Genomic DNA, 144,179 nt, shown 5'->3' on the forward strand with positions numbered 1-144,179 from the left:
TTTCCAGGGTGTTCATAATTGTGGATCCTCAGAACAGTCTACATGATGGTCTCAGGCAGTCTCCCATTCAGGAACTGTCTAAACTACGGAAGCAGCTTAGATGGAACAATATAATACCATCAAGTCTCCTCAGACCATTTGTGAGCCCAAAATATCTGCAGCTTGAACACATGGGATTAGAGTCCTGGTAAGAGCCTAAAAGCATCCAGTCCAGGTCCCCCCATTGTGTCAAAACATCTATTTCCATCACTGCCAATAACTCTTGGTCCTGATTCATGCAGAGAAGAAGAGTAAAAGGAGCCCATAGGATGTCAGTTAAGGTGGATAAAAATTCAGGTTAGGGGATGGGCTATAGCTCAGTAGTATATGTGCTTTGCATGCAGAAGGTCTCCATTCGAAGCCTGGCATCTCCAGCGAGGCTTGGAAAAAGCTGCTGCCTGAAAGTTGAGGAGCTGCTGTCAGTCACAGTCAATGCTACTGACGTAGATGGACCAATGATCTGACTCAGAAGATTCAGGAGAAGGCAATTTCCTGTATTAATCTCAGTCTGTCAAACTAAAGAGACATATATCCTATTCTGGAGGTGATGGCAAATCCTCTTCATGCAAATTCTCGAATACCTGCTCTTGAAGGCACCATTAGATAATTCCAAAACCTTGTACTAATTATTATTGACTATTAATCTAGATTAAAGCACATTTAATTTTGCATTTGTTCTCGATTTATGGCCGGTATCTGATCTCTGTGAATGATCGAGATGTTACCTTCTGAACTGTCCACCATAGTAGTGGTGTGTAATAATTTATTTAGTGCCCTCATAAAAATTGAATGCACCTTTAGAAGCAGGAATATCATGAAATATGCTTTGAGTTGCAGGGGTTTTTCATAATTCTGTTATTTGAAACCACAGGGGAATTCACATGATTCATTTATATACAGTTAAAAGAATGTCATTTTTTTCCATTGTAAATTTCCACTCCTCTCCACCTCTGCCCCCAGCCTGCTTCCATTCCTGTGGGCTTTTAAGGGCATTTCCAGGAGTTGTGTTAATAGATCCTATTTTGATGGTGGTGTTTTCTTCCCTTTTTCTTCAGACTATTAAGGGTTAGAAAGTGGAACATACATGAGGTATTTGCACTGGAATGTCTGTTGCTCAGGGATTTAATAGGCTACTGGAATACGCGGACTTTGCCTCAGGTTTCAGTGCGCACACTGTAAATCTTCCATACAGTTTCATTTCTTTTCTTAAAGACATATATGCACGCGATACACATAGTTCAAGAAAATGACAGGCAGCTTATAAACATTACAAATGAAATCAATTAAGGGTGCAATCCTATCCTGTGCTGGAACAGGCAAGCCAAGAGACTTGCACTGTATCTAGTGCAGGATAGAGGTCCAAAGCGACTCAGCCAGAGGCAAGGAGAAACTTTTCCCCTTACCTCCAAATAAGGCACCTTTGCCCCATGGGTCTCCTTGAACTTGTGCCACCTTCTGAGGTGGCACAAGTCCGAGAAGAGTGGAGTGGCTTGAAGCTGTTCCGAACTCCCTGGGAATGGGAGTTGTGATCCGGCATAAGTGCTGGATCCCAGCCCCGCCTCCAGCTCCCCACCCGCCTGCCCCCAGGGCCACTATCCCCCGCCCTCCCCCAACCCAGGAGCGTCTTCTACACACATCCTCCCCGCCTGCTTTCCAGCACTGACATAAGGGCAATGCAGCTCTGAGGTAAAGGAACAAACATTCCCTTACTTTGAGGAGGCCTCTGTGAGTGACACCCAACTGCAGGATGCAGCACATGCCCCACTGGCACAGCTATGCCAGTGCTGGAAAGCACTGACATAAGGGGTTAGGATTGCGCCCTTAGTTTGCTGCATGGTGGTAGGTGGTGGGGGATAGGATTGGGCTGCTAGTCCACTAGTTGTTCAACCCTACGCCTGTTTACTCAGAAGTAAGTCTCACTGTATTCAGTGGGGCTGTCTCCAAGGTAAATGTGGATAGGATTGCAACCTAGGTATGCTTGCCAAAACCATAAAATGTTTTGCTTTAGAAATGGGAATGGGTGATTGTTCAACCAGTATTGATAGCATTGCTACACCTGTGATGAAAAACAATATGCGCTCTTAACATACACTGCTCCCCCCCCCCCACTTAATTTTCACTATATCCAAGAGTGGGCCTTAAATCTTGTTGAGAATCTTTCTTCCATGCAACGGAATCTTTGCTTCTCTACTAAAATCCCCCTCCATTTATTTCCAGTTCCTGTGTGGAGTGACAGGTATAAATGTTCTTTTGTTGTTTCTTTGACAGGCTAATCATTTCTCCATTTGTCTTAAAACAGGGCTCAGGAGATGCATGCCCATTCCTAAAGCCATTGGAGATCTCTCCAAGTATTGTCCTTTCTTGAGGTACATCTTGAACCATTTCCTGTTGTGTTGGGAAATATTTCACCCAGATTTGGTTGTTGCTTAATATTTCTCTGATTCTGGAAATACTTCAGCTAACTTCCCCATCCCTTGCCTCACAGCATGCCTGCACTGACTTCAGATGTACTGTCCGTGAGGCACTGAAGTCCTTCAGTTGACGGGTTGTAGTTGAGATCTGGGCAGCACAATCCTAACTTGAGCTGGAACAGGGAACTTGGGGCTGAAAAGCGGCTCAGCTCGGGGCAAGGGGAATCACTTACCCTTACCCCAGGGAGAGCTGCTGCGGGCCCCAATAGGGCTACTCAGATCTCCACCACCTAAAGAGGTGGCACAGATCCGAGCAGCCCAGAGCTAATCTGGGCTGCCCGGGAAAGCGGATAGGATCCAACACAAGGGTCAGATCCTGGTCCCACACCCTGCCTACCCCCTGTCTGCCCATGGTCCCGCCCTCCCCACACCTTCCCCATGTCCTCCCAGACCTCTGTGCTAGCCGAGCTTGACCGACGTGGACTCACCTTTCACCGTCACCGTGGAGGCTGGAACTGGCCTCCACAGGCCAGCACACCTCTGTGTGCCAGCGCGGCTGACTTCTGAGGAGGTGCAAACATGATTTAAGCACATTTGAGACACTATCAGGCCGGCACAAGGGACTTGCACCAGCCCAGCACAATTTTAGGATTGTGCTATAATCATACTTTGGAAGGGCAACAATAGAGCTCAGTGAACCTCTGATGCTCATTTCCTTGCATGTGTAGCCAGAGGGACAGGGCAAGACAAGTCTGGAAAGAGCTAGGGCCAAGAGGCCCTGGGACAGAGGGTTGTTGTTCCCACTGCCCCCCTCAGACCCCACACTAAAGTTAGTTGTGATACAAAGTTCCACTGAAAGCAATGAGACATATTGTGTTGCACTCCTATATACACTTACCTGGGAGTGTGTTCTGTTGAACTTGGTGGAACTTACTTCTAAATGGACATGCATAAAATTGCACTGCTAATCATGTTAACCTTTTGCTATTGGTTTTAATGGGGCACATTGTCACAGTTATTGGGGCACAAATTGCTAAGTTTGAGATCTGTTGTTAGCATCACATGTGAATGTGACCTAAGGCTTCGTTGGAATTGCACCAGCACCAAACTGAGACAATTGTGTTTTGGAGCTTATCCTCACAGCTGTGACTCTTCACAACTTCATTTTTTACATGCCTGTGGTTTTTAATATGCTCAAATTACTAACATTACCAAGAAAAAAATATACAACAACTATCAGTAAGGCAAGGGGTCATGTGGTTGAATTGCAGTTGACCAAATCCATGAAATGAGAAACAAATAATTGAAAACAACAAATAGTTACTATGCTGCCAATTCTTTGAGTAAGGAAATGGTTTTGTTTGAAGGGGGAAAGACCATCAAGAAGAAAATATGCTGCATAGAGTGCTTTCGCCTCTCACTTTGTGGTGGAGTGTGACAGCTTCCAATATGCAGGTCTTGTCAGGCGCCCTGGAGCTTGACCCCTGAATTACAGACACCACTTTTTTACTTCTTGCTGCACCATAAAAATGGTCAAAAAGAGAAATTCCAGGTTGTTCAGTAAAACCAGAAGACTGGGAAATGGAGCTGCTAAACTGGAAGTCAGGTCACTCTCCAATAAGCATGTCTGTGAATTCCTTTAAGAGATGGGTGGAAAAGAAACCAGAGAAACTGTTAAATGATGGGTGCAGCTAATCCCACTAGAGGAGACCAAGAGAGCAAGCTAGAATATCTCTGTGATTAGACCTGAGGCTAAATGTTATAATAAAATAGCAAACAATAATGTGTTTCTGTCAACATACAACAGTGCCCGCATTATCAGTCAAATCAGAAAACAACACAGTATCTTCTCCACATAAAACTCCCTGGCTCTTCTGTGTTCTCCAGTCTAAGCACTTTGGGATAAGGGCTTGACCTTGCAGCCCAGTCCCATTGGGGATTGAGCTGTCACACGCAGCCTTTTGCAACAGTGGAAGTGAGTTCCACATTCACAAAATAGCTGCCGACGGAGTGCGCAGCACTTAATCGGCAGTCATTTTAGGAGCACTCCCAGTCCACCAGCAGATTGCCAGCCACCAGCCAGAGCAAGTAAAACAGTGGTGGGGGCAAGCAGGGGGCAAAATGGGGCAAAACTGGGCAGGGAGGGGGTTAGGGTTAGTCTTAAAGGCAGCCTGATTTAGCCTGAATACCAGATCTAGGGGCTACAGAAAGCACAGACGACCTACAGTGGAACAAGTAGCTCTTTTGTATATTTCAAGAAAATGTAGGAGAGCATGAAATGGACCCAGATGAGTAGTTTCATCTTTAGTAAAGAGAGCGCACTAGGACTTGTGTGTGTGTATCTTAGTATTTGAATGTAGTGTTTGAATTCTTAACTATTTGATCAGTTTGTTATAGAAAGACAAGTGACACACATTAGAATTCTATAGTGTATCACTGCAGAACCATAAAAAGCACAGAACTCAATTCACTTCAAAGACCGTATGAGACACCCACGGCCAGGGAGTTCCAGGGAGTTCACACTTCATTCACTGGGAAATATTTGCCTTTCCTACATGTTTACCCTTGTCAAGATGTTTTGGCAAGATGAATCATTGCCACAAAAAAACTGATATTTTTTTCCATCCATTTCTTAGTTTCTTGCATAGATCTATGGGAACTGAGTTCTTCTGAAACTCCAGGTCATGGCAATGACCAGCTGTACTAACTTCATTTGATGAGAAAGCTCTGACCCTTTTTCTCCTATTTTGATCTTGCATCTGTCTTTCATGGGCTTTTAAACTCAACCCTGGATTACAGTCCTAGGCTCTCCGCGGCATTGCCTTTGATGATTGCTTGGAGACATTAACTCAGGCTTCTTTGCAGTGATATGCTAGTTAGTGTTCCAGCATCTGCTCAGCCATCCTATAGCCTTTGCCTAATTTACAAAGCTCCTTTTGACATTTTAGGCTAAATGATAAAAGTCTGCCCTCTCAAGAACACATTCCAAGGTCTCATGCAACCCATTTTGCCAATTCAGGAGGGCTTTGTACTTCTTTCAACTAGCCCTTACACAAGCCTATGGGCACACGGAAAGAAGCAACCTGAATTCTGCCCATGATCTCTAAAAGTCAACAACAACAACAACATTTGCACTATTTGTACAGAAAACTTAATGAAAGTCAACAAAACCAAAGATGCATATAGAAAAGATACATGAAAAAATGGCTAGAAGCATGGCTCAACAAACCACTGAATGTCCAGTATGTCAAGAATATAGAAGACAAAATGGACAAGAAAACGAACTGGGTCACAAAATGGAACACTGAAAAGAGAAACAGAAGCACTTATATTTGCTGAAAAGAATAGACATTATAGATGAATGTAATGTAGGCAAGAGCTGAAAAGATCTCAAATGATAGCAAATGTAGACCATGTAAAGAAAAGGAGGAGACCATCAACCATATTAGTTGCAAATGCAGTAAGATCACACCGTTGGATTACAAGAAACGACATTATAAAATATAGAGAAGAATACATTTTTGGGTTCCCAGGCCACAAGCAAAGAAATCTAAAATGTTCCTGACGTTTTGCCCCAGTATAGTTTTGGGATAGGACAGTTTGACCATTCCTTGAGAAAACCACACATAGTTGGGGTGAAACATCAGGAACTTTTTAGATTTTTTTTTTTTTATTGTGGCCTGGGAACCCAAAAATGTATTCTCTGGATGATAATTCTGGCCACAGAAACCTTGGTTTGTACATTAGAGATTATATAGTCACTACCATATTGCACTTGAATTTATGTCAAAAGTATGCAGTGCCATCCATAGAAAAATGGTGGGAACACAAGTCAGAAAAATGTGTCAGAAATGAGAAGATGAAGATGCTGTGGGACTTTAAAATTCAAACAGGAATTTCAGAATTTCAGAAATGACACCTCAGTCCAGCTCAGCAGCTGACAGCAGCTGGTGGTGATGCTGATGGGCCTGCAGGCCTTATCTTTAACATCTTTGCTCCAGATGGCCTATGGCATCAGTCAAGAGTGTTTTTTGGTGGGAGAAAGTAGCTCATCCACTGCAAGTGGGTGACGTGCTTTCACAGCCTGAAAGGCTCACCCCTTGCCCGTAGCCCTCAGTTCTGTATACTGAGAGCAGTTTTCCGCTGCAGACTTTTGCTGCTGTGTGACCTGACCAAACTTTTCTCTTTTCTCTCTCCCTAACTCTTCCCCATTTTCCTTCTCTCCTCTTACTCCTTGACACCCTAAAACCTTCCCTTCCTTCTCCCAGGTTCCTCTGGGAAGCCCAACTAATCTATCTACTATATGTGCCTTCTCCCCACACTCTGTGCCTTCTTCTTTCAAGGATTTCCAGTCTCCTCCCTTCTCCTCCTCCTAACAGCTTTTCTTAAGGCTCCATTGCATGTGCATGTTAATGATGATACCCCCTGCATAATTTAAGAGCAAGCTGGTTAGTATCGTGAGTTCCAGATCAAACCCCGTTTTGGTTCTTGAGCACTTCTCAGTAAACTTTGGCGCACTTATATTTTTGCTTCAGTTATCCTTTCACCAATGGATTGCGTAGAAGTACCACTGACCAATACACCAGGACCCTACACACGATTGTTTTTCTCCATGTGAGCACTGTATTTGTAAAAACCCTGCTGGTAACACCCCATTGAAATATAAGTTGTACTGAAGTATGACTTGAAAAGTTGCACGTAAAGCACTAATGGAAGGAACACAGCACTGAAAGATCAGCGGATATTGCGCCACCAAGACCAAGCCAGCATTTTCTGTCAAGTAATATTATCGACCTAAATATTTGGGAGGGGGGAAAAAATCTGGGAAACTGCCTTCCAAAAAAACCTTGATGAGATTTCCATAGAGATAGTTACAGCATCGATAGCCTTGCCAGACTTGAAACCATTATTTCTCTGCCAGTTTCATTATTCCCTCTCTGCTTGCACCCCATCCTTGAAAATACCAAATGTGATTAGATCATGCTATGAGATTATTGACTGCCAATTTTCAGGTCCTGAATCATGCTGAACGACATGATCTTATTGAAAGAATCTCCAGCAGACAATTCTGTTTCTCTTACAACATTGTAAAGAAAAAATAGGTCAGTCAGGAGGCCAATCTAAGAGTTATAACTATTTCTCCTCTATTCCTGGTAGTCTATCATGCTTCGCAGGTCAGAAAAAGTTTGTAATCTATATCTACTTGGAAATCTACTTGTCTACTATGAAGTAAAGCTGCCTTGCCCCCTTCAGTTTGTAGTTGAAATTGAGAATATTTTGAATTCTTGTATATGTATTTAATGACTGAACAGTCTGCATTCCTCTGCCTAGACCCTTAAAAAAGTCAGCTTTGGAGGTGGTCGGCACATGTTCATAGATTGCTGAAACAGATTAGTTTTGTTTTTTTAAAGGATGTTTAATTTGCAGAGCAATGCTCTGATTCCTGAGTACTCATTCAAGTCATTAATTTGAGAGGGAATGTACAACTCACATACACAACAAGGAGAGGACATGCATCATGCCAGTGTTATCATCACAAAACCAAATGATGAGTGCGGTTGCTGGGAAAACAAAATTTTTCCAAAGTTGGACTAGTTAGAGAAAAAAAAAAACAAACCTTGCCTCATGAATGGCAAACAAATCAATCATTTAGCAGTCTGATGGCCAAACCAATCAGTATGCACATCTGGTATGTTTGACATGTACAGACAACCTATGCACAATATATAAATGTAGCGACTTGGCAAATTTTAAAACCTCAATGTGTTTGTGTTTGGTGACAAAGGATGCTGTTGTGGAGATCCTTCATGTGCTTTTCCAGGACAAATAATGACTTATTCAGGGAACAGATGAAGGAATCTCTGTGTGGACCAGGGAATAGATCTTGTGCCACAAATGGAACCAATGAACATGTGATGTGCAAATGGATCACATGTAATGCAGCTAAAGTTAACAAGAAACTAGAGCACACGCTTTAGAGATGTGTTCGCTCAGCATCATTTCCTTTGAATGATTACAGATAAATTCTGTCATAGTCTAAGTCATCACCATATTTAGAGGCGGAGGGAGACTCCCCCCAGTCAGAATTGGCTAGTGGCCTTATATAACCTTGGCATTAGTCATTGCTGCATCCTCACTGCCATCATCCATTGACACAAGGCTGCTTTTATTTAAAGTTGTTCTTCCAGCCTTTACACAGTATAAACCTTTTCTACCCAAGGTGCTGGTGGCAGTGCTGGGGGGGTAGGCAGAGGCCCAAGTTGGCACAGAACCCAGCACTGCCACCAGCACCTTGGGCTTGCCAAGAGCTTTTCTGAGCCATTAGCTAAGGCCCTAGACCCAGGGTAATTTATTCCCCCATAATACACAATATTAATAATATTAATACTAATAGTGGCTTAGGCTCCATTGCTCCAGCAGTCCCTCCTGCAAGACACTGGCTTTGTGCTTGTGGTGCACTATTTTCTTGACATCTGCTGATTTGGGTGGGGTTGGGTCCTTCTTTTGTTTGGGGATTGGACTCTTTGACCCTTTAGCCAAACATGGTGTTCCACCTTTATTTATCTTTGAAACTGCTTACAAACTTTGTCCTGCTTTTTTTCTTCTTCTTCACTTGAAGCGTGTTGCCACAGTAAAAGATCTTTGTAGAGTGTACACAGAGGAGAGATTTCAAACCTCCCAAAGAGTACAGTCAAATCAAGACATCAAGTAAGACACATACGATGTGTTGCGTTCCTTAAGCATTCACATCCATCGGGCTGCTTTTCAACGGTCACCTGCCTAGAAGTTGAACTGCAATCATAAATAATAATTGGTTCCATATTTTCTAAAGAAAAACAAGTAAAGCATTATTATTATACTCAGCATTAATAGTGTTAGAAATTCTATGGTTTTATAATTCATAATTGATGCTATCAATGTATGGTAACTTAAAAAAAATTAATACATTACCCTTTAGTCCAAACCTATACTTACCGGCCACTGTCTTCGTGCCTTATTTGCTGGTACTGAGTGCTGTAAGCCAGTCATAAAAGGTGCACCAGCAACGTGCTACTTAGCAGGCTGTTAGAGATGCCGGTGGGAAGCCCATAGCCTTTCTTCTGTGGACATGGAGCTGCCTGCTGATCCAGATAAGATGGCAGGGGTGGTGGGAGGGGATGGCAGAAGGGCAGAGGGGCAAGGAGGGTAAAATGAGGCAGTGACAGGGCGGGGGAGGGCGGAACGGGGCCGTGATGGGGTGGGAAACAGGTATATCGGGTCTGGGTAGGAAGTGGGTCTGGCAGGAGCCGAATCCTAACACCCTTCCTGGTCCTGATTCTGCAGTGCAGCTCCACATGGACTTGTGCCAGCTATTGAGCTATCACAGATCTGAGTAACTCACACACACAGACACACCGTGGAGACTTACCCCCAGGAAAGGGAAGGATAATTCCAGGAGAGCTCCTGGACTGCCCCCCCCCCCAGGATGCAGCAGTAGCCATTTTGGTGCTGCTGCATCAGCAGGGAATGAGACAGACAACACCAATAGAAATGGGCTCTAAAGCTTGGCTCCTGGGCTGCTCCGAATTGCAAAAAGGCACACTATGGTTTCTGTGGAGTAAGTTCATGCCCATAGAACTATGGCAGGTAAAAGAGGTGCCACACGGAGGCTGCTTGCATTTGCTCTCCATTTGCTGCATGTCTCCAACATGGTGGCTGCATGTCTCCAGCTGGGCATGCTGCTTGTGTACAGCTTGCCATGTGATTCTGGGACCATTTCTGTGGCTGTTTGAAAAAAAAAAAACTCTGAGTGGTGAGTCTTCATGCACGAATAGCAGATGTTTTGGGAAGCCATTTAAAGCGGCATTAAAAGTAGGACCATTTAATGTAGCATCGGCACGGTGACCACTCTGTGCGCAACTTTTTAGGAGACACGTGAGTCGGTCGCATAGCTAAGTGCAGATGAAGTGCACCATGGTGCTCTTGCCGTTAAGTGCTCCTGAAGGAATGTGGATAAAACCCTGCAGAGCTTCATAAATGTGGGTCATTGCACTGTGCACACTTGTGGCTGAGCCTGCAGGTCAAAGGGGCAGAGCAGGCTCTTTGTTTCGGTGCTCCAAGTCAGTTGTAAAAACTGTTCATCAGTTGCTGCACAGTCTGGTATTTCCTTTAAAAGTGGTAGCTTATAGACATGCATCATGTCGCCGTTTCCCTCCTGAAAGGGCCCCGTCAAAACTGCAATAGCATGCTGAAGAGGGAAATAAAAATTAGTGATCATCTTTCATTAAATGGTTGCTTCTGTTTCAGCTTGAGGCCTGAATTTCATGTGAATTTAATTTCCCTTCTGAGATATAGATATGTTTCTGGTTCACAGCAAAGTTCATTTTCCTTGATTTTCCTCTTGCTCAGTGATTTCCTTAGGCTTGCCATGGGCAAAGCAGCCAGAACTGTTTTGGCACTCAGGGTGAAATCTATATTAGCTTTGGTCTCATTCAGAGAACAGTCGGCCAACACAGCAAGGTATCTAAAAAACAATTCCAAGCATTTTATTGAGGAGGTACACCAATTGATTTTGGCTTTGCTAACAATACACATAGACATCCACCAGCTTGTGCAAACGCCATCCTTTTTTACCTCTCTGTGTTGTGGAGTCCGCAGCACTTCTACAGCAATTTCACTTCAGGTGCTTCGAGATCATCTCAGGTGGCTGGCGCATCAAATTGATCAATTTGATGCCTTGCTAGTCATGATGATTAAGGGCACAATCCTAACCTGTGCTGGAAAAAGCAGACCAGCTGGACTGCTATGTATCCAGTGCAGGTTAGGAGGTGACTGGAGGTCACCTTGGGTTAAGGGGATATTTTCCCCTTGCTCTGCATTCATTCATTCATTTATTAGATTTGTATTCCACCTTTCTCCCCGAAGGGCACCCAAGGCGGCTGCATCAAGCCTCAGCCACCCCTATGGGGCTATTCGGATCTGCCCCAGTGATTTTCTGGTGCAAATCCAAACTGGTGCAAGACTTTTGGGACAAGGAGTGAGAAGTTGGGCTACTGCAGCTGGTCCCATCCCTTCCTGGGCCTGAAACACCTCCTGGTTCACTCTCCCCTGCTCCAAAACCCCCCTTCCTGCTTCCATTCGGTCCTCCTGCCACCTCTCCCACCCCCTGTGCCCAGAATGGCACTGACTCACCTTGTCCAGGGCTGGATTTGACCTCCTTTAGCCAGCCAACTCCTGAGTCAGTGCAAATGTGCTTTAAATCATGTTCATGACACTTGGAGGGAAACAGCATGGGGAGGGGTGCACCAGCTCGAGAGTGTTTGGATTGCTCTGCCCATCTCACAAAACCAGAACCAGGGATCATCCAATGAAACAAATTGGTGGGAGATTTAGGAATAAACCACATTCATGCACCACATAATTCACCTATGGAATTCATTGTCACATATTGTGATGATGGCCCCTAGCTTGGATGGAGTAAAAGGGGATTGGACACATTCATGGGGGACAGGTCTACTGATGGCTATTGTCATGTTTGCTATGCACTACCTGCAGTTTCAGTAGCAGCATGCCTCTGAATATGAATTGCAGAGGAACAATGGAAGAAGAGGTATGCCTTTCTCTCCTGCATGTGGGTTTTCCAGAACCAAGTGATAGGCCACAGCAGGGAACAGGATGCTGGATTTGATGAGCCTTTGACTTGATCCTGCAGGGTTTCTCATAAGTTCTTATCCCTGTGCAGAACAGTTCAGGGCTCACAGATAGTCTCTTCTTGCAGAGAGAATGACACAGTGGCGGAAATGTTTGGCTTGCACAATCAGCCTCATTTGTTCAGGAGCTCTCGGTGGGAAAATGGCACGTGTATTCTGGAACACTACATAAGCAATTGACAGTTCAGCTCTAGGTTGAACCTCCATTGCAGCACTAACAACACTGCCTGTGCAATTGAGCTGTGTGATGAGAAGACTAGTCTCTGTGGCTAATAGATCCTCCCTGACTGAAGAGGCATGTTGTCTGGGTACATGGGAGAACTTTTTTTTTAATGTTTTCCCCATTGTAGTACTAGAAGGTGTTATTTCCTTCAGATGAGAGAATGCTGGAGACTTATGGCGTCTTGTAATTATTTGCTTTACAATATACATACACACAAGCACCGCACAGTGGCGACAAATAGGTACCTCTTCAACAGGCCATACAATAAATCTGCTGAAACTGCAACTGATTCTCAGAGAACAACTTGTTCAGTCCTTCATTTCCTCCAACTTTTGACAACTCTAGTTAGAAACTCTTAACTCACTCCATCTTCAGTTCAGAGAAGGCTGTTTTCTTTGAAAAGCAGCAATATCGCAGGCTTCACCCGTCCAGATGAATTGCCCATCCAGAAATGCCATTTTCAAAGTTTCAGCTGAACGCTCCTTATCAGAGCTGGTAATTCATTTTCTCCTTCCCTGTTCGGAGAATGCAGGAAGGAGAAACAAGACCATGTACATACCTGTACTATGCCCTTGATGTCAACATGCTTGACGTTCATGTGAAGGGCATATGCATATAGCATCCAAAGTATGAACACTGGTGGGTGGGAGGGTGGTTGACATATCCCCAACTCTGAGGTTGGCCCATTCATACAGCCCCATTTCTACATGCATGCATTACCTGAACATGTGAGGGTGAAATGAGTGAACGGCCCTCCTATAAGTAAGCAGTCAGCTTTACAAAGTGCTTTGGCAGCCAGCCCACTCTTGTCTGTTCCTACCGGAAGCAGTTCTCCAAACTCTGCAGAAGGTTTTTCTCAGCTTCTTTCAATTACAGATGGTCAGGATTCAAACCTAGAACCTTGTGCCTACAAAACACACCCTACCATTGCACTATGATCCTTCCTCCAAGGAAAGTAGGACTGTACAGCAAGAGAATCAGGCATTGTCAAATATACGTGACCTAATATGCCCTTTTAACTGCACAGTGTCAATAACGTTTCTGACAACACCAGTGCCTATGTACTTTCCCCAATCACTGGACACATGACCGCAGCAGTGGCAAGGTATTCAAAAATCCTTCACATGATGGCTCAGTATTGAGCAGTGACTAGGTGACTGCATTCATTCCCTGACATGTGCAGAATGAAAACTGAGGTCCATCACATCTTACCACAGCATACCTTTTCAGGAAGATGTACTGTAGAGTGTCTGCAAGTCACCTCGACATTTCACTCCATGGAACAAAAGGAATGGAACACCTATTCAAAAAGAAGACAAAACATATTTATTGCAAACCTGAGAGTTCCTATCCATTGCTGTGAATGAATGAAGATTGTCAGGGCAAAATCCTTCAAAACCACATGTCCTGGAAGTCCTATTTCCTACCCTCTGATTAAATGGGGTGTGCTGTGTTGAAGGCAGAGTTACCTCCTTTTAATTATCTGTGCCTTTAACCATTACACAGCAGGCAGAAGTTCAACAAGTGAACGGAGAAAGCCTCCCTCAGTATCTCTGTGTCGGGAAGCATTGCCTGTTAAATTTCCACCTGTTCTTAAAAGTCACAAACCATCTCTCCATTAAAAAAACAGCACTCTTATGGGAGGGCAGAGTGACCAGATGTCCTGTTTTTCCAAGACATGCCCTCTTTTTCAGCCTCATGTCCTGGAAAAGAACTTCAGTGTTCTCCTTTTCCCTGTAAGTAGGCCCTTGCAGGCAACACATAGCCTTCTTGTACTTAACAAACTATATGGAATATACTTTTAAATTTAATAATAAGCAATATAGTGTTTAAATTAAGCACATGAAATCAATATATGAGTGTTTTGAGTTACTTGATTTTGGGTGCAATCCTAAGCAACTTTCCAGCAGTGGCTTAGCTGTGCCGGTGGGGCATGTGCTGCATCCTGCAGTTGGGGGGCAGTCATGGAGGCCTCCTCAAGGTAGGGCAATATTTGTTCCCTTACCTCAGAGTTGCAGTGCCCTCATGTCAGTGCTGGAAAATTAGTTAGGATCACAGCCTTAGGGCCCAATCTTATCCAGTTTTCCAGTGCCGATAGAGCTGTGCCAATGGGTGGTGAGGCAGCAGTCACACAGGCCTCCTTAAGATATGAGAACATTTGTTCCCTTACCTTGGGGCTGCACGGCAGCTGCACCAGCGCTGGAAAACTGGATAGGATTGGGCCCTTAGTCTGTAAACTGCTTTGTGAACTTTTTGTTGAAAAGTGGTTTATAAATACAATTATGATGGTGGTGGTGGTGTTTTTAGCTTTTATTTTGTCATGTCCTACTTTTTTAACATAAGAACAGCCCCACTGGATCAGGCCATAGGCCCATCTAGTCCAGCTTCCTGTATCTCACAGCGGCCCACCAAATGCCCCAGGGAGCACACCAGATAACAAGAGACCTCATCCTGGTGCCCTCCCTTGCATCTGGCATTCTGACATATGCATCTGGCATTTTCTTGGATGTCCTCCTACATTTTGGGGTGCCTTGTCCTCTTTTGCGGTTATGACATCTGGTCACCTTGGGAGCCCCCCAGGAGAGGGGAACTTTGGGGGAACAAAGGGGAACTCTGCACATGCTCAGAAACACAGCTTCTTCTCCTCACCTATTCCAAAGCGAAGCCTTGGCATAGAAAACGGATGCTGGGGCGGGGGGGGGGGGAGAGAGAATCCTCCTTTTTGACTCCCGCAGAAGCACAGAAAAGGGGTTTTCACTGTGTGGGCCCAAACTGCCCAGTTCCTTTCCTCCGGATGACTTGGGTCCCCTGGAGGTGCCAAGCGCCCTGGAGCCTGCAGCTTGGGCTTCCCAGCCGGGGCCGGGAAAGGGTTAAGGGAGCAGCTGAGAGCCCTGGGGGGGGGGGGGGTGACGTCTTTTCGCCGTCCGCTTCTGGGCGGCTCAGGAGTCTGTGGAAGGTAGTTCCCCCCGCTGATGCTGAGGTCTGAAATCTGAGAGCCTCGCACTGGAGCCCCGGTCAAAAACAAACCCGCACATCCCCGCCTGCAAGAGCCACTCTCTGGCCCGGGCAGCATGGAAGCAGCGGCGCCCTGCACACACCTGGGGCGAGCGGTCCTCCTGCAGCTGCTCTTCTTCTCCTGCTTACCCAGAGGTACTGTGAGTAGGCGAGCTGAACTGCTCTCTCTGCACGCCTCCCCTCCCTTCCCAGGGCGATGGGGGTCTCGCCCTGCAGGATCAGGGAAGGGGCTCTTCTGTAGCTATCTGTTGGGGGGGGGAGAGGTTCTTTTAGGGGTGATCCAGAGGAATGGAGTCACAATAGCTTCTGAGCAACTCTCCCCCTCCCCCAAATAGGATAGATCAGTGGTTCTCAAACTTTTTAGCATGGGGACCCACCTTAAAAAAAGTTTCACTTTACCAGCCACTCAAGCCTCTGAGCTAGGATGGTGATGGGGCAACAATGCTTCCCCCCCCCAAGCTGTTTAACCCTTGATGCACATAGCCTAATCTGCCCTGTCAGCATCACAAATCAGCAAAAACTGGGTCATGACCCACTTGTGGGCCACAGACCCATAGTTTTGAGAACCACTGATAGGTATATATTTGCTTATGCAGGAAGACACATTTCAGCAGCCTGCTTCTTCTCTATTTTCCTAACAGCCAGATGCTTAGGAAATGGTGAGGGAAAACAGGCACTGAAGTTCTTGATGTGTAGAGTGTCATTTGTTTGGCTTGGCAAAGGGGAGTTTCTTCTTTTCCAGACTGACTCCAAAGGAAGAAGTGGCCAGGAAGACCAGGAAAACAAAAGCCAAAAGTGGATCCTGTGCTTTGTGTCTGCCAAATACTGTCTATTACTTGCTAAAATCAGATGTCCCTATTTTAGACTGACTTTTTGCGTATAGACACCCAGAGTCCAAAATGCGTCTCGAGATAATGTCACAACTGTTCCCCCACCCTGTAAATATACATTTGCCGGGAGTCTCTCAAAGTGCAGTTGTATTGGCACAATGTAGCAAGTTAATGGTTGCTTTGTGGTGGAAGCCTAGGCTAGACCTTAAAACATGGTCCCACTCCCAGAGTCCTTTGCAGTCTTTCCCAGGTTTCAGTTTTGAGAGACAGGTGGTGAAGCTTGATCCATTTTTCAAAAGTGAGTGACAGCTTAAGCCATTTCTGTCCAATTTTGCATATATGCTACAGGGACCAAGTGTGTACACCTGTGGGCCAGGCAAAAATGGATTAAAGCTGTGGTGTCTGAAATAAGGAATCCAATAACGTATGGAAATTTGTTAATATGAAAATGAAGGATGTGCTGCATTCTGTGGGACTCAGAAGTTTGGGACTAAGGAATGGCATTTCAAATAAGAGACACCCCTCCCAATAAGGGACAGATGTCAGCCACAGACGTCACTGCCTACCACTGCCTCATTAAATGAAGGAGTGATGATAAAATCACATGTCACCAAGTAAACATTGTGGCATTCCAAACACTGCAGCTCATAATGTGTATAAATAACTCCATATGTGAGGTTATACATCAGATCTACTGCTCCATTTGAAAGGATTAAAGTCAAACAGAATGGATTTCCTGAGCAGTTCCCCAGGGCTGGCAGAAACTGCTCTAGGCCTTTCACAAATCCAGAAGCTATGTTTGGGTTAAGATCCCATTTGCAGCAGGCACGCAAGAGAGTAGTCCAGGTAGTACACTCTGTGTTAGTCATCAGAAAGTAGATTAGTAGCTTCCTCTTACTGTCTTATTTTCACTGTTGTTTAGGCTTGTGCCTTCCTGCCAAAGCAATGTGCTAGTACAGACCTAGCGGTGGATCTGCACAGTTGTTTGAGGAACAATTAAAATATCCTTCCAACTTTTGAGCCACAAGCAGAGCCGGTGCTGTCATTAGGCCAACTAAGCCGCTGCCTAGGGTGCAGACCTCATAGGGGTGTAGTACTGACCTTTGAGGGGCATAGAGTTATACAAATTAGTTTTTTTTTAACCCTTATGAAAATGCAACTGACAATTTACATTTTCTTCATTTCATTTTTTTCCCTACAAGATATCTGTTTTCATGGGGAAATCAATTATGGTACACATTGCTTAAGGTTCTGAGTTCCAAGGACATCTATTTGAAAACTTGTTTTAGAATTTGCCCCGCAAAGCAAACAAAGTGACTGCATCAGTAAATAAGTAAACAGGAGGAAGTGCAAGAACCACTGTAGTATCATCAATTTAAAACATGGAACGTTGGGACAGTGTTGCGGACTGCTCTAGAACGTGCACTGGTGCAAAAGTGTATGTCAGTATATATTATAGTGGCAATATAACATCTGACAGATATGCTAGCCCTACCTTAATGCATTCATTATGTGGTTATTGACAGTGGATGTGATGTGAAGAGGGATAAGAACATAACAGCCCCGCTGGATCATGCCAAAGGCCCATCTAGTCCAACTTCCTGTATCTCACAGTGGACCACCAAATGCTCATGGCGCGCGCTCTCTCTCTCTCTCTCTCTCTCTCTCTCTCTCTCTCTCTCTCTCTCTCTCTCTCTCTCTGTGTGTGTGTGTGTGTGTGTGTGTGTGTTGGTTCTGTTAGTTATACCAAAGCCACCTATGTTGCTTTAATTATCGTAACTGGCCAAAATTGAAGTGGGCAATTTTTTTGGGGGGGAGTGCAAGTAGTTATCCTTGCCTGTGGTACCAAATAGTCTGGCACAAGCCCTGACCACAAGCCAGAAAAAAGTAAGCTTACCTTAATGTTCTGTCATTCTTTGTGCCAAATCAACAAAGGCAGTGGTGTTGAAGGGTGTCAGGGGAAGGGCAGAAAGAGACATGTTTGGTTGATGCATAGTACATACATAATTAGTATGCTCAGGATTTCACCTCTGTCATTCTTGTATTGTTTTGTTGAGCAAGAATGTTTGACCTCTTCAAAGTGGTTTTGCAAACACGGTTTCTGGAAGTGCTTATGCCAGTTCCCAGATGTTTTCAATGTAAACAAGACAGGTCAGCCTTGGGCCACATCAGCAGCACTCGCAAACTGTGAACGTGTCCTGTAGATAAGTCCTAATGTATTCCACCTCAGTGATACAAGCAATGTTCCCAGGATAAGATAAGAGAGTATTCCTTGGAATGCTGCTGCACTGCTACATTTCATTTTTCCCAGTTGATAATAATAAACATTCATTTCACAGAAGTTCAGCGTATAGGTTAAAATGGACATTTTTCAGCAGCAGCCATTTCAAAAGGGCAACTGCTATCCTAGATCCTAGTAGTCAGAGTCTCGAATCCTATGGTTAGTAGGATAGGGGGTCAATAGTAAAGTTTTCTCCCCGAAAGTGTCTTCCTAGTCTGTTCAGCTTTTGCTTCCATGCCATTCACCTCTCTCTTTCCCTCAGTCTCACCCCACTTCTTGAAAAAGTGGTCTAGAACAGGTGTCTCTAAACTTTTCAGCCGAAGGGCCACATCAAATATCTGACATGGTATCGAGGGCCAGAAAAAAAAATAAATATAAAATTTAAATAAATACATTAGAGATGCAACTTAGATGAATGACTGAAATGAATGAATTGGCTCAAATGTCTAGGATTTCTCCAAGCACCAACACAGTCCAAGAAATAAAGCACACACACTTAAATGGACCTCCATTCCCCCACTCCACAAGCACAACCAACCTCAATGGGTCTACTTAGATCTGTGCTACCTGATGAGGTGGTGCAAATCCGAGCAGCCCGGGACTGCCCTGGGCAACCTGGGAATGGGGTCAGGATCTGGCATAAGTGCCAGATAAGACACCCATCTCTTATCACATGGAGCTGGTCAGACAGGTATTTTCTGAACCAGTCCATAGTTCTGTACAGGAGGAAGAGGAATTTTTCTCAACATCCTGCCAAGCTACCACTCCAAGAAGGGAAAAGTTAAACTGTTGTTAAACCAGTATAAATTTGACACACTGATAAACTCCCAGACAGCTGAGAGAAAAGAAGTGCTGGAATGTTCCAGCAAGAGAAAGTTCCTGTCTTTTTTATTCCTCTTTGTCTTCTACTCGAGAAGCCTTTTCAGTTCAAGAAGGTGAGCAGAAATGAGACAGATGGCAACTAGAGTCTGGGCTGACTCCAGCATCCATTTCCTATGCCAGACAGTTTGGTTTAGCAAAGAATTGTTCTTCCTTTGTCCTACAGTTTGCTGTGTCTGCTACTCCTGTTTCCTCATGAGGCCAGTGCAGGAACTCAGTTTCTGAACACATTAAGATTTTGCCAGCCTTAGGAAGGGAAACAAGGAGAAAGAAGGACCCTTCCTTGGTTCCAAAGTCATGTGGAAGTTTCTGGAACAAAGAGCAGGACAGTCTCAATCTAGAACTTTCCTAAATGTGTTAGGACCAACTGAGGTGGCCCTTCTAGCATGGTAAAATGTAGATGATGCAGTGCTACACCTGGAGGATTTTTCTTTCTGTGCAGTTCTCCAAAAGACCTCCTGAACAACCTTGTCACCTTAATGATTTTTTTTTTTTGGTTAATTGTAAGTTCATCTGGAACAGGGAACTATTTTTTGTTGGGTAAAATGCTCTGTGAACTTTTTGGGTTGAAAAGTAGTCAATATTTTATAATAATAATTATAATGAGTAGAGGACTGTACCTCCATTGTGTTACCGTACATAATACCTGATTATATCCCTGTAGATCAGTGCTTCCCAAACTTGTGGGTTGTGACCCACCAGGGGAACTGGAGGAGGGCCATTCCCCGTGAAGGAGAGTGGCCCAAAAATTAGTGTCCTGATGGTGCTGCAGTGATTGCAGTGTTGTGGGGACCAAGGGACCAAAACATACCTTGGGGGTCGCGCCGGCCTCTGGGAGGGTCTGGGAGCCTTGTAGCCCCCTCTACAGGCTTGAAAATAGCACTCTTTGTGATCGGAACCCACTTCCAGTTTTTTATTCCCAAATGGTGCTATTTACAGCAGCAGGGAGGCCTGCGGAGGGGGATGTAAGCCTCCTGCACCTTCCTGGAGGCCAGAACAACCCCCAGGTAAGTCTTACAGCTCTTTGTCCCCACAGTGCCATGATTGCTGCAGAGCTGTTGGGGCCACTAATTTCTGGGGCCACTCCCCTTAAAGGGGAATGACCCTCTTCCGGTTCCACTGGTGAGTTGCGACCCACCAGTTTGGGAACCACTGTTCTACACAGTGTGACTGAAAAGGCCTATTGCAGGGCAGCACACAGCTTGAGCAGCCAATCTAAGTAATATGGTTGGGATTCAAGAGATGTGTGTACACATCTATTTGAGACTTGCTTCAGTTTTAACCAAACATTCGCCAACAGATTTAGACCAGAGGCAATTCCTGGATTTTTACTATACGGGGACAACTTCTTTTACACTGCTAACTTCTAATTACACTGCTAACTGCTAATTCCTCCCAAAGACAGGATATTTTTTTGGGAATGTATGCTGTGGGTAGTGGGAATTGCAGTTGACCCTGAGCATAGTACCGATTAGTTAACAGCCTTGACTACAGTGTAGATTTGCATTCTAGAAGCAGCTGCAGTCTCAATAGCATGTGTGCACAAATAAAGTCCTGATCATTTACTTTAAAGAAATATCTAGCAGAAGTAAATAATTTATCTGGATGAGGATCACACCCTTATGCACTCACTCTGCCTGGGGATTCTTGGGAACTGGGGAGGATGATTCATAAATATACATTCCAGAGAAATAGTGTTCAACCCATAGTACATAATAGCTGTGGATAGCCAAACTCTGTATAATACCCCCTGCCAACTCACCCACCCCACCCTGCAATGAGTCATACTGCCAAAGTGGGACACAACAATATGCACAAGAAAGGTCACAAATGTGCTACATAAATTCTTCATAAAGGCAATGTCTGGATTCTGGTTTGTGTCAAAATTGTTATTTTTTTTCCCAGGCGGCAAGATAATATTCTAATGACTAAGAGCCCAAGCCTATACATGTCTACTCAGAAGTAAGTCCCCTTAGAGTCAATAGGGCTTACTCCCAGGAAAGTGTGGCTAGGACTGGGCTCTCAGGGAACAGATGGTCAACTCTTGTTCCACCTGTTGGCCGTTCCCAAAACTCATGAAGGGTCCGTTGTCTCCTTTGTTAAAATACAACAGGAAACAAAGGGATGAGAATCTCTCTTTTGGAATCTACCACTGCTGATCTTTAACTGGAAAGTACTATGATATTGATGAGAAATAGAATAATAGAATCATAGATTTGGAAGGGGTCTAATAGGTCATCTAGTCCAACCCCCTGCCTTAGGCAAGAAAGAATATAGTTGTGCAGCAAAGAGTTACATTCATCTTCCACATAGACTTGTTGCATTTGAAAAGTGTTCAGGCCAAAATTTGGACATTTAAATAATCATTATTTGTGAAATAATGTTTCTGCCAGCCCTTTGCGTCTTGACTTCTGCACTACTGATAAAAATAATTCATTATGATGCTGCTATCACCTCGTGCTCCACAGCCCTTTGGTTTGGGATAGGGTTACGTTTGGGGGTTTGGCATAGGAAATAGTGGGTGAGTCATGTGTGTGTCCCAACTGTCTCTGTTATGGGAAAAACAGACACTTGTGAACATTGCCAATAGTTTCAGTTCCTTTTGTGGCATGCTAACCCAAATGTTTCACTCCATTAGAAGGAAAACGACACTTTGAAGAGATGAAAGGGAAATAAGTGGGTTTGTAATCAATATAGCAAGAAATACAGTGGCAGGGAGAGGGGAGCTAATTCCACAAGACCCTGGCACATTTGCATCTGTACAGGATTTACCCTTTCTTGACCTGTCTGTTGGGTGCTATCCTTTTCCTGAACTATGCTGGCTTGGAGATGAAAGATGTAAATAGAATCATGCGACTTCAAGTCCTAACCCAGTCCGGGGTTTGATATTTTCATGTTATTTTTTGATTTGTTAGGTGCTAATTTTGCCATGTTATTTTTAACATGTTAATATTTCATTTAAATGTGACTTCATGCAGTAGGCACCATCTGTAGTGTGTTGAGGAGGTGGTACTTACTATAAAACTCACACATGCACCATCACCATCCCCCACAAAGAGGAAGCAATATCGATTTAGTGATGCCATTGCCAAAGATAAGAAACTCCTTTATGAGGGTGATTTAGCCATGTCTGAAGGCTTCAGTCTTCCACCCATTCCTCTGCATAACTGAAAAGGCCTCTGTTTGCTGCCAGGGATGTCTCCAAGTTCAATTTTTAAAGCTTCTCATCACTGTTCTATTCTTCTGTTTTTTATTTGCACACATGTCTGAAATGCTATGGTGTCCTTGATAGTTGTGAACACTCGTCAGGAGTCAGATGTTATCCTGTCACTTCTGTGGCAGTGCAATTCTGGGCATGTGAACTTAGTAGTATGACCCATTGAATTCAATGGGGTGTACACCCAGGGAAGTGTGATTGGATTCCAGCCTAAGGCCTGAGAGTAATAGATAAATCCTATCTGCATATTCATGGGCTGCGGGCACAGCAGCGGCTCAGCCATTCTGCAACTCACTGCCAATGGCATGGTAGACAGTAACACTCACAGTAGCAGCAGTAGGCAGCAGACCAGCTGTTGGAGCAGGTAAGGTGTTGGCGGGACAAGGCAGGGATCAGTTCAGGGCAAGAATGGGTCAGGGATGGGACAGGGCAGATCTCAGCTGCGGTGGTGTCTGTAAGATCCAGAGACCCCGTCCTGGGCCAACACTGCTGTTTGCCAGCTATTTTGTCTACCAGCTATCTTGCTACATCAGCAAAATAGCTGGTACTGAGCAGGCCAGTTGGGGACCAGGGACCAATGCAGGAGGTAAGTAAAAAAATTATTTTCCTCTCCCAGCCAGACTAGTCCTACAGGATGCTGTAGAGGCAGCATCAGCGCCCCTGCATTGCGCAGGCTGGCCCTACGTATACCACATGATAGCTGCCTTCAAGTATCTGAAGGGCTGTCATGCAGAAAGTGAGGGCTTAGAGCCCAATCCTGAGCTCTGTGCACAACTTACTGCCAGTGTGCACTGTCGCAAACATGCCATAAGCATGCCATCAGGCGAGCACCTGTGTTAGCCCAGCACTGGCCGACACTGAACTAGTCCCAGGTGGGCACCTGGCCTCCGCCGTTCTGCAGTCACACAGACTGCTGAGCAGCAGAGAGGAAAGTGGGGGCGTGGGGGGAGGCGGGGAGGAGGCATTCGGGGGGAGGTGGGCGGAGAGTGGGCTGGGAGGAGGCATGATGGGGAGGCGGGAGGCAGGGAGAAGTGGGAGGGCGGCATGCCAGGGGAGGGAGCAGGGAGGGAGGCGGAACCTGTGGGGCAACACTCCACCGGATCCTGAGCCTCCACGTCAGGCGCGGCGCCTGACACAAAGGTTCTTACCTCACCGCCAACCAAAAGCCATTGCAGGGCTTCTCCCTTTATCTGGGGGAAGGGAACAAAAGTCCCCTGTTCCTGACATACCGCCTGCGGCTGCCTTGGGTGTGCAGGATGCAGCAGCAGCCATTTTCAGTGCCGCCACAGCCACGTGCCTTGGGAGCTCAGGATTGGCTCTTACTCTCTGTGGCTATAGAGGGCAGGACAAGAACCAATGAGTTGGAATTACAGGGAAGTAAATTTAAGGTAGACACAAGGAAGAGTTTCTTAACAGTAAGAGCTGCCTGACATTGGAACAGCTTGCCTTGTGCATCATTGTGGGCTCTCTGTCATGGGAGTTTAGTCTAATGAGTTAGTCTAATATTGCATCACCCTATCAACACTCCCTAAGGTAGTGGCCCTCTCACCACATCAAGTGGCAAGGAATTCCTCAGACAAATTCTGCATTGTGTGAAGTACTTTGTCTTGTCTGTCCTGAATCTACTGCAAATCAGTTTCACTGGTTTTTGTGGGAGAAGAATACAAAACAATTTGTCCTACTTTCCTGCATAGTTTTTATAAAACTACTATCATCTTCCCTTACATGTCTTTCTTTTTTCTAAACTAAAAATCTCATTTGGGGCTGATGTAAAGAATAAGAATTCTTATTTGTTTTAGGAGACTAGTGCCTGGCTGTTGGAAATTGAATTGCCTCCCTTTCACACACTGTAAACATGGCCATTTGCTGGCTCTCTCTGGTTTGCAAATGTCATTCAGTGCTAACATAAACATTTATCCCCTTTTTCCAACCCAATAAATTAACCCGTTTCTTCTTTTTGCTATGCCTGCATAACAAGATAGAGATTAATACTGAAGAGACTGGCCACAGAACCTGGACTTTTAGGCTGCAATCCTAACCTCACTTTCCTGGGAGTAGGTCCCATTGAACACAATAGAACTTACTTCTGAGTAGATCTGGTTAGGATTGTGCCTTTAGTGTTTTAAATTAAAGGTACAATCCTAAGTGGGTCTACTCAGAAGCACGTCCTATTGTGTTCAATGGGACTTACTCCCAGGAACAGAGGTTAGGATTGCAGCCTAAAGCTAGGAACCAAGCATCTCCTGAAACAGCCCTTTTGTGTTGCAGAACTGCACTGAGCATCGCTACATTAAATTCCAGCAGTTATGCCATCTTTCTTATTCTCTGACATACAAATATTTATAATTGAATGACAGCCCCTGAGAATTGAGAGGGTAAAAATGAGCAGTGGAAACAATTTTGCATAGAAGGAGATGGGAATGTGTGCCCAGTTGTGCCTTTCGTGATATTCATGAAACACTTTTGGGATGCTTTGAGTAGTATGTCACATCAGCTGGACGTTATGAGTTGAACTGGCATGGTATTTTTTTTTCAGTGAAACTCTGGGACCAAAACATTCAATGTAGCCCCGTGAAGCTCTTGCTAATCTCCCTGCTTTGTATACATACTGTGTTAGCGGCCCTCTAGCGTTCGCTCATAATGTTACCAATACTGGCATCCAAACCAATTCCCTGTTGCAAAAGCGGAGTGTACATTTAGTGATCGGAGTCATGTTTTAAGACCAGAGCATACAATGACAGAACTAAGAATGAAAATCTTTCAGTGGGTTCTCACAACATTCCTCTACTTGATTTGTAAGCTACAGGCTAATAGCCCTAGCTCTATGGCCAGTGTAATGCAACACATCAGATTTGACAAAGTAACAATGGTCTCGACTGGCTATAATATCTGTGAGCCTACATGGGTGTCATCACAAGTGCACCCTTGGGCCTTTTGTGTGTGTGTTAAAAGCCATTTCTGTCCAACGTTGCATATACGCAACAGGGATCAAATGTGTACACCTGTGGGCTGGGCAGAATTGGTTATTAATGATGCTTCTTATGCACACATGCCCATATGGGAATTGATTGATAGCTTCCATACACCTTTTTCTGGCAGTGAGACTAATTGAGCATAGGAGGACTTACATCTGAGTAGACATGCCTAAGATTGTTCTGTGAGTCTTGCTAATTCAGCATGGCAAACCTCAGGATATGGCCATTTTTGCTAACTCATGGACAAACAGAAAAAAATTTCTGGTTTAAAAAAAGGATTTTGTAACACAGAACATAAAATAGGAAATTAAGAGAATGTGATTGCCAAAAATAAGGGAGAGTCTGGTTGCATTTCTTTTTCATTTCATCTCTGCAGCCTCTTCTTTCTTATCGCCAGGCTCCACAAAAGCATTGCTCAGGTCTATCTGTTGGTTGAGGGACATACTGACAGCATTGTCAGCTCATTAAATTTCAATTTTCTGAATGCAGACAGCATGCCTATGGAAGGGAAAAGGAATTCCTCTCTGAACTGACAGTCACTGTTTTAGCTATTTCCAGCTGAGATTTCTTAAGGAGGAGCTGGCAGGGACTGCTAAGTTGAAAATGTTAGGGTTTTGGTTTTTTAGTATTATTAAATGTTTCACAGTGTTATTTTTAATAATAGCAACAATTCTATTTCAGCTTTAATACTGAACAGAAATAATGTTTGAAAGAAGGTAAGCAATAATAAGACTGCTTACAGCAAACAGCAAAATCATAACCGGAGAGTAATAATTATATGACACCAGGCGCAATTCTAACCAACTTTCCCGCACCGAGGTAAGGGCAATGCAGCTCTGAGGTAAAAGAAAATCATTCCTTTACCTTGAGGAGGCCTCTTTGATTGCCACCCAACTGTGGGATGCAGCACATGCCCCTTTGGCACCTCTATGCCAGTGCTGGAAACTTGGTTAGGATTTGGGCCACAAGTGCATTGCAGGAACTATTTTAGGTGTGAGCCTGATCTTCCCCATTGGTTACTCCAAGTTGAATGAATAACCTTTGTCAAGCAATTCAAGTCAAGCCTATAATTAAAAATGGTTTCTGGATAAGTAGTTTGGATGGAATTTTTGGTATTCCCACTCAATAAGAGGCTCATCCTGCCTGGAGGCTTGAGTACATTTGCAGGGAAATCACTGTACTGTACTCCTGTTTATAGTCTGGTTCTACTGTATCACACAGAGAGTTTCTGAAAAATGTTTCTTTCAGAATAGTGTGAAAACTTAAGCCGACAAGGTGGGCCGTGGTTGTCACACTTTCATTAGACATAGAGTGTCTTTTAGCTTTGAGATCTCTGTGCTAGATCAGGGGTCTCCAAACCCTGACCCACGGGCCAGATCCAGCCCTCCGAAGGAGTATGTCCAGCTGTGCGGTTCCCCAGCCTCTCAGGGCTAAAAATAGCTAAAAAGATGCACTTCCAGGTCTCCCAGCATGGGTACATGGGTGTATACCACATTCAGCCACTAAATCAGTGGTGGCGAACCTATGGCTCACATGCCAGAGGGGGCACTCCGAGCTCTCTCTGTGGGCACGCAGCGCTGAGCCAGGCAGCCTGGAGAGGGCGTTGAAGCGGCGTGTCACTTTAAATAAAACGGAGGTATTTTCCAAGCCTCCATGTGTTGGGAGGCCAGGCTGCTTCCCTCCACCCCCTGAGCTCAGTGTTCTCCTCTCCCTTCGCTCCGTTGCCGTCCCCACCTGCCCCACGTTTGTTTCCCTTTTCAATTTTGCCCGCTCTGCAGGCTTAAGGTCCCTGTTTTTCCCTTCCCCAACTCTCCAGCAGGCTCAGCCAATCAGCATTCAGCAGGCTCCTGGCTTTTTCTGCTGGAATGCCTCAGGGCCCTTCACTGGCTGACCACCAGCCAATCCGGAGCCGCCCTCCTCCTCAGTCATTTTGAGCCTTTGCAGCCCGCCTTTCCGTGAGCAGCTCCCCACTCAGCACCAGGAGAGGTTTTTCCTCCACAGCACAGGCGCAGCTGGGGGTGAGCAGCACAAGCAGAGACAAGTCCTGCGTGTCTACTCAGAAGTAAGCCCCATTACAGTGGATGAGGCTTACTCCCAGGAAAGAGTGCCTGGGCTTGGAGCCTTGGAGCCTGCTTCTGTGCGTGTCTACTCAGAAGTAAGCCCCATTAGAGTCGATGAGGCTTACTTCTTGCAAAGAGTGGCTGGGATTGCAGCCTTAGAGCCCACTTCTGTGGGTAGGGCTCTTGTTTTCTTGTTTGAGAAAACGAACAGTGGCAAGGTCTTGCAGCCACCCCGTCCCTGCCAATATTTCTTTACCCAGCATGTAGTTAGTCTGCAGAACTCTTTGCCACAGGAAGCAGTGATGACAACTTACCTAGATGCCTTTAAGAAGGGATTGGACAAATTTCTAGGGCAGGGGTGCCCAAACCCCAGCCCTGGGGCCACTTGTGGCCCTCCAGGACTCTCAATGCAGCCCTCAGGGAGCCCCCAGTCTCCAATGAGCCTCTGGCCCTCTGGAGATTTGTTGGAGCCCGCACTGGCCTGACACAACTGCTCTCAGTGTGAGGGCGCCTGTTTGACCTCTCGCATGAGCTGTGGGATGAGGGCTCCCTCCACTGTTTGCTGTTTCACATCTGTGATGCAGTAGTGGCAGCAAAGGAAAGGCCAGCCTTGCTTTGTGCAAGGCCTTTTATAGGCCTTGAGCTATTGCAAAACCTTTATTCATTCATATAAGTTTATCTTTAATATATTCATTTATGTATATTTATGTAAATTTATTCAAATTTTAAATGTAAATTAATTCTTTTTTTCCCCTGCCCCCCGACACAGTGTCAGAGAGATGATGTGGGCCTCCTGCCAAAAACTTTGGACACCCCTGTTCTAGAGGAAAAGTTCATTACGGGTTACAAGTAATAATAGTAGGTAAAATATGTTAATGTATGAGTTGTTTGTTCTAAACTAAAACCTCAGTATTCAGGTTAAATTGCCGTGTTGGGACTTTGTGATAAATAAGTGGGTTTTGGGTTGCAGTTTGGGCACTCGGGTCTCTAAAAGTTTTGCCATCACTGCACTAGATTATTCAATTATTACATTGCATTACATTCAGCACCTCTAGTGGTTGAATGAGGTATATACCCAGCATAGTCCAAGTCTTTCAATATTGGTATATACCTCATTCAGCCACTAGAAGTGCTGAATGCACTTTTAGTGGCTGAATGTGGTATATACCCATAATTTTCCATTTTTTTTTTCAAAATCCATTCCTGTGCACTCTTCTAGTGCAAGTCAATTTTTCCCTCTGCTCCCCTTCTCCTTTCACTCCTACCCACTTATTCTTTTCAATCAAATTCTCAGCGCAGTGGCTCTCCATGTATTTATTATTTATTTTCCCATCCTTGACACCATGTCAAATATATGATGTGGTCCTTGTGCCAAAAAGTCTGGAAACCCCTGTGCTAGATGAAGTGTCATGCACCCTGTATATCTGAGATCCCATATCCAGCACATCTGAAATGCCTTCTTTCATCCTTAGTTAGGGATAATGGCGTACCTCTTGCCTGGGTTTACTGCAACAAGAAATGGTGGCCAAATGGAAGCCCTTCAGTACAATGTGCTTCCAGGGCATGCCTGAGACTTGTCATCTGTTGGGACATTCACAATATGTTCTAGATTCCTAAGGCTTAGAAAATCCGGACTGCATCATTAGAAGATTTCCATGAACTTCCCATTACAGGCTGTGGAATCTTGAGAATGTGGAAGCACATCTACTTGCTTCACAATTAACCTATGAATTGTGATTTCTGGAAAACAGGGCTAGAGATCATGGGGGTTAGTGGATATATACATGCATGTAGCCTTTGCCTCCTTCCTTTCAAATGATGGTCAAGTAATTTTTTGGACCAGACATTCAATTCACTGTTAAAAAGTCATTGGTTCTAACTCTAGATATTCAGCAACATTAATGTCTTTTACATGTCTTTTTCCCATGTTTTTTACAGAAATATAAAATTGGTTTCTCTCTATATGTGTTTTGAATGCAAAGCAAAACTTTCTTTGATATTATGTATTTTTGTATTATACTGGCAAGGTATCTCACTTGTTGAAATAAAAAGCAGGGGTATGTGTGATTTGATTCCACTGCTTGCAATTTTCAACAAATACTTCTATGTTGTGGTGATTTTTAAATATTGTATCTAACATGCCAGGATAAATTTTAGCTAGACATGACATTAATCATATTATTTGTGCAGGCATCTTCATTTTCTTTCATTAAATAACAGCTGCTGATGACATTTGCAACTTTCCTCTTGACTTCTGGGGGGGAGGAGGAGGGAATTTTCATTTTGGACTGTGGCATGGTGATAAAGCAGTTTTAAAAACTCATTTCCCACACTGTGGCATCTATCTTTATCACCCCCTTTTTATTGACAACAAAATGTTTTTAAAAAAGCAAAAACACCCAAAGTGATTAACATTATGTTTAATTTTGTCCCCCCCTTTTGCCTTGTTACGACTCAGTTCTGTTTCCTCCATTTCAAATTGCTTTCAAACACAATATTCACAATACTAATTGATAGCATGAAGACATGACCCTGCCACAGAAAAGTGGCATAGGATTGACTTGATAATTTTCATTGAGTATCCTTTCACAAATTCTGCTGAAATGAACAGGAGTTCTTGGAATCAAATAATTAAAGCAGTGGAAGACCAAGTAGTTCAACTTCTTGCTCAAAGCAGAGCTGTCCGTCCAACAATCTTGGGTCAATCTAGTGTGCCCACAAACAGAGAGCCAATGCAGAATGAAAAGGGTTGAGAGAAATAATAGCTCTAGAATGATGATCCAAGCCACATACTGCAGGGAAAGACAAGTATTTCTTTGGCAGAGTCATAAGCCCATTTTGGGGGAAATTTGTTCTGATTCTGAGATGTTGGAACCCCAGCCAAGAGTATGAGAGTAATTGCACAACTCCCACTCACAGACTTATGCTGGAAAAGCTTCCACTGGATTGTCACCCTATTGTGAACGCTGGAATCACTGGATGGGACCAGACTGCACAGTGCACTGGAAATCTACAGTTTCATCTCCCAACATTTTCTCTTGGGATGGAATGGAGTTACAGTGGTGGACCTCCCCAGCCCCGCACCCAAGGCAAAGGTCTGCAATGGTGCACCCCCCAAGGGCTATCATCGCCCCATGCAAAAATCCACCCCCCTACTCACCTGAAGCTCATGGACCTTTGTGTGACCCAGGACTGCGTCAGGGAAGCCTCTCTGAGGTTCCAGTGTGTGTTGGCAACCTTCAGTCTCGAAAGACTATGGTATCGCGCTCTGAATGGTGGTTCTGGAACAGCGTCTAGTGTGGCTGAAAAGGCCGATTCGGGAGTGACAATCCCGTCCACAATGGGAGCAAGTGCAGTCTGTCCCTGGTCTGTCTCCCTAGCTATGGGCCTTCCTTCTTTGCTTCTTTGCCTCAGTCTGTTGTCCAAATGTCTCTTCAAACTGGGAAAGGTCATGCTGCACAGCCTGCCCCTAAGCGGGCTGCTCAGAGGCCAAGGTTCCCCGACACTATAAACCAGGGATGTCAAACTCATTTCATATAGAGGGCCGAATAGCATTCATGATGCCTGCTGAGGGCCGAAAGTGATGTCTTTAGGCAGGAAGTGATGTCATTAAACAGGTCATGACCAAAAATAAGCACTTTTTCCTCACTTGGGAACTCTTTAGCTGCAAATGATAGAAGAGAAAATATACATATCTTGATCATATTCAACATATGGGAGAGCTCAATTTTCAAGTGGGCTTCCCTTTCAGCAGTATCACTTTGGCATGGCTCAGCAGCTGAGAGCCTGAGGACTGGATACAAAGCTTCCTCAGGCCACATCTGGCCCCCAGGCCTTATGTTTGACACTCCTGCTATAAACTGTTCTTCCAGGACACCGGAAGCACAGTTTCTGCCCCTGTTGGGAGCCTCAGAGAGGCTTCTGCAGGGTCTTAGAGACTCACGCCCAGGGCTTTTGCCCCATCGGACCTAATGGTAGGTCCACAACTATGGAGCTATTGGAAGTGCCAGTTTTGGTTGCAGCAGTAGTTTGATGGGATGCTTAGACTCTTCCTTCCATGCTGTTTTCCCTGTCAAATTGCGCTGTACAAAGTGCTATTAGTTTTTGCGGCAGAAAGGCTGGGAGGTATTTTAGCTGAGAAAATAGAATGGGGAAAGGGTTTAATAACCCCTTTTCCCACTGTTCCAATCATATTGGCAGCCTTCTATGGGTACATTGCCTTAAAGGAGAAAACATGAGGTGCTCCAGCGGCAGGTGTTTCCCATAACTTGTAGTTTGGTCCATAAATGGATAGACAAAGTTCTGCCAATAATTGGTTATTCCTTCCCATGCATCTATTGTTTTGCCTTTCTGCAGAGTATACGGTGATCAATGAAAACTGTCCTGGAGCTGAGTGGAATATCATGTGTCGAGAGTGTTGTGAGTACGACCAGATCAAGTGTGTTTGTCCCGGCCGGAAAGAAGTAGTGGGCTACACCATTCCCTGCTGCAGGAATGAGGAAAATGAATGCGACTCCTGTCTCATCCATCCAGGTGTGTTGGCTTATTTCCTGATCTGCCCAACTCTGTGTCCACGTTAAACATGAATCATCCTACACATATGTGACAACCAGCACTTGTAGCTAGGAGGAGAATTCAGCCTGTTTTGTCTGCCAGATTTGGATGATGAATAGTTTTTTCTTTCCTCGGAGAGACGCCAGTACAGACAGCTCACTTCACTGATGAGAGTTAATGCATTTAGCACATTGCCTTTAGCATGTTCTCATTTCTAGGAACAGAAATTCACACCAGAAGCCGACAGTTTCCAGGATTTCACCATGCTTGCCTGGAACCCTTCCAGAGGGTAATGTCATTGCTGGCTTCAGTAGTGGATGGCAATTTTAGTACCTCCGTCTCTAAGGACCAGCGGTTTGCACATTGCCCTATTAAACAAGATAGGAGAGAAGTCTCTGAGTTGAGCCTCAGCAAAGAGATGTGAAAAATGAAGAGAAAGGGATAAGGAATGAGCAACCCATTGCAGTCCTGCTTGGAATAAATTGCTTACCTTGGATCTAAATTCTGATCTATATTTTCTCAAAGGGACTGTTCAAATATTCTAGCCCAGGGTTTCTCAAACTGTGGGTCATGACCCAATTGATGGGTCATGACCCGATTTCTGGTGGGTCCCACAGAGCCTTCAGTGAAAACATGGATGATGGGAAGATCAGATAGCTAATTGCCTCAAGCTCTGAGGCTATTCAAAAGTCAGATAGCAGTTAACTGCCCTGCAAACCCCTGAGCTCCTGCAGTTTGCAAGCTTGTGTATATATAGGGAGATAAATGTTTGAGCATCTTTGAGGCTCTTTATCAGGGCTGCCTCATTACCAGAAATGGATCCAGTTTTTTGCAGATAAATTAAAGAGAAGGTAATCTACAAAAAATTAATATTTTTATTTACATATGGGGCCTTAGTATCCACAGGGGATCCATTCTTGGACACCCTCCCCCCCCACAAGTACTGTAAATCATGGATAATCAAATTTGCAATTTTCAGCCCTGTAAGTCCTCCGAAGGGAACTAGAGCTGCACTCCAGTCCCCTAAAAGGCTTTCTGAAATTCGCAAAGGTGGTGGATGTCTGCCTGCTGCCACTGTGGACTTCAAAATGGCCATTTTGGCAAAAAAAAAAAGTGGCTCCCAGTTTACCTTGGGAAACTGAAAGTGACATTTTTATGCCATTTAAGGCATTCTGAGACCTGGGTAAACCCCTGGAGGATTTCCCAAGGGAAACCGGAAGTTGCGTTTTTACAGCCGAAATGGCCATTCTGAAGAGCGCAGAGGCAGCAGGCAGACATGCACTGCCTCTGTGGTCTTCAGAAAGCCATCTGGAGGCAACCTGAGCTGTGCTGTGATTGCCTCTGGAGGGCTCAGATGGGTGAGTCTGCCTCCATGGGGATCTGGGGGACCTGCATTGAGCCAGATTCACAGATGCAGAATCCATGGCTACAGAGGCTCCACGTGTATTTACAAGTAATATTTTAAAGGTGCAATCCAAAGGCACCCTTGGGCCGACACAAGTTCCTTGTGCCCCCAACATGGTCGTGAAAGTGCTGTAAAGCACAAACTTGCACCGGCCTCTCCATGTCGATGAGGGCCCCAGGACAGGGTGAGATTGTGTTGGCCTAGTTCATCTGGTGTAGGGGTCGGGGGGGGGAAGTGGGGAGGGCAGAGAGGAAGTGGGAGGGAGGCATTTTGGGACGGAGGGCGGCAGGCATTCCAGGGGGGGAGTGGGAGACTGGGCCAGAATCTGGCACTTATGCTGTAACCTAGCCCCGTTCCCGGGCTGCCCAGGATAGTCACAGGCTGATTGGATTTAGGCGGCACAGATCCAAGTAGCCCCATTCGGTCTGCTGTGGCTCTCCGCAGGGTAAGGGAAAAAGCTTCATATTGCCTTGGGCTGACCCACAAGCAGTCTGAAATTTGTGCTGGTTACAGCACAGGCCAGCTGCCCTGCCTGTTCCAGTGCAAGATAGGATTGTGCTGTTAGTCTCATAAAGCTAGGTGGATCCTGACAGAGTATCATTTTAAAAAGTTGGTCTTGGGCCTAAAAAGTTTGAGAAACACTGTTTTAGCCCAACAACATAATTATTTATTTATTGGATTTGTATTCCGCCTTTCTCCCCGAAGGGCACCCAAGGCAGCTAACAATCAAGTTAAAAAATACAAGGCGGATAAACATTAAAAATACAACACACTTAAAAACAATTAAAAACAGATAAAATACATGGCAGCAGACTGAAAGCACGCAGTAAAAGACATAAGTTATGAATTTATAAAAACAGCTCTTATGGTGCCTCAAAGTCTTTCCTGAATAAAAAAGTCTCCAGGCCCCGCCGGAACGCTAATAATGAGGGAGCTGCTCTCAATTCAAAGGGGAGGGAATTCCATAGTGCAGGTGCCACCACCGAAAAGGCCCTGTTTCTGGCCGCCATTCCCTTCACCACTCTCAATGACGGCACAACCAGCAGGGCCCCTTCTGATGACCTTAGAGAACGGACGGCATTATACGGAAGAAGGTGGTCTCTCAAATAAGCTGGTCCCAAGCCATTTAGGGTTTTAAAGGTCATAACCAGCACCTTGAATTCCACCCGGAAGCGAATGGGCAGCCACTGCAGCTGCCGGAGTAGCGGCACGACAGAGTCAAACTGTAACTACCCGAGCTGCCACATTCTGCATTAGTTGTAGCTTCTGGATCGTCTTCAGGGGCAGCCCCACGTAGAACATGTTACAATAATCTAATCTTGATGTCACTATGGCATGGACCGTGGCCAGATCCGCCTGAGACAGGTATGGCCAAAGCTGGCGCACCAGCTGAAGCTGGGCAAAGGCACCCCTGACACCTGGACATCCAGGCGGAGCTGCAAGTCCAGGAGAACCCCCAAGCTTTACATATTTTGCTAAAGTCCCCTTCAGAAATCAGGTAACGCTGTCATTGTCCTGAAGTCAAGTCGTTGTAACCTAGAACTGAGTGTTAACTGCATCATTTGTCCTGGTGTTTTGATTTCTATTTTAAAAATCATGACTGCCCTGTCATGGCAGGGGAAACCAATTAGGATAGGAACGATGGTAGAAACAGGGAAGTTTTTCTTTTTTTTAACTCTTTCTTCTTCCTGTGATTCCTATCTAGGTTGCACATTCCTCCCTCTAAGTACCTGCTATTGGACTGTAAGCTCTGTTGAACACAATGCAGCTTGTTTTTGAGTAAATATCCAAAGAAATGTTCAGAGTAATATACTGTGCTTCTTCAGCTGCTATCTAACCAGCTGCTATCTAACCTATCTAAAGGACTCTCAGTCCTTTATCACTTCTTTGGGCTTTCTGATCCAACATTATACATGATGGCCTGATAGTTGTAGTGTATCATCTCCTGTTTATCCACAGAGGCATGATAATCCATGCTCAGTTGCTCCATCAAGGGCACAGTGTAAATGTGTAGTTTAACCCCAGCAACTTGATCTATATTTCGTGCCTGCACTTCTTCAAGGTTTTTATCGGTAGTATTGTATTTTTCACCAAATATACACGTTTGTGATACTCAAGCTATTCCATTTTAACTGGATTGAGATTATGAACCCTCAACTACCGAAGATATCTTAAAATGTAAAAAAAAGAAAACCACAAACTTTAGTTCAGGCATATTTCCGTGCTAGTTTTGGCCAATGATAGTTACCTGCTTTTCTAAAGGTTCTGGAATCTTATTAAACCTTCTTCTCACCCTTTTGTTGAAGTTACTGTTTCTTTAGGTCCTGCTGTATCTGACAAATAGCGTGTACCAATTGTATATGGCAGAAGTTCTACAAAAGTGTCAGTTTGCTCCTTGGGGGTACAGATTTCTCAATAGTGTAGCTGAAGTGAAGTTTCTTAGCCTGTCCAAACAGTCACCCATCAAAGGTTGAATTATATCTTGACTGCTTGCTCATAATTGCTAAAGCAGCATCTAGTATTGTGTAGGAAGAACCATGGTAGAACGCTTGCATTGCATGAAGAAGGATTCAGACTTAGTATCTAGCAAGATAATTTGCAGAACTGCTGTAAGAGTAGATTGTTCTGGGCTAGGTGGGTGATGTGGTATGACTTATCTTAATTTGTTCCAGAAAAGAACTCCGCTTAAGCAGCAAGGCTTTTGATGGCACAGAAAGGTGAGATCAAGAGAAGGTGCCTGGAACTGTTCCTACAAAATCCATGGCATTTAATCTTAGCAAAATCCATGGGTTCTAGGGGCTTATTCTAGCTTGCTGTGCTCAAATCTCCAGTTAACTACCACTGTGGGGTGTGCGCGCGTGCACGATATACGTGGGTAGAAAGATACACACACTGTCCATGTATGCAGAGCACCAAATTGTGTTGAATGTAACCTGAAACATTTGTTGTCTAGATTGCAGTTTCTCAAGTATTCAATTAATCAGTTAGCTAAATCAATCTCTCTCCTTTCAGGCTGTATGATTTTTGAAAACTGCAAGTCCTGCCGCAATGGATCCTGGGGGGGAACGCTAGATGACTTCTACATCAAGGGAGTCTACTGTGCAGAATGCAGAGCAGGCTGGTATGGAGGGGACTGCATGAGTGAGTATTCACAGCAGCACACCTTACAAAGGGAAGGGTAGCACTGCAAATATAGCAGAGAGAAGAATGAATGACAAATGAAGGGAATATTCTGAGTATTTCAAAGAGCTACCCATTGGATTCTCTTAGGAGGAGAGATGCAGGGTAGAAATGTAAATAAAGAAAATAAATAAATAAATTTTGGACAACCTGACTCTTATAATGGTTAGTGCCAAGGTTTGCCAACTCTGGCTAAAGCTATTCTTGAATTTTTTCTTTCTTTCACTATAATGCAGTGTTGGACATTCCTGAAACCTCTCTTAAAATCTCTAGGAGTGCATTCAGTAGTCACCTGGAGATTGATAATGATTCCTGCAGACTCCAAGTCAGTCCTACCGGCTTATCAAAGCCAATCACAATATTGGTTAAGATGGAAGGCTATCACTTTATGTTAATCAATGTCTGTGCTGAATAAACCCAGGATAGATAATGGTCTTTCACTCATTAAATGTGACAAACAAAACCAGATTTTGATTTTCCACTACCTAAAAGGCAAAAAGCAACAAGGCCGGACAAAGAATGGGATAAATAGAATACAATAAAAGTTGCAGTGTCTGACACTTCTGGGACTGAAGCGTTGCCATAGTTTCTTGGCTATTAGAATGTCTCTGTTGCTGTACCTGTCAGTTTCACTGGGGATGCTCTAGATTTTAGTCTAGATGTTGTTAAGTTTCGCTGTGTAGCTGCTGCAGCTTTCATAGTTGTCAGCATCACAAGTTGGGCCTGGTGAGCTCACTGAGCCAATTAATAGAGCTTTCCGAATCCTCAAGTGCTGCATATTGCAACTTTTCCTGTATATGTTTTTAAACTTGAATTACCTGTATGCAACTGCAGCATCACCCTATGCATTTTTTTCAGAAATAAATATCCAGTGGGCCTTACTCATGTAAGTGTGTTTAGGATTGCAGCTGTAGAGTTTACACTTTGGGTTTCTTGAAAGTCAGAAGGCAGTCATTCAGACTGGCCTGCACCCTGTTAAGTGTGCACAGCTGGCCTCTCCATTGAAACACGTAAAGAAACCAACTTGCATGGAAACTGTGCAGACATCAAAGTGTGGCTGAATTCTGGACTGAGATCAAGTTAGGTTGAGTTAATGAGAGATGGGGATACTGAAGATTTTGAAAACATGTACTCTGAATTACATTCTTGCTTAGTTTAACACAGCTTCTCAGATTTGAAACTTATGAATTAAACAGTCATAACATTTCACATCTGTTGAACTGTTTTCACAGTTACTGGACTTGCTTTTGTACACAAGCTGGTGACCAGTTCCCAGGCTTTATGACAAAAGACAGCATAGTGTTCTGTCTGTGACCAGAGGGATAACGCATATGTACTTCTAGAGCCTTGTTCAAGAGCTTTCCAGCCTTTCTAGATGTTACTAGTAATGACCCCCCCAGCCCTACACACTGGGGCAAAGGTTTGTGGTGGCGCACCCCTCACATAACTCCAGGACGCACCAGGGAAGCCTTCTGAGGTTTCTGACTGCGTCAGGAGCCTCAGTGAGGCTTCCGCGCGGTCCTAGAGGTGCGCACAGCTCCACGCCCAGGGTATTTGCCCCTTTCACTTAATGGCAGGCACGCCACTGGATGTTACATAAAACATCCAGACTTTGTAGCTATCACTGAATGATTCAGATAATATCAGCCCATAATGGTGGGAATGGCAGTTGCCTAGTGCTCAGGCTGTCAGTTCTGTTTCTGGGAAACTGGCAAAATATCTGATGCAGCTAGTTTCCCAGAGGCACAGGAATGAAAGCAGGAACAATTACAGCTTCCTCTGTTGTCCTGTGGAAGGAGATGCACATATTCTCTGCAGCAAGATGCATAATCTGTGCACATATATTGGATAACATGCATCTTGCCATAAGGCGGAAGTGTTAGATATCGTCCTTCTTCTTTGCATAAGATTTAGAAGCAACTTCCTCTGAGCTTCAGGAGAACATGGAACTCATTCAAAGATGCTTAGCTTAGCAACTGCATTTATCACATGTCATACATTGTGGACTATAATGCCATGGAAATTACTGGGTGTAAGGGCAGTATCAGAGGACAGTCATGTCAGAAAATGGCCAAGGGCCCATGTCCATCAGGGGACCCATCTGACCAGGCCAAACTTTAACCCTGGTACTGGTGTCAGTGGTGTCTTCCACTGCACCATCAGAGCCCATTGCTTACCCCAGGACCTCTGGCAGACTGATGGCAAAACTCACCGGATGGTTCCCATAATACCCCTGCTAAGCAAGTAGTATATCCTTCCATTGCCTCATAATACTATTTAATGTTTTAGCAATGCAAACTACTTTTACCATATTTTGCTTTCCTTATCCTGATCTAGAAAATAGGGGTCCCAAAATATTGCTCCACATAGGGCCCCATGTCTTTCGAATTTGACCTAGACTATAGGGCAAGGGTGCCCAAACCCTGGCCCTGGGGCCGCATGCGGCCCTCGAGGCCTCTCAATGTGGCCCTCAGGGAGCCCCTAGTCTCCAATGAGCCTCTGGCCCTCTGGAGATTTGTTGGAGCCCGCACTGGCCCAACGCAACTCCTCTCAGTGTGAGAGCAACTGTTTGACCTCTCGCGTGAGCTGTGGGATGAGGGCTCCCTCCACTGCTTGCTGTTTCATGTCTGTGATGCAGTAGCGGCAGCAAAGGAAAGGCCAGCCTTGTTTTGTGCAAGGCCTTTTATAGGTCTTGTGCAGGGGTCGGCAAACACTCAAAGAGCCATTTGGACCCGTTTTCCGGAGGAAAAAAAACCTCAGGAGCCACAAAACCCTTTTGACATCTAAAATGAAGATAATACTGCATATATAGGTTTGTTTTTTTTTACCTTAATGCTCTTATAGGTCCCATTTTTATAATGTAGCCCCCGCTTGTAGCTTTTAGTTAGTTTTGTCATACATTCTTGTCCTGTGTTTTCAGACGCCTGGTCCTCTATGGTGTTTTGCCTGATTCCAAGGCCATTCTCTGCCTGGAGAATTATGCCCACTTTAAGCAAATTAGCTCCCCTTCTTTCCCCCAACAAATGACCCTGGTTCTGCCCTGTAGTCCTGCTGGACCCCACCTCCAGGGTAGCTCCCCTGCCAGCAGCCTCCCACCACTACAGCAGACCCTTGGTCCTCAGCAGGTCTTGGGCACAGCAGCCACACTTCAAACTCCACTGTCTCCATCAGTTAGTCACAAAGTCAGTCAGAGTATCCAGGGCAGAGTCCAAAGTCAATAAGCCAAGTCACAGTCCAAGATCAGATTCCAAAGTAAGTCAGTGTATCCAATAAGCCCAGTCAGTCTCCTCTCCAACCTGCACTCCTTCTACAACCCACACCCCCTTCCTCAGGTGCCATTATATCCCTGAGGGCCCTATTGCCTTCAAGTGGCTGCAGCTGTGCAGCACACTCTGCTGGATGCCCAGGCCTTACCCTTAAAGGGGCCACTGCTGACACCACACCCTACCTCCTCACCAGATCTTCCAGGATTCCAATACATATGGCGGTTATGACATCTGCTTATCTTACATGGATACTAAAGAACTCCCCTCACCTTCCAGAGGCACCCTGCTGGAAGGAAAAAAGGACACAGACTCCAGAGGTGGGGAAGAGAAGAAGCCAGAGCTGGGGGGGGGCAGCCACAGGCCAGCTTCTGCCCGCTCTCCCTCACTCAGGTTGCAACCCTCTCCACACTGTCCTGGGAGTAAGTCTCATTGGCTACAATGGGACTTCTGAGCAGACAAGTTGGTTGGAGCTCTCAGGTTGCAGTCCTCTCCACACTTTCCTGGGAAGAAGCCTCACTGACTACAGCAGGGCTTACTTGTGAGTAGACCTGCATAGGAGGGGGCTGAGGCTGCAGCCCTCCACACCTTCCTGGGAGGAAGCCTCATTGACTACAGCAGGGCTTACTTATGAGTAGACCTGCACAGGAGGAGGCTGAGGCTACAGCCCTCCACACCTTCCTTGGAGTAGCCCAGGGACTACATTGGGGCCTACTCTCGAACAGACCTGCACGGGCTCCTACTCACCCGTCCTTGCGCTTGGCCTTGAGCAGGCTCCAAGGCTGCCATCCCAGGCACCCTTTCCTGGGAGTAAGCTTCATTTGCTGTAATGGGGCTTACTACTGAGTAGACGCACAGGATGTCTCCTCTGCTGTGGAGGAAAAGCCTCTCCTTGCACTGAGTGGGGACCTGCTCAAGGAAAGGCGGGCTGCAAGGGCTTGCAATGGCTGAGGAGGAGGGCAGCTCAGGATTGGCTGGTGGTCAGCTAGTGAAGGGCCCTGAGCCATTCCAACAGAAAAAGCCAGGAGCCTGCTGGATGCTGATTGGCTGATCCTGCTGGAGAGTTGGGGAAGGGAAAAACAGGGAGCTTAAGCCTGCAGAGCGGGCAAAATTGAAAAGGGAAACCAATGTGGGGCAGGTGGGGGTGAAGGGAGAGGAGGGCAGTGAGCTCAGGGGGCGGAGGAAAGCAGCCTGCCCTCCCAACAGAGGTGCCTCCTGTTAACCGTTTTGCCACTTTCCCCTGGAGGAGCCACAGCAGACAGCTGAAAGAGCCGCAGGTTGCTGACCCCTGGTCTTGAGCTATTGCAAGACCTTCATTCATTCATATAAATTAATCTTTAATATATTCTTTTATGTATATTTATGTAAATGTATTCAAATTTTAAAGGTAAATTAATTCTTTTTTTCTGCGGCCCCTGACACAGTGTCAGAGAGATGATGTGGCCCTCCTGCCAAAAACTTTGGACACGCCTGCTATAGGGGAATCCACATTTTTAAAAATCTCTCTTGTGGTATGCAGTGTAGTGTACTACTTCAACCTAACCAGTAGGTGGTGCTCAGAAGCTCCTGAAGGGAAAAAAAAAACAAGAAACATACAGATTTTAAAAAATATTCCTTTCCCACCATTCCTAACATATTGATTGTTTAATAGGAGAATCTGATCATTAAAAATAAATCAATAAGAAAGCATGATTCAAAAGTGGGCACACAACTGATGAAATTTTGCTTTTGCCTACATCACAGTTTGTATTGGATAGTAGTTGCTGAAGCCAGAGGATGAAAGAGCATTTATAAATATAATGTTTAGTTTAGTCTTAAAGTATAGCAACAGAGAGTGCCCATAATGTTTGTGTACATTTAGGAATATGGGCTGAATACATGAAATGCTTCAAACCCCAATTTTGTATTTCCTTAATTTTATCATGACGTGTGGGTCTGTGTGTGATGTACCGTGTGATAGATAATGGTGCAGAGAAAGGGTGCCACATGTGACTCATTGCTGAGTCTCTGCGTTGTAGAAAGCAGAGCTTTTCTGTTCTGCTGGTTCTGCAGCTGTTCAACTTGAAGCCCAGTTGATTAAAAGGTAGCAGCAACCCAAAGTGGGAAGCAAATCTCTGAGCAATACAGTCCTCAATCCAGTGAAGCCAAATACTTGGATGTAAACCAGCTTTATCCCATTTCCTTCAGCTTTATCCCATTTCCTTCAATCAGCTGAAACCCAAACTGTCTTAGCCTGGCTGCAAACCAGGCTGTATACCAACCTCTTTAAAAATCTGCTTTTGCTCTCAGTTTTTTTTTTAACCTAAGGATTTTGGATGATGTAAAAAATTATTAGTTTTGCAGTTAGATACTTTCCATTTGGCTGTAAATGTTTAGGCATTTTCTTTTCTTTCCTGTCATTATCTCCTGAGTTTCTTGCAGGATTTAACAGTCTTGGTGGAAAATATATCACTTTTATTAAACCTTGATCATGGCCTCCTTAGTCGTCTTTTGTCTAAAAATAATCTGAGATGCTTTGACCTTCAGTTATAGGAAAAGTATTCTATCCATAATTATTCCATTATTTATCTTTGTGGTTGCTCCATTCTGCACGCTTCAACTCTACAATATCATTTTGATATGTGGGTGGGGAGAGACAAAACTGTACAAATGGAGGGCATGTTGAGAGGAAGAATTGAGAGATATCAAAATTCTAGTTTCCTTAGCTTAGTTTGTTTCTAAATATTGAGGTAAATATTTCTCATTGCTCTTGTTTTTCGCAACATAAAACTATGCATGTCTACTCAAAACTAAGTTCCATTGAGTTCAGTGGAACTTACTCCCAGGTAACTGTGCATAGGATTGCAGCCTTAGGACCGAATCCTATCCGACTTTCCAGCACCAGTGCAGCCACAATGCATCCTTGAGGTAGAACAGGGGTGTCCAAACTTTTGGGCAGGAAGGCCACATCATCTCTCTGACACTGTGTCAGGGGCTGGGAATAAAAAAGAATTAATTTACATTTCAAATTTGAATAAACGTACATGCATTTACATAAATTAATATATTAGAGATGGAACTTATATGAATGGATAAAGGTCTTGCAATAGCTCAAGGCCTATAAAAGGCCCTATACAAAGAAAGTCCAGCCTTTCCTTCACTGCCTCTGCTGCATTACAGATATGAAACAGCAAGCAGTGGAGGAAGCCCTTGTCCCACAGCTCATGCTAGAGGTCAAACAGTTGCCCTCACATTGAAAACACTTGCATGGGCTCCAGCAAGTCTCCAGAGGGCCAAAGGCCCATTGGAGACTGGGGGCCACCTGTGGGCCGGATTGGGAGTCTTTGAGGGCTGTAAGTGGCTCCCGGGCCGGGGTATGGGCACCCCTGAGGTAGAAGAACAAATGTTTCCATACCTTGATGAGGCCTCTGTGATTGCTCACAGGATGCAGCACATACCCCACTGGCCCAGCTGCATCTGCACTTGAAAACTGGATAAGATTGGGCACTTAGTTCTGCTGATTTACTAGAAGCATCCATAATATCAGGCTTCCTAAGTGAAAGGCACTGTATCCTGAGGATACCTCAGGGTTTGAAGTAGTGCTAAAGGAAGAATGGCACTAGTATTAACGTGTAATGGGAATTAAAGTTATTGAAAGGATCCTGTTACTGTTCCTTCACTACATTTTTGGCCTTAAACAAGTATCTTTATGTGTCCCAGAAAACAGTTTTGCCTCCTTTTCAGACACAAAATGAACAGTGACATTGACAATCTTCCAGAACAGATTCTCTTCGCTCTCTTTTTTTTTCTACCTCTTCAGAACAAAGCAAGGATTTTTCAGGATTAGCATTTGGGTGTACATTATTTTTGAGAAAGTTCCCGGTTTCTGTTTCTCTTGAGGCTTCCAGAGATAAAGAGATCCTTTTGACTGAAGATGGTGGGGCTGATTGCCTGATCATTGCTTCATGGGGTGGCTGAACACAGATATACTTCATGTAAAGAAGTCTTGAGGCAAATATGAGGCCACTGTTTCGGAGGCACCCTCTGAATGGCTCTTTTTGGACCACCTGCTATGTTGGCCAGTCCTGTTTCCTTGGCAAGAGGGTTCTAAAAGTTCAGCCTGTACTGTTCTCCAGAGAAAGGTGCATTCAGTATTCCTTGCACGCCTCCATCTCTATGTGCCACTTCGTTCCTTGTCAAAGGCAATAGCGACAAAGGAAACTCAAAAGCCCCCTTGTAATGAAAAGGGGAATGTTCTCTGAGGTGATTCAAGGACCTTGTCAAGCCTTCTGAAGGTTTCCTGCAGCTTTGTCTCAGGTTGTTTTGAGGTAGGAGCCAGAAGCAGTGTTAGGTTCCTCTCTGCAGTGTGGGAAGCCACATTATCATGTACATTGCAGCAGATCCTGGCATATCCCTCAGGCATCCTAATGACAGCCATGGGGGCAAAATAATTAATTCTCTAGCCATTCACACCAGGAACCAACAAGCCCTGGTGTGGAATGAAACACTTATGATGAACCCTTCCCAGCTTGTTTTCTGTTTCATCAGTGTGTACTTAATTGAGGGTAAAGTGGCAAAAAGGGTTTTTTTCAGAATGGGCAAATTTTAACTCTGTGAAGACTTGTAGGAAACAGGAGATACCAGGTTATGGCATTTTGTATGTTGCTCAATGTGGTACAATAATTTCTTATTGTGCCACAATTACATCTGTACACATTTGCACCATCTCTACACACATGAAAACTGACCACCATGTTCACAAAGCCACACTGGCCTACTAAATGCTCCTGAAAATTGCTTAGAGGCTGAGTATGTGGGGAAGCAGTATTGCCACGTATTGGGTCTTTGTGGCTGCATGTAAGTCGGATTTTGTTTTTAATGTAAAGCTATCCTGCACCAAGACTGAGCCAAAACTTCAGTATCAAAATGGCATCCACTCCTTCTGTGGGCAGGAGGTCTGATTGTTGAGCTGCTAGTACTGCCTAAAGAGCTAAACAGGATAATCCATATTTCTGGATGGGACAAGCGCTTGTTTTTCACAGCATAAAACTATGCATGTCGACTCAAAACTAAGTTCCATAGGGTTTAGTGGAACTTACTCCCAGGTAACTGTGCATAGGATTGCAGCCTTAGGGCCCAATCCTATCCGACTTTCCAGCACCAGTGCAGCCACAATGTTGTGGCAGGACAGTGTCACTAGTGAGCTGATTACCACAGTGAGAGTACAGGGGAGTGTGCGAAGGCAAGAATGGAAACAACCTTGAGGATCTGTCCAGGCTTATGATCTACAATTCCTGCTGAAGGTTGAAGGCATGCAGCTAGAAAATATAACCCCACTGTGAAAGCAGCATCTAGTGACTGAGGGGGTCTGTGAATCTTCACAGAACATAGTGCAAAAACCCCATAGAAAAGTGATAGTTTAGACTAGCCTGCTCATGTAAACCATCTTGAATGCTTTCTAAAAACAGAGAAGGGTGGTATATAAATACCTGTGTATGTATGTATGAATCACCAGTGGATCACAGTCCACAAGGAACATCTCGTTCTCAAGCCTCATTGAATGAACAGCAGCTGTGCAAGCAAGCTAATGCATGATAATACTTTTAACACCAGTTGTGAAACAAATTGAAATTTCATGTTAAACTCTTTTTTCTGGCTCCCCAATGTGCTACCCAGTATATTGATAGGTAACACAGGCAGGCACCAGGGCCTCCAAGAGGAATATTACCAGGGGGTACAAAGTTTCTTTTGGGCCCCTTTGCAAAGGGGGAGGGGGTGGAACAGAGCAGGGGAGGGAGGGTGGAGACAGCTGGAAAAGTCTTTGGAGCCCAGGTCTACCCACCCACGTGGCATCCACATCTAGGTACAGTAATACAGAAAACCAAACACACTCCGAAATCTCTGAAATCTTTTAAATATAGAAAGTCATGCAGAAAATTAGCATCATCATGTTTAGGCTCACACTAGAATGGAAAGTGTCCTGTGCGTACCAAAACATGCTTCTGCAGCAGCTGTAGCCCTGCACTCCTTAGTGGTAAGCAGAACCACAAGCCAAAAAGCTACTGTAGCAGGCCAGCTTCCTCGCAGATCTGAGACCATATGAAGCTCTTTTTTTACAGACTGTAATGGACTTTTTTCTCCTCTTCTTACAGGATGTGGGCAGGTTCTTCAGGCTTCAAAGGGTCAAATTTTGTTGGAGAGTTATCCACTGAATGCTCATTGTGAGTGGACTATACATGCCAAACCTGGGTTTGTTGTTGAGTTAAGGTGAGACGGTTTGTATTCTGACATTTTTTACCCTGTGTGATGTAAGCTTACGGGAGTCATAATAAATAGAAAAAATGCTTAGGTATCAGACTAATATTTCAGCACTGCAACCCAAAATAACTTCTGATGGACTTTGTCTCCTCCCTACAGCACTCAGCATTAATCAGAACATAGACTTGATCTAAAAATGCCTTCCTCCTTTGAGTTGGAAAACAGCTGTGGGTGTACAGCATCATGTGGTTGAAGGTCCTTTTTCTGATTCACCCCCCCCCCCACCAGCCCCTGCTAGTTTGCTGCAAATAAGTAAGCAAGAGTGGAGGGAGTAAAAGGGTTGAAAGAAAACACTTTACTTACAGTTTAAAACATATACCTCTCTGTTGGTAGTACGCATCCTAGACTTTGGAGCAGGCAGTCCTAGAGCCAATCCATTTGCTTGGGTGTGTGAGAACTCATGGCGTGGTGGAATCCATGTAGCTGGTCAGGCTCATGAAAACCTTGGGAGGTCATGTACCTTGGGAGATCAGGAAGAGAAAAAGAGATGGGGGGGGAAGGAAACAAGGGAGGGTACCCCTCACAGGTCATAGAGAACAAAAGTAAAGGTCTGAGGTAGTCATCTGCCTCCTGGACAGTATGCTGCCCCCCTGGTGTCCTGCAGATGGCATTGTACCCATTTACAAACACTTTCCGTGTCACATTAAAAAATGCTCAGGTGTTAAATATGTAATTGTGTCCTGTGTATGTGTTTTCCTATTTAAATAGCAGTCGGGAAGACGGGAGGGGATGATCAGGACCATGATGCAGGTAGGGGGTTTTTCAATCCTTATTCCCCAGTGCCATTTCTCACCAAAAATTGCTCCTGAAGTTGCAGTTTCCTTCTGAAAGTGAAGAAAACAACACTGGCAAACAACCCCAAGGCAAATAGCGGCTCAGGGAGGATTTTTGGTAACAAACTAACACAGGGCAAAGAATTCAAGCCACCTCTCCCCAAGCCTTTGGTCCAAATCCAGATCAGCCCCTCAACCCTGTGGGCAGGGACTCTGCGCATAGCATATGCATGGGTGGCAGCAGTGAGGGCGTGCGCTCACAGAGATGTTGGAGGGCACATGAAGCTGACACTGCGAAAAAGCCTCTTGCCTTGGCTGCCCGCATGCCTTTACTGAACCTGCTCCATGGCCAGCTTGGGTGTCCCCACTCTGAGGGTGTCATCTGGTGAGGTCCACAGCCCCATAGTGACACTACTGTGTGTGGTTCTCCCAGCCTGAGCACTAAAACTAAAGAAGCCACCATTCGCTGTTTCCCACTCACACTCACTGTAGCAAATTCAAGAACATAAAATATTGAGCATGAACTAGTCAGAGGGAAAAGGTTGTAAAGGGAGCTGAATTCTCACTGATCGCTTGTTCACAAAGGGAAGGGGCAGGGATCTGAATTCAGACCTATTACAATGTCCTTTCTTTACTGAAGACTTGATCACTAGGAATATAACTTTTAAAACAACTATCCTTTTACATCACCTGGCCTGTGCCACTATCCAGACTGCACTGTGTATTTTCTATTTTATAAGATTTTTTAAAATAACAGTTTGTACATCCATGTATTTATAAAATGTAAGTTCACTATTGATTAGTTGTGCTATCTCTAATTAAGCTACTCATGAGTCTCTACTAGAACTAGAAGCTTGTTTTGATTTAAATGGTAGCTTATTCAATTAAAACTTTAATCGCAAATTAAAATTTGCTCCTTGATTAAACAGTGGGGCTCAAACTGAGCAGCACATAGCTGTGTTGTTCTTCTATACTCCCCCTCCCCATGCCAGATTAAAGGCAAAAGAAATTCAAATATGGCTTTTTCCTCAGTTTGGTTGGCTGGCAACCTTCAGTCTCGAAAGACTATGGTATAAGCCTACAGCACCCAGTCTTCCCAGGCGGTCTCCCATCCATGTACTAACCAGGCCTGACCTTGCTTAGTTTCCAAGATCAGATGAGATCAGGCATGTGCAGGGTAACAGTTGCTGCATTTCATATCCTACCATACCAGATCGTTTGCATTTCAGAGGAAAACCACCATGATTTTCTTTGCTAGCTTTAAGAACTACAGACAACTGCAACTGGCAATACTTACTTGAAATCAATGTCAGTGTTTGTGCTGTGACAAACAGTTGCAGACCTGACCCCTGCGCACAGGACCGCAACACGCTGCCCCCCAGCTCCCCACCCAACAGATAAGACCTAGCTGTACTGAACCTTGCACAGCGTTCCCAGGCACTCCAAAAGCCTTCTGAGGCCTCTGGAGCTCTGTTAAACAGTACTTGGGGTTTTCTGATAAAACTGGAAGTATTGTTTAAGGGTGCTCCAGAGGCCTCTGAAAGCTTTTGAAAGCACCTGGGGACACAGCACGGGGCTTCACTGGCCCACGGAACAGCTCCAGTGGGTGGGTGGAAGCGGCAATGTGGCACAGATGTGGCGCCACAGAGCCCACAGACGTGGCGCCTGGGGTTTTTGCCCCCCCACAACCCCCCCCAGTCTACCACTGATGGCAGACAGTTTAAAATTTCAGTTTCAGAATGGACCAAGATGCCATGTTCCTGGGAAAAACAGTTAAAGACGGTGAAAACCTGTCCAAAACAAGGGGAGGAAACCATGGGGAAGGAATGATGAAGATCTGCAATGGATTCAGAGCCAGATATGTGTGTCAGTAGGGAAGGAAGGCAAGGGGAAAGACATAGCAGGAAAATCCCACACCAGATGCTGGAGAGAGGTATGTCTTTCCTGGCCTGCATTCAGTTACAAATGTAATTATGGCAACTATGGTCTGTGGTTGCACAAAAAAATGGAACATGCTTTATAAACTGCTCTAATTTCATAGGGCAGAAAAAGAGAACTCCTATCCTGAGATATGGAACGCTGCTCTAAAAAGGCTTCAGTCGTGTTTTGACAAAGGAGTCTAAGTTGCCTGGTTGTTTGTTCTCTGTGGATGTTTTGCAGTACAATTTCCTTTCAATTTGTTATGGATCAGGTCCCCATGTTCCATGTAACTTACAAAAGAACCACTGAAATGCAACTTGTCGTACTCGTTTTCCTTAGAACTACAGTAAAGCGGAATTGTGTTTTGAAACAATTATTTTTCCAGCTGCAGTAGATGTGCATCCCAGATCAGTGGACAAGTGTTTGTTAACAACTTTTAATAACACTAATATTGTGGTTAGTGCTTCATTTATAGGAGATAATTTCCAACGAAGGGCAACGCAATTGAATTTGAGTTTTAAAATCTGCAAAATTCAGGGAACTGGTCCAAATTGTATAGGTACACCCATAAATGAAATCCTATATAAGTGATCACAGTACCATTCTGTTGCTGCTTAAGCCTACCAGACCCAAAATTTCTTATGTGTAATTGGGGCATTTTCTGATGTCTCAGTGAATAAAACTAGACCAACCTTTTCTAAACATTCTGTTAGCCACATCTAACAGTTTATTGTCACTGTGGGCGCAATTCTAACCAACTTTCCAGCACTGATGTAGCTGTGCCAGTGTGGCATGCACTGCATCCTGCAGTGGGGAGGCAGTCAAGGGGGCCTCCTCATTGTAAGGGCACCTTACCTTGGGACTGCGCTGCGGCTAGGCCAGGGCTGGAAAATTGGTTAGGATTGCAACCTGTGTAATATATATTACAGGTCATGCCTCGTTATCCACTGGGGTTCCGTTCTAGAACCCTCAGTGGATAAAAAAATCAGTGGATACCAAATCAGTGGAAAAATAGCTTTAAAGACCCACTTCCAGGTTTCTTGCTGCTCCATTTTCACTCCAGGATGCATTATTATAGACACTTTGCCACATTCAGCCACTAGATGGGATGAATAATGGAATCTAGTGGAAAAATATAATTATTTAACAGTGTGAAGGTAAGAAATTGGATTTTGGTGCTTTTTACCATGTTACAAGGCATTTAAAGTTGGACCTCGCTATCAGTGGTGAGTCAAATCAGTGGATACCGAGGTCCCACCTGTATTATTACTTTATACATGGAGGCTGATGGGCAGTCCAGTCCTCTTGGGCCACTCTGCTGGTGGAATGCACATTCTGCAAGTGCTGACTGCTGTAAAGCAGCCATGAAGCATACTTCAGCATTGCGCAGAGCAGCATGCTGTGGGTGGGAAGGTTGGAGCCTTAATGTGAGGATTGCCAGATCACTGCCTACCTGCCAGAGCAAGTAAGCTAGTGTGGGAGGCAGGAGGGTAAAATGGGGCAGAGAGGTGGCAAAACTGGTCTGAGAGGGGGAGGATTAGGGCAGGGAGGCTGCTAGAGAGGTGAATCTGGCTGTTGTGGAGTGTGCCTTCTCAGCATGGCTGCGCTAGTGGGGGAGAAGGATTTAATTGAGCTGTACAGTCATTTTTTGAATGTAAAAATGGGTGAATTCTTAAGTGGAAGGAATTCTTCAGGTTTAAGGGATGCAGAAGTAAGTTAGAAATTCAGTACTGTGAGAGAAATCGAAGTCTGGTGCCTGATAGATTTTGTCTGTTCTTTTTTTTCCTTTGTCCAAGGTTTGCTATGTTGAGTCTGGAGTTTGACTACATGTGCCAGTATGACTATGTGGAGGTCCGAGATGGGGAGAGTGTTGATAGCAGGATAATTAAACGTTTCTGTGGGAATGACAGGCCTCCTCCAATCCGAAGTACAGGGCCCTCGCTCCATGTTCTTTTCCATTCAGATGGTTCAAAGAACTTTGATGGGTTTCATGCCATCTTTGAAGAGATCACAGGTAAATGGAATGAAAAAGAAGGAACATACTTTCTCAGGATCAATAACTTGATGTCATGATTCATTCATCCTTCTGTGTGCCACTAAATATGCTTTCTTTTTGGCTGAAAAGTGGCATATGAATATTTTGTTGTTAATAATTATAATGATTTGCAATGATACTTATACATGTAGGGAAAGGGAAGCTACAAAGTCCGCATATGCCTTGCTAATTTGAAGTTTCTCTAAACAATTTCATCTTTAATGAAGGAAGACGAAACCAGATTGACATTGCTGGTCCAATGAAGCATCATCTTAACTGTGCTGTTACTCTTGGAGGCATTTAAGTAGCTCTTTCATTTCATTACATCACCCCCTAGTTTACGCTGTTTACTAGTCCTAGTGCCGCAATTGGTTTTTTTCGGAAGCTGGAACTTTAGTGCATTGGGATCAGTATATGATTGAGATGACAAATGGGTACAATTTGGCTCCAGCCCATTTGGCTTGTCTCCGATATACTGCATATATTTTTTCTGTATAAATGGAGCTTATAGCTCAAAAGTGTCATACGTAAGGTTTGCGAGCAAGATGCACCCCCAGAAGCAATTTATGCGGCCCCTGTTATAACTGGGCTCTCCCAACATGATAATTGGGCTCTCTCATATCTTGAAACTATGAACAAGATTTGCACGTTTTCTTTTCTGTCATTTGCAGCTGATGAGTTTCTATGTGAAAAGAAAGTGCTTATTTCTGGCCATCGTCTATTTAACGATGTCACTTCCTGCTTAATAATGAAACTTCTGACCTTTAGCAGGTTCCATGAATATTCGTCCCATTACATGAAAAGAGTTTGACACCCCTGGCATAGCTAGTTCAGGCCAAGAGGGTGGGTTTTTTTGTTTGTTTTGACTGTTTGGGCGGGGGGAGGGGCAATCAAGGGTATACCCACACAAATGGAGAGTGTTCTTAGTGTCCATGATGAGTCAAACTCTCCATTTGCACAGATAAATACCCATGTCAGAAGTGGTGTGGTGGCCCCAATTTGCTTCCTCTACTATGGGTGTCCATGAAAGTTCTTCGCCTCCATTCTAGAAGAGTGTCATACAATCTGTATAAGGATCATTATTCTGAACCAGCAGGGGGTTTATCTCCTGTAAATGAGAGAGATTAGACTTCAGGTAGGAGAGCTTGCACCAGGAGCCATTTTGTGACTTCATTTTGCCCATGAAGAACAAAGATCTACTTCATCTTGTCTCTGTCCATTCTGGTGAGTGCCTGTCATGTTGCATAGCATCCACCTTTATGGAGGGGAGAGTGGAAGGAATCTAAGGTTGTTCTAGATAGGGATGTGCCTTGAATGTTAGGGATTTGCCTTCTGTCCAAGTTGAGCTCTCAGTCCAGTGGACCATACTGCTTCAAATGGGAAGCCTTGCTTTCTGCTTGATCTGCTACAAACATAATGGTTTCTCTCCTTATTATATAAAGTACAAACAGTTCAGTCCCTAGGACTGCTAGAAGCAGTGCTGTGGTAATGAAAGGGCCGCAAAGAAACAGAAGTCGGCTCCATGAAATTGAACTTGGTGTGGGGTATGTTGCAGCAAGAGGCCTCCCACATTCATGGGACTAACATATTCCTTACGGGGTTGGATGAATGGGGCTTGTTTCCTCTGCTCAGCAGGGGTCACTTAGTATTCCAACGCTGCCATCTACTTTTCTTTCCGCCCCATTTTTAGCAGTAATTATTTAGAGATTGGGGTGGTTGCTACTGCGGTAATAAATGCAGAGTGTGATGCAGAGGGCTTACAGTTTTAGAAGGAAGCTTTATTGTGTGTGCCTTATTGTGAGTCCGTCCTGGCCCAATGTGCAACTGAACTGAAAAGCTTTTAAAACGCTCTCTTTTGCAAAGCGTTAACCTGGCCACGGACACTGTTTATGGGAAAGAATGTGATTTGCATGGGGAGCGAAGAAGGTGCAGACTTGATGACCAGGCTGTGGGATGGAGAGGTCTGGCAGTCCCAAATTTCGCAAAATACACCAGTGTGAAATTCTTCCCTGTACAAAAACCTGGAGAGGTAGTGGAGATCGCTGTAACAAGATGAACAGAGTTTGCTTGACTGTTCCTTTTGTGCATGTTGTTAAGAACATGTTTAAGCACTTAAAGATGGTACAGTGGCCAAAAGGCAGTGGTTATATTCTAGGACAACCGCCCTAAGAATTCTTACTGGGAGGCCCTTTAAGGTCAACAGGACTAACACCTGAGTGTCCATGTTCAGGATCAAGCTATTGGAGCCTTTACAGCTGAATAAGAAAAATGCAGAAAAGGCTGGTGCTTTACCCACTAGTGTGTGAGGTATATATTGCACAGATAATCTTTAGGAGAATTCTTTTTCTTCCTGATATTTTTATTGCTGGGTGTGTTGTCCTTGCATCACCTCTGTTAAAAGCCTTTTCCAGTAGCTCACTGTGCACCAAGATCGCTTCACTGACATTTCGCAGGTGTTTGATCTCCATAGGCTCTGCCGCTGTAATTGCTACTCTCCAGTTACAGAGTTTGCTTTCTCCCATGCTCCTGCTCTATTGCTTTATTTCTGATTTCCTGAAATCATCATGGGCTATGTCATGGCTATGTCACACAGTTGATTCTGATCTATCTGAGATGCTCTTTTCCTCAGGGACCAGATAGTATATAAGACTCGGATAATGTAAATTTATTTTGGTTCTGGAGTGAGATGTTTGAGAAGGTTAGGTTATTCAGTGCCCAATTGCCTTTCATTGCTATGTGTTTGACCAAATATTGTTGACTGTAAAAAAAAGCAAAAGGCTTAGGGTCCAATCCTATTCAATTTTCCCAGTGCTGGTGCAGTCCTGCCATCAGGATATGCACTGCATCCTGAGGTGGTGGGGCTGTCACAGAGGCCTCCTCAAGGTAAAAGAATGTTTGGTTCTTTACCTTGGGGCTACATTGTGGCTGCATCCGCGCTGGAAAGTTGGATAGGATTGGGCCCATAGTGGGCCAAAAGACTGAGAAAGCAAAAGAATTTTAAGAATAACTTTTCATTCACGGTGCCTCACAACTATGTTGCAGTTTGCCTCATAGGAACATTCAATGAAATGCATGCTATACACATGTTATTAGCTAGCAGCGCAATCCTATCTCCCCCCCCCAAACCGGCACAAGTCCCTTGTACCAGCTCCCGAGTGTTGCGAATGTACCATAAAGCATGTTCACGGCTACTGAGGAGCAGGCTGGACCAGTGCATGGAAGTGTGCTGGCCCAGCGGAACCAGAGTAGCAGCGGGACTGTGTGAGTTTGTGGTGGTGGAAGTGAACCAGCATAGGGAGTGGGAGAGGGCAGAGGGAGGGAGGGAGGAACAGAGGCAGGGAGGGGGCATTTCTGGGCAGGAGAGAGTGGCCTGGGGAGCAGATGGGCCTGGGAGGGGGTGGGGCTGGCTGCAGTGGCTCAGGCTAGATCCCAACTCCGGCCCAGGCAGCGTTACTTGGGCTACTCAGATTTGCGCCCACAAAATCACAGGCACAGTTCTAAGTAGCCCATAGGGCTGCCTGGGGTGTTGCTTGGGGTAAGGGGACTGAAATCCCCTTATTCCAAGTTGCACCTTGGGCTGCATTAAACATGTGCTGGATATAGTGCAGGCCTGTCGGTCTGCCAGCACAGGTTAGGTCTGTACCTTAGGTTGGGTAATTACACTGAGATAAAAGGGTAAAGGAGATTGTTCTATGAAAAAAACTGAATCCTCATACTCTTTTTTTTTAGCTTGTTCTTCATCTCCATGTCTTCATGATGGAACCTGCGTCCTTGATAAAATTGGTGGCTACAGGTGTGCTTGTTTGGCTGGTTTTACTGGGAATCGCTGTGAAAGCTGTGAGTACAAGCACGATCAGAACTTCGGTGTTTTCAGTAGCTTAAATGCTGGGTAGGATTCCCATGTAAGATAGTTAGACTGATGGAGGAAGATAATTGGCTCACCATGACTTTAAAATAACAGATGCTTTGAAAGGATCTGAGCAAAGTATGCTAGGAAGCCTTTTACTGAAGCGAAGTTGAACTACTAGGTTGTAGAATGAATAACTGGTTATATTTACTCATAAGTTATTTTCTAACCTGTGGATTGGTCCCTTCATTTACAGTACTACTTGCCTATACTTGCAGATAGTCTACGGTCAATTTAAAATCTGTCCTAAGCAACCCAAAGAATGTTCACTTTTTAGAGCACTTCCACAAAGCTGAATTACAAAAAGTGATTGCAAATCCAAGGTCAAAGTCCTTGCTTTGGCACTGAGATTGCTCCAATCTATACTTGGTTTCCAGCTAGCCTGAAATTCAAAGAACTATATCGTACTAATTTCTTAGGGTCCTACTAGTTTCATTAGACAATCTAAAATCTTATCAGGAAAATGGAGTGGTACAAAAGTCTCGTTACCTAGGCCCTATCCTGTAAAGAAGGTGCAAAGCTATTTCCACCAATGTAGTGAGTGAACAGGTGGCTTTCCTTTCTTATTAGTCCTCTTTGTGTCGGCCTGGCTGGCCCCCCACATGTGCAATTTTGCTATGTGCAATGTGCAATAAAGAGCACCTTGGTGTATTGTCTGATGCCTGTTTATCAAGGGGCACTGAGAGGCCTTTTAGTGGTTATTCCACTTATATGGATCATTCTCTCCCTATTAAAGACCTTCCTAACCTGAGCATGTGTCAAAAATAGGAAATATTTCCTGTTTTAAAAATGTATGCTGGCTTTCAGTCACTAAGATTAAAAGCCATTTCTGCCCAATGCCACATATACGCAACAGGGATCAAATGTGTACACCTGTAGTCTGGGCAGAAATGGGTTAACTCAAATTAGAGAGAGATGTTACTAGAATGATTGAATTTTTTTGAATGTTTTGCATTTTCAGTGAAAAATAGTGTTACCAGTGGATCAGTGTTACCTGATTCTTTAGCACAGTGGTTCTCAAACTTTGTGTGGCTATAATGGTGTCCCCTGCCAAGTTGCAGCTTGTTTAACCCTTGAAGCACATAGCCTAATTTACCCTGCCAGTTGCACGAATTACCAGAAATTAGGTCACAGCCTACTGTTATGTCCTGAACCCACAGTTTGAGAACTCTGCTTTAGCATGCAACTTAGGGCGCAATCCTAACCAACTTTCCAGTATTGGCATAGCTGTGCCAGTGGGGCATGTGCTGCATCTTGCAGTTGGGGGGCAGTCACGGAGGCCTCCTCCAAGTAAGTAAATGTTGGTTCCCTTAGCTTGGAGATGCATTGCCCTTACCTTGGTGCTGGGAAGTTGGTTAGGATTGCGCCCTTAATGTAATAAAATTAGAATATCCTCCCTTCTACTATTCCTAGGAAGCGAAATAACATTTTTGCCATTTTTGTACTGGAGAAAAATCTTATGGGCTGTTTTTGTTGGTTGGTTTTTTTAAGGAGTGATCAGAACAAGATTTTAGAATTCAATATTGTTTTTCCTGTATCTCTTGTAAGAATCAGTGGTCACGGGCAATTCTAAAGGAGATGCCTCAATAACATATTTATGTGTTTTTTTTTCAAATTTTTCTTATATATCTGATTCTGAAAACAAGCCATATATTGTTGTTGAGTGCTTATCAAAGTGCCCATTTGTGACGGTGTAGGCTAGCCATTTTCAACCACTGTGCTGTGGCACACTGGTGTGCAGGTGTGCCGTGGGAGTTTGAGTGAGGGCCATTTACTAGTAGAGCCATTGGGGGATGTGAGCCCCCCACCAACAGCACAGTGTACCTTGTCAATTGCCAAAAAATTGATGGTGTGCCTTGACCATTTTAGTACTTTGTTAGTGTGCCATGAGACAAAAAAGGTTGAAAATCAGTGGTGTAGGCAATTCATGCACCTGCCATAGTGCTGTTCACATTAGACTGACCAATGTTTATCAGTTTTTGACAGTTGTGGGATTTATCACAGATAGAAGGTTTAGATAAAGAAAACCAGGCAAGGATGTCTCACTTTATTAGTCATGATGTGTCAGCATTTTTCAGGGCCAAATCCTGGGTGCCTAACAGAATATGGTTTTACTGGATGAACCATTAAAACACTTTAGGGTAAGAAGTCTAGCATGATCTGTCAAAAGCAGAATCTGGTTTTAATTCTGCCATTGCCAATACATGCATTCTGTGCAAGGGTTGATGAGATTGGATGCCAGGATGAAATATTGTGCTATAGTAATTGAAAAATGGCTGTTATTGTACAAAGTTGAAACATTCCTTGGCTGGTTGTGCAGGGGTAAAAAATTGCCCATCTTGCTAATCTAGTTAGTAGAAGTCCTTTTAGGTATGACTCAGGAAGATGTGGCTTTGTAAAATGATGGATTAATCCTGAACCTTTTCCAGATTCAGGGTCCAATCCTATCCAATTTTCCAGTGCCGGTGCAGCTGTGCCAATGGGGCGTACACTGCATCCTGTGTTGGGGAGGCAGTCACAAAGGCCTCCTCAAGGTATGGGAACATTTGTTCCCTTACATTGGGGCTGCATTGTGGCTGCACTGGAGCTGGAAAGTTGGATAAGATTGGGCCCTCACTCTCTTATTGATCTAGCCTTGAATCGTAGTATGAAAGACAGCAGCAACAGCTGGTACTGATGTCTAGGTGAACCTGTTAGTCATAAAAGCCTCAGGCATGTTCAATTCATAATGCACCTCCAGGTTGACTGTATACTTTGTCGACATCACACGTCCACTTGTGAGGGCATGACAGGTACCAAATGCCCAGTAGCTGGCAGTTGTAATTTGAACAGGAGTTCAGGACATGACAGTGAATGACCCTGTGGCGTCCTTTGTTTTTTATCACCTGTCACCTATGCATGAAAGCAATATTGTATACATGCAAAGATCTCCCAAAATTAATCAACATTCTCTTTAATGCACTTTATACAGATAACGCTCATGCACAGCCACTACATTTATCCCCACATGCATGCATCCACCACTACATACATTATGCCTCCCATTTACCCTGCAGTCACATATGCAATGCATTCTAGTCCTTGTCAGTCAACTTATATTTATCACTCTCTTTTCCATTTGTATTGACATGCCCCATCTGATTGCATCCTTAATTCTTACCTGCAGCATGGGTAGTTTGTGGGAGATTTTACCTTTAATTTTACTGAATTGTTCACAGTTCCTGTTGTACATATCTACATGATTTTTTTAGGCTGCACTGACAGGTGCATAGATTTATCCCCAAATCATTCAGTGGTGGTGGTGGTGGGGGTATTTTGGCTCTGCAGTGTAAATTCTACAATATAAGAACATTATGGCAAAGTTTTTTTTTCCCCATCTTGGCTTCAGGGGAACATTTTAATAATCTTTCCTTGGCCTTGCCAAAAGAAGCATAAGCATTTTTCTGGAAAATACATTGGGAAACTTTGGAACTGCAACAGAAGGCACCTATCTCTGGACCAGATCAGACGGAAAGCTCTTCAGCCTCTCCAGACAGAGAGCAAAGTCCAAAGTCCAGCTGAAATGTCTGCGTGACTTCCTCTTTGCCGACAATGCAGCTGTCACCGCCCACTCTGCCAAAGATCTCCAGCAGCTCATGCACTGTTTTAGCAAGGCCTGCCAAGACTTTGGACTGACAATCAGCCTGAAGAAAACACAGGTCATGGTTCAGGAGTGGACTCACCTCCCTGCATTACAATATCTGCACACAAACTGGAGGTTGTCCATGACTTTGTGTACCTTGGCTCAACGATTCCAACAGTCTTTCTCTCAATACCGAGCTAAACAGACGCATCGGCAAAGCAGCTACCACATTTTCCAGACTCACAAAGAGAGTATAGTCCAACAAGAAGCTGATAGAACATACCAAGATCCAGGTCTACAGAGCTTGCGTCTTGAGTACACTTCTGTACTGCAGCGAGTCATGGACTCTTCACTCACAACAGGAGAAGAAGCTGAACGTTTTCCACATGCGCTGCCTCCGACACATCCTCGGTATCATCTGGCAGGACAAAGTTCCAAACAACACAGTCCTGGAACGAGCTGGAATCCTCAGCATGTGTACGCTGTTGAAACAGAGACGCCTGCATCAGCTTGGTCATGTCGTGAGAATGGGCGATGGTTGGATCCCAGAGGATCTCCTCTATGGAGAACTTGTGCAGGGAAAGCGCCCTATGGGTAGACCACAGCTGCGCTACAAGGATATCTGCAAGAGGGATCTGAAAGCCTTAGGAATGAACCTCAACAGATGGGAAACCTTGGCCTCTGAGCATTCTGCTTGGAGGCAGACTGTAAAGCATGGCCTTTCCCAGTCTGAAGAGACACTTTGCCAACAGACTGAGGCAAAGAGACAATGAAGGAAGGCCCATAGCCAGGAAGACAGACCAGGGACACACTACACTTGCTCCCAGTGTAGAAGGGATTGTCACTCCTGAATCGGCCTTTTCAGCCACACTAGCCGCTGTGCCAGAACTACCAATCAGAACGCGATACCATAGTCTTTCGAGACTGAAGGTTGCCAACAACAAACATTGGGAAAATGATAACAACATAAAATTATATTAATTTTGTCTCATAGAGCCGAATCATGAACTGACAATCATCTCAGCCTGAAGGTTTTAAAAATGCAGTCAGGAAGATACTTGAATCACATTTCTCTTCAGAGCTTTCTATGAAGAAAGGCTGTAGTTTTTCACCAGCCACATCCTGCCAGTATGAAATTGTTTCCTGACAGTTGAAAGTAAGAGCTTTCGGAATTCAGAATGTGCTTGTGAGCTTTTAAAAATTGGGCCCAAACTCAATTTTAATGCAACTTCCTCACTGAATTTAATAGTTATGACACTGATTTAAAAAAAAAATCTGGTCTCCCTGATGTGCTGGATGAAAAACTGAAAATGTGTCTTTTTTCCCAAATAAAATAGGGATTTTTTTACACTGCAATCATATGCATGCCTACTCAGATAAAAGTCCTGTTGAATTCAGTGGGACTTACTCCCATGTAAATGTGCATAGGATTAAAGCCTAAGACTAAATAATTTAAATGTGATCCAGAATCTTCTACACTAAACTACTTACACAGATTTAATGATCATGACTTTCCTAAGCGTTTCTGGAAATTGTAGGTTTGTGATAGGTCAAAGAATCATGTATTAGTAATCCTTAGCGCCATGACTAGGGTTGCCAGGTTAGATGCATATAAAAACCTGAGATTTCTGAGGTGGGACCTTGTCAGATGGGAGCTGCCTCATCCTTTGGGGGCAGTTCTACATCTAGGGGCTTGGGAATGACATCTTGCAACTCCAAAGGGTTCAAAGACAACACACAAAGGGTACAATCCTAACCAGGTCTACTCAGGACTAAGTTCTATTTTGTTCAATGGGGCTTACTCTCAGGAAATTGTGGTTAGGATTGCAGCTTAAGTCCCATAAGAATGTTAGTGCAGGGTTTTATTGCATATTACCATCTCTGGGGAAAGGGGAGTGCAATGAGGAATCTTTAGCTGCCGGTGGGAGGTACCTTTAGAGTCAATGTCCATGAGATAGTGTTGTTTGGCCATCTTTCCCTACAGTCCTCCCACCTTCCCTTCCCCTTTTCACCTGTTTCTTAAAGTTTCCCACCAGCCCCACACTATGTTGTGACTGCCAGAAGCAGTGAAGCAGCCAATATCTTGAGGAACTCCAATGTTCGGGAACCAGGTCATCACCAGGCCTTGATCAGCTAACTGCTTTCCCTCTGTGTCCAGTCCAGAGAGGCCACAGCTCACAAAGACCAAATTCAGTCTGAGCTTATGTTACCTGTGCTAAGATGGGCTTGTAGGAAGTGATCAGAATCTAGCTCTTATACCCTTTGACTTCCCTTGTGTATTGGAATTGCGGAAGATATTACCGGGGAGATAGGGTGTGGTGTCCACAGTGTCCCTTGCTCTGAGTAAATGCAGGATTAAAGCCCAGGTGGTAGCTGGAGGTGTGCTGCACAGCTGCAGCCACTAGAGCATAAGGAGATCCCTCAGGTATATAGGGAGCACCTGAGGCAGAAAGGGTTTGGTGGGTTTTGAAGGAGTGCAGGTTGGAGGTAGGAGAGGAGACTGACTGACTTGGTTTATGGAATTGGGAATCAGACTGGATTGTGACTGGACTTTGGCTTTGGACTTTGATTTGGATACCCTGATGGATTGGACTGACCTACCTGGAACCTGACTTTGGATTGTAACTTGGCTTATTGGCAACTCTGATTGATTGGGCTGGTTTACAAGGCCCAGTGGATTGGGATTTGGCAAAACACCTTGGCTCTGCATTTCTGTAATAGGGTCCCAGGACCATACTAGCCATTGTGTTCCCTCAGGTTCACCCGTAAGCTTACGCCTCTAGAATGCAAAGATGATATTTGTTCCTGAAGGACCCAGGCCCTCTCTTCTGCTTCCTCCCCAGTCATCCTCCAAGGTTTCCTGGGGCTTATGACTTTTGCTCTCCTTCTTTTTTCCCCTGCCTGGGACTTCTTATGCCCTGGTCTTTCCTCTCCTGCAGCTGCTACCCTACCACTCCTGTGTGGAACCTTGTCCACCTGACTTCCATGTCTGCCCTTTTCTTTGGCTAGCTAGCACAGCCATATAATGCAATTTCCAGAGACGGCCTGATCTGTGAGTGGAGTATTAACACTGTAATGAACAGGCAATTGGCTCTTCATTGTAGTAGTGGCTTGCCAACATTTGGGCCACAAAGATTAGGGAATTGTCTACTTTCTTTAATCTGATCTTATTGTTAAAGCAGATTTGCTGGGATAGTTTTCAGCCCAATTAGCTCATCAGTCTCAATTCTAGGTGTAACTAAAACAATTGGAAGCCACAGATGGCCATCTTCAATCACTGCTATGACTGCAGCTGAGCAGCCACTTCATCACTTATAAGTAAGCTGAATTGGTATTTAAAGGGGGTCAGCTGGATTGCTCTGCTGACACTGATCATTAATACAACTGTACGTGAATTGGGCAGCTGCTTGTTCCGTGCAGACTTGAATCTATTTCAATCATGTTGTGGAATTTATGTGGAGTGCATGGAAATAAATAACAAAAAAGTCAGGATGACAGACCTGTTCTGTGATTTTAAATTTTTCACAAGTTCATGCCATCCTTCCTCCAAGGAGCTCAGGATGGTGTACATAGTTCCTCCCCTCTTTCTGAAAATAAAACCATTCTGAAAGGCAAAACCTCAGAATCTTTCCCAATCAACATGGGTGTACTTATTAATGCTGAATTTCTATCATTAAAAAAGAGGCACTGGCAGGATTGTCAGGCTGTGGCCTGGAAAACAGTTCCACCCAAGACCTACTGAGGTGGCATGTCAGGTGCTGCCTCTCTTCCTAAATGCTTTTTCTCTTATTGAGCCTCCTCCCCACCACTCCAATGAAGAGGAGAGTGGTGGATTCCAGTGTCAGAACAGCCCTCCACTCTTCCCTTCTCCACACCTGCACTTCTCCTCCATTCCCTTTTTCCCTGTCAAATCTGGGGAGAGGGAGGCAGCGTGGCAGGGGTAGGTGGATAGAGACTAGTGGCAGGTTCCTCCTGCCAATCTGCTGACTGAGGAAACCACTTCAGGACCCAATCTTATCCAACTTTCCAATGCCTGTATAACCACAATGCAGCACCAAGGTAACAAATGTCCCCTTACCTTGAGGAGACCTCTGTGACTGCCTCCCCACCACAGGATGCTGCACACACCCCATTGGCATGCCTGCTCCTGCACTGGAAAATTGGATAGGATTGGGCCCTCCATTGGCCAGCTGACCTTGGAAGTGCCAGTCTTTGAGTGTAGTTAACTCACTGCTGTGCAGGTGGCCATGATGGTGCTGGCTTCAGGAAAGTTCTACTCACCAGGTGAGTGGATATGTGTCAGATTGCAAGGTCAGTGGCTCCTAGAGAAGAAGGAATACAGAGAAAGAGCTGTGCATACAGCCTTGTGTGGTGACGGCATGGCAATTTACTTGGACTCAGAAGACACCCAGATGTAAGGCAACAGAGTGGGAGTTATCAGCCCTGTGCTTGATTTTCTACTATGCAGAAAGAAGGATGAACACAGAAACCTGACAGGCCTCTGGAACGAAGAGGAGCAGTGGCCAGTCAGATGGAAAGTTATTTCGTAAAACTACAACAACATGAAGCGACTGCAGCCGAAGAAAGGAAGGAAAGAAGAAAACTGACAACAAACCAAAGCAAGATGGTTAGCCCAGAGTAAGGGGAGGGCTTGGTTTGCCTGGATTGCCCCCCTTCTCCATTGGCCTGGTTCTGCCCTGCTGTGCTCCACCCTCTGCTGGACCCCACATCAGAAGCTTCTTTCTCTGGCTTGAGGAAGGATGAGAAAAGGCTGTTAGCCAAACTGACCTGCAGGCCGGGGGACGGGGGGAATGGAACATTTTTCCAATGCCAGATTTGTCAATCAAACTTTGAATATAAAAGCAAAGCCTTGCTACTAGACTCCCAAATAGAATATTTTTTTTAGTACTTTATCACAAGTCCACCCCACCCGGATTCTGATTTGACCCCTCAGAAGTAAGGAATCCAAGATCTGAAAATCTTTAAAATGTTTCTTTCTTGTTTGCATTTTTGACCCCTCTTCTGTAGGCACAGAGTCCCTTCTCAGCCTCATTGGGACTGGGCTCTTCTACCCGCCCCACCATCCCTTTAAATTTGTGCTATTTTCCTTTCATGGGACTGAGGATTCTGGCTCAGTAGGCCTCCCATGAGCCTGCTGGCCTTTGAAGCAAGGGATTTGACCCCTTTTTGCTTTGAGACTTCCTGCCACCTTTGTCTGAAACAAAGCCTAGCAAGCTCAAGTCCTTGAGTAAATGCTGGGATCTCGTATTGAATAGGGAATTCATTGCCTCGATCCAAGTCCCATTTCTTTTTTGATTTCTCAGTCTCTGTTGCCAGCCCTGTGCTATTTATCCTGCATCCTAATGAAGGGGGCTCCCTTGATCGAAACTGTGGTGTACTGTATGCCATCACTACCAGTGTTAGATAATGTTGGTGCCAGCCCCAGTTTTCTTTGGATTGGACCTTCGAAAGCCTCCTCTCAGTTTTCCTCTATTGTGGCTGTACTTGACTCCTGCCCACTATCATTGCTCAGGGTTTTAGTAAGACAGTTCTTCAGTCTGTCTTTGTTTTTATTGGCTGATTCAATTTAAAAGGGACTTCCTTGCAGTCTATGGCAGCAGTAGCAATCAAGATGATTGTTCCCAAGAGGATAATGAACGTGGAATTTTTAAAAAGCAAAAACCAAAACCAGGGACAAATTTTTGAAAAGTTAAGATATTGGAGGTATTTTTGTACAGTAAGTATTAAAGAAAGAAACGTTGCAGAAATGCATGGTTTCAGGATGCTTCCTTCCTACAATTACCTAGAATTATCGTTTGGAATACCAAGAGCCAAACTAAACATGTGCACAAATGCATGCTCTAGAGGTGTGCTTGGAACTGTAATCTCCTGTTTTCTTTTCAAAATTGCCATTGCAGGGAAGGAATCCCAGTCAGAACTGGGGGTTTAGGAAAGGAAGATTCATTTTTTCCCCAGTACCCTGTTTTCATTCAGTAAATTGGCTCTCTGGAGCAGACATTTTGACCAGGATTCCTCCGCAATCCTCCCTAACTTAACTGTTTGAGGGTGCAATCCTAACCAACTTTCCAGCACTGGCATAGCTGTGCCCGTGGGGCACGTACTGCATCCTGCATTTAGGGGGCAGTCATAGAGGCTTCCTCAAGGTAAGGCAATGTTTGTTCCCTTACCTTGGAGTTGCATTGCCTTTATGTCAGTGCTGGAAAGTTGGTTAGGATTGTGACCGTAAAGGTAAAAAAGGAACGTCACTTGGAAGCATGCCTTTATGCATTTGCGTGCATGTCTAGTTTGACCATGGGTAAGTGCAAAGAGATTAAACTAAGGGCGCAATCCTAATTTACCCCAAGGGCAGTGGCCTAGGTGTGCTGGCATAGTGTAGGCCGTATCCAGAGGCTACAGTTGTGCTGCATCCAAAGGTGGTGGGGCAGTTGGCTGATGTAAACACCAAAGGAGATGGAGGGAAAAGGTACACAGCGTCTGGGGTGTGCTGGCGCAGTGTCTGGGGCGCGTCAGTGCAGCACCTGCCAGGCGACCAAGCCCGAGTGTCCCTGGCAACCAGTCATGTCACGGCCAGGAGGAGAACAGGAGTGGGGCATGGACAGTCTGCAGGCCCACCTCCCACACCCACCACATACCGCAGCAGGGCACCCTGGGCCTCTGGGCATCTGGAGGAGATGGTGATGGCATTAGCTCCCCAGGGCTGCTGCCACTGCTGTCTCCATGTCAGAACCTGTGTTGGGGCAGGCTGCTGGCAGGGTGCCTCACACACTCTCATCACAGGGCTGGCGGGGATGCAATACTAGGGTGCTGGTGCGGGCATGTGCAGGCTGCCGTACACAGGCATGTGCATGCTGCTGCCCATGGGGACGGTGTGGTGGGGCAGCAGCTGCCTCAGCAGCTCATGTGGCCATTCCCTCGTGTATCACGAGGAGGAGGCGATTGTTTTCCTGCACAGCTCCCAGCAGGTCAACACATGGTGTTCTCCCCCTGGACTGGCACCTCATTGGGCTGTCAGTCTCCACATCCTCTTCCCCCTAGCTACTTTTTCTACACAGGGGGAAAAATACTGTACAGGTGCACTTGTAGCGTGTAGTATGTAGTGTGGCACTACTTCGAGGAGAGGAAGCAGTGAATGGATTCCAAAAAATGGCTTACATGAATTCCATGTAGTAAAATTACTCTAAGCAACTGTGGGAGTAAGAACAAAAAAGGAATTCTTACTTAAGAGGGGTCCTTAGGTGCACATAGAAACACCTACGTTTGCAAACAAGCGATTAAATATGGTTTAATTCAGGTATCAGAATACTCTGTGTCTTTGGGAAGGCGCTTGGCATGCAATTGTATGTTCTCTGCTGCCCTGAGCAGCTACTGTGCATTGCTGGAGAGGAGCTGCAAACGCTGGCTGGCAGAGGGCATGCTTGTGGGGAAAGGATGAGGAGGATCTCTGGCAAGGCTGGACAGCACATTGTACGCACATAGAATCCCTTTTCACCTGCCCTTAGCATGTGAAAACGGGTGCAGATATATATCTCTGCCAGGATTAAGAGCCCAATCCTAGGTATGTCTACTCTGAAGTAAGTCTCGTTCTAGTCAATGGAGCTTACTTCCAGGAAAGTGCCTAGGATTGCAGCCTAAGAGCCCAATCCTATGCATGTCTACTCAGAGGTCCACTTTAGTGAATGGGGCTTAGGGTTAGCCCCTGGACTGGCCATGTTGGGCCTGATAGGCCAGCTCTGAGTAAAACTCGGACTTCAGGGCCTTCCACTTGCCTCAAAACTGGCCTACTGTGCAATTGGAACCATACAAGTGCATGGCATGCCCAATCGCCTGCCACGCTGCCCTGTTGGGGATGTGGTGCTGACCATCAGGGTAGGGAGATGGGGGCTCCTGGAGACAGTGCAGACAAGCATTCCAGCAGCCTCTGGGGTGTGTCAGGCACCCAGCCATTTTCCGCCAGAGTATCCCTTTGGCATGCAGTGACAACGTCATCGCATGCCAAGGGGCAATGGGCATGCCATTGTCACTGGCACGCCTGTGGAGCATCACAACCCAGCATGACGAAGTGGCGCAACAGCCCTCACCCGGGCATGCAACCAGCATTCCCCCGCCACAAAGGTGGCCCCAGCCCTGGGTGGGGTGTTTGTGTTTTTTGTGTGTTTGTGTGTGCTAGGAGTGCTCCCCACCACCTAAGCCCCCCCCTTGAGAGGACAGGGTGACGTACCCCAGGCCATGCACCCTGTTCTCTGTGGGAATGTAGGCCCTGGTGTCGGGCTTTTATGGGGAGGCAGGTGCATTGGGATTGGTTGCCAGAGTTGGGCCATATGCTAATCTTGTCTGGCCAGGGCAGTGGCTGAGCCGGTCTGTGGCTGCTGAGTGTTTTCCCCGCTGTAGGCACTTGCATGGACTCCTATGGGTCTCCTCGAATCTGCGCCACCTCCGTCGTTGACGCAGCGACCATCAGCATCTGGGGGGCGTGTCTGCCTGGGAAACAGGGCTGGCACACCCTTGGAACAGCCCTAGCGCTGGGAGTCCTGCGTCGGCGCAGCGCTTCTCCTGAGTTGCACCGGCCCAGAGCCTGGGAGGGTGTTTGTGCCAGCGCCCGTGGTGTGCCAGATGGTTATGCTGCCGCTCCGCCTGTGTACCTACAGTTGCGCCAGTGCTTCTGTCGTTCTGCCAGCACAACTGCAGGTTAGGATTGCACCCATACTCTCTAACAGGGTCAGCACCACTTTGTGCTGGTGCTTGAGGTAAATCATCCCCATAGTGTACTGGGCTCCCAAAACTTTTTGGGTGATCATATAGTGTCACCTCCTCCCTCTTCTACACTTGGAGCAAAAGGAGAGGTGCTTCTGCTATTGAAGCAATTCGTCCCCTTCCAAACAGTCAATGGACTTTCTCCCAAAGACCCCAGAGTCATCTCAGGGGCCTGGGGGAAAGCCCATTGGCAGTTAGGGGGAGGGGAAGAGATTGTAGGGGGATTGGCGGTAATACAGGGACCTTTGACAGATGCTCCTATTTGCAGGCAGGGGTTTGTCAACTTATTTGCACCACCACTGCCACTGAGAACTGGTTGTCTAGGGCCCAAATGGGCTCTCAGGTTGTTGTGTATGGATGTGAGCTCTTGGGCCACCCACTCTTCTCCTTCACAATTGGCAGGGGAAATAGCTTGTTTTTCAGTAAGTGAATGAGCAATTCATAGTAGGATAGGAAGCAATGAACTAAGGGAATATGGATGCCTTTGATGTAGGGAGTGTTGCAAGTTGACTGTGCATTACATTGCTAACAAGAGTAAATTACTAATTGGATGAACAAGAGAAACCAAAATTAGGACATTTGAAGATATGAAGACAAGGATGGACACATAGAAGATTGTGGATGAAATCTGGCAATTAGATGGAATCTCCTCCTGCCCCAGTTGATCTACCATTTATTTACCTTAAAAAGATATTTTAGGCCCAGGAACATTCTTCTTAGAAGAATGAGGGAAGAAGAAAATGTTTCTAATCATCTCAGAGCCCAATTCTGAGCTACCTGGTGCACGGGGCTGCCACATTGCTGAAAATGGCTGCCACGGCTTCCTAACCACCTCAGGCAGCTCGCAGCAGCTCCTCGGGGGAGGGGGACATTTGTCCCCTTCTCCCGGGTAAGGGAAGTAGCCCCGCAATTTGGCTACTTGCTTCTGCGGTGGTTCTTGAGCCGGCACAGAATCAAGGAATCCTGTGTCGGCCGCAAGAACCAACAAGGGGTTCAGGATCTGGTACAGCTGAGCTCCGCCGATCCTTCCCTCCCTCCTGCCCCGCTCACACCCCCCACTTCCGCCATGCTCCGGAATACCTATGTTAGCCCACTGGCCAGTCTAGCTAATTAGTGCCCCTACTGTACGAGCTGTGCTTCCAGGAATTTATGGCACTTGGCGCATCCATGCAATCCTACTGCTATCCTTTTCTTTTGAGCTTCTTGCCCACAAACTGAGAATATGAATGTAATTTATATATTTAAAATATTTGTGTCTGGCCTTTCCCCTCCTAGATATAAATGATATTTAAGGTCTGAAAGCTATAGTGGATCAGCAATAGAAGAATTCTTTGACTTCTTGGCATTATATAACATAAGGTATATTGCTTAATATATTACATGACTATCCAGAAGGGAAATTGGTCTAAAAGGCAGATGGAATTAGTGAAACTATGGAAAGTAATGTATGCAGCTGGAAATGTAATTTGGCAAATCTGATTATCCCAAATACCTCATTTGCCAAAACCTTATTTTTATTGGCAGCAAGAAAGATTAAGTTCAAAATTTGGTTTTTGGAGCCAGGCAAAATGATGCAGAGGGAAGACCACAAGTTCCATTTGTAGCTCTGCCACTGACTGACCATGTGGCCTTGAATTGTCATGTGGTGGCTTTGTCCGCATCTGTGAGAGGTGGAGGAGGATAATAAAAATGTGCATTTTTTAAAAATAACTACTATGATGATCAATGGACTCCGTTCATAGACTGTAAAATTGTTTCTGGGCAAAGAGATATGCTTGCAGCTCATCTGAAACACCATTGATTTTAGAGCTCTGCGTTTACATTGTTAAATAAGAAGTAAATTCATTCTTGTTCAATAATTTAGCATAAAGCACGTATGAGAAGTCCTGCTGGAACAGGTCAAAGGTCTAGCTAGCCAAGTATTCGGTTTCCCATAGCGGCCAGCTAGATACCTCTGGGAAGCACAAAGGCAGAAGATGAAAGTTTACTCCTCTCACACCATTGCTTCCCTGGAGCTTGATATACAAAGATGCATCAGCCCTAGATCTGGAGTTAGCCTATAGCCATCATGACTAGTAGCCACTGAAATACTTTGACCTCCATAAATTTGTCTAATCCCCTTTTAAAGTCATCTAAGCTAATGACCATCCCCACATCTTGAGGCAGAAAATTCCAATGGCTAATTATGCACATGTCCAACTGAAACCTTCCACCGAACAGTTTTCATTAGATTAGCCCTGGTTCTAGTGCTGTGAAAGACGGAGAAAAACTTTTCTCTGTTCACTTTCTCCACACTATGCATTCTTTTATATACGACACATGTTATAATACACCATTGTTTTAATGAACCAAAGTGCCAAACCACGGTTTGCAGTTTTCGTTAGAAATGACTTTGCAAACTGAGTTGTGGGGTAACCATGGCTAACAGTGTCAATGTTTCAGATATCAAGGTTAGCAAGAATGCTGGTGAACATATACTGAGCAGTTATTGCAATAAGTTAGAGAGGGAAGGAATAGGGTGATGTCACAAGTGCATGGAACACTTCCAGATATTTGTTCACAGTTAGGCAACTGGACAGCATTATATCTGCACCAAGTCACTGAGTTTCATGGCTGAATTTGAACCCAAGTCTTCCAGTTCTTAGTCTTCCTGCTACAACTCTAACCATAGTTGTATGCAGAACAGAAAGGGTGGGGAACTGATCATGGGAAAAGAGGGAGATGGGAAGAGTGCATGAGCTTGAGAAGGGAGGAGGAGGAAAGAAGGGAAAGGAGCATGAGAGCTCATGAGACACTCTCAATCACCTGTACCACTACATCTGCACAGGACCACTAGGCAGCCTTGTCCCAGTCACATTGTATTGGGCTCGCCTATCTCACAGCATGTCACATTGCACTGAGGTCTGAGATGCAAATATGATAAAGGTGTCTGGTGTCTTTACTGGGGTGTGTGAGCATAAATAGAATGCTAGAAGCAGGGAGGTGGCAACAAGATCCAAGTATCTTGTGGTCTTGTTTGTGCTCCCGGAGGCATCTGGTGGGCTGCTGTGACATACAGGAAGCTGGACGAGATGGGCCCTGGGCCGGATCCAACAGGGCTCTTCTAATGTTCTTATGATTAATTATTATAATGGTAACAAAGAAAATATTACCCTTGATTTTCATTCATGTAATTTCTCATTCAGCTGTTATGTGTTGTGGTAGAGCCACAGGAAGGAAAGATGTAGAACGGTGAGGATCTTTACAACGTCGATTTGGCCTAGTCTTATCGAACGGGTTAACTGAAAAACCGGAAAGGTTGTAACCAAAGACACAGATTCCTAAGGGATTGGAACAATGCTGATAAAGATCAAGTGGCTAGTGGTGGCAAATTGCCTCCGGATGAATACATCACAGCAGCTGACCCAAGCATACTTTCACATGGTTACTGTCTCATTCACAGAAGCAGGGAGCTGGAAAACATCAGGGTGGGTTCCACTTGGCTGGAAATCCATGAAAAGTTTTTCATGGCTGCTGGGATTACATCATTGCTTTATTCTAATGATTCCTGGCTGGTGGGATAATTGCAGAAAAGATGTTTTGCTCATGAAGGGGTACAAAAACAGGACTGTAAATCCACTGATGAAAGCATAGTGGGCGGGTTGATTATCCCTGTAAGATTCCCTTTTATGTTAATGGCAAGAGTGGAAAAAAATATTATACAAATAGGTGAAATGGGGATAGGCAGGCATTCTGAAGTGTGGTGGAAGTGGTTTCAGCACATATTTGTTGCATTCTGAGACAGTGTTTCCAGGGAAGTGAATGTGAGTTTGCAGGGAAGAGGCAAATGGAAGGGGCCCTCCCTTTTTGTGCATTGTGAGACTGCAGGCTGTACACAGTGATGTGCCCCTGAGGGTTGGATGCTAGAAGTTCAAGCTGAAATATGTTGTCCTTGCTGTTATTCTGACTATGGAACTGGGTGAAGAAAGCTCATGCTAAAATCACTAATAGTGAATCTAAATCACTAAATCACTAACATTTATTCAGAAGTAAGTTCCACTGTTCAATCCTATATACACTTTGTTGAATTTAAGCCCCATTAAACACAGTGAAATTTACTTCCAAGTCCACTTGCATAGGATTTCGCTGTAAAAAGATTGAGGCTGCAATCCTAACCACACTTTCATGAGAGTAAGCTCCATTGAACAAAATAGGACTTACTTTGAGTAGACCTGGTTAGGATTGCGCCCTTATTTTGTTAAAGGGCAATAGGAACCTGGGAACCAGAACCAAAACGTTTTGTATTGGTTGGGGATTAGGAGATAATTTCCAGTTATCAAAAGGATAGTCCTCTAGAACAGTCAAGACAGTAGGTGATTCATTCATTTAAAGTTGAAAATGCAGGGAATTATAGGATGAGCATTAATCTGGATCTTCAAGAGTGGCCTTTAGGGGGAGCAATAATTGAACTAGATGACTTTCCAGTTTTGGTGTCACAGTTGCATGATCTATGCCAGGGGGTGCCCAAACCCCAGCCCGGGGGCCACATGCGGCCCTCGGGGACTCCCAATGTGGCCCGCGGGGAGCCTCCAGTCTCCAAAGAGACTCTAGCCCTCCAGAGACTTGCTGGAGCCCATGCTTGCCCAACGCAAGTGCTTACAGCATGAGGGTGACTGTTCAACCTCTCACATGAGCTGTGGGATGAGGGCTCCCTCCACTACTTGCTGTTTCACATTTGTGATGCAGCACTGGCAGCAAAGACCAGCCTTGCTTTGTGCAAGGCCTTTTATAGGCCTTGAGCTATTGCAAGACCTTCATTCATTCATAGAAGTTCAATCTCTAATATATTAATTTATGTAAATTTATTCAAATTTGAAATGTAAATTAATTCTTTTTTCTCCAGCCCCCAACACAGTGTCAGAGAGATGATGTGGCCCTCCTGCCAAAAGGTTTGGACACCCCTGATCTATGCAATCACTGAACTGTTGCCTCCAATATGATGGATAATGCAATTTGAATCATTCTCTTTCCTTTGAAGAGAATAGTCATTGGAGGAGTGACCCTTGTGTAAACCTTTTGCTTGATTCCTGGAACATTGAAAAGTTTCTTCTAGACTACATACACATGGCTGAAAACAATAAGGACTAGAGTGATTCTTCTTCATCATCATTATCCAATTCAACATACATGTAATTGGAAAGTTCCCAAGGAAGTTTAATAAAGACACATTTAACTTCAACAGAGGGGACATAAAAAATGAGGGGACAAGTAAAAAGGAAGTTGAAAGGAAAAGTCAGGTGGGTCAAATCTCTCCATAGTGCCTGGAAATTATTTAAAACCACAACTGAAGCTCAACTATAATGTATACTATTCAGTAGGAAAGTCACTACCAGGTCCAGGAGAATGCCAGCAGCATTGGCTCATAAGTGAAGTCAAGGAGGCTGTAAAAACTTCCTTCAGAAAACAGAAGTCTTGCCCAAATGAAGAGAACCAAAAGAAACACAAACTCTGGCAGAATAAATACAAGCTGACAATAAGGGGAAATGTGGGGGGGGGGGGAAATATGAGTGCATGGGTAAAAGCACCAGGATGCACAATAAAAATTAAAGAATTTAATACAGTCAAAAGAAGGAAACCTACCAGGGAGCTGGTTGGACAGTTAAATAATGAGGAAGTAAAAGAGACCTTTAAAGAGAATGTGGAGACTGCAAAGAAACTGAATGAGCATCTCTCAGCTCAGCAGCTGAGAGATGCTCTGCAAAGTGATTCCTCTGCAGAAGCTGTGCTACTGAAAGGATGGCCCATGTGATAATTGTGCTCTCCCAGCACCTCCGCAAATTTTCCCTTCTCCCTTTCTCACCCCTCTTGTTCTGCCTCTTCTCCCAAACCATTCATTGCCTTCTAAGGCCTCCTTCCATTTCTGCCTCCCAGCACCTCAGCAGAAGAGTCACTGCTGAAAGGGCAGAGTTGGGCAAGTCCAATTATCATGCAGGCGGTCCTTTCAGCAGTAACACCTCAGTGGAAGTAGCAATGCTGAAAGTGTAGCCCACATGAAAATTGGGGCTCTCCCAGTGCTTTTCAACATTGTCACTTCTGCTGATGCATCATTTCGCAGCTCAGTGGCTGAAAGTCGCTTATGATGGTGCAGGGAGAGGGAAATTATCAAGAGGGCTAGATAAAGAGCTTCTAAATACCTTATCCAGCCAGTGAGCCCTATGTTTTACACCCCTGGGCTACAGCACTTGGGGATCTTCAGTCTAGAAAGAAGGTCCCGGGGGGGGGGGGAACATGATTGAGACATAAAATTATGCATGGGACGGATAGAATGGATAGCAAGAAATTCTTCTTCTTCTTGCACAACACCAGAACAAGAGGACAACCACCAAAATTGACTAGTGGGAGAATTAGAACAGACAAATTATTTTTTTACCCAGCACATAATTAATCTGTAGAACTCATTGCCACAGGATATTGAGATGGCACATGGCCTAGGTGCCTTTAAAAGGGGATTGGATAGATTTGTGGAGGAAGTGTCCAGTACAGGTTACAAGTCGTGATGACTGTATGCAATCTCTATCTCCGAAAGCCAGATGCTAAGAAATGGCAACAGGATACTGGTATCTTGTCTAGTGTGCTCCCATTGCATCTAGTGAGCCCCTATGAAATATAGGAAGCTGGTGTAGATGGGCCTTTGGCCTGATCCAGCAAGAGTCTCCTTATGTTCTTATGTACTTCTGCACATAGTTCATAATTAGTCTGAGGAATTAATTGCCATAGGATGTAGATATAGCCATTAGCTTGGATGACTAAAGGAGGGTTGAACGAATTCATGGAAGACAAGATTACCAATGCTACTAGTCGTGCATTCAGGTTCAGTGTGCCTCTGAATATTTGTTGCAGGGATGCAGTGGTGGTAGAGAGGTATGCCTTTCTCTCCTGCTTCTCAGAGGTAGCTGAATGGCTCACAATGAGGAAAAAGGTGCTGGATAGGCCTTTGGCCTGATAAGGGTTTTCCTCTTGCCCCCTTTTTTGTCACTTTGGAAACTGCTGCTGCTGATAGTGGGTTCTTTTTGTTGTTGTTTTTTTACTTATTTTTATATGCTTAATTTGCAGTCACAGTGTGATCCAATCAGCTTTCTCAAGAATCAATGGTTGTGTTTAAAAACCCAATCCCATATTGGCAGATGGAAAAACAAGAATGTAACTCTTCTGTATAGGCCCAGTGTGCTGTGTTTCAGAATCACGGGTAGCAAATGTTTCCATCTGTGGTCCTAATATGGAGACGGAGCTGCTTTTGGGCTATGGGATATATTATTGATGAGATGTGGGTGGATGAGATTAGCCTATATATTATTCAGCAGCGAATAATAGAAGACAAAGAGAGCAGAAAAAGAAAAAATGGGATTTATTTATGCAGGGAAGCAATGGGACAAAGGTGAAGAACAGTCACAGCTCAGGAAGCATAGATAGGAAAATGTTCAAGGGAGGAAAAATGTGGCTTAAATCAATAATACAAGTTTTCTGTATTAGACTGAGCAAGTATGGCAGTCATTTCTAAATGCCAGATGATTTGAAACTGAGGAGTGTCACTAAGGAATAATTGGGGAGGGGAGAGAAAATGAAAATCTACCCTGTTTTATTAATGCAGGAACATTTAACTTAAAAATTCAGGCCCCCTGTCTTCATTTATTTTAGATTTTCTTTTAGTTCTAAAAATACCTGTTGGCAACAGGAGACTTTTAATATAGTTCATACATGACAAATATCACAACATATTTGTAGAAAAAGGTAACTATGTTATTATTTTATTTATTACAGTATTTATGTACTACCTTTCTCATAGACTCATAGACATGAGTCTCATGGACTCCAGGTGGTTTAGATGCACAGGCTGTCCATAACCTACCCACCCCCTTTTTAAATGGGGTTTTTACAAATGCTATTTTATGAGAGAAACTCATAAGACCCTACATTTCTCCAGAAATTTCCCTTCCTAGTACAATCATCATCCTGGCTGCATAGCTCTTGTGAGAGTCATTTTAACAGAGACCCCTGAGATCCTGTATTGTTGTAGGAGAGGAATTAGGTAGGCGTCCTACCTATTATGCCTGAAAAATTTTCTGTTCAGCTGTACTCAAAAGTAGTCCTAGGTGAAGATGCTGTGTAAATTTGCCCTGGTCGATTTTACTTTCATTAATTTTCTGCTCTCCTATAATATCATCCCCACTAACTGGGAAAAGGTGCTTTTTAAAGTGGTGGTCCTGTTATAGCAGGAGGAGAGCCTCTTCACCCCAGCATGGCATCTTTTCCAGCGGCTACTTGCTGGTGCCTCTTTTCTATCTTCTTTTAAATTGTGAGCTGTTTGGGGACATGGACCCATTTGTTTTGCTATGCAAATCTAGTTTGTAAACTACGTTTCTCTTGAAAAATGGTATGTAAATGTACTTATTAATAATAATTAAAATAAATATTACAAGTTGGTTTTAATCAGTGTTTATGTAGGAATATATTGGTATTGGGTTCTGGGAGGGACAGTTCTGTGTGGTTAAATGCTCCAAGGACCTCTATTTGTCTCCATTGCCTCTTTGTTAAAAGCACATCAATGCTTAAATTAGCCATTGCTGGTGAGTGATTTGTAGAGAAGGTTCTGCTGACCAAGCTTATCTGGGGATTATCTGGTGAATACTCCTGTAGTGTTATGCTGATGACCATGCCAGAGTAGAAATTTCCCACAGAATCTAGGGAAAGGCATGATTTCTGTTATAAAATATTTAAGTAGTACTTCGTAGCCAACCCAGGTTGCAGAGAGCTTACATGGGCAACCCAGTCCTATCCATCCTCTACCACACTGATGAAACGGGGCCAAGCGACCTGTGCTGCATCCTATGAGTGAAGTTAGAATTTATCCCCTTGCCCCAGGGCAGGCCCCAGCTGTGTCAATGGGTCTACTCAGACCTGCACCTGCTAAATTACTGGCACAAGTCCAAGTGGATCTGTGTTGGTGGATCTGATGCTGGAAGGGGGATAGGATACAGCATGCACGACTGCCACCAGTCTCTCTCTTTCCTTGGCCTGATCTGGTGCAGGCCATCCTGCCAGTGCTACCAGCATGCGCGCTGTTGCAATGTGTTTTATGGCTTATTTGCAACAGCATGCACCAGCAGAGTGGTTGCCAACACAGTGCTGTGCCGTGCCGTGAGTCAGATGCCTCTTCAGAACTAACAGCTAAGGAAAATGTGGGCTTAGAGACTTTGGACATGATTAGTGCTACACTGAATGTTTGTGAGGTTTGGTTTGTGAAAGTTGCCGTTTTGTGTGTGTATGTCTGAAGCGTTTATGAAAAAAAACCTTTACTTGCTGCAGTTTTCTGCAGCCATTTTGTGCCAGTTTGCAAACTGTGCCAGTCTGCAGCCATTGTTCCCTGGCTCTTCGGCTCCTTTGGTGTGCATAGGAGAAAGACAGGGCATCCTCATTGCTCTTGGCAGCTCCATTGACAATTAGTGCTGCTCAGCACAAAATCTTTGTCTTGATCCAGCTATGACTAGCTTGATGGAGATTAACTCCACTGTGCATCTGTTGCACATTGTGTTGCATTGTGCATCTCCCTTGTACCTCAGATATTATGTTAACTAAATGCCACTGAACTGAGGAATACTGGTCCAATTCCCTTGGCAATAGGGATGCGTTCCTTCTTCCACTGAGCTCCTACCCCCTCATGACCAGTGTTGTACCCTTTTGCAAATGGATGAAAAATTGCCAGAAACCAGAGCGTATTTCACAAGGAATGAATTTTTGCAAAATTCTCCCCTGTTCCAGCTTGGCTCTATACCAGACACATTCCCAGTAATGTGGAACATATTCAAATCCTATGAGAGATCTGAGATAGTGTTTAAGTTTTTCCCAGTGAATTCAACTGGACCTACATGTGCTTAGCTTTATTGGATTGTGCCTTTTTTTTTTTTTTTTATTCTGTCTTTTTTGATAACATATTTGCAACTGTTTTCTTAGGCATGGTAAGGTGCTTCTCCAGGCAGGGTGACCAGATGTCATAACCACAAAAGAGCACAAGGCACCCCAAAATGTAGGACATCCAAGAAACATGTAGGACAAGACAAAATAAAAGCTAAAATTACTTGTAGATTGATTTCACGTGGTTATTTTAAACACTATATTACTTAATATTAAAGTTAAAACTATATTACATATAACTTATTACATAGAATTTATTAATTACAAGAAGGCTATACACTGCCCGCTCACAGGGGAAAGGAGGACATTTAAGTTATTTTCCAGGACACAAGGTTTAAAAAGAGGACATTTGGTCACCCTGCCTCCAGGTCACGCTTCCAGCACTGGAAATTCAACACAAATACCAGAATTGAGTATTGATTTCTAGGGGCCCTAAGTGTGACAGATTTTTTCCAGATCAGGGCCTTGCAGTGTTCTGTGTCACAAATGGAGACCTTGACAGAACGTTCCTCTCATCCTTTCTCTCCAAAACCTCTTTCAGTGAATCGCTACAAAGGCTACTGCAGAGGTTAAATATGCCTTGAAGACAGGACAGAGCGCTGAAAGGCATTTTAAAAATATAACTCACAAAGGAGCTAAAACTCTCTTAAATGTCCTGTTGAATCTGCGGGAGAAAAGAATCAATCAGGTTCATGCACCTGCCAGGCAACCATTCACATAATGAAAGAAAACCCCCTTATAAAGTACATGAAGTACGAACATTCATTTCAAAACGATGTACAGAACTTTTCTTGCATAAAGCAGCAGTGGGGTAAAAAGGCTGTAGAGAAACTGCATGAACTGCTGGTGGAGAAGGATGAGGAATAAAATAGGTTATTTTAGACAGCTGTTATCGGCCCCGTTTCACTGGCTGAAAAGGTATTGCAAGCATTCAGTTTTCCAGCAGGCAGCATCCAATGCAAATGAAAATATCTCTGGCTGCTGCAAGCAGATATTGGCATAGTTGGAAAGCACACAACATCAAGGCTGGCCAAGAACTTTTGGTGCTTGATGCTCAAGTGTTCCTCCCCCGTTTTAAAAAATACTATCATTAAATAGACATTTCGCCTCTCTTAGAGCGCAATCCAAACACGCCTTTGTGCTGGCGCAAGTCACTTGCACTGGCCCGGGACTGTCGCAAACGTGCTATAAGGTACAGTAGCACTAACTTGTGAGTCAGTGCAAAGACGTGCGCCCACCTCCCCACGTCAATGCAGGCTCCAGGCTCGATAAGTTTGCACTGGCCTTTCCAGGCTGGCAAGGGGGTCTGGGGGGCATGGGGATAGTGGGGAGGAGGCAGGGAAGAGGCATTTCAGGGCAGGGGAGGGCAGGCGGCAGGGGACCTGTGGGCAGGAAGCTGGGGAGCGGGGCCAGGATCTGACTAGATCCTAGCCTCGTTCCCAGGCAGCCCAGGGCAGCTCCGGGCTACTTGGATCTGTGCCATCTGTTCAGGTGGTGCAGATCCAAGTAGGCCCATTGGGGCCGCTGCAGCTCTATCTGAGGTAAGGGGAATTATTCCCCTTGCTTCAGGCCGAGCCACAGCCAGCGGAAAACTTGCACTGGACACAGTACAGGCCTGCCTGTTCCAGTGCAAGTTAGGATTGTGCTACCTATGGTTTGGCCAAATCTGTAGCTTGAGACAGCCACCTCATCATGGGAGGGATTGTCCTATATAGCACTTACATAAGTAGGAAGGAATAGCTTGCCTAGAGTCACTGGGGTTCCTGAAGGGGGGCAAAACGCAAACTTTCTTCAGGTGCCAGAATGCCCATGTAAATCAGTCCTTCCCCTTCGGCTTCCGAGCTATTCAGGAAAGTGAGAGTAAGGTGGAAGAGAAGCTTCCACTTTGCTTTCGCAGCTGTGACTGGCTTGGAAGCCAAGGGGGAGGGGCTGCTTTACACGAACATCCCAGCACCTGAACAAACTTAGCATTTTGACCCCCCTCCAGGAATGCCAATGCTCAGAGCAGTTCTCTGGGCTGTGAAAAGGTAGTTTGCCACTCTCCCTGCAGCCTCGTGCTACCAGCCCTGGCATGTGCATCTGTTGCGTTTGACACTATGAACATATGCCCTGATTCAGAGAAAACTAGTGATTCACAAGCCTCATTGAAATCAGTGGAACATGTTCTCTGCCACAGATTTAAAATATTTTTAATTTCAGTTGAACTTATATGCAGTTCTCTCCAGATCAGGGTCCTGTTGCACAACTTTTCTTTACACCAAAAAATTTTTCTTACTACACCTCAGTAAAAATAAATATTGGTTATGACAGCCCTCAGCTGCTGTGTCTTCCGTTACTAGGTATGTCTACACAGATGTGGTAGGCACTTCTCTTTGTAAAAGTGTGTTTTGTTTTGTTTTTTGTGTTACTCCTGCCTTTCAGGAAAGGTGGTCCTTCCCCCCTGAATATGTAAACTTTATGGGAATATTGTGGCTAGTAGTTGATGGGAAAAATAAAACACAAAGAATCAAAAGTATTAGTAATCCATGATAGGACTACGAAAGGTTATGTTGGTGGGTATTTTCTTTGGAAAACATTTTTCTGAATTGGGTAATTACTCAATACCTGTGGCCTTGTATGGAATTTGTATTTGCTACAGTCCGGTGAGGTGATTTATCTGTGGGTCGGGGCTGTGGCTTCCTTGTGACTTCTAATCCTGTAGTTACAAAAACATTGTAAATTGTTTTTAACTGTTTTTCATGTATTTTTAAATTGTTTGTTAGCCGCCTTGTGTGCCCGTTGGGCAAAAAGGCAGGGTACAAATTAATAATAATAATAATAATAATAATAATAATAATAATAATAATAAATAGTTAGTAGCTCCCATCAGTGACAGTGAGACATGGCTTGAGAATAGAGAGCAAGCTTAGCTCAGGTTGGTTCCTTTCAATTCATGCCAAGATGGAAATCAGGTTGGATGAGGATACTCCTTAGGGATTTCAGAAATCACTGTTTAGAAAGCAGGAGCCAGTGCAATATTGAATTCATGGCTAGAAACTTTTCACAAGATTTGACAGTTGACAGATTTTGACATTAGCAGCTTTGGAAGAAAACTGGATCATGGTGGCCTGATAAAGAGAAATAAAGGCCATAGTAAGGCAGCCAGTAGGTGCATAGAGTCATCACAGGACTAGGATGAATATGTTTTACAGCATTATCATAGAATTTGATGTCTATAGATCTTGTTTCTTTTTAAAAAGTATACTTTTAAATATGTATCTTAAAATAAGTCAAACATTGATTCTTTCCGCAGGTTTCTTGGCAGGGCCAGCCTAGGGTTGAGGCCGACTGAAACACACACTTTGAGAAGCAACTGGGGGAGGGGAGTGGTGAATTGGCCCTGCTCCCTGTATCTTCCCCACTGCTTTGGTTGGCTGTCCAGTCTTCTTGCTGAGAGTGGGCAGGAAGAAGATCAGGGCAGAAAAAGCCCTTCAGAGGAGGAGCATACCTGGAGGATATAAAAAGCTGCCACTGTCACCACTAAGCAGCCAGGGTGGCAAGGAGAGGCATAGCATGGTGATTCAGATCCCGCCCCCTGCTCCCTTACCTTGAGCTCTGAAGTCACCTTCCTAACCCTGCGTTTACCTGTTCAAAATAAGCAAGATTTATTCATTTATTTAATACATTTTAAAAATCCTACCTTTCCCTCACTTATGTGGTCACCTAAGGGACTAGTCATAAGACATTCTGCAGAAGAGACAAAGGAAGGATGTGGTGCTGAAGCTCACTGTAAAGAGGTGGGGGCAGATGGGATTGCCTTGCCTTGCACTTCTTGCCCACCTGGCATAAAAGAGGATGAGGCGGCAAGAGGTGCATGCACAGAAAGCATGGGGGGGACACAGCAGAATTGGGCTGCCTCCGGTGCAGCACCCAAGCTTCAACTGGGCCTGTTTCTAGGATATAGTTAAATACAGGTCCTTTATTGCTTTTGCTCATTCTGCTATCATGGGTGGATATTAGGAAGCATATTGAAAATGACTGAGAAAACACTGAAGACCCTACCCAGTTCTTGAATGAGAAATGGCCCTTTGTTCTAATTTAAAGTGGGCTCCATCTATCGTGGGATGTTCTGATGCCATTATGAGGCAGGGCTGTAGAACACTTCTGAGCTCCTATGCCAAGATAGGCCTTCTGAATTAAATAGTCTGCCTGTGGCATTCTGCCCTGTGATCTATCATTGGAATCCTTTAATTTATCAAGGTGGGGAGTTTGGATATTTTTATCAACACAAGCCAGCCAGATTAAAGCACTTCCCATTTATTTTTATGGAAAAGTTATACACCTGAGTAAGCCCATCCAACTGAAATCAGTGGGACTTAAAATGCATCACTAATTACCTAAGTGGTAGTATTTCAAATGAAGAACTTGTATGCCATAAGAAATTGGGATAAAATGTTGTTGCTTGTTCTTTTTTAAAGAATTATATATGATTATTTCTTTTTGTCTCCTGTGGCCTTTTCTTCTTAATATCTTTTATTGTGTTCTAAGTAAAGAATCTACCTATCACAGTCCTGTTTTTGTAATAAAGTGGATTTTTCTGAAATATCTGAACTGTCAGTGGTGATGTGTAGGACTCCAGGTGCTCCTGCTCATGGTTTTGTGGAAGGAGACGACTTTAAATACGGAGCTCAAGTTCACTTCAAGTGCAATGCAGGTTACACCTTAAAAGGCAGCCACATTGCCTACTGTCAGCTAGACGGGAGCTGGTCGACACACCATCCTCAATGTGGTAAGGCTGCTTTGTATTTATTATGCACAGTATTTTTCTTCAATGAAGTTAGTAACACTAACAAACAGCAAGGCCAATGTTATATTCTGAGGGTAGCAAATTTGGGGGTTGATGCCAATTCTGTTTGGTCTCACTGTATAGCAAATGCTCACTTAAGGTTGACAATAGGTTCTTGGAAAGTGCAACTTTAAGCAAAACAACTTATAATGAAACCAGTTTGACCATAGGTTAAGAGTTAAGTTCCCACAGCATATTTCTGGTCACAAAAACATCACCCAACTTCTAAATAAAGACCCAAAACACTTCTAATATTAAACACTGAAATAAATGTGAGCTTTCTGGGCCACAGAAAACATAGGCATAGGGGGAATGTACAAATTCCACACAGACAGTGGCCCTGGTAAGGAATAAACTTTCTTTTTCTCATCCACTTTGCAACGAAAAATGACTTTAAGTGGATTTGCTAACTTAGAACTGCTTTGCATGGTGCCATCCTAATGGAGCAGCTACTTGTACAGAAGTTTTGCTGTGCCTGTATTGGCATCTGTGACTGGAAAACCAACTTCTTTGCTGTGAACAGCTTCACTGCTGCTGCCATCATCTGCTTTCCATTGAAGCAGCTCTTGTTTGTTGCCAGAGAAGCCAGGAAATTGCTTCAGGGAATGCTTTCATGCCTATATCTGAAGCTTTTCTCTGCTCTGGCCTCTCCAGCTGCTTGTACCAGCAGCCTCTGCCAGAAGGGGGGGGGGGGAGGGAAGAAAATAAAAACAGCCCATGCAATAACTTCTGTATTCATTCTGGTGTTGAAAAACTAAGGCTGCTTTGTGTATGCATGAGTTAGAGTGGGATTCTTCAGCATGGGCTATTAGCTCTTAACAAAATGGAGTATGGAAATAAAGTGATGCCATGCGTTGTAATGTTTTTACATTCTCCTGCCCCACCTTTTTGTCTTGCAAAGAACATATAATCCAGAGATTTGGATTCATTGGGGTAGAAATATTGTAGATGGTTTTATCTTTTCTACTTTGCCTTGAGCACTTTTTCCTGCAAAGGTGACTGATGACTTCTTTGAATCAATCAATAATACATAAAATGCTGGTGTTGTCACAAATTCTTCAATGTAATGGACCAAAAAGAAGGACAGTATTTTCCAAGTGCAGAAATCCACATTTATTGGTGTACAAAAATTTACATATGCTGACTCCCCAAATTATGGATGTCTGAGTTATGGGCAGCTGTAAAGTAATGATCCAAAAGAGCATTAATTCTCGAAGTGACTTCTTTGCACTCATCAATGAATTTAGAGTTTCCCCTATAGTTTATTCCTGCAGTGATGAGTGCCTGTTTGAAAATTTACTTTATATATTTGCTTCTTTAATGCAGCTAAAATAATTCTGACGAAAGTTAATCATCTGTGTACTATAGTTCAGTGAATGCACAAACTATTGGATGATCTGGTGCTCAGAATACTATCTATTTGAAAAAAATAACATTTTCCCCAACTATTAGTTATAGAAGACAGAAACTGCTCCGATCCTGGTGCTCCACTGAATGGATACAGGAAAATGATGGAAGATACTGCACTGATGAACGGTCGTTATGCAAAAATTGGAACAGTCCTGACATTCTTTTGTAATAACTCCTATGTTCTCAGTGGTAACGAGCAGCGAACCTGCCAAGAGAATGGAGAGTGGTCAGGGAAACAGCCAATTTGCATAAAAGGTAGTTTACAATCTCTTTACTACCACTCATAAAAACTGATGCCTTTTTTTAAAACACTGGTTTAGTTTAATGGCTTATTTTATGGATATACAATCTGTTTCCTAACAAATATCAACACAAGGCCTAACTGGCATCTGATACAGAGGTGGACAGCTTGCCAGCAATCCTCATCTGCCAGGTTCAGTCAAAAGAGGTTAGAAGTGACTTGAGCAGATGTGCATTTGTGGTTTGTTTGTGTGCATGTGTTTTGATGTACAAAACCAAAAGCAAATTATAAGAATTTCTCCCAAGAACTTTGTATCAGGAGCTGGAATGGGAACCTTTGGCTTTCTACTCTGCTGCCTGATGGGATGAGTCATTTGGGGCTGCAAGCGGGATAGTTCCCTGGACTAGTATTGCAATTCATTGCTTTCCCTGGAGCTGGTCAGGTTATCAAGGCATCAAGGTTAGGGTTGGCCTTTGCCTGGGCAACTGTTGACATTAACTGTGTCTTCTGGGCTTCTGACCCTGGCTCTTGTGCCCCAACAAGCTTGCTTGTTCTCTCAGATGTTCTCTCAAGCTCCAGTACCAAGGACCAGAGGTGTAATGCACTGCCCCAGTATGTGCAGCACTGGCATCACAATATTATGTAACATTGTGTCTTGTGACGTCACTTCACAACATCACGTGACATTGTGTCACGTGATGTCACACCTTTAAGGAGAGCCTCCACAAGAGAAGGAACTGGGGATGGGAAGCCATCATCATGCCCCCTCTATAACTAGGGCAGAGCCATTATGTGCCCCCTCTTGGCATAGCGCCCGGAGCAAATGCCCCTCAGGTTTCGACCTAGTTACGCCTCTGCCAAGGATGCCATCCCTCCTTTTTTCTACTCTGCCCTCTAAGGTCTCTAAAGTTGCCTAAAGTACAGGATCAGGAACAGTTGCTTTCTCTGACTTGTGCTCATTTAAAGAACCAAGAAAGAACTGAGAAACTGGGGTGGGGATTTCCTCTTATTACACTCCAGTGTGTGCTCTAATTTTTTTAGTGGTTAGAAATCATGAGAGTACCATATTGCAAAATCAGGCTCATGGTTTGTATTTTTGTAAAGTGTGTCTGGGGCTATAACAACTCAGAAATTACGGATTTTATTTGGGAAGTATCCAGACATTTCCTGCTAAGAAATTCTGACAGAATTGCAGATGTTGAGGTACAGAAGTAAAAAATGGTGTGGGTGCTAATTGCCTTTTAGAAATCTGTTTTTAAGATCAATTTTAACTTTTGTGCTCTACAATTTTTGCATAACTTCATGACAAAATTATTGCCCAGTTGATGGGAACAATTTATTTTCCCTTAAACATTTAGAGAGCTCTTAACTTTTATAGCCATACAGGGACTTGCTTTAAAATGAACTGCAATTGCTTTTAACTTATGGTTGTAAAACACTCCATCTCTGTCCTGTTTTTGAACTCAATCAGTTGGCTTGAAAGCAGCTGGGGCAGAAGTTAGATGATTGAGCAAGAGCTGGTCTCTAGAATTGGTTGAGTCCTCTTATATATGGGGCTTACCTAAATCTTTTTCACTGCATGAAGTGCATATAATCGATCCATAGGCCCACCTGGAGGGTTTCATGAGTGTTTGGAAAGTAATATCTACCAGACTTCACTTGCTAAGCACTGCTCTGATACAGAGTTGAACTCTAGGGAATCGTCAACAATTCTTTTGGAACTGGAAGTCAATTGAAAGCATTCTTGCAACATCTGACCCTGAAACCAAAATGGATTATTCCTATGTTGATATTGATGTAGAGGTCAACAGATTGTGTTCAACTGATGGTCACCATCAAAACAAGACAGTATCTTCCAGTCAAGTATGGATTGGGGGGGGGAGGGTGTCAAATATTGGGTTTAACCAAACTTGAAATATGTTACTAAGGACTTGACTTAGAGTAGGGGCATGATATCATATCAAGCCAACCTGTACTGAGGACTTCCATGCAATGCATAGCACAAATCAGCTTAATGGCAACTACCTAAATTTGTACACCTTCTGTAATAATGGAATGAAATTTGTAAGATGAAACTATTCCTATGATTCTTGGGGAAGAATATGTGGACATATCAAGTCATATGTCATCTTCCTAAAGCGATTCGTTTTAACAAAGGTTACCTTTATAATAGCAGGTGTTGATGGTGCTAAAGCAGAATGTTGAATTATTTGCAATGAATTGGCGTATTCCATGTGGTGACTCTTCAGTACACAACCTTGTCTTATGTAAACTGCTTACCTCTTATCTTAATCCATACTTGTTAGTGACAGGCCTGGGTGGACAGGGATCTGAACCATAACATTTGAGCTCTGAACATGGAAAAGGATTGTGCAACATTGTATTTTTTCCAGCCTGCAGAGAGCCAAAGATCTCTGACCTGGTGAGGCAGAAAGTACTCCCAATGCAGGTTCAATCAAGGTGAGATTCCAATGCCTGAACTATGATGTTAAAGAAAAATTTTGTTCCTTTTTCCTGTGCATCTTAGGCAATCAATCAATCAATCAATCAAATAAATAAATAAGCCACAGCACACAACTCAGAAGTGATGGCTGCTAGTTGGATAAGAACTCACTGAGTACAGGTGTCCAAGCTGATGGAACCCTTCAAGAGACAACATATGGTCACATATAGTCACATCAACATCTCTTTTTAACTGCTCTTTTGCCTGTTCATGCATGCTACTTTTTCATGCAGCCTACCATTTTTAAAATGTCCAGTTTCATTAGATTTTCTTACTTATTTATTTAAAATATTTTATACCACTTTTTTCTTAATTTTTAAACCAAAGTGGCATAAGAATCAGCCAAAATGGCTGATGTCTTTTGGACTATTTGATGTAATGTGAAACTTTTCTTCAGGTGCTTTTATAACTCCCTGCAATTCCATGGTTACTGTGGTGACACCAATATACTTGTTAATCTGCAAATTGCAGGATCGAGCAATTCAGCTTATATATCTTGGAAACAAACATTGCAGCTCACATCACTTTTAAAGCACTTAAAATGCAATCTAAAATTTAACCAACATAAAATAATTACAAGTCAAAAACAGCAGCAATAAAATCACAATGAAAAGCCTGCAGTTACATCTACTTTCTGCAAGTGTGACTAGAGAAAAGAGCTGCTTGTATGTTGCCCTGTACCAGAATTAGCTTTCTTTGCATCACACCAGGTTTGCCTACCTTCTGTTATTCCTCTTAATCCGCATTGACCCTGCCTGCTGTGGCTGAAATAAAAGCGTAACAATGCAAGACCAGGTCACCACAGGATGTCCTCCAATGGGAGAAGAAACTCTTTATTCCCACAGCCAGTTTGGGTCAAAGGGATAAAATGCCTGCTCATCTTCCACCCAAAGGTCTGCCCATGCTTTGGGCAATGGATGGGTGCCACACTGAAAGTTAAATAAATAGCCCCAAACTCACTGCTCACTATCTGCCTTGCATGTGGTAGGGGAATGTTGAATATCTTTCTTCTTCTTTGCCACAAACCATGCACAATAACTTTTCCCAACACATCTACCACATGGGAATTAGAGAGAGAAAGTATTATCATACTGTGGTGGTTGTTGTAGTTGGTTTGAAATTTTCTAAGAGTTATTCATTATTTTGACACCTGTTTTCAGTGAATTTTCCCATTGGCATTTTGTGAATGGAGACAATCTTAGCCTTGTAAAATAGTTTACTACTGAATTCTAATTATTATTATACTGTTATAAGAAGCTGCACTATATTGAGTCAGAGCCCAATCCTGTGGTCTGCGCTGCGCCTCTGTGGCGCGGACCACAGTTGCAAACATGCCGTAAGGGGGCAGGGAGGCCAGCGTGACGTGGGGAGAGGGGGCCTGCCAGAGGCGTGCCCGGGGGCAGGCAGGAGGAGGATTCGTGGAGCTCTGCTCTGCAGGATCCTAGGTGCTCGTGGAGGCTGTGTGCCTTACACACATTCCCCCCTTAAGGGGGGAATGGATCACCGACGGTGCCACAGTGAACGTGGCGCCTCAGGGAACCAGGGTCATCCCCACACACCTAGGGACATTTTGCAACCTCCTGGAGGGTACTGGAGGCTTGCGGCCACATTTGCAACCCTCCATGCAGCTGCAATGAGCTCCATTCTGCTATTGGAGCTCACTTCTGGTTTGCGTGATCTCAAACTAGAAGTGAGCTCCAGTAGCAGAATGGAGCTCATTGCAGCCGCATAGAGGGTTGCAGAGGCGGCTGCAAGCCTACAGGACTGTCCAAGAAGCTGCAGGATGCCCTCAGTTATGTGCGATCGCTGCGTCACTGTTGGGGCTACCCCCTGCTCTCGGCCCGCCCTGCAACAGCTTGGTGTGCTTAGGGAACAGCTGATCTAAGTGCAGAGAATAATGTTCTATCACTGAGCCATGACCTTTTCCTAAAGCAATACCTATAGAGACAAATGCTGAGGTTTCTTGAATCATTTGCTACATTAGGGTTCAAACCTGAGAAATGAGACCCACTGACCATATTTTAATTCGGTCAGTTCGACCTGCTTAAGCCAACTGAAATCAGTGAGTAGGCACATCTAACTCTGTGCTGGATTGTGGGAAGTGTAAAGTGACTGGATTATAAAGAACAATGAAGTACTTTAGGGAAGACTTCAATTTCTTGAGATCTGGGACCCAACTCAATCCCTGACCTGCAATATGGGACCCCACCTTCAAGAGCCCAGTGAGCAAGAGAGGATGGGCAATGAGAGGCCATGGTTCCTCTTCTTTTCCAGTCTGATGGCAGCTAATCCCCTGCTACTGTCTCATTTTGCCCATTCTTTCCTTCCAGGCCAAGTGAAAGGAGAGAACGGGCAGAGAGTGGCATGGCAATAGCATGCACTCAGTTTTGGAAAGTGGGGAAAAAAGAGGCAAGGCAGAGAGAGTGCAGTGGCAGGGGAGAGCAGGTGGACTGGTGCAGCACTGCAGAGGTCTACTGAAGATTGAGGGACCTGACCAAAACAATGCCTCCACAACTCAAGTCTCCAAAAGGAATTCTCCCAGCTAGCAGTCCTTACTCCTGGCTGCTCTTCAAACAGCTTGAGCCTCAAAACAAGATGGCGGCAGCAACACTGTCACAACCCACCTGAGGCTCAGTCACGACCACTTCTGGGTCCCAGTTCATGTGTTGAAAGCCTCTGCTTTAGTGGGACTTAAACAGATTTAGACATTGTCTGTTTTGTGCTGATAGACCCTTGACATATTTGCAATGACATTTTGCTTTTTAAATGGTGTTTAACACAGCTGTAATAAAGATGTGTTTGTACTTCCATGTCCTTTGTGCACCAAAACAGAGAAACTCCTTTGCACCAGCTCTATTCATCTGCATTTAGCAAGCAGAAGCTTGACCTATATCCCACTAAAAAACCATTATTACCATTTGGAGAGCTACCTCCAGGCTTCCAGCATCTTCACACACAGCTTCAGTATGACTGCATTTCTCCCTTTTACCGCCGCCTGGGAAGCAGCAGGAGAACCTGTTTGAAAACTGGGAAATGGAGCGGGCGGGCTCCTTCGTGTGTTCCAAGTAAGATGATGGTTATAAGACATACAGTGGCTCACAAATTAATAGAACAAAAGCAGTAAAACTGATTTTAAGCATGCCAATTGTGAATAATAACAAATATTTAATAATATTTAATAGTGTCCAAGGTCATAAATATTAAAGAAACCTACTTTCCTCTTTTCTGGCAGTTTGTGGAAAAGCAGAAAACACCACACTACAAAAACTATCTGCAACCCGATGGCCTTGGCAAGCAGCCATCTATAGGAGACCCAATGGGGTGAAAAGTCCCAGTCACAGAAAGGGTGCATGGATACTGATTTGCAGTGGGGCCTTGCTGAATGAACGCACTGTTGTCGTAGCCGCTCACTGCGTCAGCAATCTGGGGAAGGTCACTGTTCTCAAAATAGCAGACATCAAAGTAGTCCTCGGCAAGTTCTACAGAGATGATGACAGAGATGAGAAAACTGTACAGAGCTTACGGGTAAGTAAGGTACTCAAGCACTCCAAGAGTTTGTGCATGCGAATACATCCTAAGGTAAACAGAAAGTAGAGCAACCCACAATCTGGGGGGAAAGGAAGATCATTTTGAGGCTACAAACAGGGATATTCACTTGAAAGTAAGTTCTGTTGAAACCACTGGGATTTATTTGCATAAGGGTGCAATCCTAACCCATTATGTCAGTGCTTTCCAGCACTGACATAAGGGTAATGCAGCTCTGAGGTAAGGGAACAAACACTCCCTTACTTTGAGGAGGCCTCCGTGAGTGACACCCAACTGCAGGATGCAGCACATGCCCCATTGGCACTGCTATGCCAGTGCTGTAAAGCACTGACATAAGGGGTTAGGGTTGCACCCTAAGTAGGTTTAGGATGAGAGTGTCAGACCGTTTGTTCTTGAAACATTATTTTAATCAATTACCAGTGAAGAAAGCCTGAAATGGGCTGCTTAGGGTAGTGAATTTGGAAGTTTGGGCAGTGCATTTTAGAGTTTTTTAGCGATAATTAGCACAAACCATAATTTTGCAGTATGTCTGAGGACCAAACTGCACGTTACGAGGAATGTGCAATATGAACTGGGGTAAGCATCAGGGAGGCACAAAATGAACCTAAACTGCAGCCAGGGGTCTATGAGGTTTTAGTATTTTGCCCCACCACATTTCTGATCCTGATCATAGCCCAGCCACAGTCTATTTTTAATGGAAAAGAGTTTCTGTTGGAAGCTAATGGAAACTTTTCCCCATCAAAAATAGTGCATGGAAGCTGCAATCAGTATCAGATCTATGGTGGAGACAAAGTACTAAAGCCCCCTACCCTCACTGCTGTCATTTCAACTTGTTTTAGTCCCCAGACACTATTTATTTAAAAATGAAAAATGGGGTCACATTACATATTTCTTGCATCTTGGTGTTTGGCCCTGAACCCACCCATTGTTTTCCAAAATTATTCCTTTCATATGCCAACTTTTTAAAAGCAAGTTTCTGGTTGCTATGAAGAACTCTAAAGAGGTTCATTCAGATGGTCAGCTCAGAAATGCACGATCTCAGCCTCTCTGCCGGTATGTAAGTTTTGGACTTTCCATGCACCGTGTGCCACTTTCCTCCTTCCCTTCCTGTCCACTGGAAATAAATTTAATTATGTACACACAAAGCGTTTCAGCACTCAGCCACATAATGCGCAGAGATCCGTTCGTTTTAAAATATCCTGATTGTAGAAGCTTTTGCTCGCTAATTACAGAAATTGAGATTTAAATTAAAACATTTGAATTCAGATGTTCTGTTGAAAGCCAAAAAAAAAAAAAAAAAAGATTTGGAAACTATAAATAGCATTCGAACAGGGTGGGGGTGATCAGAGTAGAATCTGCACTGGAGGTGAAAAGCTCAACTCCACACTATTTTGCAGAGCATTTAAAGGCGCTATTTGTATATTTTTTTTTAATCATGGTCAGACGTCTGCATTTGTGATTTAACCCTCATCATCCCAGTAGTCTCTATTCTTAGAGTAATAGTTATTTGGTTCCCTGTACATTGTCACTTGCCATAGATCCTCCTAAATAGGGTTGCCTTGGGTTACTATGGCAGCAAGAGTGGTACTGGGCATTTCACCAGTTTTAAGTTCCATATGAATGTTTGAAAAAACTGAAATGAAGCAGATAGAATTTGTAGATGGTGGATTCTTACAGCTTTGTTCTCGGCTATTTCTGATTTTTCTGGATTCTCTCCTAGATCTCAGCCATTATTTTGCATCCAAACTACGACCCAATATTGCTCGATTCTGATATTGCTATCATAAAACTCTTGGACAAAGCCAAAATCAGCAGCCGTGTCCAGCCCATATGCTTGGCATCAGTGCGTGATATTGATACATCTGCAGATGCAGACTTCCAAATAATGATTACTGGTTGGAAGATCCTGACAGACATTACTGATCCCAGCTTCAAGAATGACACAATTCGCATGGGGAGTGTTGAGATAGTGGACTCGCTACTATGTGAGCAGCAGTATGAGGAAAATGGAATCCAGGTCAGTGTCACTGACAGTATGTTCTGTGCCAAGCAACACCGTACTGCCTTTTCCAACATCTGCCCTGCTGAGACTGGAGGAATTGCTGCAATACCTTTACCAGGAAAATCGTCTCCTGAGCTGAGCTGGCATCTTATGGGTTTAGTGAGCTGGGGCTATGATAAAACATGCAGCCTAGAACTGTACACAGGCTACACCCGAGCAATCCCTTTCAAAGACTGGATTGAGAAGAACATGAAATGAAAGGCTTGGTCCAAAAGTGACTTTTAATAACATTAAATATATTAGTTTCTCTCTCAGTCTCTGACGCTTTAGATTTCTCATCCCACGGATGGAACATCTCTGGGATCAAGCTAAAGCAGTGCATCAGCAAATTGCCATAGAGGGAGACCAGTTTGTCTGTGCCTGAGATATTGAGTATGGCTGATGGGTTGACATGTCTCCGCTGTCCTTTTTCCCCTGGTGGGAATAGGGTATTTGGATCATGGGTTGTAATACCTGAGACACTGTGTCCAGAAGTAGTTGTATTCAGTCTGCATTTAATTATCACCTGGATAAAACAATTGGAATGTACTTTGTCAAGCTTTGAGATAATGAGGAGGTTGGAAAGAGATAATGAGGAGGTTGGATGTGTTTGTTATGGTCTATGCTGTCTGTATTGCCATATAATGTTGTATTCTTTTTCCCTCCTGAATACTTTACACACTCAAATAAACAAGGGTTTGTTTTTAACCTGAAAATTGACTTTTACTAATTGCTTCCTCTGATTTTGTTGCCACTTATTGGGAAAATCTGCTTTCTCTACTTGCATACCCAGAACCAAAACAAAAAACAAAAAAACACTATAGAATGTTGATAAATCTACAGACCTTCTAATCCGAGGAGTTTCAAACTTTCTGTTTTGGGGGTTACCCATTATACATTTATTTTTTCTGTCTAACTGACTTTTATTCCACCCTTCCTCCAGGGAACTCAGAGTGGCATACAGTATGTGGTTTCCCTGCCTTTTACCCTCACAACAACAACACTCGGGGTAGGTTAGGCTGTGAAACGTGATCAGTCACCCAGTAAAGCTTTGTGTTGCAGATTTCATCACAAAGGAACACTTTGCCAGGGAACCCCTGTGCACCACAAAAGATTTGGGGGCAGATTCTAGGGTACACAATTTGTTCTCATGGAGTGTTGGGCAAGGCTATTGAGTCCCATCACCATTCTGTGCAAACTGAGATAGAACCTTAATTTAATCCAGCTCCTTGAACTGGTTTATGGTTCTACATCCCCAACATTGTAACAGATTTAGTTTGCATTATCCAAACCAGGCACAGGGTTGCATTATCCAAACAGGTACATGGGCTGCTCAGATTTATGCCAGCTAAATAGCTGGTGCAGATCTGAGTAGCCCCATAGGGCAGGCTGTGGTGTTTCATGGGGTAATGGGAAAAATATTACCCCAAGGTGACCTCCAGCAGTCTCTTGCCCTGCATTGGATACAGCGCAGGCCAGCCATTTTCAGGCTGTACTGCCGCAGGGTTAGGGTTGTGCTATTATTTCCAAGTAAGTGTGTATAGGATTGCAGCCTATAATCCTTGTTTTAATTTCTTATAGCTGCACATCAAGTGCCAGAACACTAAGCATTCAGTTTAAGAATTGCTCTCTATTTCATTAACAACATTCATACATTTGAGTCCTTGAAGAGTCATTCTTGAGACTGCATGTCTTTCTACCTAGAAATGTGCATGTCTTATGCATGTCTACCTAGAAATATGGCCTATTGTGTTCAATGGGACTTATTCTTGCATAAATGTGAATAGAATTTCAATCCTTTTTCTGTGACTTTTCACCGATGACACTGGACCAATCCTAATGTCTTATGTGTATTATATTTTCAATTACTTATGTTGACAGCAGAACACCTGCAGCCAGAGTTAGGTGTTTGAAGTATGCTTGATTTCAGTGGAAGAGAGTTAGCTCACGCTTAACTGCCTCAGGGAAATCAATAGGACTTTTCAAGAATGAACATGTATCCGTAATCTTGCAGGGAAGAAGGCATCTTGGGAGAACAATTCTGGGCTAGCAAGAAAAGGGTGGAGCACACCATCACTGCTCACTCTTCTGCTCAACACTGCACAGAGGGCACAACAGGGCAGTGGTGGGGGAGTGTGAATCGCTCCTGAGGGGGGGAGGTGCAGCAGCGCATGCTGAATCCTAACCCCTTCCTGGGCCTCATCCACCTTCAGGATCAATTCGGATGTGCACCAGCAATTAAGCTGGTGCAGGTTCAAGTTGACCCATGATGACTGCTGGGGGTTCCGTTGGGCAAAGGAACTAATATTCCCTTACCCTGAGGATGCCTCCAATGGCTGAACATTCTCTGCAGTGGCTGAAAATTCCCTGCAGGATATAGTGGAAACTGCACTGGTCGTGCAGGGCTTTATTTCGAATTGGGCTGCCCATGTTGCAGGAAGCCTTAAAGCTATCCCCAATCCAAGATGGTCCCTTCCTGTTGCCCCTGCTGTTTCAGGTCCTTGGAGACTTCCAAGTCACTGAAGTTAGATCTTACTGGAGTATTTCTTTTGCCAGTGACATGCTCATTGTGGGTATGCTGATCATCATGACTCATAGAAAACCCAGACTGGCCACTGGGTCTGAAGAATGAAGCCAGACTGATGAAAAACAGTAAATATGATGGAAAATCTTATCTAAAAAAGTCATTGTCATTCTGAAATATTGTGAGAGGAAATTAATACCAAGTGCCTGATCTTGTTTAGTGAGATGAAAAACTTATTGCAGAATAAATTATTTGCTTTTTTTGTTGTTGTTGACCATTTCCCCAAGGGCACTGCTAGTATTGCAGTATTTTTAAGGTTACGCCAAGTAACTTTATATATAGTTTATTGAGCTTCTCAGCAGCAACTGTTACCCTGCATGTGCTCAATCTTGTCTGATCTTGGAAGCTAAGCAGGGTCAGGCCTGGTTAGTACTTGGATGGGAGACTGCCTGAGAATACTAGGTGCTGTAGGCTTATACCATAGTCTTTCGAGACTGAAGGTTGCCAACCAACATCAAATCATTCCTGGCTAATGTGCTGCTTGGCAAGATGTTTTTAAAACAAAATTATGTCACATTTTGCTGAAAGGGAAAGAACTGCCTGCCAGTGATATTTTTCTCTGCTTAGATGAGTTATTTTATTGAATTAGGTAATTTTTTTAAGACCCTTGAAGTACATCAGAAAACAATGGTGTATTTGTGGTTCTTTTATCTTCTCAGGCTATTGGCAGAAGAATGACAGAAACTTGAGAAAGGAAGTGAATTGTTTACTATAGCATGTCTTTGCTTATCCAGGAATTTCCATTCATAAACAAAAGAGGAGGGTACGTCTTTATCTCTCATGCACCAAGTTCACCATAGTGACTGTGTTGCTTTCAGTGATGTAACTCCCTCAGAGGAGAGCAAAGCTGGCAAGCAACTGAAACTCTGCGAAGACATATCCCTCCCTGTAGAATATGGTTTCTCACCTTTAAAAAGTACTTGAATAGAGATCTGCCTTCTTGGTGATTCTTGATCTAATACTGGAGAAAAACAATATTGTTATGTGGTAAATTGCAGTATTTCATTTTATGGCATGTTTATGGCAGGTTGATGATATCCAAAAAAAAAAAGGGGGGGTGCAGAATGCTGGTATCCTTCTCTGGAAAAAATATGTGTATTATATGATGTTCTGTTCCAATTTTCGACTCCTGCTAACCACGCCAATTTGTCCCGTCCAAATATCTCAACTCCCTTCGAATGCCCGCTTTTTGGCTAATTAACACCCTCCTTTTCCAAGAACAACAGCTGTGGTGTGTAAAGGAATAAACACAGAACTTCTTATCTATAGCAATTAACAAGAATTTATTGCTACAAACACAGACACGCCCTGCAAGTCCTCTTGTCCAGAGGCTTTCCCTCCCCAAAACTCCACTTAACTCCGTGGGTGAAGGTCTGACGCCTCCAGTCCAAGTCCAGTCTCCAAAGCACAGTCCGGTCTTCCCAGTCCAGTATTCCCAGTCCAATCTTCTGCAGTAGAGTTCCTCCTCTCCAGTAGTGTTCTCTCCAGCAGAGTGTCTCCTCCAGCAGGGTCCTGGCAGTCCTCTCTTCTGTGTCCTCCAGCAGAGTTCTGGCAGTCCCCTTCTCCCAGTGTGGGTCCGTCCAGGTTTCCCTCTGGGTCAGCGTCCCGCTCTTGGTCCTGGGTCAGGGTAGCTCTGTCTCCTTCCAAAGCTGCCTTTTATCCTTGGACGTCTCATGATCCAAATGCAGCTCAGCTGTGAGCTACCTCATTAGCTCCAAATTAGGCTCAGGTGAGCCATCCCTTCAGTCCATGTCCATTCAAAGTCCCATCAAGGTCAAATGAAGCTCAGGTGTCCATCCAGGTCTCCATTGGCCTTGATTGATTACAGCTATGGAGCCAGCCCTGCCCTTCCCAGAGCTGTCAAACAGTTGTCAAAACAGGGAATCGCTGTCAACACCACACCATCCACCTGATGATCTTCTGATCTTCCATTACATATGTATTACATACATATGTATATGTAAAAAATGTATTATATGTTGGTCAAAGATATAATCTATTTTATGGTCTTGTGAGCAGGGTAAGTGGACTAAATGGGCTTGATGGGCCAATGGGCTAATCTCCAAGGCTCAGTCCCCAACAAGGGTCTTTTCAAACTCTACCAAGAAATGGAATTGAATCTAGGACATTCTGTAACAACACCTCCTCAGTGGTTTCAGGGATTGAAGTTTCTAATCTGAGCTTCAGCCATGAAGCTTCTTGGGCGACCTTGGGCCAGTCACTATCTCTCCACCTCACCTACTTCCCACAGTTGTTGTGAGGACAAAATGAAGGGAGGACCTACATACACCACCTTGAGCTCCTTGGAAAAAGGGCAGGATAGAAATGTAGAAAATAAATAAAATTTCCATGTGCAAGAGGGGGAAGAAACACATCTGCCTCTTTCAGTAATGCTAAATCATGTTGCATCTGAATAGCCTTTAAAAGTATGGACCTGCATGCAAGGCTACCACTCATAATGTCAAAGCCACCCTTAGGGAAAATGGTTACGTGAAAGCTATTGATGTCTGAGAGGGGGCTGTAGCTGAATGGTAGAACACATGCTGTGCATGCCAAAGGTCCCAGGTTCATCCCCAAGTTGGGTAGAGATTCCCAATTCGAAATGCTGGAGAACTGCTGTCAATTGATGTTGACAACACTAAGCAAAATGGACCAATGACTCAGAATCAGGCAGTTTCCCTCATGCTCTGAGACAAGGGCCTGATATAGTCAAGATTGACATAGGAATTGATGCAGGAAATAGGCAGCTAGCATAGGCATTCTAACAAAGAAACTAAGATGAGGACAGATGATGGTGCCGGGCCCAATCCTATCCGATTTTCCAGTGTCAGTGCAGCCGTGCCAATGGGGCATGCGCTGCATCCTATGGTGGGAAGGCAGTCACAGAGGCCTCCTCAAGATAAGGGAATGTTTGTTCCCTTGCTTTGGGGCTGCACCGTGGCTGCACCAGTGCTGGTGGATAGGGTAGTTGGATAGGATTGGACCCTAAGGCTGCAAACTTATATTCACTTTCCTGGAAATAGATCCCATTGAACACAATGGGGCTTAGTTCTGAGTAGATACACATAGGATTGTGCTGTAATTCAGATATTCTGACCTAGATTGGACAGAACAACAGGAAATAGACCTAAAGCGGAGGGAGGAGTTGTAATGCAAGCCAAAGAATGGTCAGGGTCTGCATTACACACATGAGATTGTGCAACCCTAGGCAGCTGGTCAACCAAGATAGCACATTTTATGAAGCAGGACCTTTGGGTAAAGAAAGCATCAAACAATGCTGAACATAGTAGTCTTGAAAAATGCTTCCTTGCCTTTGCCTTCCTTCCCTCAAGTTCACCACCCAGCTGTTTTGCTTACTCAAATTTGTCTTTCTTTGGGGGAACAAAGCCTGGAAATTGTTGCCAGGGAGCCCCATTTTTCTCCTGAAAATAAAGCACTCTTCCAAGTTCATAGGGAGCTTCCCATCAGCCAGAGTTCCACTTGTATTGCCCCTTCTTCTACCTTGTTCTAAGGAAGTGAATCTACTGAAAGCTTCCCAGAATGCCATTTAAGTATCAGTAGGAAGAAAGGGAAAGAAAGAAGGCTCATCAGGATAATGCTTCTAATTTCCAGGGCAAGCTCAGTTTCAGTTCTCTCCCGCACTTCTTTAGAGAAGAATTGATTTACCACATCTCCAACAGAGGTCAGTAGAGCCTTAGATGACTGACTGTTCCAGTCCCTGAATTCCGTAGTTTTGTGGCAAAGAAACTATTCATATTTCCAGATGAGACAAACCACCGAAACACATAGTGTATTCTAGTGACATGTATTCTGGTTTCTGGGAACAATCAGATACACAAGCAATGAGCTAAAGTGCTATGGTGCAAGAGGGAATGTGCGGAGGGATTTTATGCATGTCTTGATGTATCTTGAACTAACTTCTTTTTGGTCCATTTGCAGTGTTGAGGAATTCTGTGTTTGTTGTAAAGTGGCATGTAGAGCAATCACAGGCAGATCCCATAAAAAAGAAACCAAATTCCTGTTTAATATTCCTTTGTGTGTTGGCAACCTTCAGTCTCGGAAGCCCTTAACCTATCAACAAATGGATCAACGAGACTTTGCTTGAAATGCAACACCAGGGAAAAAGATATTTGGACTGGTGGATCATGCCTCCCAAGGAGAACCATAGATGCTAATTTCGTGAGTTGATCCAACAGAGGTCAGGGGAACTTTCCCACTAATATGTGGGGGTTCAGCAAAAAGATGTGTTTGCGTTTTCTTGCCTCTAGGTACATTACTCCCTCTAGAAGGGGAGGGATGGTAAAAGGGGGAGCTGATTGGAGGAAGGGAGGACTGGTTATGGACTGGCAAGTAGGGCTCCAAGCCTCCCTCAGCTCCAGCAATCTGCTCACCCATCTTCCACATTCATCCACGTTCATGTTTTTAATGCGATTTATTTCTGCATGAGACGGAGAGAATCTCCGAGAAGCTGATAGGCTTATTCGATTCTCTCCCATGCGGTGTGAACCCCCCCCCTCCAGTCCTCCCATGTATTAATTCATTAGTGGGGCTCCTCCTCCTCTCCATCCCAGTCCCAATCGGATATCCAGGCAGGTTTTAAAGGACAAGTACGTGACAGCGACGGGGAAGCGGAGGCAGGTTAACTCTTTAGAAGCCGTTTCCTCTCCGTCTCTCTCTTGCCCCCCTTTATATGATCACAGAAAGAAGATTTGCTTCCAGGCTTAACAAAAAGGAGTGAAACATGACACCCACCACCGCGTGCGACTAAAGACCACCGCTTGTCTTAGTGCACTAATCAGTGCGAGTGCAATTGGTGCAATTAGTGCACTAATCAGTGCAAGTGCAATTGGCACAAGTGCACTAATTTAGTCCCGATTCGTGCAATGCGAAGTGGCCTTGTGGACAAGAGGGCCACCAGATGAATGTCCAGGCGCAGCATCTGAACGCGAAAGGGCAGAAAAGGGGGCGGGGTGGGGTGAAAGATCCACCAGACACATAGAAAACCGGGGGGGGGGAGGATGATAGGGCTGAAGACCTGGTAAATATTCCGACTCCCTGCTGTCGGCATCAGAAAACGGGGACGAGGACAAAGGGAAGCGATCTGTGCTGGGGAGACAGTCGAGGGGCGTCCCTTCTTTGCACGTCTGTAGGCTGCTTCCCGGGAAAGGAGTCCAGGCAACCGAGCTACTAAGGGAGGGGCGGGGGGCATCCTTGCTTGGCAGCCGGGGAGTTGCAAGCAGCTGGAACAGACCTAGGATCCAATCCTATGCATGTCTACTCAGAAGTAAGTCCCATTGTGTTCAATGGGGCTTACTCCAAGGAAAGTGTGGAAAAGATTGCAGCCTGAGTCCCCAGCTCTCCCCCCCCCCCCGGATCGCCTCCTCCATGGCCCCAGCTCCTCCTGGAAGGGCCTGCCTGCCTGCCTCCCGCTCCCTCCCTCCCTCCCCTCTAAATAAGAGGCTGGGGGATTTGGAGGAGTCGCACCCGACCCACCCGCCCCCCCGTGATGTCAGCCCCGGCCGAAAATAGAGAGGGATAGACTGCAAATCCACCGTTAAAACCTTCCAATCCAGCCAGGGCCAACGCCGTGGCAATGTGAAGTCCCCCCCAGCGCCACCCCCTGCGCTCTCCATCCCCACCCGCAGCCCTGCGAAGAGAGCCCGGGGTCCAGCCCACGCCGCCGCCGCCCCCCGCGCACCGCCACTTCTCAGACCTTCGGCCCCCCCCTCCTCTTCGCAAGACATTCCCGAGGACGAGGAGAAACCTCAGTGCAGGAGGCGGCGGGGGTCGCTCTGGATGCTCGCCTTGCGCACTCGCCTGGAGGATTATCCCCACCGGCGGGACCTCGAGGGCTTCTCCAAGGCTGAAAGCCGGAGGGGGTCTCCCCACGCCTGAGAGTCAGCCCAGCACCCCACACTTGGCTACCTGGGGGCTCGCACCGCAGGACCATGGCATCGACGGAAGGGTGAGGGGGACCCCGGGCTGGCTTGGGGGGGGCACACGGCTGGGCTTGGGAGGAGGGTCGCGTGGTGGCCAGACGGGGCTCGGGGTTGGCATCTTGTCCTTTGATCCACTTACCTGACGGCCGGCGAGAGCTTCCATCCCCTTCCCACCCACCCAACTCCCCCAGTGCCAAGAGCTTGAAGCGGGAGGAGGAGGAGGGTGGCATTCCGGCTACGAGCGTCCGTGGGGAAGCTCCAGCAGTTGGCATAGCGGTGGTCCCTGCTTCCTTCTCCACCCCTCCCCCCAAGCCAAAAAGGCGATCAAGTTGCCTGGTTTGGTGGTTGGAGGCAACCGGAGGGGGGGAGAGAAAGAGGGGGAGACTCGAAAGGCTGCAGTTATTTGAGGAGTAGAGCCCAGTGGCGTAGCTAGAAGGGGAGCAAAGCGCTAAGTTTTGCAGGGAGCCTCACCGTGGCGCATAATGGGGCCTCTCCCCAGCCAGGCATTCGCCTCCGTTTTGCACCCACGGCCCGGAATGGCCCCGAAGGCGAGGGGCCGCCTGCATGCCGCTTTGAGGCTCCTTGCAAAACTTAGTGCTTTGCCCCCCTCTAGCTACGCCACTGGTAGAGCCCACCCTGGACTCTGTGGGACTGACCTAGAAGTGCGCAGGCGAGACCCAGCGCCCTCGTTGGGGCAGGACAGAAAGCGAAGGGGACGGAGAGGGCATCTTGCAGAGTGCGGGCATCGGATCTCTCGCTGCCAGTGGCGGGGAAGGAGGGCACGAGGTCTGGCTGGAGTGGGAGTGGGGGGTTGCACCACCCGTGGGGATGCCACAGCAAGCGTGCGCCAGCTGGGGCTGCCCCCTCTCCGAAGCTGGGAGCAGCCCCCAAAGGTCACCCACCGGCCGTAGAGGGGGGAGTGTGGGCGGATCCCACGCCTGGAAGTTATGTCTGGGGCTCGCCTGGTTTAGTCTCGCATGACCTGGGTCTGGGCCGGGCGATCTGCTCCGGATCCGGGCAGCTTTGCTGTCAAGTGGGATCAGCGTGAGCTTCGCGGGACGGGACCTTGTGAGGACAGGCTGGCCGAGGAGCCTCCGGCTGTGGCTCTCTGGCCCAGGTGTGTGCTTGTGTGCAGATCAGGTGCCTGCACGCGCGTTTCCAAGGCGACCTAAAGCCAGCCCCAGCGAGGGGGGGCACCTTGATTGCTGGGGGCCGCTGCACCCAGGTGGCACCCAAGCAGCTGAGGCACCCAAGCGGCTGCTCCTCTCTCCCTGTCCTGGTCCAGGCAGCCAGGCATGACCCAGGACCTCATTGCTCTCCATGCAGCCGTTGCAGCCCAAGAGAGCCTCTCTCTTCAGGCACCCTATCTAGCGATCATGTGTTGCACACCACAGCTTTAGAAACTGTCACAGGCCCAAGCATTTTACTTTAACTGTGTTTTGGCTTCATAATTCATTTGATGTGGGATCGATTAGAGTAGCGGTCCCCAAATTGTGGGTCTGTGGCCCACCAGTGGGTCAAGACCCTATTTTGGGTGGGTCGTAAAACTGACAAGGGAGATTAGGCTATGTGCATGCATCAAGGGTTCAACAACCTGCTACTTGAGAGGAGCACTGATGCCCCATCACCATTCTAGCCCCCAGAGGCTTGAGAATTTGGTAAAGTGAAACTTTGGGGGAAGGGGGTCCCAATGCTAAAAGGTTTGGGAACTACTGATCTCTAGTCACAACCTCCCCCTCCCAATTCACTATTAACATCAGCTAACCAAAACTAGGTGGGGGGAAAAAAGATGGAGGTTGGGAATGCAGAAGAAATATCAGATGAACATAAATGACCATCAGGTGAACATGTAAAAAGGATCTATGCATGGAATTACTACTGTTCTTTGTGCACAAGTGTAGAAAGACACTTGTCACCTTAGATATACTGGACACGTTCCAGCCAGTTTTAATCACTTATAAGTCCCAATGGTTTCAATTAGACATCTAAGCACCTGCTTAATGCTTTCCCTTTGAAGTCCATGGGCCTTAAAGTAGGGTTGCAGTGTTGAACTGATCAGTTAGATTACTTGATTTAAAGACATCTTAACTGAGTAACAAGGACTCTTGGTTAACAGCCACATTTTAAAAGTTGGGTAGTGCTTTTTATGCAGCCACAAAAATCACAGGGGGCAAGCACCACCTTAGAGGATGGCACACCTCTCCCATGTCAGAGAAGGAGAAATGCCTCTTCTCTGATGATGCCTGCTTGCAACAGGTGTGCATCATCTAAAAACAAAGTATGCTTTTTCTTTAGAACTCTTGCTATGCAGATTTCATTGATTATAATTAAAACTCATGCACTGCCTTGACTAACATTTGTCTAAGTGAGTGATATCTCTATTTAGAAATGCTTAATGTGAGTTTGATTGGGCCAGCTGTGAAATGCTTCTCCCAAGGCTTGCATTTCCTCTGGTGATTGATAGATATGTAATGACTGTGCCTTATAGTGATGGTATATAAGATTTTTCTTATATACTCAGTGGTGTACAAGTGTCCCAGTACTGCTTGCACAACCACTGTATAAGACAGGAGAATATTATTATCCTCATATTAGAGAAGGGATGACACACTCTGCATTTATTACTGAACTTTGAATCAAGGATGTTTAGCTCCATGGTACCTCTTATACACTTTTGCTAACCTCATATGGCAAATCCACATACTCACTTCAGCCTTCAAAACACAAACCTATAGGAAACAAAGAGACAGGTGTATGATCAAATTTCAGTTATTGCATGAAACAAACTAAACATACAGCCCACTGGACTCTAGTTTAAGAGTCTCATACAGATAGATTATGGTTACTAGTTACAAACAGACATCTAGGTAGATATGAAATTCTCTTCCTACATACATGCCCTCACTTTTACTATCCTAGGCTTAGCAGAAGATTTAAAAAAAACACCCAACTTTCTATATCAGCTGGGCCAGCTGACACATTTACATAAGAACATAAGAACAGCCCCACTGGATCAGGCCATAGGCCCATCTAGTCCAGCTTCCTGTATCTCACAGTGGCCGACCAAATGCCCCAGGGACCACACCAGATAACAAGAGACCTGCATCTTGGTGCCCTCCCTTGCATCTGGCCTTCTGACATAGCCCATTTCTAAAATCAGGAGGTTGCACATACACATCATGGCTTGTAACCCATAATGGATTTTTTCTCCAGAAACTTGTCCAATCCCCTTTTAAAGGCATCCAGGCCAGATGCTGTCACCACATCCTGCGGCAAGGAGTTCCACAGACCGACCACACACTGAGTAAAGAAATATTTTCTTGTGTCTGTCCCAACCCTCCCAACACTCAATTTTAGTGGATGTCCCCTGGTTCTGGTGTTATGTGAGAGTGTAAAGAGCATCTCTCTATCCACTTTATCCTTCCCCTGCATAATTTTGTATGTCTCAATCATGTCCCCCCTCAGGCATCTCTTTTCTAGGCTGAAGAGGCCCAAACGCCATAGCCTTTCCTCATAAGGAAGGTGCCCCAGCCCAGCAATCATCTTAGTTGCCCTCTTTTGGACCTTTTTCATTTCCACTATGTCCTTTTTGAGATGCGGCAACCAGAGCTGGACACAATACTCCAGGTGTGGCCTTACCATTGATTTGTACAACGGCATTATAATATTAGCCGTTTTGTTCTCAGTACCTTTTCTAATGATCCCAAGCCTAGAATTGGCCACCGCACATTGGGTCGACACATTCATCGACCTGTCCACCACCACCCCAAGATCTCTCTCCTGATCTGTCACAGACAGCTCAGAACCCATTAGCCTATATGTGAAGTTTTGATTTTTTGCCCCAATATGCATGACTTTACACTTACTTATATTGAAACGCATCTGCCATTTTGCTGCCCATTCTGCCAGTTTGGAGAGATCCTTCTGGAGCTCCTCACAATCACATCTGGTCTTCACCACTCGGGAAAGTTTGGTGTTGTCTGCAAACTTAGCCAGCTCACTGCTCACCCCTGTCTCCAGGTCATTTATGAAGAGGTTGAAAAGCACCGGTCCCAGGACAGATCCTTGGGGCATACCGCTTTTCACCTCTCTCCATTGTGAAAATTGCCCATTGACTCCCACTCTCTGTTTCCTGGTCTTCAACCAGGTCTCAGTCCATGAGAGGACCTGTCCTCTAATTCCCTGACTGTGGAGTTTTTTCAGCAGCCTTTGGTGAGGGACCGTGTCGAACGCCTTCTAAAAGTCCAGATTTATAATGTCCACGGGTCCCGCATCCACATGACTGTTGACCTTTTCAAAGAATTCTATAAGGTTTGTGAGGCAAGACTTACTCTTACAGAAGCCATGCTGATTCTCCCTCAGCAAGGCCTGTTCGTCTGTGTTTTGAGATCCTATCTTTGATGAGGCATTCCACCATCTTAACTGGTATAGATGTTAGGCTGACAGGTCTATAGTTTCCCGGGTCCCCCGCTCATTCCCTTTTTAAAGATTGGTATGACATTTGCTATCCTCCAATCCTCTGGCACCGTGCCGATTTGAGGGACAAGTTGCATATTTTAGTCAAGAGATTCAGCAACTTCATTCTTTAATTCCTTAATAACTCTTGGGTGGATGCAATCAGGGCTCAGTGACTTACTGATCTTTAATTTATCAATGAGGTCTGAAACATCTTCTCTTTCAACCTCTATCTGACTTAATTCCTTGGTCAGGAGGGGCCATTCAGGCAGTGGTATCTGCCCAAGGTCTTCTGCCATGAAGACAGATGCAAAGAACTCATTTAATTTATCTGCTATCTCCTTTTATCTCCCTTTTCCCTCCCTCACCATCCAGAGGGCCAGCTGCTTCTCTGGCGGGTTTCCTGCTTCTAACATATTTGAAGAAGCTTTTATTATTCCCCTTAATGTTGCTGGCCATAGTCTCGCTTGACCTCCCGTATCACCTTCTTACATTTCTTTTGCCACAGTTTATGTTCCTTTCTATTCTCTTCATGAGGGCAAGACTTCCATTTATGGAAGGAAGTTTCCTTGCCCTTTATGGCCTCTCTAACTTGGCTGGTTAGCCATGCGGCACCCTCCTGGACTTAGTGGAGCCCTTCTTCCTCTGCGGTATGCACTTCTGCTGGGCCTCTATTACTGTTGTTTTAGGCAGCCTCCATGCACTCTGGAGAGACTGGACTCAACCTCTTTTTACCTCTTTCAACTTCCTTCTAACCAGCCTCCTCATTTGAGGGAAGTCCGCTCGTTGGAAGTCAAGGGTTTTTATGAGAGATTTGCCAGGTATTCTTCCCCCAACATGCATGTTGAAACGGATCACAGCATGATCACTGTTCCCCAATGGCTCCATAACATTGACATCTCTAACCAGGTCCTGAGTACCGCACAATATTAAATCCAGAGTCACCTGTCCTCTGGTGGGTTCCATGAGTAGCTGCTCTAAGGCACAGTCATTTAACATGTCAAGGAATCCGGTCTCCTTTTCGTGACCAGAACACAAATTGACCCAGTCTATATGAGGATAGTTGAAGTCCCCGATGATTATAACCCTGTCCCTCCTTGTCACCTCCCTGATCTGTTTCCTCATTTCAAGGTCCCCTTCTGGTTTCTGGTCTGGAGGACTGTAGTACGCCCCCAGTATTACATTGCTCCTGAGGCCTGGTAATTTAACCCACAGAGATTCTATGGTGGAGTCGGACCTGCCTTCAATCTCTACTTTGCTGGATTCTATCCCTTCCTTAATGTAAACGGCCACCCCACCTCCAACACGCCCCTCCCTGTCCCTCCTGTAGCATTTATAGCCCGGGATTGCGATATTCTCCAGATTTTCCGCATTCCACCAGGTTTCCGTTATGTCCACTATGTCAGTGTTTTCCCTTGTCACCAGACATTCCAGTTCTCCCATCTTTGCTCGGAGACTTCGAGCATTTGCATAAAAGCATTTGTACATGGAATGCCCCAGGATGGGCTGCTTATTAGCTCCTTTGTCCCCGCATCCTCTCACTGTGCCAAACCGTCTATCACATCCCATCATGCTACCATTATACCCCTGCTAATTGGATAAGAGGCACTTTTTCAAGTAGGTGCTCCTTTTTTTAGCAGGGGGAGAGTAACTGGCCCATCTCACCCCAGCAGTGTCTGTTCTAGTGGCTGTCTGCTGGTATTCATTTGCATCTTTTTAGATTGTGAGCCCTTTTGGGACAGGGAGCCATTTAGTTATTTGATTTTTCTCTGTAAACCGCTTTGTGAACTTTTAGTTGAAAAGCAGTATATAAATACTGTTAATAATAATAATAATAATTCCCAATTTCTTCTCCTACTCTGCCTTTACCTTGTTGTTCTCTAACCTCCCCATCCTTGTCCCATAGGGATGAGGAGTCCCAAACCGGATGCACCTCAGCTCCTGTCAGCTTTCCCCCAGGGATCAGTTTAAAAGCTGCTCTGCCACCTTTTTAATGTTATGTGCCAGCAGTCTGGTTCCATTCTGGTTCAAGTGAAGCCCATCCCTCTTGTACAGGCCCCACTTGTCCCAAAACATTCCCCAGTGCCTAACAAATCTAAACCCCTCCTCCCTACACCACCGTCTCATCCACGCATTGAGACCCCTGATCTCCTCCTGCCTAGCTGGCCCTGTGCGTGGAACAGGTAGCACTTCCGAGAACGCTACCCTTGAGGTCCTGGCTTTCAGCTTCCTACCTAATAGCCTAAATTTGGCCTCCATGACCTCCCAGCTACACTTGCCCACATTGTTGGTGCCGATATGCACCACAACCGCAACCTCCTCCCCAGCACTGTCTACCAGGCTGTCTAGACAAGAAGTGATGTCCGCAACCTTCGCACCAGGCAGGCAAGTCGCCATGCGATCCTCACATCCGTCGCAAACCCCCCTCTCTATGTTTCTAATAATCAAATCCCCCACTACAAGAAGCCCCCGACCCCCCTCCCACCGAGGAGTATCCCGAGTGCTTTTGGATACGGGCCCATCCCCTGGAGAAGGGGTCCCCCCAGGGGATTGTTTCCCTCCTCTCCAAGATGACGTCCTCCAGTCCCGCAACTTCCCACCCAGGCAGCTGAGGAGCTGCATACCTGAGGTTGGGATGAAGACTGATTGTCCCCGGAAGTCTCCCCATGGTCCTTCTCTGCCTGCCTCTGCTTCTCCAGGTCGGCCACCAAGGCTTCACGGGAGCAGACTCGTTCCCTGAGTCCCTGGAGCTATTTGCAGCAAGAACACACCCATGACTTATGCCCCAGAGATAGTCATACATGTGGCACTAGATGCAAAACACTGGATAGCCCTCACCTTGCTGCTGGCTGTTTTTTTGTTTAGGGGTGTTTAAAAACCCGTTCACTGGTTTGCTGCCCTCCTCTCAAGGGAAGAGGAAGGGCAGTGTCTGGGGTCCTGGCCTCCTCACCCTGCTGCTGAACTCACACTGAGGCTAAACTCACAGTGCCTTACCTGGCTCATGCGGTGGCAGGTGCTAGCTTTATACTCCTAGCTAGCTCCTCCTCCCTCCCTCCTTGCTGATTGAAAGGGGGCTGGTCTTCCCAGGTGAGATTACAAAAGATTAGGAAGAGAAAAGGCTGCTGATGGGCCCAATCTACTCTGTAGGCTCCTGAATGGGGTGCTTGGATTTGCCTAATGGGGCTCTTATCAACTCCTAAAGGACAATGACTATGCTAATTTGCTAAGTTTATGACTATGCTAAGCTAGATTGCCCTGGCTGGCTGGGAATAGGCCCTTCCTAGGTTCTTAGTTATCTTAGACTGGACTGTTTTTTAACCTCAAGCTGCTTTTTATTTGAGTTTAAACTGCACTGGTTTAAGAGTTTTTTGGGCTTGGCAGAACTTACACACTAAAGGTTTAAATCCTGTTTTGCCCTGTTTATAAAATAGACACCAAGTGTACTTTCTCCCCCTATTACCCTCTTCTTGTTTAGTTTGGGTTCTACTTTCCTATCTAAATTATACCTCCTGCTTTTATTAAGTGTGCACCTTTATTTATTTATTTATTTATTTATTTATTTATTGCTCTCACCTAGATCCTGTGTCCCAATTTACTGAACCTTTAGATTCTGTTCTAACTTGGATTAAATTTAACTTGGGTTAAGTATAGGGTTAATTTAAACAAAGTAGAAAAACTTGCTTTCTACTTTATCCTCCTCTGTTTTATTTACTTTTCCAAGTGCCTGTACCTTGGGCCCTTACTCATGAGTAGGACTCTGCTCCTACTCAGAGTAGTCCTATGTACTCACTCACATATATATTTTTATTGCCCTCACCTAGCTCCTGTGCCCCAACTTGCTGGACCTTAAACTCCCTCCCTCTGGTTAGATTAGGTGCTAACTTAGGTAAAGCTTAGGTAAAGCTAAGCTAACGGTAAGCTAAATTTCAATGTTGATTTAAGGTTAGAAGACAAGAGTTAGAAAGACAAAGAGTTAGAAAGAGTACACTTACCTTGTCGTCGTCGTCCTCCACAACTCAGAGCCCTCCCTCTCCTTCTCCAAAAACTCAGAGGTCCACTTGCCTTCTCCCTCTCTTCGCACTGAGACTAAACTCGCAGTGCCTTACCTGGCACTTTGTTCCTGAGGCACTTGGTGTCCCAGAGGCCACACTTGCTTCTGCAGAGGGCTCACACGGTGGCAGGCGCTAGCTTTCTGCCCCTAGCTATGTATTTACACATACATGTACATCACCTGAGTTCTCATTCCTTGATTACTCAGCACTTGATGACTCATAGGAAAATGTGTGAATTGAGTCTGTTGAAAAGCATTGTGTTTGAGATGAGGTGAGATAACAGGTTTATCTATGGTTTTTTAAAAATCTGCAATGCATCAAGGACTGAATATGCAAACCATCCCACAGACTTGTATGCAAGAGAATCAATATGTTGTAAAGAAAACTTTAAGAGTTTTAAGTCTTAATCTTAAAACCGTAAATTGTAATATAATCTTCTGTAAGTGACAATCTGTACTTTTGGAGTCTTTCTTCAAGTATGCCCAACAAAACTTAGTTTTTTTATATTCTGATCTAGGAAATAGGAGTTCAACAAGTTCAGCTTCCAAATTTGCAAAATCCAAATGATTTGGACGTTTGAGCAGAGACAAAATAGTGCACTTTGGAAACTTGGAGCACTTTTGTGATGTATGGGTGAGATATATTATCCATTTAGTAATGGAAAGGAAGATAGAAATGGGATCCTATGTGTAAAAGCAAATTCTCTGTGTTCTTGAATACATTTATAGTTATAAGTTTCTTATCACTTTGTAACTATGCTTACAGAGTATTCATATTTTAGATAGAAGCATCAGTACGCAGGGAGCTTTATAACGTGACATGCCCTTGTCTTGAGAAGCTTACAGCAGAAAATGAGGCTTTGCTATTTTGTACTTGGAAGGCTTTAAAATTTTCTCTGAATTCTAGAGAGGGGATCAAAAACCAAACAATATGAGCGTAAGGAATGCCTTGCTGGATCAGACCAAACTCCATCACAACCAGTGTTGTTTCCCATACAGCAGCCAGCCAGGTACTTTTGTACAATCTCAAGCAGGTGATGAAATGAATGGCCTCCTTTGTAGTGGTAAATTCTGAAGTGCAGGAGCTCATCATCACACCCTTCATAGCCACATTCCACAAAGTCTATACAACAACATCTGCAGTTAAACATCTTCACTGGAGTGTTCTGTCACTTATTCCTACTTCGAAATTTCTTATATTCCAGGTAAAACTTGGCTTGCAATAGTTTAAAACAAGTGTATAAACATTGAAAAATAGGATATAAAATAAAAATATGAGGTACAGTAGAGTGGTAGCATAGGTATGTTTACTCAGAAGTAAGTTCCACTGGGTTCAGTAGGACTTACTTCCAGCTACATTTACATAGTATTGTAGCCTTAATGTCATATGAGCTGCATACTGTCTCTTAGGTAGCCCTTGGGAAAGTAGGTAGCTTAGATCTTAGAGAGCCCTAAGCACATTTTTCAGTGTGATTCCTGCTGAGCTGGATGCTTCTTCTCTGCTAAGGGCCTTTGAAAAAAAGGTTCAGAGGTAGCATCTGAGTGCTCCTGCTGACAATAAAATTGCTCCTACTGTAGGAGAAGTTCTGGAGCTCCACTCCCCACTGCTGTCCCTTAAGTACATCCCTACTTATTTGTCTCCAGCATCTGGTTCTTGGAGAGATACTGCTTTTGTATGAAGAAGTAATAATATGGCTGCTAGTAATCAAAGTGAGTATTTTGTGCTAAAATAGATATAAAGGCATACTGTGCTTGGCAAGTAAGTTTTACCCGGTGCTGCTGCCTTGCAATTACTTTCCTGCTGTTAAAAGGCCAAATATTTATTTGCCAGATACTTCCTTCATCCACACAGCCAGCTCTGTGGTACCCAAATTATTGTTAAGACTATCATTAAGATGATCCATCCCTGCCCTATACGCACTCTCCACTCAGTTCAGTGTTAGCAAAGAACTTTGTGAAGCATCACATCACACCTGACAATGAAGCCAATTGTCATCATAGGATTGGCCGAACCCTATTGTTGAGTTCTTGTGAAATCCAATTTGAACACAGGGCCTTACATGATGCCCTACATACCACATTGTACTACTGCTGGAACAGTCACAACCCATGCAAAATACTGTTCACAAGGGATGCTTAGATTAGTTTGTCATACTTTCTGCATTTTTGTTGTCTGTAAACTGAATGAAAATTGACTGGAACATGTGCTTAGTTTCAAATTTTTTTAAAAAAATTTCATATGGTGCATCAATACATTCAAGATACCTCTGTTCACTGCAGTTTGTCATGGATATTTACCCTTGAATAATTATAAAGAAAAAAGAATTGTATATGTTGTAATACACTATAACTAGTCACAATCCATCTGCAATAGGCAATGGTTTTTTGTTTTTTTTCAACACCTGGACCAAGAGAGATGAAATCAAATGTTGGCAATTTCCAAACATTGATAAAAATAGTTAAAATGTACAAAATCATTATGTTTATATGAATAACTACTTATTTACAGCAGCTGTTACCCTGCACATGCCCGATCTTGTCTGATCTTAGAAGCTAAGCAGGGTCAGGCCTGGTTAGTACTTGAATGGGAGACCACCTGGGAATACCGGGTGCTGTAGGCTTACACCATAGTCTTTCGAGACTAAAGGTTGCCAACCAAAAAAATTTATTTAGCTAGCTAGCTAGCTACGACATGGGCTTATTTGACTGGATGAGAGAGAACCATCTGACCATCCCATCCCTTCATCCTAGACCTAGACAGACAGTTTGGCTGCCCAAACAATATACTTGTTAAGGGATCTGCACTGCCCTGGCTGTGCAGCACCTCTTTGACATTTCCGTATGCTTGGTGATGTCATAAAATATCTTCCTTGGAGTTTTGGGAGCACTGAGCTCCAAGCTGCATGGAGCTTGGCTCCAGAGGACTTTAAGCGGATGTGTAACTTAAAGGGAATGATGAGTAGTAGGCTTGGATGTATAGAAGGCTCAATACACATCCAGCCACATGGCTGCATCAGAATGGCATGTTCAAGTAAAGGACAAATGGCTATACAGGGAGATGACCAAGCAGCTCTGAGGATGCTGACCTAACCCAGAAACCTTTGAGGGTTAGAAGGTTCCAAAAATAAGGGGAAATGAGTCAAGAAAGGGGGGGTGGGGAAACAGGGCATTCATCATATCTAGAAGTTGCACTGAGTCCACTGGTGATTACTGTTGTAAGTGTACACAGGATTGCAGCTCTAATTCCTAAGGTCTAGTGAAAACAACTGTAAAACTCCCTCCCCAGGGATGCCTGGCTGACTTGATCACTGCCTGTGTTTAGTTCAACTGCTGCAATTGGTATTTAGTTGATGATTTTTATCTGCCCCTAGCTTTCATTGATCTGTTTAATGCTTGTTGACTTCTTGTTTTTGTGTTTTCATTTTTGCTTACATTGATTAATAGATTATTAAAATTATGTAGTTAGCTGTTAGGTGGTCCTTTTGGGTATGGAAGGATGGAAACTGAACAGTTTAAATACATAAATATTTGCCAGTTTCCTGAATAAGAGAAGGGAGCTGCAGTGGCAGTCCTGGCCACTGTGCCACCCTGGGGCAAGCCTGGCAGTTTCCCCATCATGTGACTTTCTGAGGCCTTCTGAGACTGGAAGTTCACTTCCAGTTTTCCTCTGAAAACTGGAAGTGATGTTTTAAGGCCCTCCAAAGGCCTTAGAAGATCTTCTGAAGGTCGAGGATTCTCTGTGTGTGGTCTCTCTGGCACTCAGAATGCCTTCTGGACAAGGAGGCAGCAGGTGTGGGTGGCCCTTGGGCTCAGATGACTGGGGAGGCAGCCTCCAGAGGTGCAGCCTGGAGGCACTTGCACCCACTGACCACCCTGCCCCCTCCCCCAGTATACCAGTGGGGAGCTACTTTTCACATTTAGGTTGAAATTCATGCAAGTGAGTTTATGACCAAAGTACACTGCAAATGAATTGCAGTGATAAGCTGCAAATGAATTGAGGTGAGCTACAATGGCTTTTTAGATTTGTCATCCCCTGTTATCCCACCCCATTCAAATCGCTCCACTGGATAGCATAGAGTTGACATAATGGTGGTAGAACAATGTGATTTCTCTTCTGTGTCACTGTCACAGTGTTGGCTTTTAGGTTTGGAGGGTCAGACATATGCTTTATGAGAGTCTGACTGTCACGGCTTTTTGTAGGAAAACCTGAGAACCATAATTTGATTAAAGTGCTGAGGATTCTGTCTTACATTCCCTATTCCCTCTGTGCTTCCCAGGGGTGTCTGTGGACTGGAAATGACTGCTATAGCAACACATTCTCATATCAGTCCCTGGTGGGCTTTTCAATGCAGAATACACCGGAAGAAATTTAGATGGTCTAGTTTCTCTTGTCTGCTAAGTGTCCTGGCACAGATCTTGTTTCCAAGATGCCATTTAGGCTGTTAGTCCTCCTGGGAAAATAAACAAGCAATGTGGGGAGGAAGTGTCAGAGAGGCTATTGGCTTTATCTAGAGTTATACCATCACATTTTAAAGATCAGATAACTGAAACAGTCTGGAAACACCATTCTCTATGGTAACTAAGCTTTATTATGTGTAACTAAAGCAATTGCATATTCTTAGCCGTTTAGCTTTGTCTCCATCCCCGCTTTTCTCTGTTGCCTCCTATCTTTCAAGTTCCTTTGCTGTCTCCCTTGTGTCAATTTATGAGTCCCTCTTTGCAGGGTCCTATCCTCTCATTTCTTGTTAAGTGCCATGCACATGGATGATGTAATAATAGCAGTAATAAACACTAATCAATACTCAAATATGCAATAAGTGTTAGTACCGCTACTTGATTTAAAGTCATCTCAATTATGAGCATGTCGAATATGTCTGGTGATGCCAACATCCATATATGATGTAATAAAAGCAATGCATCTCACAGCAGTAACATAAAAAGATGGTTCTAAAGCATACACAAGCACTTTTTGTTCACACCTGTGAAAGTTGCACAAAATCTTTACATAGTTGAGGGAATCTACTGGGTGCAATAGGAAAAGTTGTAAGGTTATATGACACGTCAGTGGGTGAAGGTGCTTATCTTGTGGCAGCAACAGGTATCTTATAAATGTTGTCTTACTGTAGGAATATGTGTATGCATTACACAACAAATGCTTAAATAATTGTAAGTGTCTCTACTCAAACTGGTTCATTACCAGTCATCTTTGGTTTAAGTCCAATATTTGCTGTCATTAGCTATTGATGAATCTTCTTGCCTTGTACTGGCCAAAAACATTTTTCAAACTGTGTTCAGGATATATAATGTATGAAAGAATCATAATAAAATTGGGAAAGGATAAAACATATCTATTCCCATTCCCCACTCCAGAAGCCATTACATAAATCATTCTATAGATTGAAAAGTCTCAGGATATCAGTGCATTTTACTGAAGTCATAATTTATCTGTCTGCATATAGGTAGGGTTGCTAACCCTCCAGGACTGGCCTGGAGTTTCCAGGAACCAGCATTAGTCTCTAGAAGACTATTGAACGTAGTCCTGAACATTCTGGCAGGCCTCCAGGAATTTCCAATATTCATGTCGAGAAAAAATCTTCAAGATTTCCTCCCCCCCCCTTCAGTCAGAGTTGTCAATTCTATATGTACAGTAGTCATTCCATTATTTTTCACATTTTTATACCAGCCTTCTTCCACAGAGCTTATGGTGGTATACATAGTTCCTTCCCTCCTTTTGACCTCCCAACACCCCTGTGAGGTAGGTGAGACTGATAGCGAGTGGCCCAAGGAAGCTTCGTGGATGAGCAGGGATTTGAACCTGGATCTTCCCAGTGTAAGGCCAATTCCTGAACACCATCAACACCATCAACACCATCAATAGTCTCTTATTCTTATTCCATAGAGTGGAGACCATGGCAACAACAGAGTTGCTAAGATGGGTGATATGTGCTTAGCAGCATATTCTGTCACATAATTTGCAGGCCATAATGAATCAGCGGTGGCTCAGGCAGCAATTCATGAGTAGGCTTCCAGTTGGAAAGCTTCCTTGGTTGAGCAACTCAGCACCATTACTAATTGATGCTGCAAGTTGGAGGCCCATAGTCTACTGCTTCAACATTGTCCAGGAATTTAGCTGCTGAGTGGGTCCCTATGATTTAGCCCCTGATGTTCTGATTCGCACTTGCAGCAGGCAGTGCTATCCATTCAGGAGCTGCATGCCTGCAGAATGCTGAAGTTCTGCATGTCTGCCATCATTTCACCTTTCAATAATGGCTATGGATCCCCTCGGATGCATTAGTACTCAGTACTGGAAGTTGGTAGCCTACCAGTGAACCAGCATATGGGCCTTCTGGGTCGATACGTATTTTATGTAGTAATATCCACTTGCAGGCTCAATAATGTGTCCTTCACCAACTTATATGGTCCTAGAATCATCTTTGAGTCCAACTCCCCTGCAGATAGTCCACAGGTACAACATTCCTGATAGATGGCTATCTAGTCTCTGCTTAAGTGATGGAGAGTTCACCATCTTCTAAGGTAGATTGTTTCCTGCTGGCACTTTTTACCACCAGAAAATTCTTCCTAAATTTTAATTGAAATCTCCCTTCTTTCCAAGAGTTCAAGAATTGCTTTCTGGTTAATGATTATATTGCTGGTTTTTTCAAGACCTTCAGAATTTTCATTACATTCCTGATCTGAGTTAATTAGCCAGAAGTGGGCCAACCAAAATGCAATAAAAAAAAACTTCAGTATCTGTGTATGGGAATCAAGTCTGACAAAAGAAGAATTCAACTGAAGGTGAAAAATGTTCACATAGTGTATAGCTTCTGCCATATTATCCCACATTGTTTCTTGGTGTTGTTTTTTTTATTCTAGAACATAATGGTACATGTATTACGTATAGCTCGCTTGCAATGTATTACGTCAAGCTCGCTTGCATATTTAAAACCATGTAAACTATCTGAATTATAAAACTTCATTGCAATGTTAGTACGCTGTGTGAGTGGTCTAAATTCCTTGCTTTGTGTTTTATCTCACTTGGCAATCGTGATGCAGATGGAACAGATAAAGCAAAGAAATGAGAAATATTCACTATGCCCTGACCCTGATCCCACTGATGTCAGTAGCAAAACTTCCACTGATTTCAACAGTGTAGAATTATATACTCAGTGAACGCCCCCCTCCCAAAGAAAAGGTCATTACAGCTCAGGAAAGCATTGTTGTCTATGTCAATCAGAATACAAATAGATTAAAAAAAATCATAGGATGAAGTCTAGCTCCATCAAAATCAATAAGAGTCTTGTCATTGATTTCAAGGAAATGTGGATGCAACCTGAATCATTAACAGCCTTACTCTGCCCCAGTTCTCTACTATTCGAGTACAAAGGACTGAATGATGTGGAAGGGGCAGTTCTGGCACAAGGGCACAGCTGGCACCCGTACAGATGTGCTAGTGCCTGCCCCCTTACCCTGTCGCAGCAGGAAAATTGCCTAGTATTATTGAGGGCAGAGGAGGAATGGAGTGGGAGCATGGTACGCTCCTCCTTCATCACTGGATACACTGTGAGTGTTTGAGACCCACAAAGCAAGGAGCCTCTTCTCCTTGTAAAGTTTGGAGTAGGTGCAGGAACCTGGAAAAAGGACATGAATAAACGAGGTAGAAATAGGATCGCCAGGCATCGGAGCCTGCTGTAGCCTGTCATGTCTTGCACCGTTATAAATAAAGGATTGTGTAAACTCATGGTCTAACAAAATTGTCATTCACTTCAGGTAGGGAGACCAGTTCAGTAGCAGGGTATAAATAAAACTTGTTATCACACAGTGAGTGGGGCGGGGCGAGCACCCCTGTGAGGGGAGTGGGATCACAGCACCATCCACCACCCCATCCTATATACTTTCAGTAGGCTGGAAATGCACAGACCCAACAGGGGTGTACAAATTCTTTGTTAATATATTCTTCATGCATGACTGGAAACCCTGCAAAAAACAGGGTTCCCAATCACATGGACAAGTTTATGCCAGACCATTTCTATATGTATAGGCTCTGTTCATGGAAGCACCACCATTGAGGCCATCAAGGCCATACAACATCAGGCACCTGTTACTGATAAGACCCCCTTCCCAGCCTCAATCCACCCTTCTCCTCGCCCTGGTCTCCTCGCTGTTCCCTTCCCTGCTGCATTTCACCCTCCCCCTGTCTTCCACCCTGCCCCCTGCACTGACTTCCCTGCACTGGAGCACTTTCTTCAGTCACTGGCCTGCAGACCTGACTGCTTGCCACTTGTGGCAGCGGCCAAGCTGTGCTGTATGGACATTTTGCAACAGCAGTTAAGGACCTTACACTGATGCAACACTAGTAGAGTGTAAGGCCCTCTTAGGACTGGGCCACTAGTCCATTTTTTTTTAAAGTGGATGTGTGTATTTGCATGCATAACTAGGGGATAAGTCCATTTATTATTATAAATAGTTATTCAAGTTGCAGACAAGTTGTGTTGGCCAGACAGAGTACTCCTCTTCTGAAAATTGAAATAGGGAACTCCCTGCCCTTTGTACAATAACGAAAAGGAAGCTTCACTTTGATTACGTCCGTACCTCCAATCCAGCCATTTCTCCAGGTAGGGTTTGGGACCTTCAGTACCTGCATTTCTGAAATGCCCCTATTTCTGAAGCTATTTCATTTCAAAGGAGGAAGCAGATCTACACATACATTGTTTTGTGTGCCAGGACCGGTTCTTTCCATTGACCTAAACGGCAATCTCTGAATGCCATGGATGTGTGCATCAGAACACAATGGAACCTCTGCATCAGAGTAGTCTATAATATGTGGTGGGAATACAGGCTGGGTATTTCTGCGTGTGGACCTATGTAAAAATGTGTGGTTGTTTCTGTTGCCGTGATAAGGTTCTCTAACAAATACTGTGACCTGCCTGTGTTTTCAAGGAAGCACTAGAGCAACATGGTTGTTTCTCAAGCTTGAAATAAGCTGCGCAACAGGAGAATTAGCCGCATCTTTTTTACCCATCTGACCTCTTCACCTCCACTCTGCTCACTAATCCATCTGCAAGGACTGCCTCTAAGGCTGCAAATCTCTGAGCAGTTTTTAAACAGCTGCTGTTTTTAAATGGAAAAAAGTGCCCCTATTATGATGGCCTGGGAGTCCACACACTGAGAAGAATCTTGTTTGAGATCTAGGATGAAATATCGTCTTGCTCTGCTGGACTGATTAATTTCAAAATATCATAATATGCCTTGCTTAGAAATATAGCTTGAATACAGAAATTATTGTAGGCTTGTTATTCTCAGACTAAACCAACAAAATGTCCATCTTTGGTGTAGGTAAGGGTTGCTTAACTGACTAGCAGCCCAATCCTAATATTGGCAGCGCTACCAGATGCAGCAGCACCAAAATGGTCACCACTGTATCCAGCGGCCCCACCTGGCCCCACCTGAAGCGAACTTTTGTCCTCTTCCCCTGAGTAAGGGCACGGGGGCCACAGTGGGTCTTCTCCAGTCTGCGCTGGCTAGTAAGCCCTATTGACTATTAAAGGATTACTTCTAAGTAGACATGGATAGGATTGGGCTCTTAATTAAGGAATCTTAACAACTCATGAGGTGGTCAATTTGTAGACAAAGTACACCTTCTTCCCCCAAAAAACTGTCTTGAGAAGCAAATAGCCCCTGTAAATACAAGTGTTGGACATTCCTTCTATAGCTTTAATATATGCAATCGAGAAATGCAATGTACATCACTACTGGACCAATTAACAACACTTCACAGCATGGTGAGGCTGGTGTAAAAATAGCACTCTCTCTTTGCCTCCCACGTGTATTTGTACTCTTTGCGTGAATGCTAGTGCATTTATTTTTACCAGCAGGTGCGCATGCAAACAGTATTAATTTAAAACTTCTGTGCAGTTTCTGGAATAGCTGGAACTTTTTCTTCAAAGGAACAGGAGGCATAAGCAAAATAAAGATGGGGTAATTCTATAAAAAGCTTTTAATGGTATAAGTGAGAGACAAAGCTCAGTGATGGCTTTCACAAAGAAAATGAATATCTTCAAATACTTGGCTGTCTTTGTGGCTGCTGGCCAGTTATGTTGTGCACAGGAGAGGTGCTTGTATACACGCACATGTTTTTATGTTAATTATTTTATATGCACTCAAGACAAGCCAAAGGCAAGGCCAGTTCCCCCTCAGCCAGAAGCATTGAGGAAGTGAGAGTTGAATAGGGAAGCCTCTTTCCTGGCCAGAAGTTCCCAACTGCTAGTTTGCCAAGGGGCCTCCGCAGGTACAGGGAGAACGGTATCTTTCATAAAGAAAGCATACTCATCACCAAATGATCACAGACAACACAGGACTATGAAATTGAGGGTCAGAAAAGTTTTTCCCAAACTTTATGGTGGTTTGATATGAATTTGGGCTGCCGATTCCAAAAATGGCATCCGTTTTGCCCTATCACATCTAGTTTTGGAGATATAGTATAGCTTCATTAGTGAAGGGTTCAGGCAACTTCCTCATAAGGAAGCCATGGTGTAGGCTTCCTCATGAGGAAGCTGCTTGAACCATTCACTAAAGAGGCTATGCTGTGTCTCCAAAACTAGACGTGATAGGGCAAAACGGATGCCATTTTTGGAATAGGCACCCCAAATATACCCAGGAATTTGTGTAATGTTTAAGGAAGTAAAATGTGTGTTGGCCTGTGCAGTTGTTCCAAGAACACCCTCTACTGCTCAGGCTCTCACTGTGTTCCCTCTCTCCTGCCTCACATTCTCAACAACCGTGCTCTTAAGCTCTCCCTTTCAGAGCTCTACTGAGCTCTCCACAACTCCCTGAAAATCAGCTTGCAACCCCCTTGGGCAGTGGTTCCCAAACTTTTTTGACTGGCAGCTCCCCTGACCTATTGGGCCATTGGCCGTGGCTCCCCAATTACTATAATCGTATTCATTGTGTAGGGCGGCAGGTTTTTGTCTTGAGAATAATGTGGCTTCCCAGAGGAAGCCACGACTTACAGTTTGGGTACCACTGCCCTTGGAGGTTCCAACTCCCATGTTGGGAACCAATTAAATTGAGGAACAGTAAACAGAACTGTGAAAAACTGTAGTTTTTCCAGAACATTAGTGGAGGGAGTTTTTGAACAGACATACTGAAAATGCAGACTTTCCTGTGATGGAAGCTGATGGTCTCACTCTCACGTTTGCTACTGACTGTCTAATATGCCTGAGGAACTAGAAGTAAATTTCGAAAACCATAGAGAAGGCAATGTGAAAATGTATGTGAACAAATCTTTTGTGCATAGTGACTTTTCTCCGTCGTGTGACTTTGGCTGCTACCCCCAAACTGGCTTGAAATAATAATTAGCATTTGCATTTGTGATGCATAATTAGCATTTGCATTGCAGCAAACCCACTGGTTTGATTATGGGTTTTCATGTTGTGTTATTTCCTCAGGCTCCTTCTCACTACTAACACAGAACCACTGTGCAATACAAATAGGTTTTCTGATGGGAGTGGGAATGGAAACTGTCAACAGTTTGCTTTGGACCTGACGTTACTGGAATGGCCAGGATCAACCTGTACAGGACCAGGCTGTGCAGAGCCAACATTTCCTAAGATTTGCTGTAGAACGCGGTGGCTTAGAACCTCTGTGGCAACTCACAGCCCAATCCTAAGGGCACCACCGCCACTAGGTGCAGCAATGCTAAAGTGGCAACTGCTGCATCCTGTTGCCTCGCGGCAGCTGCTAAATATCTCTTTGCGAGAAGGGGGCTTTCATGCCCTTCCTCCAGAGAAAGCTCCAAGCCCCACAATGGGGCTTCTCAAGTCCGGCTTAAGAAGCACCAGCTATTTTGCAGACACTTGTAGTAGATACCTGTTTTACAGAACAACCCCAGTCCAGTTGGAATCTCTGAAGTAGTTCGTGTGCAGGCATGCTCTGGTATCTGCAGGGGTTCCATTCTGGATCCCTCACAGATACCTGAATCTGCGGATACCAGGGATGCCCTCAGCCCTCCTAATGCCTTTTAAAGGCATTAAAATGTCACTTATGGTTTTACAAAAAAAAGAAAGTGACATTTTTTTCAGCCTCAATGGCCATTCTGAGGCCCACAGAGGCTGTGGGTTGAAACCCACAGCCTCTGTGGGGTTCAGAAGAGCCTCGGAGGTGAAGGGAGTGCAGTACCCCTCACCTCTGGAGGGTACAGGGGGCGTGGCGGCCCCCTGCATCTGCGGTTAATTAAAACCACGGATATGGGATCTGCAAATCCCCCCCCCGCCCCGTATCTGGAGTTGCCTAATTGGAAAATCATTAGTTTCTTCCTGGGTTTTTTAAAAATTCCATGAATGTTAATCTTGGAATTATGATGACTGCCCTCAGTACAAAATGGGGAAAAGGACTTGTGTGTTCCCTTGGGTCCCTTTGGGGAGTAAGGTGGGGTGTGAATAAATAAATAGAAGGAGAAAAATAAAGTCTGTGCTGCAAAGAATATGTCATATTAAAATACAGAGATGCTGTAAGGAAAGAGAGACTATGGCTGCAATCCTAACCACACTTTCCTGAGAGTAAGCCCCCTTGAACAAAATAGGGCTTACTTCTGAGTAGATGTGGATTGTGCCCTGTGTCCAATAGGAGGGAATGTGTGGCATAGTGATGGAGATGTAGTGCCCAAGATTATATTTGTGTACAAGATGCTCATATCTTGTAAGCTGGCCTTATGGAACATGACTTTGACCAATTCCCTTTGTTTTGATTATTCAGGTAGTTCAAGAGGCATGTTATCAATCCATATCTATTAATGTTTTTACCTGATTGGTTGGCATATACCAGCCAACCATCTCTTGTTTTCTTTTACCTGTTATGTCCTAGCAATCTTGTTTATTTAGAAGAGGCAATGAGTTCTGTAGAAGTTTGTGATAGATTTCTGCTTCTGCTTTCGGATCAACTCAAACACTGTAGCCTAAACCAGAGTAGTTAAACCCTAGTCTTTTAACATAAGGAACCCTGATCAAGGACTAGCAAGAGTATCTACTTCTCCTACCTACCTGGGACACCACAATGCGAGAAATGTCACTTTGATGGACCACTATTGTCATTGACAAAACAACATTTTTTTACAATTCCTTTCTTCATTATTTAGAAACTTATTCTAGTAGAATTGTATTACTATAAATTATTTTAAATGGTGTATAGAAACTTTCATAATTAATTTACACATTTAAATAGATGGTAATTGTTAGATTCTAAATCTGATCCATACCCAATATTGTTTACTTGATTATCTTATTAATTTAATGGTTTATAATACTATGCTATAGTCATTGGCTATACATTTTAATGATTGCCAGGAGAGCTAATTTTTTTTCACAATAGAACATGCTAGGCCCCAAGGATATTACTAAGGCAATGTGTAATTTGGGTGCCAGGGATATCTGTTATAAATATATCTCTATTGCACACTTCAGACTTGGAGAAGTTTTATATAATTCCCGACAGGTGGCAGTGCATGTCAACACTTTCCTCCACCATACTAAGGGGCTAAGCTTTATTTTTAGAAATATTTTTTAAAAAATCCATTGTTCTAAAACACACTTTCCTCGATAGATAGCTAGATAATTTCTTTAGGGTGTTCTGTTTCTTCTGAATTGCTGTTGTCACAATTTTGGTGAAACAATTGTACCATATCACTGTGGTCTATTGAGAAGACAGCTTTTCTCAAACTGTGGGGTTTCTGATGGTTCTGGCAGACAGGGTCTCCGATAGGAATTTTACCAGGGGGAGGGAGGGGTGCAAAGTTTCTTTTGGGCCCTTTCCCTTCTCCATTGGATGATAATTTAATACGATCATTGGATCATAATTTCTGTGAATTGTGATATATAAAACTATGTACACAAAATGTGAATGCTTCCAGTGAAAACACAGGTGCACCAGTTACAGTTTGCAAGATAACTGCTAATTGTCCCCAAAACAGCTAAGCTCCTGCAGTTTGCAAGAAGGCTGCTAATTGCTCTGAAAATAGCTGAGCTTTTTCAGCTCAGTTTTTACAGTTTGCAAGCTTGTGTAAATATAGGGAAATAAATGTTTGAGCATCTTTTTCTGGTGCGTTTTTCCCCCCAAGTCAGTCAATGTAGTGGGGGAGGAGAAGTCTGGGTCACATAGCTAAGCCCCTCAAGCCTTGAGGCTATTCATTAGGGCCTTGAGGCTATTCATTAGGGCTGCCTCATTATAAGGAATGGATCAAATTTTGTGCAAATAAATAAAATGTTACTTGTAAATGGTTGGTTGGTTGGTTGGCAACCTTCAGTCTCGAAAGACTATGCCTACATAAGCCTACAGCACCTGTTATTCCCAGGCGGTTTCCCTTCCAAGTACTAACCGGGCCTGACCCTGTAAATAAATAACTAAAATTATTTCTTTCTAGATAACCTTTTGTTTTAAGTTTCTTAAAATTAGGTAGTTCCCGACAGTGTGATTTTAAAAAGTGGGTCCCGTGCTAAAAAGTTTGAGAACCATTGAGTGAAGAGAAATATTTCACCTGTTTTCAGTGTATGGAAACTATCAGTTTGCTACTATTTTTTTTCCCTGATGGAAACTATGTATCTAATTTGTAACTAGATAACAAATTCATTAGGCACAGCTTCTATCATGGAAGGAAATTTGCACCTGTTGAATTTCTGCCTGTTTTTAAGTTCTTAAAGAGAGAGCTTTTAAGAAGAAAAAGATTGCATTCATGGTGACATGTAGATAACATGGCATAAATCCACCACAGATCAGGTTGAAAGGTTTATTATGTCAGCTGTGGTCTCACACATGACCACTGAGCAGTAGCGTAGCTAGGGGGTGCAGGGGGTAGCAAATATACCAGGCAGCAAGGTGGCTGGGGGCAACAAGGTAGCTGGGGGGCAACAATGCCCATACTCAACGATCAGCTGCTGCAGAAAGCACTGCCAGGCACTCGGAGGGAGGAGGCTAAGGGAAGGCAACAGTTACGGCAACATACAGTTGCCCCTCCCCGAAGCCGAGATGGAAGGAATCACTTGTTTGTGCAGGGGGGGAGTCTAGCCCTTGCAGCGGTCGCGGCAACCACAGCAGAGGAGCTGGTGGCAGTGTGCACATACCTTCTCCGCCTGTTCATTCAGGCATACACACACCTTTTTTCTTTCCTTTACCCATCCTGCCAGCCCTGACTCCCTCCGTCATTTCCCCCACCTCTCCTGCTCAACATGCTGCCCTCTGAAGCCCCCTTTGGCTTAAATGGCAAGAGAGGAGGTGTGCCTGCCTTCGTTTGGAGAGGGAGGAAGAAGCGTGTTTGTGAGGAGAGCGGGGACTCTCTGATCCTGGTCAGCACAGGGTGTGTGTGTGTGAGTGATGAAGCCCCTACCAGGCAGGCAGAGCCCCCAGAGACCCTTGTGCAACCCAGCCTGGATGGAGGAGGGGATTCTCCTTGTGCAGCCGACCGGCTGCTCATTGTTCTCACCTCCTTCCCGTGCCTCTTACTCTCCTCTGCTCCCTACACATCCTCTCCGTTTGCCTGCCCCCTTAGCCTCCTCTCTCCTCCTGGCAAGGCTGCAGCAGCCTGATTGCAATCTAAGCTAGTAGGGCTTGCTCCTGAGTAGACATGCAGGAGATTGGGCTCCAAGGCTGCAATCCCATTCCCATTTTCCTGGGAGTAAGCCCCATTGACTATAATGGGCTTGCTTCCAAGTAGACAGGCAGAGGATTGGGCTTCCCAATCCCACTCCAAAGCCTTTACAGTTTGGTGGACTAGGAATTAGAGATAGTGAAAATGCTGATTCTGGAAAGGTTTGGTGGACTGAGGTGTCTCCTGCAAACATCCACTGAAGCTTCTGCACATCTACTTTCAGATTCCCATGGCCAACATATTTCTGCCTTGGAAACTATGAAGGTTCTGCAATACACTAAGCCACACTAAAATTCTGAAATGCTGGCACTCTGATTGGTGTGGGGAGAAGAGTGTGTTTCAGCTGGTAAATGGAGAAGATCAAGGCAGGTTTCCACTTTAACAGTATTACCGTATTTTTTGCTCCATAAGACGCACCTGACCATAAGATGCACCTAGTTTTTAGAGGAGGAAAACAGGAAAAAAATATTCTGAACCAAATAGTGTAATAAAATATTTAATAAACTATAACAGAACAACATTTGAACTATGTAACAGTCAACAGTGGCATTAAGAACTATTATCACTGTCATTAACAAATGGAGAGACTTAAAGGTTTGAGTACTCTAGTTTTCTGGAAACCCCAAGAACTCATCATCGCTAGAGTCAGAATTTATGAAGCTCACAAAAGCAGGTGCACACAAATAGGGGATCACATTATCTTTCTGCTACAATGCTGTTCTGCCAAATCCCAATCCACTGGGCCTTGTGCCCGCTTAAGGCTGATCAGTCCCCCTTGTGCAACTCACCAGTGCAGCAAGCAAAAGTGAGTCCAGTTCCAGTCCACAGATGCCAAGTAAATCAGTCCCATCAATCAGAGTTGCCAAATCAGAGCCCAGAATCAATAAGCCAAATTACAGTCCAAGGTCAGTCAAATCCATCAGGGTATCCAAGTCCAGTCACAATCCACAGTCAGATTCCAAATTCAATAAACCCAGTCAGTCTCCTCTCCTACCTCCAACCTGCACTCCTTCAAAACCCACAAACCCTTTCTGCCTCAGGTACTCCTTATATCCCTGAGGGCCCTATTGCCTTCCAGTGGCTGCAGCTGTGCAGCACACTCTGCTGAATGTCCAGGCCTTACCCTTAAAGGTGCCACTGCTGACACCACATCTACCTCCTCGCCAGTTCTTCCGTGATTCCAATACAAATGAACAAGTGGAAAGTCCAACCACAACTTGAATTCTCAAGACACAACAAACCTCTGTATTTATGGTGATAACCAAGCCTTACCTGGGGCTTGTGCAATAAGCAAACACTGGCATTCTGACCAACAGTTTTTTCTTTGTGATGGGGGGGCTTACATTCAGATACTGGATGAGGTGAGTGAAAGCGCCCCTCCCCTGCTGTGTGAGTGTGGGGGGGGCAGAGCATCTGTGTGTGTAAGAGAAGGGGGCAGCCTGTGTGTGTGAGAGAGGGTGGAAAGTGTTTGTGTTGCAGAGAAGTTGTGATGTTCCAGGCTTTGGGGGGGGGGGAGAGAGAGAGGCTGTGATGCTCCAGGCTTTGGGGGGGGGCGGAAGAGAGAAGCTGTGATGCTCCAGGTTTGGGGGGCGGAAGAGAGAAGCTGTGATGCTCCAGGCTGGGGGGGAGAGAGGATGTGATGCTCCAGGCTTGGGGTGGGGGGGAAAGAGAGGCTGTGATGCTCCAGGCTTGGGGGGGAGAGAGAGGCTTTCCTGGGAGTAAGCCCCCCTGACTCTAATGGGACTTACTTCAGAGTAGGCATGCACAGGATTGGGCAGCGAGACTGCCACCCCACCCATGCTTTCCTGGGAGTGAGCCCCAGTGACTCTGAGACTTACTTCTGAGTAGCCTCTGACTGCCCGGGGAAGCAGAGCAGAGCGAGGGGGCGGGGCCAGGGCTGGGGCGGAGTTTTTTTTTGTTTTTTGTTTTTGCAGTATTCCCTCCATAAGATGCACACACTCTTCCCCCCCCACTTTTTTGGGGGGGAAAGTGCGTCTTATGGAGCGAAAAATACGGTAGTTGTTTTATATAGAAATGTGGCACTGAAATTTCCCAGTGGGCCAGTGTAAAAGGAAGTTGCCTATCCATGTCTAAAATGACTTTTGTAAGATATTTGCTACAAATTTTACAAGCAACTCAAGTCACATGCAGCTGGGATGCCACCAGAGGCAGGAAGAGTTCAAAGATCCTGCACATTAAAAGTGGTACATGGCATGCTGCAGATTGGCCACTCCCATATAATATATAGTATGTATAGTTGTGCCTTACTTTACGATGGGGATACATTCTCCAATCCCCGCTGTTATGTGATTAGGTAGTTAAGTGAACATTCACCCCAATCTAGTGTAAACAGAGACTGCCTGCCAGACTGCACAAGCTACAGATAGATTGCCTCTTCTTTGCATTAAGAGCCTCTTTGTTGTGTAACAGACACCCTGCTGCAGGCTATGGGAAACCTGATTGCCTCATTAAGAACCTCTTTGTTGTATATCGGCTATCGTCATATATGTGGTCCTTTGTTACATGAATGGTTGTTAAGCAACTATGCATTTGTCAAGCAGTGTAGTTGGGAAAAATGAAATGACAGAGTGGCTGAACTCCAGACAACACGTAAGGTGGAAATGAAATGGAAAACAAATAGTTGTAGATACCGTTACAAATCCAAGCATGTACAATAAAACAAAGGCAAGGAAAATGTGCAAGACAACAAAGTACAAAGGGTTGATGTTTTGTTGGTACTAAATAACACTACCATTATGAAAAAATAAAATGCTGTTGCTGTTACTGCTAGTTAGTAATAATACCACCAACTGATGCTAGATAGTGTAAAGTCCCTGTTGATTCTGTCCTAGCTGGAGGGGGGGGGGGAAGATGAATGTGGTGCTCTGTGTTTTAACATTGTTTTTTTTCCCCCCCCCGGTTGTTGCAAATGCACTTGGAAATTATATCAGATCTTTTCTAATAAAGCCGTTAAGCAGGAGGTCAAGAAATTTCACACCATCTATTGGGAAGCTACTCCTAATGGCTAACTCTTTATTCCAGAAAAGGAATACCTCTTCCGGACTATTGTACAAGCAGACAACAATGCTTCCTTATTGACGGGCCAAACAAAATAGGCAGCCCAATCCTAATCTGCGCTGACACAGCCAGGTCACATAGCTGTATCCAATACAGGTTAGGAAGCAGTTGGTGGTCTCCTTGGGATAAGGGAATTTTTTTTAATCCTTTCCCTGAGTAACACCCGAGCCGGTACCAGGGTCTATGAGAGGGGGTAAAGGGGGTAAATTGGAGTCAGGAGCCAAAGAAGGGGCCAAAGAGCCAGGAGCCAGGAGCCAAAGAAGGGGGCTCAGAAATTTCCTGGAACCTTATAAGAACATACATAAAAGGAGCGCCACAAGATCAAGCCAAAAAGACCCATCTAGTCCAGCTTCCTGTGTCTCACAGTGGCCCACCAGATGCCTGAGAGAGCACACAAGATGACAAGAGGCTTGCTTCCTGGTGCCCTCCCTTGAATCTGGCATTCTGAGGTAGCCTACTTCTAACATCAGGAGGTTGCACATGCTCATCATGGCTTGTAACCTGTGACGAACCTTTCCTCCAGAAATTGGTCCAACCCCCCTTTAAAGGTATCCAGGTCAGATGCCATCAACATATCCTGTGGCAAGGAGTTCCACAGACTAATTACGTGCTGGGTAAAGAAATATTTTCTTTTGTCTGTCCTAACTCTCCCTGCACTCTGCACCCTGCAATTTGTCAAAATTATGACACCCAGCTCTGTGGTTGGGATGTTTAGCTTTTCAACCTAGAATCATAGAAACTTGGAGTTGGAAGCAACATATAGGATCATTGAGTTCAACTCCTTGCCAACGCAGACTACAACTGCAATATCCCTGAGTGATGTGATCCAGCCACTGTTGAATAGTTCATACTTTCAAGAAGTTCTTCTTCCTGCTTAATTGAAGTATCCCGTTTGTAATTTTGGCTCCTACCCACTGGAGTAACTGAACAAATCTGCTCCATCAGCTACATTTATTTATTTATTTATTTATTAGATTTGTATTCCACCTTTCTCCCCGAAGGGCACCCAAGGGGGCTAACATGTAGGTATCTTCCTTTGGCTAGTACAGTGATTTTCAATCTTTTTCATCTCAATGCACACTGACAAGGTACTAAAATTGTCCAGGCACACCATCAGTTTTTTGACAATTGACAAGGCACACCATACTGTTGGTGGGGAGCTTACATCCTTCAGTGGTCCTACCAAAAAATGCCCCTCGCTCAAACTTCTGCAGCACACCTGCAGACCATTTGCCGCACACCAGTGTGCCATGGCACAGTGTTTGAAAACGGCTGGGCTAGTATATAGTTTTAGATAAGAATGTTTTCTCTTAACTGACTCTTATCCAAACTCAGTGTGTTTCAGCTTGCTCAGAACTTCAGCTGAACTCTGAATTTCAGAGGACATCTCATAGTTTCCCAGTTTCACCATCATTTCATCTTCTGCAAGCGTTGAACGTTTCCTTGTAAGCACAGCAGAATTGCAACTCATGGAAATGGTATGAGGGGATAACTTGAAACCAATCCATCCAAAAATACCCTAGCTGTAAAAAGCTGTGAATAGAGAGCTCACAGCTGGCAACTGGACATTTTGTTTGCAAAATGGTGTAGATTAAGATAATCAAATTCAGTCAAAGGAAACCAGATTATTGTAAGTGGCAGTGGTGTAGCTAATGATTGTGTAGCCCAGTGCTGAGCTCAAAATGATGCTCCAGAAGTGATGTTATGACTGGGGTTTTAAAAAAAGTGAAAATGGAAGAAAATCCTCCTCCCAGCTGTTTGTTGCCCACTTGCTCTGCTGCCTACCCCCAGGCTTCCCCCATATTAACACCTTATTGGTTCCCTGCTGTATCATAACACCGGATTGGCTTTCGGAACAATTAGTCTCATTGGTCAGTTCTGAGTTAAGAAAATCCAGTGTTTGTTACCTAATGCAGTTGTGTTTTTGTTGTCCGGTTATTTGCCTATAACTTTTGATAGAATATTAAAAGCAGGGATATTTTAAAGCAGTTTGTTTCATTGCATTCTGCATTATATTTTGCATCGAATGGTATATAATATGATGGTATTATTCACACATGGTAAGGTTTTCACAATTTTGGCTGATAGTTTCAAGATCAGTTCGTGGGGCCCCCTAAAGGTTGTTGCCCGGTGCAGTTGCTACTCCCTGCACCCCCTTAGCTACACCACTTATAGGTGGTATCATTTCTGTTGAACTGAGTCCTCTGGAATTGTAAATGAACAAGGTTGCAAAAGTTGGAACTGTCATGTTTATCAGCTTGTCACATTATACTTTTTGTGATTCTTTCCACATAATTGGTTTTGCACTGGTCAACAAAGATTTTTAATTGATTGTTGTATGTTTGAACTGGTTTGTTCTTGAGGCAAGGTGTGTGTGTTTGTTTTGTTCAAACTGCCTGAGGTTTTGTTTTTCCCAGCAGCTTTGCTTTTGTAACGGTCATTTTTCATGTAATAAATTTCCTGCCCTCGGGACCTATTAGTCTGCCCTTGCAGCGTAAATGAGCAGCTGTAATATTAGTTATATTCCCCTTTCACAAAGTTTCAGATAAGTTCGGCAATGAACAAACTTGTGCCAGACAACAGCAGCTGCCTTTTTTAGATGAATAATTTGGAAAAAGAAATGGCAGACTGTGTGGATGCAAAATTGCCAGATAAACTCATGATCTCAGTTTAAACTGTGATCTGAAGACCATGTTCAGAGATAAGGAAGCTTCCCTTGAAGTACTCGGAGAGCTGGGAATACTGACACTGAGTTAGATTTGAAGCTTAGCTCAAAGTTCTTGCTAGGGAACTTTTGTCTTGAATTTTTGAGAGAGAGCAAAATAAGTCCCCGCTCTGAAATGGAGGCAGTTTTGGGGACAGCAACATTTGCTCTCAAGTTTCAGAGGTTTACCTTAGTGATGACAAGGCAGCAGTTTCTGTTTCTGTTTTATTTCACAGCTGCCCCAGGAGGTCCCAGAGGAAGAGTTCCTCTCGTGGTCAACTTCTGATGGCAGCCATTTTTGCCCCAGAATGATGCTGCGTTGAGGGCATGTGGGGTGGAAAAAGGCTGGCTCCCAAGAGGAAGTCCACTACTACCTGTAGTAATGGCAAAGTAAAACAAAAAAGAAAGCAGTTGTTGCTGTTGCTATGTTGATGTTTTCACCGGAATCTGTGGACAAATTTTGTTCCCTCCCAAAATAATAGAAATGCTCCCCAAATTCTGCAACTGTAAGCAAGGTAGCAGATTTGGAGGGACCATTTTGTGTGGGCCTAGATATTATCATATGTTGATAACATTACTAGTATTATGAAATTTCTCTCAGTGCCTAACTGCCTTTCATTCTCTTCTGTTGTGTCATGTGCACACGTCTGTTGTTGGATATCTGCCCTTTCCCCTGTGCTGAAACTGCTTGCACCCTATTATATCAAATTTTCAGACATAAATGTGCAGACCACTGTCACCGGGGAGGTGGGGAGGTAAATACATGAAAGTGATGCAATTGAACTAGAGCACAGTTATACCTGAAAACCAAACCAAACCACTGGTCCATGCAAAACCCCTGAAATTAGTCTTCCTGAGTTTTTTCGAAGTTTATCTGAGTTTGCCAGAAGTCTCAAAAAAAGGAGAATTTCTCCTTTTGTGTACTACCAAGCATGGACTGGGCTTCCCTCTTTGTTTTTATTCAGTACAGAATAACTTTTTGAAAACTCTTCTTGCCAGGGGAAAAAATAAAGAAAACTACCCTATTTTATGTCCCTGCCTTATTCGGTGGCAAATAAAAGGAATTTTGGAGGGGAGGAGTCATGCTTCCCAGGTCCGCAGTGCTACATATATTCTAATAAAGACCCTAGAGTAGCGAAACCCCCCCATTTGTGCTTATTAATATTGTTTTAAAGCTTACTGAAAGCATTCAGGCTGCTGGCGGCCCGCTCTGTAGTGCTATAAGCTTAAATGCCTTTAGCTACCTGTTAAAACAAGAATACTTTGCTCTGGTCAGCCTTTTAACAATGTTAAAAGGGCAAATTGGGTCATTTTTCCTATAGAATTGAAGAAGCAATTTTAAAAAAAATAAATTCGCATTTAACTAAAGCACTGTAACCCAATACCAATGGTAGTGGAGACCGTGGTATTGCCTGACTTCCAGCAATGGTGTTCTGCCCCTTGTTTATACACATTTTTATACACATCAGCCAAACAGGTTTCTGCATTCCTTTCAAGATCTTCCTGCCAGCAATCCATTCATCAGAGAGGAAAAGCTATACAACTCAAATGCAACCAGCATTGCTTCCAGCTCTTCAAATTAATTCGTCAGTGCAGGTCATGCATCAGTGCAGATTTAACAATGAGAAACGCATATTCCTGACCTGACAACAAGAAAACTGGAGGCATCTGGTAACAAACACAAAGCAATTAGTTATAATTTATCCTCTTTTTAGGTGAATACTTCTTGATCATCTTTATACCTGATGTAACTAATCAGTACACCAACCTGGAACAATTGGATGCCCCAAATGCACGGTACCAGCTTTACCATGATCTAAGGCAGTGATTCCCAAACTTTTTAGCACCAGGACCCACTTTTTATAATGACACTCTATCAGGACCCAGCTAGTTTTATGAGACTTTTGAAAAATTTCATCTTACCAGTTGCTCAAACTTCTGTTTTTATCCTTTTTACTATGGTGGTGATGTCTTCTGAAGCATTTGTTAAGCTCCACGTTCGTCAGACTGGGACCATTCTGATGGTCTTACGTTCCCCTTCGCCTGGCCTTCGCGAGGCACCCTACTCGCAAGTAGATACACACACGTGGCTCAGTTTCACTTTCCACAGGACTCAATGCTCAATTGTCCTTGTCAACTTGGAGTGGGAAACCTCCCTGTAAAGAATATGTTGGGGCTCGTGTTCATCAGTTGGGACCATTCTGGTGGCATTGTGTTCCCCTCAGGCTGTCCTTCATAGTGAACTGAGGCATGTTCACCTACTTGTGCTACTTCATTTCAGTTTCCATAGGGCTCAATACATTTTCTTCGTCAGCTATCAGCTTGTCAGTTTTGCAGCCCATCTAATATTGGGCCACAACCCACAGTTTGGGAACCACTGATCTAAGGTGAAATGGCAGCTCCAGGAAACAACAGTCTGATTTTCTTGCAACCCATTTCTAAGTATCATCTAAAGCATCTAAGTATCATCTAAAGTGTTTTGAAGACTGTGGGTCGGGACTCACTAGTTTTATTAGAAACTAGTGTTTCTAAGACTGTGGGTCAGGACTCACTAGTTTTATTAGAAACTAGTGTTTCTAAGACTGTGGGTCACGAGTCAATTTTAGGTGGGTCCCCATTCATTTCAGTATTTTATTTTTAATTTATTAGACTTGATGCTAACATGGTATGTGACTGCATTTGGTGACATGTTACAGACCTGTACTTTTAATAAGCTACTATGTATATTCTTTTTTAAAAATGATAGTCAATGGGACTTACTTCTGGGTAAGTGTGGGTAGGATTGTAGCCTAGGATTGTTAAAAATGTTCCTGCTTGATGATGTCACTTCCAGTCATGACATCACTCCCGGTGGGTCCTGACAGAGTCTCATTCTCAAAAGTGTGTCACAGTGGTAAGTGTGTGAGAACCACTGATCTAAAACATTAATTCCAACCAAAATCGACTGAGTGCCATTTTGATTTTTTCATTTTGTTGTGCAAATATATAAGACTAGAAATGCCAGTGCTGTAGTGCTACTGTTCAGCACAAATCCCCAGGCAATAGCACAGTGGCAATATGTGGCAAAATCCCAGTGGCAAAATCCCAGTGGCAATAGCACAGCTTGTGCTGCATCCTACGGGGGAATTTTGCATGCTGACGGTTTCCTAAAAGTAAGGGGACATTTGTCCTCTTGCTCAGGTAAAACCCCAGCCGGAGCAATGGGTCTAGTTGGACAAATACCAGCAAAAATGCTGACACAAGTCCAAGTCGATCTATGTCAACAGATCAGGCCTGGGAAGGGGAATAAGAAATGGCACACACCAGTGCCACTGATCCTCTCCCCTCCTAGGCCCAATCCACCCACCCCGTCACTGCCCTCCCTCTGCCCTGTTCCACACTCTTCCCCCCCCTTCCCCTGCCCTGCACCACCCGGCAGGAAACTTATCTTGACTGGCATGTGCTCGGTGGCATAGCTGGGGGGGCGGTACCCCCAGCCTGGCAGGGAGCTTCAGCGGGGCAGGTGAGTGGCCCCTCACCTTGGAGCCATTCCTGGCAGGGGGACCAAAACGGAGCCATATGGGAATGGCTCCCCACTGGGAATGGCTCCAAAGGGAGGGGCCGCTCGCCCGCCCCGCTGAGGCTCCCTGCCAGGCTGGGTGCTCTGCCCCCCTCCAGTTACACCACCACATGTGCTGCTCCCTGTGCAGTGGCAGACTTCCCCTCCCCACCCCCGGGGCAAAGGTCCACGAATCTGCCCCCAACGAGCAAAGCTGCTCCCCACCTCCAAAGCACAACGAAGCCTCGTGCAACTTTCAGACCAACAGAGGAAGCATTCTAACGCTTCCTCACAGTTTTAACCTTCACTTCCAGAAAACACTGAGGCTTCTTATGTGGTCCTAAAGTAGCGCGGGCTCAGCATCCAGGGCATTTGGCCCGTTCACGCAGCACTGGGCGAGAAGGTGCAGGCTTCAACTGCTGCTGACGGGCCTAGATGGTGTGCTGTCACAATTTGCTTTACAGCGTGTTTGTGACAGTCTGCACTGGTGGAGCGTGTGCTCTTCCAGCACAGAAGGCAGACAGCTGAAAGGTTCATAGGCTTTCACCCTAGCTGTAGTCCCTGGGTGCCTGTTTTCACCAACAAAGGTACAGCATGACTTAAATGACATGCAAGTATTGTCTACTCAAGTGGTCTATCCTTCTGTGTATTTCTTGCAGTAGCTTTTCTTTTATTCATTCTCTCTCTTCTGTCTTGACTGACAGGAAGAATGTCCCTGTTAGGTCAAGATAGTCATTTCTTTTGAAGCCTTTTGCATTTAAAAGCATCTTCAAATAGAGAGGTGCAGAAAGCTGTATATTTTAATGCCTTCCTGTAGCATCAAAGAAGGGAATTAATTCAGCATGTCCAAGAAGAAACAGGCAAGAATAAGTGAAGTGCAACTGAACAAAGATAAATATAGATATGATGTCACTTTCAAGTATATTGCTATTAAAAATTGTATAAAGAGATCCATTATGCTGCTATTCCCATAGGAAATTTACTACTACACCATAGGAAATGGTTTTAGACCCATTACTGGAGACCTCTAGGCATGGACAAGAAAAATTGCCCTGTTAAATATTGTAGGGATCAATCTTGTAAAGGCAGAGGTATGGATGATCTGATGTATTCCATTGATACTTTTAAAAAATTGTAATGTGGCATGTTTCATATATACAGAATAGCTGACAACTGGTGTCTCATTCATGTATTGACTTCCTTTAAGTACATCACTCTATAATGGCTTCGATATTATCTGACTTGTGCCTTCAGTGTTCAAACATGTTGCGTTTTTCTCTGTAATGCCTATAAACATTCACCATGTAATGCAGTGTCAATAAAGTATTTTGCGAATTTCCCTATTGCCACCATTTACATGAAATGGGGAAACTCACTACGTTTTGGTGCCACTTCCTGAGATGAGCATAGACATTACAGCACAGGGTGGAAACCCACCACATGAAATTGACTGGGTGTGGATAAGCTGAATCTCATTTGGCTTTATAAGCAGTACGTATACACCATGACTGCAGCACGCAAGACCAGTTTGAGACTGGTATTTCCTACAACAAATCCACAAAGTGCAGAATTGAAAATATGCATCTGGGACACTCTGACGAATGCAGAGCACAGAGGAGGAATGGCAGTACTAAAACTTTCAAGCAGTAGTAAAGTGTGACCTATAGTTATTTCAGACTAGAAACAATTTCTTTATTGTTTCACTGATATGCTTACTAAAAAATAAGAAGACACAGAAGATGTCAAAACATGCTTGAAGGTGAACAGATCTGTTGACTCCACTTGCTTGCGTCTGTGGCATTCATTAGTGGTAAATGCTATGAGTAGATGAGCTTTGCCATTTCTCCACTAGTGGAGGCTTTGGTAGCGACTGAAATTTCACCCAAAGTAGGTTTGGGGAAGCAGTTTGGACAAAATATCTGAGAAATTTCAAGAACACAATTTCAATAAGATTAGTAACATATTGGGCTGGGGGAGGGGAAGAGGGCGAGAGAATGGAAAGGGGAAAATGGATTCCTTGCAAAATGTCTGAGGAATTTCAAAGGAAAGTCCACACATTTTCCTATACTTAAGCTGAGGTTTCACTTTATAGTGCCCCAACATCTAATCTTGTTTCTGACATCGGGGAGAATCCATTTTATATCAAAATAGCAGATCTTCAGTAAACTGCTTCTGAAACTTCTTTTTACATACAGGTGAGGCCTCAATATCCATGAAGGATCCCTTCCCATGAGGGATCCATTCAGTATCCCTCTGGATAACTGCAGATGCTGAAATCTGTGGTTTCTGGCCTCTTTAAAGCCTCCGAAGACAACAGGAGCTATGCTCTGGTCACCTCCAGAAGGCTTTCTGAAGCCTGCAGGGGCCGTGCACGTCTGCTCGAGGCCTCTATGGGTTTCAGAATGGCTGAAAAGGCAAAAAAAACCTTGCTACTTCTGGTTTCTGGCGGGAAACTGAGTGACATTTTTAATTCCCTATAAGGCTTTGGGAGGCTTGGGGAAGCCCAGAAACCAGTAGCAGCTTCCCCCCCCCCTTACAGCCATTCTGAAGCCCGCAGAAGCTGCGGGCAGACACGTATGGCCACTCCGAGCTTCAGAAAGCCTCCTAGAGACAAATGAAGCATCAGAACATCAGAGGGTTCAGGTGGGGCCGTGTCTGCTCAATGTGGGTGTGGGGGACCCGTGTTGAGCCAGATCCGTGAATATAAAATCCACAGATAGACGGACTCCATCTGGACTTAGACTGACCAGCAGCCTTAAGCAGAAAGTCACAGCAAGCCTAGGCAATCACCCAAATGTGGCTGGCCCTGTAGTTATTAATTATAGCTGCGGTAGCATAGCTGCACAAACACAGAAATTACCCGTACCAGCAGGGCCTCTGAGAGGAAATTTATCAGGGTCTCCAAAGTTTCTTTTGGGCCCCTTTGCAAAGGGGGAGGGGTGAAACAGAGCGGGGGAGAGTGGTGACCAGTGAGCAGGGGAGGGGGAGGGTAGAGACAACTGGAAAAGTCTTTGGAGCCCAGGTCTACCAACCCATGTGGCATCAGTAGTGTCCCCAGCATCCCTAGTCATGGTAATGTCCCCAGCATCCCATGCAGGCAACAAGTCTGAGTAGATAGGAAAATGTCAGATCCCAGGAAATTTCTGGGCCCCTTCCTTTGGCTCCAGGGCCCCCCTTTTGACCTTGGGCCTGGGTACAAAATACCCCCTTTACCCCCCTTTCCTTGGCCCTGCTTGCCAGGGTAATATGTTGCTGTTTTTATGGAAGTAGCATTGTAAAAGATAGCAATTTCCATTCTTGATGTCTTAGGAGAGGAGACCCTCTGCTCTCCACTAGAAATGTACCAGGAGGTTGCAAAAATCCTAGATAGTTTCAGTGCAGAATTGAGATAAGGCTGCCATCTCCATGGCAACAGGAACAATTGTGCATCCCCTACTGGTATACCGCTATGTACCCTGCTCTTGTTATTCATAGAGGATGTATGTGTGTTTTTATTGGTTTGTGTTTGTGTAACTATAAGTCACGTTCTTGTAAGGTTCCCTTCCATTCACTGTCTGCTCTAGTGAGATTTAAGAGAAAATATTTTCTCAGTGTTCATCACCCAGAGGAAATATGTTCTTTGAAATCTGGCTGGCTCACAAAGAAATTATTTTAATAGACTACTATGAATTGGATATTTCATATTGAATTGGAAACTATCTAATCTCTCAGTTGATGTGATTAATATCCTTATTGATACATGTTCACTGCTTCACGAATAAGATAAAAGTAATGCATGGCCTTCTAAAACCCCAAGTGAATGTGTCTTGCTGTTGGTATTTGCCTTTCATCACTAGTTTTCCTCCAGCTCAGAAGCTGCCCGGGGCCATGATCATCTTTGCACAAACTGGCGAGAGAGTATAAATTCAATAAGCTAATTTCTCCTTCAAAGGTAGCCCAGAGAGATGTAGGACTAGAATATGCACCTGTCCTAGGAGAAAAGTATGCAGTCACAATTTAATTGATTGTAACAAAAGTGTTCCTATATATTTTCGAGCCACTCTGTTGATCTGGAATTCCATCAATACTTCATTCCAAGTTTTAGATTTCTGTAATGTTATCTGTTTTCACTGCAGTTCAGTTCTTATGCTCATGAATCTCCCATTGAAGTCCTTGGAGAAATGAAAGGGGGCTAACAGTAGGAAAAGAAGAACAGATGATATTTTGAAGATGTGAACGCAGAATCTATCCGCAGGGTCGCTGTGTTTCCGCACAATGTCTCGGAACAAAAGAACTATATATGCGTATTCAATGGTATCTTTGACGCTGTTTTTCAGAAGCGCATATCACAAACTGCTTTTCAAACTTTCCTCCTTATTATTTCAAAAATAATGAAGCACGACGAGCTGCTGTTGAAGAAACACAAGACCAAATCTCTCCTGGGTACATGGAACTAGTAGTGCAGTTCTTTGGATAATACTCAAATAGTTTTGTGGCACACCTTATGTAGCTCAGAGCCCTCTTCAGCAGAATCATAACATGCTCATATATACAGGTGTGTGATTGGGATAAGTTTTCTGATCCCTATTGTTATGCGATTAGATTTTTAAGTGAGCCCAATCTACTGCCTTTGTTGTGTAAACAAACACTCCCTGCCAGATACTAGCTGACTGCATGGGCTACTGGAAATAGATTGCCTCTTCTTTGCATTAAAAGCCTCTCTGGGCGCAATCCTAACCCCTTATGTCATTGCTTTCCAGCACTGGCATAGCGGTGCCCATGGGACATGTGCTGCATCCTGCATCCTCTGTCACTCATGGAGGCCTCCTCAAAGTAAGGACACTCTGTGGCAGCCTATGGGAGTCTTGGCTGCCTCATTAAGAGGCTCTTTGTTGTACTTTGATCACTTTAAAAATGTACTAGGTAGGTGATATAAGTGGTATAGCAATAGCAGATGCAACCACAGTCGTTACATAGTCAATTAGGAGTTAGAAAATAGTTTTGTTGTTTGCTTTGACATGTTCTTTATTTCCTTAGAGGAATAGATCAGACCTTTGGAGAGGTCTGATCAGGATCTCAAAAAGGGAGACAACATTTTTAACCCTTTCCTACTACACTGTGGTCTAGATAGAATCTGTAGCTGCCATTTGTGCTGAGAGGGAAACGACCATTGGTGGAGTATGGGGGGATGTTGCCTACACTACTCATTCACATGCGCACAAAGTTTTCCTACATGTGTCGTGAATGTGTACACACACAGATGGGGCCTGATGGACACCTGCTCCAAATGCTACTCTGGAGGAGAGCGCAACATGTAAGGCAATCACTTCTAGGTCCTCCCTGGAGGAGAAAGTGCTAGCAGCTTTGCACCTCCTGTTCCTTTTCCTGTGGAGGCTCAGAAAGCGAAGCCCCAGTGCTTCCTCCTCTAGGGAGAACCTGAAAATGACCTCATGACATCATGTGACATTGTGACATCACTGCCCCGGGTGCCAGGGCTTGTAGTTAACACGTTGGGGAAATTTGCAAGAAGTCAAATTCAGTGGTGTCTGAGAGTTTTGTACTTGTTTACATGGGTGAGCAGTGCAAATGATTTCAAAGTGCCTCAGAATTAGACTACCAGTAACCACACTTTTCAAAGGATATTTATTAAAAAATATAGGCATAGGGTGAAGAGACCCTCAAAGCACACTGAAGGATGGGCACCTTGGCAAATGGCAAGATGAACAATAATGCTCAGCAGAAAAGATACTTCCCCAAGAACTGCCAGCCAGAAACCAAGATGGAGTTAGGTTAGACCAGCCATTTTAACTACTGTGCCATGGCACATTAGGGTACTGCAAATGATCCCCAGGTGCGCTGCCGGAATTTGAGAAAGGATCATTTAGTACGACCATTGGGGGTGTGAGACCCCCCCCATTGGCAGCACACTGTGCCTTGTCAATTGTCAAAAAAGGGTGGTGTACCTTGAGCCTTGCCAGTGTGCCATGAGATGAAAAAGGTTGAAAATCACTGGATTAGACTATACACATTGGACAAAAGAGGACATTTATAACAGGAGAAAGAATTAAAAACTACCCCATTACTGCCATCCCCATGGTGATTGGGATGGCACACACCAGATCCTATCCCCTCTTTTCGAAGCCTCCTTGCTTTCTTTGTCTCCTCAGACTTGTGCCAGCTACACAGCTGGCGTAGGTTCAAGGAGACCCATTGCAGAGTGGGAGGCTGATGGAGGGGTAAGGGGAAATAATCCCCCTGTCCCCTCTGAAGCCTCCCAATCACCCCGCCCTTTTCTGGATACAGCACTTTCCTTTATGGCATCACTGAACTGGGGAGGATAGGATTGGGCTTTTAATGTTCTTACAGCAGTGCACACTACATGCGCATGCGCACACACCCCTTGGCTAGGATTGGTCCAGGTGTTCAGAGTGATGGCTGATGATAGGTACTGAGATGGGTAAAAAGAGCCAGCAACCTTTCAGCATAGTTGAGTGTCTTTGAACCATCTCTTTGTCATGAATCCCTTGTTCTCTAACATTATGAAGAACTAGAAATCAATTATTGACTTTCTGCATGAGAGAAAGAATAATGAATTAATGACTTGTGGATTTGAAGATTAGTTTGAAAGGAATAGAGAACATTAATCTGAAATGGAATACTTATAATGAGAACTGCTGGAGGGGCTGCTGGAGATATAACGTGTATATGGGTGGAAATTTAGATTATTAAGATATAAAGCTGTAAGTAATTAGAACGTTCGACTTTGCCTGTACTACGTTACTAGAGGTTTTTTTTTATTTTTTTATTTTTTTGTATTTTATATACGTACTTAAGGCCCAAATCCTAACCCACTTTCCAGCACTGGCATAGCTGTGCCAATGGGACGTGTGCTGCATCCTGCAATTGGGTGGTACTTATGGAGGCCACCCCAAAGTAAGGGAATACTTGTTCCCTTACCTTGGAGCTGCATTGACCTTATGTCAGTGCTGGAAAGTGGGTTAAGATTACGCCCTTAATGTTGTTGTCTTTTTCTCTTCTCTTTTTCTTCTCTTGCAGTGCTTTCCTTTGCTTTTTCCCTTTATTATTATAAATAAATGAAATAAAGAAAGGATGTAAATTTTGCTTCCTTAAAAGCACATCGCATACTAGAGTGTCAGCAGTATGAATCTGTTTCTCCATCATTATTCTAAAAATTTACCACAAAGAAAGGGAAAACATGTAAGCAAAATGCAGGCACACGAAACATGCATGATTTTCACAGGGCAGATGTACCACATCAGTTTCAGTTGCCCTTTTTGTAATTCATTTTCAATAGCTATCTTCTTTGCAAGTTGCGAGGGAAGAGGATTAATTGAAACGGCATTTGGTGTCGTCTTGCAGCTCACCATAAATCTGTGCTAAGATTTATCAAGAGATCAGCCTTGTCCATGGACCAAAGATTAGCTGGGTTTTAAAATAAAACTCTTTGGAAAAGTTCACTAAAAATAAACTGCCAGGCATTTATCCGGGAAGAAGCACAAGGAGTGTGCAGGGAGGTTAGTGTATAGATTATGTCATGCGCTAGCCAAGAGAAGCATGGATCTGTTGTTGTTGCTGTTTTGTTTTGTGTTTTTATTTTAAAGCAGCAAACCCCTCAAAAATGGCTCTGCTTCTTTTGCTTTAGTAGTATATATGAGTAATCTTGGTGCTACAGGTTTCCAACAGTTGTAAATCAGATTTTTTTCCAGGTCATAGAGTCAGGTCATAGAATACTTCTGTACTTCTGTTAGAATGAACTTCTGGGGTTATATAGGATGTGAGGCTCTGCAATAAAATTGCCATCAGTTGTTAGGGATTTATTGATACAGAGCAGAAGTACTTGGATGCTTTGCAATTCTCAACTGTACAGTGAAGAATGAATGGTTCAGTTCAGATTCTCCTCTGCAGTCCTTTGTCTTTCCAGAATGTGCTGGAATTGTGCCAGAATTGGCTGCAGTCCATTGTCTTTCCAGAATGTGCAGAAAGTTATGGAACGCATGACTTACGATAAAGGCACACCAAGACTTAGGGCCTAATCCTATCAGGCCGCTGTGCAGTCAGCAGCACAGCTGCCTATCTAGCACCACAGACTATGACATGCTGTCGTAAGCAACTGGGCTACCACTAGAAACAGTGAGTAAGCAGTGGCTGTGTGACTGCAGCCTGCAAAGATGATCCAGTGCTGGTAAGCTGTCACCAGGAGTGGGTGGGGAGTGAGCATTGGGTGGAATGGGACAGAGGGAAAAATGGGATGAGGACCTGGACAGGGATGGGGTATGTAGAGAGTGGAAAGGGGTGGCTATTGGCAGCCGCTGCTCCTCCATATCCTATCTCCGTTCCCAACCTCAGTCTACCTCCCTGGGACAATTTGGAGTTGCTCCAGCAAAAGAGCTGGCAAAGACCTGAGTAGACTGATCAGGGAAGTAGAAGCTTACCCTGAGATAAGGGAAGAAATGTTCCCTTGCTTTGAAGAGGCCTCCATCCACAGGATACAGGATACAGTACACATTCCATTGGAGTGGCTGCATTGGTGGGTGGAGGATAGTTGGGTAGGATTGGGCTGTTGTTCATTCTTTTGTAAGTGAAACTTTTGAGTAAATGTTGGTAGGGCCAATGTGGACCAGATAAGTTGCCTGGTGGGGTGGGGTGGGGTGGGGTGTGTCCGTGTGTGTCCCTGCATTCATGCGCATGTTTGGGCAGGTCTCTACCTTCAGAAATGTGTTGAATTTGATACTATGCAGCAGCCATTTTCAACCACTGTGCCGTGGCACACTGGTGTGCCACAAATGGTCCCCAGGTGTGCCGTGAAAATTTGGGAGAGGGTCATTTATCAATAGGACCACTGGGGGATGTGAGCCCCCATTGACAGCACAGTGTGCCTTGTCAATTGTCAAAAAGCTGATGGTGTGCCTTGACCATTTTAGTGTCTTGCCAGTGGGCCGCGAGATGAAAAAGGTTGAAAATCACTGCTATGCAGGTTCTATAGAAATGAATGGGGGCAATTGACTAACATTTAATCAAATTCACTCTTGAACAGTTTCATTAGACTAACTACAAATTGACAACATCCACAAACTGCCAGGTCAATGAGTTCTGATGTCATGTAAACATGTCCTTAATTTAAATTAAGGTATTTTAGGATTAAGTGGGTGGCTTAACACATGGAGTGGTGACAGAAGAGAGCAAAACATGATTTTCCAAAGTTAGCAGTATTTCCCCCTCCCTTACTGCTCTGAAAACCAGGCTTTAGCATGTGCTTTGGAAGCTGATAATTAGCAAGACTGAAGGCAATCAAGCAATCAAAGCCCATGGGTGCCTGTTGTTACTGCTGTTCATTACAGGCATTACACTGAATGAGATAATACCAGTGGAGCAAAGTTAAAAACCACAACCATTAACTTTTGAGATTTCACAGTCCTCAAAATGGGTGGCATTAGTTATCTGCCAAGCCTACACAATGCGTAAATGGTTAATCCTCCTTTTGATCCTGCCATATGGATAATGTTAGCTGCTTTGTGGCACTTGAATTTTAATCTTTAATTCTGGATCATAAGCTTAAGCGCAAATACATTTTCCAGCTTCTGTGTACTCAGAATTGTTGTGGTTGCTCTCCTCAAGAAGAGCTGGGATTTCTCTTTGGTTTCCTTTGCATTCAATTTATTCACTTGATCAGATATAAAATGGTTGCTTCATATGTCCACATATTTTAGATGTATACCTAAGGTAAAACACAGGTAAAGATGTAAATGTAAATGAAGCAAAACAGTGTTTCCAAACACCTAGGACTGAGACATGCTAATAATCCATAGATCCATGAATGATGCATGTTAACAGTGTGTTAACAGTATACCTGGATCAGAACCTGATTTTGCTACCATGGAATGTGTGAATTAGTCCTCTAGAGCAGCAGTGTCAAACATAAGGTATGCAGGCCAAATCCAGCCCCTTCAAGCTCTTTATCTGGCCCTCATTATAATTGGGCTTTCTCAGCTTGATAATTGGGCTCTCTCATATCTTAAAAATATGAACAAGATTTGTACATTTTCTCTTCTGTCATTTCTAGTCATGAGTGTCTATGTGAGAAAGTGTTTATTTCTGGCCATCATCTGCACAATGACATCACATCCTGCTTAATGATGTCACTTCTGGCCCTCGGCAGGCACCATGGATGCTGACTTCGGTCCTCTGTATGAAATTATTTTGACACCCCTGCTCTAGGGCTTCCTGGTACATATAAACATATTTTTTCATACATGTGAAAGATCTTTAAATCTCCTGAATGGCAAATTCAACTCATTTTGACTTAATTTCAGGAAGATATTGTGTAAGGTATTTTTCTGT

The 144,179-nt window shown here is 44.4% G+C and overlaps 1 protein-coding gene and 1 pseudogene across 1 annotated transcript; both read left to right on the plus strand.

Annotated features, from left to right (window-relative positions):
* Positions 1–15,308: 15,308 nt before the first annotated feature.
* Positions 15,309–92,587, plus strand: PAMR1 (peptidase domain containing associated with muscle regeneration 1). Its single transcript, XM_066635909.1, has 12 exons — positions 15,309–15,512; positions 31,976–32,152; positions 36,591–36,719; positions 46,153–46,267; positions 50,808–51,025; positions 54,776–54,883; positions 81,893–82,063; positions 83,573–83,785; positions 86,165–86,231; positions 89,107–89,339; positions 89,507–89,799; positions 91,541–92,587. The coding sequence occupies exons 1-12, from the start codon at positions 15,434–15,436 to the stop codon at positions 92,078–92,080; spliced, it is 2,343 nt and encodes a 780-aa protein (XP_066492006.1). The 5' UTR covers positions 15,309–15,433; the 3' UTR covers positions 92,081–92,587.
* An 18,804-nt stretch (positions 92,588–111,391) lies between these two features.
* LOC136637875 (5S ribosomal RNA) lies at positions 111,392–111,511 on the plus strand (annotated as a pseudogene).
* Positions 111,512–144,179: the final 32,668 nt, after the last annotated feature.

This window comes from Tiliqua scincoides, chromosome 1 (genome assembly GCF_035046505.1).
Source record: "Tiliqua scincoides isolate rTilSci1 chromosome 1, rTilSci1.hap2, whole genome shotgun sequence".
Taxonomy (NCBI): Eukaryota; Metazoa; Chordata; class Lepidosauria; order Squamata; family Scincidae; genus Tiliqua; species Tiliqua scincoides.

Bases quoted from the DNA above. Each gene is read 5' to 3' on its own strand.
- PAMR1 (XM_066635909.1), top strand. From the start codon at position 15,434: ATGGAAGCAGCGGCGCCCTGCACACACCTGGGGCGAGCGGTCCTCCTG. The intron at 15,513-31,975 runs GTACTGTGAGTA...GCCTTTCTGCAG, and splicing joins CTTCTCCTGCTTACCCAGAG to AGTATACGGTGATCAATGAA. The intron at 32,153-36,590 runs GTGTGTTGGCTT...CTCTCCTTTCAG, and splicing joins CTCCTGTCTCATCCATCCAG to GCTGTATGATTTTTGAAAAC.